Source organism: Heloderma suspectum, chromosome 1, assembly GCF_057233095.1.
Source record: "Heloderma suspectum isolate Gila_16-S chromosome 1, 16-S_ref, whole genome shotgun sequence".
Classification (NCBI taxonomy): Eukaryota; Metazoa; Chordata; class Lepidosauria; order Squamata; family Helodermatidae; genus Heloderma; species Heloderma suspectum.
The window spans coordinates 342,502,816-342,646,302 of NC_139458.1; the positions used below are offsets into that span (position 1 = coordinate 342,502,816).

Below are 143,487 nucleotides of genomic sequence, written 5' to 3' on the forward strand. Positions count from 1 at the left end.
GATTGCAACATTTCTGTTTTGTTAGGAGGGGTGAGAGAAAGACAGAGACAGAGAGAGACAGAGACAGAGACAGAGACAGAGAGAAATAGGTGTTATGGAAGCCATATGGTAAATTCATTGAGGATTGAAAACATTCACATTCACCACATTTTGGACATTCCCATGAACTGTATCTAACGATCTTACAGATTGCGGAGGGGTGGGGGAACGGGAGAGAGAGACAGAGAGACAGAGACTGGTGGTACTCCAGTATCATAAAAATAAGATGAGTAGATAATGATACTCCACCTTGAGTGCCATTTCTTGGTAGAAAGCGGGCTACAAATTAAATCAGTAAAAAATAAATAATACTTAAAAGGCCAGTTCGAACAATCACTGCAGCCTACTGTGCCAGCCACACTTTCAAGCTGTGGCTGATGGATGCCATGGCTTATTGTGTCGTGTGAACCCAGAGCGGGTGGCTTATGTGAGGGTTGTTTAGAACGATGGGCTGTTTTAGCGTTAGCCCTTGCACAAGCCACCCTCTCTGGGTTCATGTGACATGATATGCCATGGAGGCCACCCACCCTGGTTTGAATATTCAAAAGGGCAGCTCGCACGCACTGCAATCCACTGTGGCTTAAATAAACCATGGGGGGCTGCAGTGATAATGCAAACCAAGTCAAAGAGAAGCTAAAGAAGCAGGTTGATTGCCACAGGTATTTGGTTATTTTAGTTAAAACAGAGGGGGAATTAAATGAAAATAATTTCCCCTTCACAGTGAAGTGCGTAAAAGCAAACATGCGTTGCTAACTGAGCTGAGAAAAGGACCAAAACCCACCTTATGAAATGACCAATAGAAGGACTCTCTATTTAGTAATCTGGGAAATGCATTCTAGAATTTACCTGATGCTGAGCCAAAGAGGCCCATGAGTTCACTTAACGGTAAGGAAGGAATAAAAAATATGCCCTATTAATGAGCTCTTATAAATTCTTCATAGCCATCGTGAAGAGGGATTTGCTCGAGGCAATAGAACACTGAGTTGCAAATCTCCTTCTGTCAAATTATTAGTAAAGCAGAAAATATAAGACTCCTTTACCCGCAGTGCTTGTAACACAGTGAATAGCCCTTCTGGGCCTCAGCTGAGGCAGCCATATGGTTAAATGAGTATTATCTGAACAGATTTTTTTTTTTTTAAGAGTCATAACAACTAATCAAGATGAATATTATTAGAAAACCTTGGAGAATACCTCAAAGTCATATCAAGCAAAAACTATTACAGAGTTCACTGACAAACTAAAAGCATATAATCAACAAAGACATACAATTTTATCTTTCAAATAATTAAGTGAGCCCACTAATAGTCCTTCTATAAGCAAACATCTTAAGCAGGATGACTTTCACCTATGGAAGAAGATACACGGGTGACGTTGGTGTTAGCATAGGAAATAGGATTCAGCTGGTCTATGAAAGGTCCATGTCCAGAGTCTTGGCAGGCTCAAATCGAGAACAGAGTTGGCTAGGAGGGAAAGGAGGACAAGAAGGAAAAGAAACAGGACAGAGGGGGAAGCAGGACTGGCATAAGGTTCCTACTAAGAATATTCATTTAATACAGTGGTGGGCAGAAGTAAGACTAGGATCTACTGATAGATCACTGGGTGATTTTCAGTATATCATAGAATCATACAATCCTTGGAGTTGGAAGGGGGCATTTAGGCCATCTAACCCCCTTGTCAGTGCAGGAATCCAGTTTAAAACATCCCTGACAGATGGCTATCCAGTCTCTGCTTGAATAACTCCAGTGATGGACAGCCCACCAGCTCCCTAGGAAGTTGGTTCCATTGTCTGACTGCCCCAAGTGTTGTTTTTTCTGATGTTCAACCTAAATCTACTTTTCCATAACTTAAGCCCATTGTTTCGTATCCTGCAGTCTTGGATGATAGAGAACAGGTTGCTGTCTTCTGTGTGGCAACCCTTTAGCTACTTGACAAGTGCCATCATATGCCCCCTCAGTCTTCTCTTCTCAAGGCTAAAAATAACCAGTTCCTTCAGTCTTTCCTTGAAGGAGTTTCTAATCCCCTGATTATCTTGTTGCCCTTCTCAGAACTCATTCCAGTTTATCTGAATCCTTCTTAAAGTGTAGTGTCCAGAACTGGACACAATATTTGAGGTGAGGTCTGACCAGCACAGAGTGGAACTATTACTTCCCATGATTTAGAAACTACACTTCTATTGATGCAACCTAAAATTGCATTTGCTTTTTTTGCAGCCACATCACATTGCTGACTCATATTCAGTTTATGGTTGACTACAACTCCAAGATTCTTTCCACATATACTACTGTCAAGCCAGGTATCTCTCATCTTAATACTCGTGCATTTGATTTCTCTTTCCTAAATGAAGAACTTTGCACTTGCCTCTTAAATTTCATTCTGTTATTTTCTGCCCAGTTTTCTAAGCTATCAAGACCATTTTGAATTTTGTTTCTGTCTTCTAAGGTATTAGCTTTTGTCATCTGCAAATTTGATAAGCATTTCCCCCTCCTTTTTTATTCCAAGTCATTAATAAAAATGATTAGTACAGGGCCCAGGACCAAACCCTATGACACCCCACTCGATACCTCCCTCCAGCTTGATGAGGAAACTTTGACAAGCATTCTTTGAATACAATTCTCCAGCCAGCTGCGGATCCACCTAGTAGTAGTGCCATCCAGCCCACACTTAACTAGCTTGCTAAGCATCATATCATGGGGCACTTTGTCAAATGCCTTATACTGAAGTCAAGGTATATTATGTCCACAGCATTGCCACAATCTACTAAGGAAGTTAAAAAGGTAAAGGTGTCCCCAACCAGTCGTGTCCGACTGTAGGGTGTGGTGCTCATCTCCATTTCTAAGCCAAAGAGCCAGCGCTGTCCGAAGACGCTTCCCTGGTCATGTGGCCGGCATGACTGAATACCGAGGTACACGGAACACTGTTACCTTTCTGACCGAAGCGGTACCTATTTATCTACTTGCAATTTCTTGCTTTCAAACTGCTAGGTTGGCAGGAGCTGGGACTGAAGACGGGAGCTCACTCCGTCACGCGGCACTCGGGTCTCAAACTGCTGTCCTGCCGACCTTCCGGTCTGCAGTTCAGTGTCTTAACCACTAAGCTGCCACGGCCCCACTTGAAAAATGAAGTAAGATTAGCCTGGCAGGGTTTGTTCTTGACAAATCCATGCTGGCTTCCAGTGATCACTGCATGAGTGACAAGGTGCCTACAGATCGAGCATTTTGTAATCTGCTCTAGAATTTTCTCAGGTATTGATGTTAGACTGACTGGTCTGTAATTCCCCAGATCTTCCTTTTTGGCCTTTTTTGAAGATAGGGACAACATTTGCCCTCCTCCAATGTTTCACCTGTTCTCCAGGATTTCTAAAAGATAATAGAGATTCTGAGAGTTCATCTGCTAACTCCTTCGATACTCTAGGATGCAATTCATCTAGAGCTGGGAACCTGAACTCATTTAAAGTGCTTAGATATTCCCCAACCATCTCTGTCAACCTCAAGCTGCAGTCCCTCCAGTCTGTTTGCCACATATGAGAGATGGCACACCAATCCTCTCTTGGAAGAAAACTGAGCCAAACTATGAGTTGAGCATTTCTGCCTTTTCCAACAGTTTCAGCAACGGTTTCTAACTCCCAATGGTTTGACTACAGTGATGACAAAAATCTTTTTTCCCCCACCATCACTCTCCTAAATTAGGCTACTGAATCAAGAAAACTTGGGGTGGGGGGTAGGAGCAGGTTTGTGTGTGGAAGGATCTGTGCACAATCTCCAATCCTGGTAATGAAAGCAAATTTGTGTGCTGGACATGTCCTCAGAGGCCCTTAGTTCTGCAGTTCTGCCATCCTGAGCCACTATTTTGCACCTGGCTTCAGACCTTGCAGTTCTAGTGAAAAACAAAATAGTGTTTTTCTAGTGTAAATCTCTCCATCCCTGACTTAGAATGTCAGTTTTAGGGATGCCCACCAGTAGGAAATCCATCTCTCTTTTGGCTCAGTGGAATTCCGTGGCATGCCCGACTTGGCTGAGCTGCCAAGCTGCATTTGTAGCTGAGCTGCAGCTTTTTCCCTAAACACCGCGAACTTCTTACATATTTTTCTTGTGGCGAGCACAATTTGTGCAAATAGGGATTTGCACAAATTGAGGTCGAAATTTATGCAAATTCGCAGTAGCAAATTATGCAAATTTGCACAAAATTCAGCCACAATTTCCACAAATTAAAAAAAACAAACAAACAGAGAACCCGTGAACTGTCCTGACTTGCTGAACATTGAGTTGGGCTCCACAGTGGAAAATGGACCGAAGTCCAGGGGGCTGAAACAATGAAAACTTATCAAGCTCCACCCCCCAAGTGGATTCCTCTGACATCCCTAGTCAGTTTCTATGACTATGCATGCATGGGAATATAAGAACCTGTTTTTGGCACTGTGCCAAATCCCCTCCTGGGCGTTCACAACCTCTTTGCTTCCCTGCAAAAGAGGCAGTTGTTTTTCTGCTTCCTTCCCAGAAATAGTGAGAATTTCTGAGAAACTTCTTAGTGCGCAGTGCTTAAGGGCTTACTTACTGTAACAAGATGGCCGAGATATATGTGATCTTTGTTTTGGAATGTAGGTCCCATTGTCCTGAGATTTGCAGCCCCTCCAGCCTCTTGTGCTTTCTGAAAGCCCCTTAGAGGACTTAGCCAGGACTTCTTCCATTGGGGGTTTCCAGTATTGCTGCCTACTGAGAGCCTGAAAGCTGAGGGAGGGAGGGGGAGAAGGAGGTTCTTTCCTTTTAACAACAACAACAAACATGTGAGGTTCAGTTTTCTCACCCCTCTCCTCAATTTTTGGAAGTGATTTATTTTCCCCCGTTCCCCAACAAATAGTCAAAAATAAATAGATTGGAAAACTCAGCACAGCACTACCTGCCTTATACAAAGTCACACCCAGGATGAAACCCAGGAACTTCTGCATGAAGGACATGTTCTGTACTTCTCAATTATGACCCTTCCCCCAATCTTGTTATATTGAAATCTTGAAAAACATATTCTGCTTCAAATATCCAAGTAAGATCAGTACAAGTCTCTCTCCTGTTTTAATCCCCTGATCATGACATGTTTACTTTCTCATAGGATGTTCAAAGTCAAATTGCTTTTTTTGCAATTGAAATCATTTCAAATGTATTCAAGGCATTTGTGCTAATGAACCACTTTGCCTGTGTCTCCAGTAATCACACAAGTGCAGGTCTTTCATTGAGGCTTGAAGGAAGCTAAAATATTTTTGATGCCAGATATTACCTGTACCAGGTTTAAATGTCCCAAGAGCTAGTTATCTTGAAATTACATTTTTAAACAATGTTGTAAAAGTAAACTAAACAAGGGAACAATATTTTTTCTGACTATGAGAGCTATTATGTATGGCTTTGGATTACCATTACTTATTAGAGGTGTGTACTGACCATAAGGTTTGACTAAGATCCCCATTCAGCACTTCTTCAAATGGCCTGATTCTGCTCAGGTTGATTCAGATTCCACTTCAACTCGGGTAATGAATCTGAGCCAAGATTCAGAAATACAAGGCTATTGGCTATTATGAGAAATCAAATCAAACAATGGTGATAACATTTTTAATGCTTGTCAGAAGTGGATGAAATGTGCAGGCATCAGAGTCCATTTAGAGGGGATTATGCCTGCCAGGTTTTTTTTGGGGGGGGGGGATGCAGGGGTTTTGTCCTATACACCTTTTATTTGGGGGGAGAGGGGAGGTTGAGGAAACTGCTGATAACTTTTTTATTTCTTGGAAGAATTGAATGAAAACTGTAGTGGGGATTAAGCCTGCCAAGTTTCAGATGCATAAGTGCAGGGAGTTTTATGCAAGAACAGCCTTTACATTTTGAGGACACACTTATCCCCCTATGTTCCTTGTGGGCCATTTGGCAGATGCCATAGAAGTGGCCCTAAGTAAGAAAACCTTAAAGTTTCAGAAGGATACGTGTAGCAGTTGATATGGAAGGAGAATCCTCGAATTTGAAGGAGTGATTCACTAACCCTTCCCTCCTCCCCCTGCCACATGTTTTTTGGGCATTTTTTATGAAAATGGCATATATGCCAGTAAAACCTGCAAAGTTTCAGAAGGATAGATACAGGAGTGAGGGAATTTTGATGATTTAAAACTAGTTTATAGGGGGGGGGGGTTCATAGTGAAACCTGGTGTCACTGAGTCACCAAGGAATCAGATTCAGGGACATTCACACCTGGTAATCCGAAGGAATGGATTTGTGGACACCTAGCACACAATCACATGGAAGAATATGTCAGTTTGAACTTGCCCTAAGAAAATGAGACAATTTCCAGCTACTTCAAGAACAATAAACAACACAGAAATTAAAATTCTCTCTTCTTAAACATTTTATGTTGCTATCACCGGATCTCATATCAGCTTAGACATTAAGACGTTTGCAATGTAGCTGTTTGCACCTAGAACATAGATGGGGTGATTATTTGAAGCAGGAGTGCTTGAAAACGTTAGCATCCCACTCAAATTGGAGTGGCCCCAAATTTAGGTAAGCACAATCCCCTTTGAGTCTGCAGTGAAGTTAAATTGGGGCTTACACTATGTTTCCACCATTTGCAGTCAGCTTTGTATAGCCCAGGAGAGGCCACAGCGATTCTCAGGGCTGCACTGGGCCCACAATTCTCTAATTCTCTAACAGATATTGTTTAATCAAAATAGCAGCTTATTCTTCAGTGGGGAGGGGGGGAGGCTATTACATGTCATTGATTCAGGTTCTGCTGGGGCAGATTTTGAACCTGCCAGCATTCTCCCTGTATCTTTGAATATGAAAATAAGTTAATGTTTGAGCAATTCATAGATGGCTGCTATGCAGACATCATTCTTTGGTGCATTCCTGCTGATCGCAACTTTCTTGGTACATTCCTGCCCATTGCAAATCATGGAAGTTGCCATGGCTGATAATAACATGATGTATCAGATGTTGATATCAGATTATTGGGGATGGGGCCATAATTTAGTGGTACAGAACATGCTTTGCATGCAAAATTCTCAGGTCCGGTCCCTGCCATCACCAGATAGAACTGGGAAAGACTCCTATCTGAAACCCTGATGAGCGGCTGTCAGTCAGTGTAGACCAGCCTTGCCCATCCTGGTGCCCTCTGAAAGTTTTGGATTTCAATTCCCATCAGCCCTGCTGTAGACAAAACTGATTGAGGTTAAGCAATGGGCTGACTTGATACATGTCTGCTTGTTATGTTCCTTTATGTTTAGTGTTAGTGTTACAGAAATCAACATTCTAAATGGATGCCTCTCCAAAATTTAAAGTAATTTGATCTGTGCCAATGACCATGGACAGAACACGGGAAGGCACTCAAGGGCACTTTGTTACTTACACAAGACAGAGCTGTGTTCCTGTAATTCCAGCAGCCATGAGTACATGACAATATGTGCAAACCTACCCCCCAAAATCACATGACCACTGGATCTCTCAGACTACTTTATATCACCAAGACATCCCAGTGGTTTTGCTAATGGGAAAACTACTCTGGGTGTTTCTTGGCCCTAGATACATTATTATTGGCTAACCACGTTTATATAGAATGTGTATATAGAAACTAGGGTTGTGCATCGGACAAATTCCAAAACCTGGGCAGAATTGGGCCACTTGGGTTCAGTTCTGTTGGGACCAAGGTGAAGCAGGTTTCTCTCCAAATCCAATAGAACTGAAGCTGCTCCAGAACAAGGATTTGTTACCTACTTTTGTTTCAGATATGATTCATGCCTGCAGACTTTATGTCTTCAAATAGCATCTTTTGGATTAGTTTTTTTCTAAACACTACAGGGTCAGAAACTTTGTAGGTTCCTGGTCTGGGGACACTTCCATGATGAATGCCGTTTTCATGCAAATTAACCAAAAACCACAATCACTTACCACAAAAAAACTGGAGAACTCCCCTTCCACATGAACCACTGCATCTATCCTTCTGATACTTTGCAGGTTTCTTATTTCGGGACCCCTCCAGACTGTATGTCATTTTCAGAAAAATGGTCCACAAGGGAGATGTCCTCTTGGGAAACCCTCAAAATGTCAAGCCTGTTCTTGTACAAAACCCCCTGTGGCAATTGTTCTTAAATCTGGCAGATCTGATTCCCTTCAAGGGGGCAACTATACCTGCAATTTTCACCCGATTCTGCCAAGAAATAATAATTTTAAAAGTTATTGGCAGTTCCCTTTTTTTAAAAAAAAATATCAAAATATAAAACTATGTCATGTAGCACACACACACAAACACAAACCTTGCAACTATTTTTCTGACATTGTGCAGTTGTAATAGCCTTCTACAGAGCTACTCTGCCTGCAACAATCAACCAATTCTGACAAAGAGGGGAAAAAAGTTATAGTTACTTTTTAATTTCCCATGATAGCCAATGGGAAACACAAAGCCTTGATTTTCCAAACCTCAACTGAGGTTCAGTACCGAATCAAAGCAGACTGTTTCTGAACCAGTCTGAGTGGAAGTGGCCCATTTTCTGAAGCACCAGATAGAGGTCCAAGTAAAAGTAGCCCCTTAGGAGGGGGTCAGTGCACAACTCCCAACAGAAACCTGACTTTGCAGGTTGTGGTTCTTTGATAGGGAAGGTTAAGACAAAATGCCCTACATTTTTTACCCTGTTCCACACTAGACCTGTATATACCTCACAAAAAAATGAGCATTATAAGATAATGGTGCCTTATTTATTCTAAGCTACAAATGTTTATGATTCGACATTGGATTACTATAATCAAGCCATGAATAGAAAGGGAGGAGGGTACCCCTAGGAAGTGGAAGTGGAATCATTTAGGGTTTAGTGCTACAATTGATGACTGAGACTGTACCACCCACAGTGTTCCTGTAGTGATGTAGGTACCAAAGTGTTCCATGTGGGTGGATGGAGGGAAGGCAATTCCATGGAGCACCAGCAGAGAACTGAAACCTGCAGCAGCACTGCAGGTATTTCAAATCTAGCTATGATTGCACAGAACTAAGCATTGCACGGAGTTATGTAAAGTTTGTACGTTCCACACTTCTATCATCTGTAGCATCATTTCATAAAATTTAGGAATAAATCAGATCCTGCTAGCGGTGAGGCTCTTGGTGAGATTTCTTTTTGTTTCATTATTTCAAAGTTAATCAAGGCAATTTGGTATTTTTAGACTAACACTAGCAGACACATTACTAGCATGTAGATGCTACAGGTTTCAACTACATGAACACATTTTAGAAGGAATCTCCGAGGCTTCAGCATATCCAGTGCTCTGTAGAGCTGTTGCTAGCAGGTTGCAAGGAGCAGCAGAGGTGTTTTTTGCCTCTCTGTCTTCCATTTAAATGTTTTTCCTGTAGGTGGGCCTCTGAGCCTGTCTAGAGAGGGCACACTGGTGAGACTATAGGATTTCTCGTGTCCTGTCCTGTCCTTTCCTCTACCCACCCACCAGAATGCCACCTTTTCCTTCCCTCCAAGGCTGCATTTGCAAACTTGGGAAGCAGCTGGCATGGTTCTTTTTGTAGCAGCTGCAAGGGGGTGGAGGAAGTTGAATGGAACTCAGAGACACACACATCCCAGATTTGTCCATGGCCTCAGGAGGGGGATTCCAAACTATCCCAGGGAGCAGAGGAGTGCTCCTTAATCAAAATAATTAATGCATTTTAAAAACAAAATAACCTTGAGATGTGCACCCCTGGGGATGCTTAGTATGCATACCAAGTTTCAGGTGTCTAGGTTTCATGGTCTTGACACTATGGTACTGATGGACAGACACATATCGTCTTTTATTATTATAGAGAAAATAAATACATCTCTGCAATAAACACAATTACAAGACTGTGTCATGTTACAATGCACGTATCAGGGACTTCAGGAGGTGGGGCACTTCATAGAGAGACATGCCCCAGGCAAAATATAACCAGGTTCCTTTTATTTGCATCACAGAGCTGTGGGGCCCCACAGTGTCGGTAGCCATGACCTTTTCTGAAGTACTGCATACTAGTGCTTCTCTAAGTGTTTACACAAAAAGGAGGAAAGGAAAGGGAGTATAATATCAAAAATACATTGGGAGGGTTAAGTCTGTCACCCCAGGGAAAACAAAGTCTCTTGGAGGGAAAGCAAACCTCATTTCAGTTTCCTCTTCCACTGAAGTTAAGAGCTGGTGCTGTTGCTTCCAAATTGCTGGGAGGGCCACCAGAACTGGGCTCTATTTATCTCCTGCAAGTCTCCATTTTCTCCTGTGACATGCCCTCCCTTTTTCCCTCCACTTTTCTTCCTGCTGCTCCTCTCTGCTTCCTTCCCGTGCCTGCAAGAGGATGTGGGGTTTTATTCTTGAAGCTGAAGGCCTTGCCTTCCTTCCCCAGCTTGTTTGACGAGTCCTTCTCCCAACCACCACCAACTGCAGCATATGGCTTCTTAGTTGCAGAGCCACCGGGGCATAGGGATGGTGGAGAATTCCGCCATGGATTTCAGTGAGGCCAAATGCACTGGCATTCAGCCCCCCGAAATCCGTGGCGGAACAGCCTGTCACCCCCTGCCCCCCCCCGCGGATACCCCCCAGGATGAGACTTACCTGGGGCAGATGTTCTGGATGGCGGCGGCTCCAGTGGCGGCTTCGGCGGAGGCGGCGGCTGGTCTTTCGACCGGCTGCTGCAGCTGCCATTTGCATTCTGGCCTTTGCCATGATAGGCTACGTAAGTATTTACGTAGACTAAAATGGTGAAAAATAAGGAACGCAAATGGCGGCCGCCGTAGCCGTCGCCATTTGCATACGCTGTTGTTGTTTTTTAACCCAGACATGATAGGCTATGTAAAGACTTACATAGCCTATCACGGCTCCTTGGCTGGATGCAAATGGTGGCTGCTACGGTGGCCGCCATTTGCGTCTGCACCAGCCAGTCCGCGGCCGGAAATCTGGCTATGGACGGCCCTGGCCTGGCCGGCTGCTCCGCGGAGCCACCGCGGAGCAGAGCCAGCCATCGAGGATTCCGGGGGGGAGGACTGGATTGCCTCCTCCCCTGTCGAGGATTCCAGGGGGAGGGACGGAGCGCCTCCCGCACCACCACGAACACAATCTGTGAAAAGGTACGTAACTTTCATACATCCCTACCGGGGCAGAAGCTCATCTTGTTTGCCAGCAAGGCTGGTGACGTAAAGGCAACTTTCACCTTGCATGGGATGAGGCTGACCAAGTCATGTGTGCAGAGCTGGCTGCTGGCTGGCTACACACGGCAATTGCTTACTCCCTACTGAAGAGGCTGTAAAAAAAAAGGCACAGAACTGAAGTGCTTTACTGCTAAAGTTAATGTGTTTAAAGTTAAAGTTAAGCATGTTTCTAAGTGTGGGTTGCTGTTGCAGAACTGGGGCAAAATGCATGTCGGTTACTACAAAAAAATGGCATTTTATACACTGCAAGCCTGTTGTTTTATTCAGCTTTAATAGAAAGCTTCACCTAAATCATTCATTAGTGTTATCATCTCTCTCTCTCAGTAGACAGAAGTTCTTCTTTTCAATGGCTATCATTGAACTTCATCTTGACAGCCTTCAAATACTCAGGGCATCTTTATTAGAACTAGGCTGAGGGCTTCAACTCCTCAACTCAGTTTCAATGATAAATAACCCAGAAGCTTAAAACAGCAGTCACTATAACTGATAGTAACATTAGTAATAATGATGAGCAAATTGCAGGCACCAGCTCTTTATATCCATTGTCTCCTCTCCGGAAAGATAATCCAGAGAACCTGGACAGACTCAAAGTATGACTAGCAGTTGTTTTGGCAGAAAATTAATTTATTTCAATTTCATTCTGCTGGCCCGAGTCTTTTGTTAGTTAATTCATTAGTGACAGAAGTCTGAATTTTGCTTACTTGCCAGGACTCCTAAAATTACATGTTTCATTAGGCAGTGATGGTCTGAAAGGCAAAGAAAAGGTTAGATAAATGATATTTATAGCATGGCTGCAATTCTGAAACCAGTTCTGGCTTGATTCAGTGAGTTGTAATCTCTTTGCCCTGTTGAAATGCCTCATAATAACTAGGGTTTATTAAGGGGACATCTTCATAGAGGAATAAGAGAAGAAAAATCTGGTTCTAAACTGCTCAGATGTATATCCCACTAACGCACTTTCATTTGATTAGAGTTCTGCATTGCTCTATACAGCATGTGTCAGAATGAGGCATAACCTCAAAGGCACTCCTTTTTTTTTTCAATAATGGTATATACATCTTTTTCGTTAGAAGAACATTTGTTACAAGAAACTGCTCATCCAAAAGGCCTGTGTTATTCAGAATTGACCGTAAACTCATGATTTAACTGACCCTTATATATGTTCACCATAGCCTTTTTCACACATGCCTTACATGAAGGGGAATTACTCGTAGAACAGGGCTTCAGGGCTGCACTTTGTCTCCATCCCAAGATCACACTGAACCAATGGTCGAACCCCAGTGTCCACGCGCTAGAGTTTTCCCATATTCTGGAACCCTGCACCATCAGAGTTCCAGAATGCAGGGAAAGCCTATGTGTGTAGAGTTCTATGGGAGTAGGCACCCCCTTGTCCACATCTAACGTGGGGTTGTCAAGGTAGGGTAAGCAGTTGTCACATAACCTCACGGGCAGGGGCAGAGGCGAAGGCCCAATCTAAGTGTTACTCCCCTTCACACAGGTCACACATGAAGGAAGGAGGCTCATGACTCAGTGTTAGCTGAAAATGTATTTCTCTGTAGCAGCCAGTTTTGCTGAATCGTGGATTCTCAGTACTTCTTCACTTCGTCAAGGATTTTCAGTTATGCCAGCCTATTCTATTAATCCAGATCCGCATGCTATATATGCAAGAAGAGGAAAAGTCTTAATATCAGACGGTGATAGATTTGTGTAAACTGGATGAAAGCAAGAATGCTTGAGTGGCCCAGATATTTGCTGCCTCAAGCTGAGCCCAAACAGAAGCACATAGACACACATAGACACCAAAGTCAATGCTTTAAAACAATGCTTTTTTTCTGCCGAGTATTCCCTTGGAGGCAATCTGTCAAGGACCACATGCCAGTGGTTGTCCTGTTCCATTGCAGATTCTCTACATTACAATTTTAAACTGGTTTCAAACTGGTTTATCTAAAGGGATCCTGCAGTTTCATGAGGGTGCTGAGAATTCTTTGCTAGAGACCCCTGTCCCCTGCCCAAGCGGCCCCTCTTCCTAGAGCTACAATTCCCAGAATTCCTGTATTTGGTAGCTGTAATCACTAAAGACAGGTTTGAAACCAGTTTAAAGTTGTAATGTAGATTGCCCCTCTGTCATCCCTACTATGTGAGGGGATGCAGGGGGCTGAATTGAGAGGAAATGAAGCCGGGCAATGGCTGCTGAAAAAGTTCTGGAGTAGAGCAGGTTCTGAACCCCAGACAGAACTGTCAGCACTGACTCAGATACTGGGGGTTCAGATTCAGGATCATGGAGATCAACCCTGCAACTGAGTAAGACACGTTACCCCAGCGCCGACCTAGAGCAATTGACAGGTTTTATAGCCAGGCCAGGAGAGTCTTTCTGGGAGCTGCATCTGTGTTTTTAAATGGCCAGTGCCCTTTTCCATAATCACTGGATTCTCGTAGATGACGAGGGTCCGGGGAGTGAGGACCTGGTTGGGGATGCTTCTCAGTGCCTCCCTGCTAGCTGGAGGAGTCCGAAGTCTACTCCTTGGAGTCAGGGGCAGTGGTGCTTCCTGAGTCTCACATGGGCAGTGTGCAGGACCCAAGGTGGTGATCCTCACCTGTGAAGGTCCAGGAACTGCTTCTTATGACTCCTTCCATGTCACTGCCACTGGAAACCTCAGTCACAGAGGGCTCTTGCTCCAAGGCCTAGTGGGTTATGAACAGATCCAAATGTGGGTGGGGCCACCCTGTTTCTCCCCCCCTTTCTTTTCCCTCTCTCTCATTCTTTCTCCCCTTCTGACACCTTTTCTCCCCCTCCCCTTTTTCTCCCTGCCCAGTGCACTTCCAGGAAAGGGGCAGATCACTCTTGCCAGAGGTCCGAACTGACTGCTTAGGCATTTGACATTAGGCCAAGGGGGCATAAAATGAGGCTGAGGATGGCAAGCAGCCCAAGGACCATAGCTTTTCATTTCTCTGATACTTTTCTTGTGGATGTGTTGGTTTCAAACAGTTCTTAAGAAAGTTGCACTTGAATCCTTTCTTCTTCTTCTTCTTCTTCTTCTTCTTCTTCTTCTTCTTCTTCTTCTAACTTCAACAAGGAAAATAATTTGTGCATTTTTTATATTTATTTTTAAATTAACCATCAAAGTATTTTTCATGCTGGAATGTTTGATGACTGCCAACATTTACAGAATGCTTGAAGCTGTTGAAATGTCTGAAGTGATGGGTGAAATGGAACAAGGGAACTAGCAGCATCAGCCTGGCTTGCCCTAGTGTCTCATTTAGCGGCTAATGATTCTATTAGCATAATTATACAATGAAGAAGAGGCTGCAAATGTATCACACAAATAAAAATACGATAATGTGTAAAGATTACAGTTATTTGGCCTCCTAATTAAATTTCCCTCTTGGCCTTCCTGTCATAACTTTGACTAAATGAACACATCATCCATGTCATTTGATGGGCCATTAAGAGGCTCGAATGCAATAAGCAAAACTGTACATGAACGTCGGTCAGATCCCTTTTTGTACAACATGCCTTTTCTGATGGAATACAATTCTGATGGAATCATATTTAAATTCATTGCACTGTATGCAACTGAATCAAAGCCTCCTGCTGATATCCCAGCAGTTTTATCTGAAGTTCTAATGCCAATCATACTGACCTTGTAATGTTTCTGACAATTTTCAATTCGCCCAAAATCAATTCTGTCAGCATATATATTCATAAATGAGAAGGTCACTGTCATCCTGGCTTTCATATTTTATGGGATTTTGTATTATTACATGGTTTTGGCTAGGAATGTATGAGAAATTCATTCCAGTTCATTTTTTTAAATCAGGATTTACCCAGTTTGCACCTTCCAGACTGAACACAGACTTGGATGCAATCTGTGGTCAAAGTCCATATATTTTTGAGCTCACAATGTGATTCATGGACCTAGAAAATGGCATTCGACAGCATGCATATATTTGAAGAATGCACACAAATATGCTTTAATTAATGGGCATACATTTCCAAGATCCACACAATTGATGAATACATTTGGAAAAATGTGCATGAAAATACTCACAGATTTTTATGCGGAAAGAAAAACAAATCTCACAATACAGACTCAACTCATAATAAGCTTTGAGATAGAATTCAAATAACTTTGGCGAGCCTGAGAGTTTTGTTGATTCACACATCCCTAGTTTTGGCACATCAGTGATAGGAATTTGATGTTACCTTCACCACAGGCATGCTGCCTCCTAGAGGAATTGTTCACTGAGAAGATCATATTATCAGGGAACAGTATACGCCGTGTTAAAAAAAAAAACATACCCCAAATCCTGTGCCATTTAAAGTCATGCACACTTGCACTATTGTTAAAATGCTGTGAAAGCCACTCTTCAGAAAGACAGAAGAGAGAGACAGACAAACAGACAGACAGACAGACAGACAGATCCTGGATATGACCAGTACCCCTGGCCCTAGCATCCTCTTTTTTCTGGGCATGTCCAAGTACTTATTTTGACCTACTGAGTCCTAAACAACTTGATCTCACGTATGTTTTTGCCTCCTCCCCAATGTTCCATGTCCCATCATTATTAAGATCAACCAAGAGTAGTCTCCTAACTTTAGTATTTTTATATATTTCTTAATTTTATATTGTTGTTATTATTATACCATATACAAGCAAATGGAAATTAAAACCAAATTAAATTATCTCAATAGTCACTGTTACAATGAAAATCTGGAACACGTTTATTGAAAATTCACTATAATCAAATACAAAGATTGTGCATTTGCCATAAGATGATGATGTACTATACAAAAATTAAGGAAGGATGAATATCTATTCCCAAACAAGGCCTGTTTTTGCCTTCCTTCTCTATCCATCAGTTGTGCCAACTTTTTCCCTACTTAAAATCACTACTTGCTGTAATTTATTTGCTGTAATTTGCAGAGGGAAGGTTTCAATTGAAATTTTGGGCTCGGTTCCTTGGATTTTGAATCTCTGGGTTTGGGAAAGGCAGGGCTTCTTGTCACCACAGAGATGCTGTCCTGTCTGTAGTAGCCATTTAAACTCATTACACACATGCGGTGCTGTTAAAATACTGCATGTGTGTAATGGACTCCTTGGAGTACACCAGGAAAAGAGCCTTCAGTGTGGTCGCTCCTTCCTATGGAATTCCCTTCCTTTGGAGGTCAGGTGGGCACCAACGTTGTGTAGCTTTTGACACCTCCTGAAAGCATCGTTATTTCAGGAAGTCTTCCTTGAGAGACTGGCCACAGTTTATCAAACTTGGTTTTATCAGAACTCTGTTTATTTTATTTATTTATTTATTTATTTATTTCATTTCTATACCGCCCAATAGCCGAAGCTCTCTGTTTCTTTTTTAAAACATTAAATTATTGTAACGCAGTGTTTTTATTCTTTATCCTGTCTGCTGTTCACCGCTCTGAGGTCTTTGGGTGTGGAGCGGTATACAAATACTGTAAGCAAAATAAATAAATAAATACGGTGACTGTGCAGAAGAAATGCAAGTGCTGATGTCATGGTATGGGCATGACACACCTACAGAGATAGCAGGGGAAAACAAATGGCAGAGGTCCACATAAAGGAATTCTGATTCAATTTTATCCTATTTAGGAAATCTTTTTTTTTCTCTCAACCACTCTATTAACGCTCACAGGCATCGAGCACTTCTAAAGCATCACCTGACCTGAATTGGATGAAAAGAAGTACCGCTGGAATGTAGAACAGTGTTCCATATTGTCCTATAAAACAAAATCTAATGTGCTATTTTAATATCATAGAGATTGTCAGGGTGGACACTGAGCCCATAGAATCCCAGAGTAGTTCTGATTCTGAGGAAGAGCAGTCGCTCCTGGGAGAGGAGCGCGCTCCTCTCCCAGGACCGACTCCTCTTCCTCAGAATCAGAACTACTCTGGGATTCTATGGGCTCAGTGACCACCCTGACAGAGATGTGCAGATGTGGTGTTTATTCATTTTGTCCATTTATGTCCCAACTTTCTTCCTTCATGAAACTCAAAATGGCACACAAAGGCTTCTCAGGGGATCTCCCACTCAGGCATTGACGAGTCATATCCCTGCTTAACTTCAGCAAGATAGTTGTAACATGTACCTTCAGACGTGAGCCGGGACACCTCTCAGTGTTCTTCTACACAGATGATGATTCCACTCCATGAAAACAACAAATGTAGAATTTTACCAAAAAATAGTCTTAACTACAGCAAAAAGTAAATGGAAAAATTCAGTAGCATGAGTATGCTGTGGAATGCAAAGTTCATAGCTGCTGACATGACTTGTATGTGTGGGGAGCTTCTCTTCCACCTACTTGCTCAGCTGTAATCCACCAAACTTAATATCTAAATAGAGATTGATAGATATTCATAGCTAACCAGAGCACCCACGGTTTCTCTTCCTCAGAGGGGGAAGCAGCTGAAGGAAACAAAACAATCTGACAGCTCCTGGTAGCTATCAGGTTTGCCTATCATGAAACATTTTGAATGTGTGTGTCAAGGAAATGCTACTAATAAAATCTAAAACTGATGATCATTAACACTGTGGTGTCTGAATGATAACTGAGAAGAAAGCAATGAATAAAAGACAATTGGTGTGAGGAAAGCATTTTACATACTTTGCATATTCGAGATATTAGCAATCCACTCAAATTGGGATGTTCCGGGCGGGGAGATCATAGCTTTCTGTACAACACTTCCTATGTGTCGTACAGCAGCCTCCTTCCCCCATGCTACACAGCCGTAATCGGCTGTCTAGCCAAAAGAGCAGGGCCAGAGAAGTACAGAGGAAACGATCCCCTCCGTGCTTCGCCTGCCCTGCTTTGGATAGGCAGTTGCCTCCAAGTTTGGAGGCGGCCGCCTATCTAGATAGGACTGCGCCCTTAGTGCATTAAATTATATTTCATGAAGAAATTAAATACTGTTTGCTTGCATTGTCATTCTAAAAATTGCAATGGGTCTTTTACTTAGCATCTGTGTGAACTTGCTCTGCAAAGAAGTATTCCTCAGTTCCATCATGAAAGGCTAAAATTAATCCTCAGCTCAGAGTGTTTTAGTTGTAAAAAATGCAGTTACAAACACATCCACATCTTTCACCAAATTATTACCATGGTGTATTTGCACCTATCCCTATTGGTCTGCAGATGCTATCACACCTGCTTAATTGCATTCCCCAACAAAGAGAGGTGTTATTTTCCCCTTTAGATTTAAGAATAATGAACAAAGTAGAAGCCTATTACAGCTGTGGACTCCATCTCCTGTAGTATCACACCTTCATCTCATATTAGTAATACATGGATTTCCTGAAGGGGAGAGATAGAAATCTGAGGTGCCCATGGAAAACAAACAGCCTTCCTTTAACTATATGGAGAGCGATCTATGTAGCATATGCCATCCTTCCCCAGACTGTGCCCTCCAGAAGTTTTGGACTACAACTCCCACAATTCCTAACCATTGGCTGTGTTGGCTAGGGTTGACAGCAACTGAAGTCTAAAACATCTGGAGGGTGCTAGATTGGAGAAGGCTGGCACAGACTGTATATTATGTAAAAATATTGGGTTGGATCCAGAATAAGTTCCCATTGAAATCAATTGGGCTGAGGTTCATCATGGCTACCTTTTTACATGGATTTTAATGAGACCTAAGGCAACCGCCTTAGCCTAGATCCAGCCCAATGAGAATGACTTCCACTGGAAGTTTTAAAGACATAAATCACAGTCCAGTAAATTCTTATGGGATCAGGTCCTCCAGTACACAAATGGAGTTCTCCCATCCAATACTTGACAATACTCTCCCAGGTATTGCCTTATCCATTTCAATGGAAGGACTAAAACCAGTGTACAGAAGGATGAATGTGTGTAGGTTGGAAATGAACTGGGCATGGGAAATAACCCATGGCTTAAATCTACTGTGGTATGAGTGGACCCCCAATTGTGTACTGGGACTTCCCCTTGCTCCCTGTATGCCCCCCCCAATGTGCTCCAGAGGGTCTCCCAGACCTCCAGAGAAGATTTGGAAGTGTGCGTGGAGCTGTAGAGGGATGGGAAAATCCATTCTCCCAGTGGTTTCCATTCCATGCCATAGTGCATATGGGCTCTTCTTCATTGTTCTGGAATAGAGTCAGTTTTGTAAACATGTAGCTGTAATTACCACCTCACCTAATATCTCTCTGGTAGTTTGGAGTTGGTCAGCATACATCTGATGATCTAGGTTAAGGTTATATTTTTCTTTCAGCTATCCCATTTTGCTCGGGCAAACACAGCACTGTCTTTTGGTGCTCGGTCCCATACGTTCTCAGGAAGTCCTCAACTTTCTTCCCTGCAAACTTTCCTACACTGTCAGTTCTTAGTGTGGGAGGCAAGAGCATCTTTAGAGAAAGGCCCACCTGGGCACAGGCTCTGGATGTTTTGAGCTGTGCCCCAGATCTTCTGAGCTGTCCTAATTGCCATTGTTTTAACATTTTCCCATTAATTTGCATTGGAAAACAGAAATGGCCATAACTTTTTTAGTTTGTATGATAAATGCATGATATTTGGAGACGTGGTAGCCCCCATGAAGCTAACTGAACCTGCCCAATTTCAGGCAGTTAGGTCTGGTGGCTTTTGTGCTAATCGCTGGTAAAATTCACTATTTTGGAGAAAATCTGTCAAAGCAAGGCGCTATAATACTTTCGTGCTTTCACATAAGTGCATAGAGTTTGGGGACCTGGCAGCCCCATGGAGCTGATTGAGCCTGCCAAATTTCAGGCAGTTAGGTCCAGTGGCTTTTGTGCTAGTCACAGGTAAAATTGGCTATTTTCAAGAAAATGTGTCAAAGCAGAGAGCTATTTTGTATGTGTGTGTGTGTGTGCTTCTACATACGTGCATGGAATTTGCGGACCTGGCAGCCCCTATGGAGATGACTGAGGCTGCCAAAGTTCAGACAGTTAGGTCCAGTGGTTTTTGTGCTAGCCATGCGTAAAGCTTCCTTTTCTCAAAGACTAAAACAAAAAGTAAAAACTGTCCAGCCACAAAGGGGATTAGAGATCCTAATCAAAAGGTGTTTAAGGTGACCATTAGGAGATAACTATCCCTAATCTCTGGTGTGGGTTTTTTGTTTTGTTTCTTTGTTTCTTTGTGAGGTGCAAAAAACCTCTCTCCCTCTACTTTTCTGCTCTTACATGCCCACTGTTGGGAGCTTGCTTGCAATGAAATTTTGAAGAGGGAGAAGGAAGGGAAGAAAGAGCATGTGATCAGCATCTGATTCTACTGCCCCAACCTGGAATGTTTGGCCTCTGCAGAAGTTTGGTAGCTTCAGTACAGCAAAGGATCCAATCAGCATCCACAAACTTCTTTCTCCCCCTCCACTTTAATTTCTTCTAAATAGCTGTCTGATGAGGCTTTACAAGTAGCTGAGGAAAGAAGGGAAGTGAAAAGCAAGGGAGAAAGGGGAAGATATACCCAACTGAACGCAGAGTTCCAGAGAATAGCAAGGAGAGACAAGAAGGCCTTCTTAAATGAACAATGCAAAGAAATCGAGGAAAACAACAGAATGGGAAAGACTAGAGATCTCTTCAAGAAAATTGGAGATCTCAAGGGAACGTTTTGTGCAAAGACGGGCATGATAAAGGACAAAGAAGGCAGGGACCTAACAGAAGCAGATGAGATTAAGAAGAGGTGGCAAGAATACACAGAAGAACTATACAGGAAAGATCTGAATGTCCCTGATAGCCATGATAGTGCCGTCACTGAACTTGAGCCGGACATCCTCGAGAGTGAAGTCAAGTGGGCCTTAGGAAGCATTAGTAACAACAAAGCTAGCGGAGATGACAGTATTCCAGCCGAGCTATTTAAAATCCTAAAAGATGATGCTGTTAAAGTGCTGCATTCAATATGTCAACAAATCTGGAACACTCAACAGTGGCCACAAGACTGGAAAAGGTCAGTTTACATTCCAATTCCAAAGAAGGGCAACGCCAAAGAGTGTTCAAACTACCGCACAATTGCGCTCATTTCACATGCCAGCAAGGTGATGCTCAAAATCCTACAAGCTAGGCTTCAGCAGTATGCGAACCGAGAACTACTGGAAGTACAAGCTGGGTTTAGAAGAGGCAGAGGAACTAGAGATCAAATCGCCAACATTCGCTGCATCATGGAGAAAGCAAGAGAATTCCAGAAAAACATCTATTTCTGCTTCATTGACTACGCTAAAGCCTTTGATTGTGTGGATCACAACAAACTGTGGAAAATTCTTAAAGTGATGGGAGTACCAGACCACCTTACCTGTCTCCTGAGAAACCTGTACGAGGGTCAAGAAGCAACAGTAAGAACCAGACATGGAACAACCGATTGGTTCAAAATTGGGAAAGGAGTACGACAAGGCTGCATATTGTCACCCTGCTTATTTAACTTATATGCAGAGTACATCATGAGAAATGCCGGGTTGGATGAATCAGAGGTCAGAATTAAGATTGCCGGGAGAATTATCAACAACCTCCGATATGCAGACGATATCACCCTAATGGCAGAAAGCGAAGAGGATCTCAAGAGCCTCTTGTTGAGGGTGAAAGAGGAGAGTGCAAAAGCTGGTTTGAAACTCAACATTAAAAAAACTAAGCTCATGGCATCTGGCCCCATCACTTCCTGGCATATAGAAGGGGAAGAAATGGAAGCAGTGACAGATTTTACTTTCTTGGGCTCCAAGATCACCGCAGATGGTGACTGTAGCCCTGAAATTAAAAGACGCTTGCTCCTTGGGAGGAAAGCTGTGGCAAACCTAGACAGCATAGTAAGAAGCAGAGACATCACCTTGCCGACAAAGGTCCGTCTAATCAAAGCTATGGTTTTCCCAGTAGTAATGTATGGCTGTGAGAGCTGGACTATAAGGAAGGCTGAGTGCCGAAGAATTGATGCTTTCGAACTGTGGTGCTGGAGAAGACTCTTACGAGTCCCCTGGACTGCAAGGAGGTCAAATCAGTCTATCCTAAAGGAAATCAACCCTGAGTGCTCATTGGAAGGACAGATAATGAAGCTGAAGCTCCAATATTTTGGCCACCTAATGCGAAGAGAAAACTCCGTGGAAAAGACCCTGATGCTGGGAAAGACTGAAGGCAAAAGGAGAAGGGGACGGCAGAGGATGAGATGGCTAGATAGCATCACGGATGCAATGAATATGAACTTGAGCACGCTCCGGGAGAGAGTGCAGGACAGGAAGGCCTGGCATGCTATGGTCCATGGGGTCACGAAGAGTCGGACACGACTGAACGACTGAACAACAACAACAACAAATAGCTGTAGGACTCAAATAATCCCAAAGGGAGGGTTGGGACTGTGTGGCGTCATGATCGAGAAATTGCTGGGGCTTTTAAATAGGTTCTACAGTTTTAAAAAAAACTAGAAAAAGCTCTCAGGCACCTCACCTCATAAAGTTAATTTAAGTACTGCAATCTTTACAAACCCTCCACGGCCTCGTAAATTCCTCTGAAGTACTACCTCTCTGAAAGGAGCCAATTGACTTAGGGAATTCTCTCTAACCCCCACCCTGAGCATTTCCAATCACCATTCTTATCTTCTTCTTCCCTCCCCTATCCTGTTCTTTCTTTCTCTTCTTTATTCTAGCCAGAGCATACCTTGGGGAATTCTTAAAGAAAATTCTCTTCAGTGGGCAAGAGAGGTTCTGAACTGTATTTGACTTTATACAAACAGACAAGAGGGTTTGTTTTTCTCCTCCTCACTTAAGCCTTTGAGAAAAGTGGTTCACATGGTTGCAGAGAAACAAATCTGGGGCTGTTTTGTTTGTCAGTTGCCATTATCCTGCAATAGGGATGTCAAAGAATTCCGCCACGGATCTAGGTGAGGCCGAATGCCAGTACATTCGGCCCCCCGAAATCCATGGCAGAACGAAGCCACCCCACCCCCCATCGAAATGGGCCTGGAACGGAGCACCTACCTGCTGCCGTCCGTGCTGACTTGCTGACTTCGCTTCTTCCATGTAGCCATGATAGGCTATGTAAATACTTACGTAGCCTATCACGGCTAACGCAGGGACGGCATTTGCATCCCTGCGGAAGCCGTGATAGGCTACATAAGTATTTACATAGCCTATCACGGCTTAACTAAGGGAACGCAAATGGAGGCAGCTACAGCGGCCACCATTTGTGATCCCTTTTTTTTTTGCTGTTTTAGCCTACGTAAATATTTACGTAGGCTATTAAGGCCACACAAAAAAAAAGGAACGCAAATGGCGGCCACTACGCCATTTGCGTTTCCCTTTTTCTTTTTCCCCGTAATAGCTTACGTAAATATTTATGTAGGTTAAAACGGCAAAAAAAAAAAGGGGGAACGCAAATGGCGGCCGCCGTAGCTGCTGCCATTTGCATCCACTGTTTTGGGGGGGGGATGCCATGATAGGCTACGTAAATATTTACGTAGCCTATCACGGCAAAATACAGGGATGCAGGCTGCCCAGCGACCGGACGTCTGGCTGCGGGTGGCCCCAGCCGGCGGCTCCGCAGAATCTCCGCGGAGCAGAGCCAGCCGAAGAGAATTTTGGGGGGAGAGACAGAGCGCCTCCCCCCATCCTTCAAAAAGGTAAGTGACTTTCGTACATCTCTATCCTGCAATAGGAAGGGTGGTAGCTCAGTGGCAGAGCACATGCTTTTCATGCAGAAGGTTCCTGGTTCAATCCAAAGCATCTCCAGGTAGGGCTAGGAAAGAATCCTGCCTGAAAACTCTGGAGAGCCACTGCTGCCAGTCATTGTCAACAGCACTGGGCTAGATGGACTCAGTATAAAGCAGCTTCCTATGTTCCTATTAACAGAAAGCTTTAATAAAAATAGGAGTTTGGGGGTTGTTTTTTAAGTGGAGGGGAGATAAATATTGCTAATTTATGCAATCCTATGTATGCCTACTCAGAAGTCCCATTATGTTCAATGAGGCTTACCCTCAGAAAAGTGTGCATAGGATTCCAGCACAAGTTACTTTTGCAGGGGGGTTTGCACCTTGATGGTCTGCATGTTTACTCAGAAAAGTCCTGAGTTGTGAGCATGGTACTGCAAGCTTAATACAGTGCCTACCTAATTCTGTCTAATGAATTGACTACCCTTTCAGCTCAGTCCTATGCATGTTTTGTCATTTGTGGTTGTTTGTTTTGCATGAACTCTAGCTTCAGTGGTGAGGGAAAGGCACTTAGTACATGCTCAGAGTTTCTCCATAACTGAGCCCTAGTTTTGAAAACAGACCCATTGGCTGAATCCTGGTGAGGTCTTCACACAAATGAAGTTATGGGGAGGAAGATACAATGAGTGCATAACAAGGGGGAGGTAGAGAAAAGTTGCACAAAACAAGATATCTGTTTTTCTGAAGAGTTGCTGGAGGATGGTAGGATGAGGAGAGATGATTGCATGGAGGGGAGTAGAATTGATAGGGGAAGAATGTAAGTGCTCAGTGGTGACAGAAAAGCATTCTGCACATGCTCAGAGGCACTCTGTATTTAAGAACTTAAGAAGAGCCATGCTTCATCAGACCAAGGTCTATCTAGTCTAGCAGTCTGTTCATACAGTGGCCAACCAGATACCCACAGGAAACCCACAAGTAGGACATGAGTAGGCTTGTGTAACTCAGTGAAGCCATAAGCTATGCCGTGCAGGGCCACCCAAGACGGACAGGTCATGGCAGAGAGTTCTGACACAATGTGGTCCACTGGAGAAGGAAATGGCAACCCACTCCAGTATTCTTGCCAAGAAAACCCCATGGAACGTATCACAAGGCTAAAAGAGATGACGCTGGAAGATGAGCCCCTCAGGTCAGAAGGTGTCCAATATACTACTGGGGAAGAGCAGAGGGTATTTCCAAGTAGCACCAGAAAAAGTGAAGCGGCTGGACCAAAGCCGAAAGGACACTCAGCTGTGGATGTGTCTGGTGGTGAAAAGAAAATCCGATGCTGTAAAGAACAATACTGTTTAGGAACCTGGAATGTAAGATCAATGAATCAAGGTGAGCTGGAGGTGGTCAAACATGAGATGGCAAGATTGAACATCGACATCTTGGGAATCAGTGAACTAAAATGGACAAGCATGCATGGGCGAATGTAATTCAGGTGACCATTATATCTACTACTGTGGGCAAGAATCCCTTAGAAGAAATGGAGTAGCATTCATAGTCAACAAAAGGGTGGGAAAAGCAGTACTGGGGTACAATCTCAAAAATGATAGAATGATCTCAGTATGAATCCAAGGCAAACCATTCAACATCACAGTAATTCAAGTCTATGCCCCAACCACTGAGGCCGAAGAAGCTGAGGTTGATTGGTTCTATGAAGACCTACAACACCTTCTAGAACTAACACCAAAAAAAGATGTCCTCTTCATCATAGGGGATTGGAATGCTAAAGTAGGAAGTCAAGAAATCACCGGGATAACAGGCAAGCATGGCCTTGGTGTACAAAATGAAGCAGGACAAAGGCTAATAGAGTTTTGCCAAGAGAACACGCTGATCATAGCAAACACTCTTTTCCAACAGCACAAGAAGCGACTCTACACATGGACATCACCAGATGGTCAATATCGAAATCAGATTGATTATGTCCCTTGCAGCCAAAGATGGAGAAGCTCTATACAGTCAGGAAAAACAAGACCTGGAGCTGACTGTGGCTCAGCTTCTTGTTGCAAAATTTCAGCTTAAATTGAAGAACGTAGGGAAAACCACTAAACCATTCAGGTATGACCTAAATCATATCCTTTATGAATATACAGTGGAGGTGAGGAATAGATTTCAGGGATTAGACCTGATAGACAGAGTGCCTGAGGAACTATGGACGGAGGTCCATAACATTGTTCAGGTGGCAGCAACTCAATCCATCCCAAAGAAAAAGAAATGCAAGAAAGCAAAGTGGCTGTCTGAGGAGGCTTTACAAGTGGCTGAGGAAAGAAGGGAAGCGAAAAGTAAGGGAGAAAGGGGAAGATATATCCAACTGAATGCAGATTTCCAGAGAATAGCAAGGAGAGACAAGAAGGCCTTCTTAAATGAACAATGCAAAGAAATGGAGGAAAACAACAGAATGGGGGAAGACTATCTCTTCAAGAAAACCGGAGGTCTCATGGGAACGTTTAATGCAAAGATGGGCATGATAAAGGACAATGAAGGCAGGGACCGAACAGAAGCAGATGAGATTAAGAAGAGGTGGAAAGAATACACAGAAGAACTATACAGGAAAGATCTTAATGTCTCTGATAGCCATGATAGTCACTGAACTTGAGCCGGACATCCTAGAGCGTGAAGTCAAATGGGCCTTAGGAAGCATTACTAACAACAAAGCTAGTGGAGATGACAGTATTCCAGCTGAGCTATTTAAAATCCTAAAAGATGATGCTGTTAAAGTGCTGCACTCAACATGCCAACAGATTTGGAACACTCAACAGTGGCCACAAGACTGGAAAAGGTCAGTTTACATTCCAATTCCAAAGAAGGGCAACGCCAAAGAGTGTTCAAACTACTGTACAATTGCGCTTATTTCACATGCCAGCAAGGTTATGCTCAAAATCCTACAACCTAGGCTTCAGCAGTATGTGAACCAAGAACTACCAGAAGTACAAGCTGGGTTTCGAAGAGGCAGAGGAACTAGAGATCAAATCGCCAACTTCCGCTGGATCATGGAGAAAGCAAGAGAATTCCAGAAAAACGTCTATTTCTGCTTCATTGACTATGCTAAAGCCTTTGATTGTGTGGATCACAACAAACTGTGGCAAATTCTGAAAGAGATGGGAGTACCAGACCACCTTACCTGTCTCCTGAGAAACCTGTATGAGGGTCAAGAAGCAACAATAAGAACCAGACATGGAACAACCAATTGGTTCAAAATTGGGAAAGGAGTATGACAAGGCCCTGCTTATTTAACTTACATGCAGAGTACATCATGAGAAACGCCGGGTTGGACGAATCACAGGTCAGATTTAAGAATGCCAGGAGAATTATCAGCAACCTCAGATATGCAGATGATACCACCCTAATGGCAGAAAGCGAAGAAGATCTCAAGAGCCTCTTGTTGAGGGTGAAAGTGGAGAGTGCAAGAGCTGGTTTGAAACTCAACATTAAAAAAACGAAGATCATGGCATCTGGCCCCATCACTTCCTGGCATATGGAAGGGGAAGAAATGGAAGCTGTGACAGATTTTATTTTCTTGGGCTCCAAGATCACTGCAGACGGTGACTGTAGCCATGAAATTAAAAGACGCTTGCTCCTTGGGAGGAAAGCTATGGCAAACCTAGACAGCATAGTAAGAAGCAGAGACATCACCTTGCCGACAAAGGTCCGTCTAATCAAAGCTATGGTTTTCCCAGTAGTAACGTATGGCTGTGAGAGCTGGACTATAAGGAAGGCTGAGCGCCGAAGAATTGATGCCTTCGAGCTGTGGTGCTGGAGAAGACTCTTACGAGTCCCCTGGACTGCAAGGAGGTCAAAGCAATCAATCCTAAAGGAAATCAACCCTGAGTGCTCATTGGAAGGACAGATACTGAAGCTGAAGCTCAAATATTTTGGCCACCTAATGCGAAGAGAAAACTCTCTGGAAAAGACCCTGATGCTGGGAAAGACTGAAGGCAAAAGGAGAAGGGGACGGCAGAGGATGAGATGGCTAGATAGCATCACTGATGCAATGAATATAGACTTGAGCACGCTCCGGGAGAGAGTGCAGGACAGGAAGGCCTGGCATGCTATGGTCCATGGGGTCAGGAAGAGTCGAACACGACTGAACAACTGAACAACAACAATAGCACCTTCCCACCCATGTTCCCCTGCTGCTAACGCTGGTGAAATGTAAGTAAATTCTAGTAATTCTAAATTTGCATGCATGTATATCCTTCAGAAACTTTGCAGGTTTCTTGACTCTAATGACCAGTGCATTTTCATACAAATTCATCCAAAAAACTATTGGGGAAGGGGTGAAGGGAAGGGAAATAAAATCACTCCAACCCCTTCTGAATCTTTGCTGGTTTCTTACGTAGAGACACCTCTAAGCTGTCTGTAATTTTCAAAATAATGGTCCACAAGGAAAACAGGGAGATAGGTATGTCCTCTTTGGGCGACCTCAAAATGTCAAGGCCACCCTTGCACAAAAACCCCTGTAGCTATCATTCTGAAATTTGGCAGACATGATCTTCTCTGATGGGGCAATGAATCCTGAAGTTTTTATCCAATTATTCTTGGCAGTTCCTTTAAAAGAAAATCAAAATATAAACCCTGCACCTAATTTCTGATATTGGGCAAGTGTAATCCCCTTCTAGGGGGATACTATGCCTGAAATTATCATCCAGTTCTGACCAAGAGAAAAAAGTTACAGGGTGTTTTTTTTTTCTAATTTCCCATGGTAGTCAACAGGAAGCATAAAGACTCATTTTTCCAAACATTGACTCAGGTTTGGTGCTGAGCTGAAGTGGTGCAACTACAAATTGGCCCGAGCAGAAGCGGGATGTTTTCCAAAATGCTGAATCAGGGTCTGAGTTGAAGTGGGGTGGGGGGTCAGTGCAGACTTCATATGTATGTATGTATGTAATCTATACACACACGCAAGCACAGCACACACACACACACACACTAGAGGTGCACTTAGACCTGTGTCTGTGTGTGTGTGTGTGTGTGTGTGTGTATGTATATATATATATATGCGAATCTGTGTTATGGGCCTGTGCCCCGGATCTTTTAAGAACCTAGCAACATCCCTGGTGGGAGGCTTACATTGACATCTGTCGCTTGTCATAGCTACATAATCCCCTACCTTGTCCAGTGCTCTATCCTTGTTTTTCATGGGATATGTGACTTTATATCTTATGAAAGTCAATATATACCTGTTGCCTCCTGATGTGGGTATCTTCATTGGGCCACAGACGTCACTGTGTACAAGGTCAAGTGGTTTTGAGGCTCTAGATGCTCTGGTAGCTTTGACTCTGACACAGCAGTCATGTCTCATGGTCACGGGACAAGCTGATACCTTAAGATCCTTTGTCAATGATGGTTTCTGCAGTTCTTTTATGCTTTCTGGTTGCCAGTGGCCCAGGAGTCAATGCCACAGGCAAATGCAGTCATTAGTCTTGCATTTCCTTTGTTTGCTAAGGGGGCAATCCCATAGCCACTAGACACTTGTCACCCTGAGGTCTGCTCCCGGAAAAACAACCTCCTTCCTCATCCGCGCTGCCTCTGAGGCAGCGTGGAGAGGCCCCATCCTCCGCACTCAGGAGAGGAGCCCAGAGCGACTGAAAAGGAGCAGGGCTGGGGGGCGTTTCGGGGCAGGGAAAGCACAGCTGCATGTACAACACATCCAGTGTGTCGTACAGCAGCCTCCTCTCCCGGTCTCCCCCACCCCACCATGGCTAGAGAGCCGAAAATGGCTGTCTAGCAGAAAACAGCAAGGCAGGAGAGGCACGGGGGAACAATCCCCCCCCCCCCGGTGCCTCTCCTGCCTTGTTTTGGATAGGCAGTCGCCTCTGAATTCGGAGGCAGCTGCCTATCTTGATAGGATTGCTCCCTAAGTCTCATTTGGTATAGTTTCCTCAGGAGGAACAGCTTACTATCCAAATTGGTTCTTTCATACACCCTTTGCAATGCATTCCATATGCCATTTGCTGTGGTCTCACTCCCTATGTGGATTAACTGATTATCTTCCACTAATGAATTTATTGCTGCCTTTTCCTGTCTGTCCTTTCGTCCCATTCTTGGGGGTTTTCTGCTGACCTGTTTGTCGTGATTACCTCCCATAGGTCATCTTTGGATAGGAGCATTTCAACTTTAAATTTTTTTAAGTGATAATCCACATTATTCAGCTTGCCCACTGAAAACTTAAATTCAGAGCTGCTGGCCATGCTTTCTTCCCCCTTCCCCCCTCTTTTTCCTTCTTTGGGGATTTTTATTCACCTTACTTGCAATTGCCAGGCCTTCCTGGGAGTTTCCATCTGGCCTGCACTCCTTTCAGGCAGCTACAGATCTTCAGGATTATTCTGAGCTGTTGACTGGGTGAACTTGAAGACAGCAAGGCCCATAACCTGCTGCAGAGTAAGGTTTGTCTCACCACACTTGGGATAGAAGACAACTGCAAGCTTTAAACAGGACCTTCACTTAATATTAACAGGTATCTTCTTGTTACCATTAAAAAAAGGCAAAGTAGATAGGAAAAAGTGAAACCAAAACCAGCACCCCAACTATTAACTATTTAGGTGATGGTGTAAAGGCCAGAATGGTCCCTTTATTTTATTTTTTTCAATTAAAAAAAGCATGCCAAACACTATGGTATGTGTTAGAGACACCTGAGAACAATATTTTAGGACAGAAACCCTTGAAACATTATATTATTATTGACCCCTTAATAGAGGTTTGTGGCTCATTACATCACTCCCAGTTATGTGTGGCAGGTGAATGTGGTTGATTTGGCTTATTTTGTTGTCTTTCTGGCCATTTTCCAGAATATGGACTACTGCCTGGAACAGGTATCCAAATGTGGTTTCTGTGGATGTTTTGTGACTTATTGTATCCATCCATCCTATGTAATTATATGTGACTAGTACATTTGGTTAATTTGGTTCCCTTGGAAGTTGCCACTCCAGACTGTTTTTTTAAGAATGTGGGCTATTGCCCAGAATGGGTATCTGAACGTGGTTTCTGTGGAGGTTTTGTGGTTCATTGTGTCCCTTCCATACAGTTATGTGTGACTGGTGAATTTGGTTCATTTGGAAGTGGCCGTTCCAGGCCACTCCGTTCTGTTCCGAATGTGTTCTGGGCATTTGGGGGAGGTTAATAATAATACAGTTTTTCAAGGATTTCTGTCCTAAAATATTGTTCTCAGGTGTCTTTAATACATACCATAGTGTTTGGTGTGGGGTTTTAAAAAATAAAATAATGGGGCCATTCTGGTCTGTTTCATTCTGTTCTGGCTTTTACACTGTCCCACCATTTACTGGCTTTTCAACCAGTTTTTTTCCCTTCCATACAGTGGGCTTTAACTAATGGCAGTTGCTTATTCTAACATGCCCTTTGTATAAGTGTGTATCCTCATTAATTAGCATCAAATTTGTTATTGCCAGCAAGCAAACAAGCAAGCAAGTAAATCACGTAATGCAGCCTCAGTTTGTTGATTCCAAATAGATGGGGGTAGAGGAAGGAACTACCATTCCAATGCACATGACTTGCCAAAAGAAAAGAATTAGAGTCCCACTTGCCCAAAACATGCCTATGTCTGATTGGTGTTGGCTTAAAATCCTAGGGTCAGTTTACCTGTCTGGAAATTAGAAGCTTAATTGCTTTCTTTGTATATTTTCTAACAGCGTACAGCAGAGAGCGGAGGGGGGGGGGTTACTTAAAAGTGTCACTGGGCTTGTACACAGGCTGATTTCCATGCCACAGACACAGTCCTGAAGGAGTTTATGCCAGACTTTCGCCATAGACTTTTACTCTCGCTAATGATGATACAGCTGCTTGTTTTTTGCGTCTAGAAGAGAAAAATAAGACAATAACAACATACAATATAAATAGGACCAGTGCAAGGTTTTTCTTGACTGCAGCATTCTGTGCTTTGGACATAATATTGAAATAAGGGCAATGGCTGAAGGGGAGGGAAACAGAGAGAGCCATGAACACTTTCTATGCACTGAGACCATAAGAAGAGCCCTGCTGGATCAGACCAAAGATCCATCTAGTCCAGCCATTTGTTCACACAGTGGCCAAACAGCTGCCTGTAGATAACCCACAAGTAGGTTATGACTGCAAGACCACCCTCCTGCTCATGTTCCCCAGCAATTGGCATATCGCCTGTGACATTGGAGGTAATACATAACCATCATGATAGCAGTAGCCATCAGTAGCCTTTTTCTCCAAGATGATGACTGGGATAAATGGATGATTCTATATAGTACAGGTGCCGCAGCCACATAGATAACAGCATACACTGCCTCATAGGGCAACATTGTTTCTTAAGCCCATTCCAAGGATCAAGACCTGAGCCTCTTCCATCACAAGAGGCCCCATGCCTCTGTACATGAGTAAACATGAGTGGGAAGGTGCAATTGCCCACATGCCCAGCTTGTTGGCCACTGTGTGAGTAGAATGCTGGATTAGATGGACCCTTGGTCTGCTCCAGCATGGCTCTTCTGATATTCTTAAGAAGAACTAAAACTTCAAAATGCACATGAAGTCTTTCTGTCACACACACACATCCACACAAACCTGAATTTATGTTGGCTGGCCAGTTCTGGTTAAAAGCCTTCTGCTTCACAGCTTTTTCCAGCCCTGTTACCCAGATCTGCCACCTCTCCTACTTTGAGGCCATGCATCATGATGCAAGACATACATGCCAGGTGCTTGACAGGACTGTCAGCAAACCTGAGGAAGCCCTTACAAGCTGGGCCCCTTCCTACATGAATAGGTCCCTGGTGCCATTTAAAATTTCCCACAATGCCCTGGAGTGATGTTACATCAGGTGTTCCAGGGCACTGTGGGCAATTTTAAATGGTGTGTGGCTCTCAGATCCTGCCACCTGCTGTGGGGGTGCCAAGTCTGGCATCAGTGGGGCTCGTGGGCCGCAGCAGCTGCCTGAGGATGCAGGATGCTGATGCCAGTCCAGTTGACAGCTCCTTTGTTTTGTGCATTCTCTGGCAGGGTTGTCGTCCATTCAGTAATACTATCAGGGTTGGATCTGAGCCCATAGAGTCCCAAAACAGCTCTGATTCTGGGGAAGAGATACAATCCGTAGGAGAAGAACCTGCTCATTTTTCAGAGGCACAGCTGGAGGGAGAGCGCCCCCCCCCCGCTCACATTCCTGGGAGCAACAGTGACCCTAGCATGGAGAGGGAGGGACAACTTGAGCTTCTAGACGCGAGGCGCAAGCGCAGAGACAAGCAAGAAGTTGCGGGCACTGAGAGGAGGTGCTCAGCCCGGTTGGCATGATGACAACAGCTGCGCCCTGATGCCCCATGGGAAAGGGGGGGACTCTCCCCTCCTACTCCTTAAGTTCAGAGAGTTGCTGCGCTTTTCTCCAAATGGAGACCAACTGACTCCTAATGCTTAGAATCCCCTGGTAGGCTGTTCCTTTGAGTTTTCCACTTAGTCTCAGGCAGTTAGCATCTGTAAGCATCATTAGGTTGAATGGAAATAAAGCCTGGGAAAAGAGCCCTTTTGTCTGTGTGTTGATTCTGGCTTCTTGAGGATTTCAGAAGGCAGCAGGAGCACTCCCAACAAATACCAACCAATTTTTTGGACCTCTGTCTCTAATCAGTCAAAAATGTGTAATGATCAGTGATTGACCAGATTTCTGTGAAGAACTGCATGTGAACAGATAAACTTTTAAGAGGCATCCCTCAAACAACCTTGTAAAATTCATTGCACTGTTCTTCAAAAGAGAACTATATTCTGATCCACACACATTCGTTTGATAGCTGAAAATCAGGACCATTCACTTTGGAATACAGACCAAACACATTCTTCAAGCATCCTAAGTCATGGACCACAGAGTGAGTGTGTGGAATGATGGTACGTAGCCAAATAGATTGGGTTATGTAGCAATATCACAAAATCACTACAGAGTGAGGGCAAGAAGCATTGCCCTCACTCTTAATGGCTGAATGCTTTTGTTCCTGTCCACAATGCACCCCTAAAAATATTGCCAAAAAGGGGGGATCACATTTCATGGAGAACAAAAGCTTTTGCCAAAGCTCCCCCATTTCATCTCAGTTGCTATAGACACCCCCAAGTTACTCAACATTACTTGCATACACAAGGATGTATGCATATGTATGTATATGTGTACATGCCACATCACACACAATGTTCTACATCTGGGACAAATCTAAATCTTGCTGTAACATCCCACCATATATGGAACTGGGTACAGACTGCATAAGCCAGCCTTGTAATTCCTTCTCTTTTTTGTCTTGTTTATCAGTGTTCAGTAAAGGAATTTTGCTGTCTTTTTTAGTTAAACCAGAACTCTTCTTCCCCCTCCTCATCAGAGGACAAGTCATTGTAGTATTTCAGTTTCTTGCTGAGTTATTGTCTTCATGTCACAAACGATTGTGGCTTTTCATGTGAAACCAACAATGGAAAAAACCATAAAGCTATTCTTTGGGCAAATATAATTGAGCATTGTATTTCAAAGTGATACAAAGGATAAGTCACAAATGAACAAAAGCCAAAGGCAAATTAAGCCAAGACATTCTGTATTGCAAGCAACATTTGCAGCTGTACATTTTGACAGAAGCATTACCCTTAATTTTTAATGTCTTGACTCCATAATCATTTGGTTCTTTTTTATTGTTAGCTGAAAATATATATTTGTTTGCATTGTAATAAACCATCTATAGAAAAGGGATTGTGTTGCTTCAGTCTTCATCTACATTTGTCTATAGCTAGCATGTGTGAAGACTTATCCATGTCAATGTCAGGGTTCGATCCAGAGTTTGGTCCCACCAGCAGGAGCATTCCCTGAGTAGAGGCCCATTCAGTCTCAGGATGCTCCAGCCAGTGGGAAGGGGGGAGGTGATTTTTCCCAAATCCCCCTCTCCCACTACAGCTCCTTCCTACTGGCCAGAGCATCACGAATGGAATGCCACTCACTGTTCTGCTAGCAGAAATGCTCCACTAGATCAAACCATTCTGTGTAAGGAAGGAGCCTTTCCATTTGCAGAAGGCAAGGTCTGAATCCAAGCCATAAAACATGGGGGTTGAATCCAATCTGAGCTAGTTGCACTTTGGTCCCACTGAAATCAATGTGAGATGTTAGTGATGTTTTAAGTCCCATTCATTTCAATGGGAACTAAGTGCACCTAAATTAGTCTGGATCCAACCCTTTCAATGCCTGCATGGACTGCTCCAGTGAACTACTGCTGTTGTGGCACAAACTACTGTTCCCACAGTACTGCTAAAGCTACACTCTGTAGAATGGACTGCATACCTTATGGTGGGATGCTGAAATGTTTAAAGGCTTGTTTCTTTTATATAATGTGCAGTGTGGCAAGAACGCAGGCTATGAGTGAAGATGAAGGTAAATTTCTCCCAGACAGAGAAATTTTGTTAGAATGAGTAGAACTTCCTTCAAAAAGAGGGGAAATGTACAGGACATTACAAGCAAGATGGTAGTCTAATTCTGTCAGTTTCAAGATAGATTTACTTCCTGTTCCTGTAACTATATAGTCACCCTATTCAATTTTTTTCAGCATGCTTACCCAGAATGCATGGAGGGAACAGAACCGGGCCCTGTTGGCCTCACGCTTGACTGCCACATCTTGGTGGTCCTGCTCCTCCAGTGTCTATGCATTGAGCAAACATGTTTCGAAGACAGCATGTTCCCCTGATGTTTTAGGTGTTTTGCCAGCATCTTGACCCCCAAAGTCTCAATTTTGCCTGAAAAGGTGATCTAGTACAGGATTAGTCATGAAGGGGAAATTGGGTTGCAAGAGTACAAACTCTCTATTGATATAGACAAGGGAGAGGTCCCAGCCTATATTCAGGTAGCATGGGGCCTCCTAAACTTATAAATACCCATTTTCAGACATCCCACTCAACGTGTGATTGGATTATATTGGATTTGTTTGTTTTTAATATTGTGTTTTTAATATTGCATTGGCATCCCTTATGGAGAAAGGGTGATTTACACATTTTTAAAATAAAATAAATAAATAGATGTGTGAACATGGGAGGTGGAACCATCAGGGGAGCAATAAAATTCAGGCAGGGGTGAGTGGGGCATGTCCTGTCCCCCTCAACTTTCCTCATCATGTGGACTGTGGAGGAATAACTGAAAAGGGCTATTGTGGCTCCAAAATGTATTTTGAGTGAAAGCTCTCCAGTTATAATTATGCTTCCCTGTTCCCTCTCTGTCTCACACACCCACACACCATGCCTTCTAACAAACTTCTATTGGAGAACTGACTAGTTGTTGACCCATAAAGAAGGTTGCATTAGTCATTTTTGTGCCTATTATATTGCTCTCTTTTTTCTCTCTCTCTCTCTCTCTCTCTCTCTCTCTCTTTAAACTTTTCTTTAAAAAATCATTTTATGCTGCTTTCAGACCATTCAATATGGAATCCTGTCTGAAACCCTGGAGAGCTGCTGCCAATCAGTGTTGGCAATACTGGACTAGATGGACCAATTGTCTGACTCATTATAAGGCAGTTCCTATGTTCCGAACCCCTGTCATCTCTAGGTAAGACTGGGAAAGACTCCTGTCTGGCGCCAGTCAGTACAGAAGACAATACTGAGGCAGATACAGCAGTGGTCTGACTCAGTATAAAGCAGCATCATACAGGAACATGGCAGGTCAGTGCTGGGAAGGCCCGCGGATCAGTGGTAGAGCACATGCTTTGCATGCAGAAGGTGCCCCTGACAGACTCCTGTCTGGTGCTCTCCTCCCCACTGCAGCCCCCCATACATCTCTGGAGCAGATTTTGGGGGCGGTGAAACTGCAGGGGGAAGGGGAAATCCTTCCTACCAGTGGTTTCAGTTCCACCTGTGTAAGGACACTATTGGATCCAAGCCTTTCTCTCAGATTCATTTTTCTTTTTTCTTTTGCATTTCTCTTCTCTAAGGCTGTTCTTGGCAACATACCAGTTTTCTCTCCTAATTATACTTCAAGTTCCAAGGAAATAAATATTTAAAAAGATTTCTGTTTCTGCCTTGTTTTGCTTTTCATTAATCATGAAAACACCATGCTCCTGATTCACTTCGACACGGATATCTACTATTTTTTGCCATGAAGCGAAATAACTTCTTATGCTTTAATTTGCGTTGCTTTTCCCTTTCTTGGTTCTTCAGCACAATTCAATTTAGAGCTATTGACTTAATCATTACCACATATAATCCTTTGCATAATAAAAGAACTACTGAACACACACACACAGGGTGGCGGCGGGGGGAGCTCTGAAAATTAGTTTCCCTCAGAAAGAAAAGTTTTCTCCCCACCCCCGAAGTTTATCTGCAATTTATTCTTTCAGCGTTGGTTTCTGTTTTTAATTCTTTGCTTCTATCAAATTTAACACAATGGAATAACCAAGGAAGTAGTGTCCATCCTTCAGTTACAAAATTCCTTAAAACTTGTTGTTTAATACTTAAAATAATTATGCTTAGCACTTCAAGGAAGTTATTCCCGAATATTAGGCACACCTTTACCTAAAGGTTCACAGTCTAACTTTACACAAGGTATGAAGAGGGAAGGGGCAAGGTTGCAGAAAGGAGAATATGCGATCTATAATGGTCTCTTGCAACTGCAGAGGTACAGGTTTGAGGTTCCCCTCTCCAGCGGAAGGTGGCAGGAGGAGCTGCAGGTAAAATCAGCGGCTGGTTGATGACAGGCAGATGGGGCAGCCCTTCAGTTGACCTGCAGTATCTTTTGGCCCCTAGCAGGTTATGTGGTTCTCGATATTCCTTCCATGTTGGCAGCTTTCAATGTGCTCTGGTGATACCCGCAAACTGATCTCTTTGACTATTACACATTGCAAAATCCGTAAAGATAATCCCTGCCTAGTTTCAGATTGAGACCCATCTGTGAGCTGAAACTGGTAAGTGGAGAGAATTATGCCCTCTCAACCTGAAACTGCAGATCAATCTGAGTTTCTGTTATTGTTTTCTGTGAAGGACAGAGAACCACTTTAGGACTAGGTTTAATTGTTTTGCCCCAATTCAGTTCCCTAATTTGTTTGATACCTAGATATTATTTAGAGGGAAATCATGGGACTGTAAATTAGATTGTAGATGCTGACATTTGAATTATTACAGTTGATTCTATAGTAAATCCGCTGAGTAAGAGGGAGGGGCTTGCAGGATCTCTTCTTTGAGGTGAGTATTACCAGCCTCTAAAACTTATATCTAGATTGAGCATTCAGCGTTTCTAGTTGCAGCTACTTTCATCAAACTGATTTCAGTGGGACAAGCAGCAGAATCCTATGCATATTTATTCAGAAATAATACTGATTTTGTTGAAGGCAGTGCATAGGATTTCAGCCTTCAGTGCAAATAACTTTTTCTGAATTGGGGCTTATAAAAAAGAGTTGTGTAGCAAATTTAGAATAATCCAGCCATACTATATTCTGTTTTTATCATTTATTATTATTATTATTACATAGAGCCACCTCACACATAAATCTGCATGTCGACAAAGTTTACTGGACCACAATAACAGGACTATTGGGAAATACAACACACTGTTTGTACCAGAACAACATTTCAGAAGTTTCCACAGGATTCTAGGGCAATGACAATTCACAAATATCATGCTGCAAGGAAAACCTATTATTTTGCTCACATTGATCTTCAGACAAGATGTCTGCAAAGCAATGTGCTCAAGATAACTGTCTAGAAGGAGCTATAAACTTGCTCCTCACAGCAAAAACAACAAGACTGGTTGGTGGTTGGATGTTTTGTCTTCTGCCAAGAACTGAGATTCACACCTTTTCACAACCCCAATCCTTTGTCGCACTTTGCACCATTTTAAGTTAAATCTGTCCTTGCTGCCAACTGCATGCTACTCATGCTACACAGAATGAGGTAAGAGAGATGACTGAAGGCAATTTTTTTCTCTTTGGGGACACTGTTATCACTAGGCAACTTCTGTACCAGAAAAATTCTGTACCATCCTAAGGATGCTATTACACATGTGTAGCTGTCCTCAAAAATGTTTTTTTTAAAACTCACATTCCCTTTACACATAACATGAGTATGGAGTAGCACTAACCCAACCCCAACCAGTCACCCCTGGTTCCACCCCATTTGCTGGCCCTATTCCCTCACATTAAGCACAGATATATGCAAAGGGGCAGCTACAGATGAGCAATGGCTCACATGTAAGTGCTCCATGCAATTGGGACTCCTGTATGACCCTTGCAGATAGTTGTCCCTTTCCAGGTGTCCATGTCAACACATGGATATTGAGGGGGCGGGGCTAGCAGAGCAGTCCTGCTGCCCTTCTGCTCATGGATCTTAAAACAACTGCCCAGGTTGCCCCCTCCAATGGGAAACAAGTGCTAGGGAGACAGGTTAAGAGGGGCATCTTAACTCTTTTCTGCTAGATTCCCACCTCCAAATTGCACCCAAGCTGATTTAGCACATCCATATTTTCTCCCCACAGTGCCAAAAACAGTTGAGGGGTGGGAGGCAATTTGGAAGTGGAAACCTGACAGTGATGGGAGATTTATGATGGCCCTCCCTATGGTTCCTCCCCAATGGGAAAATGCAGCCTGGACAGCTTTTTTTAATTTACAGAAGAAAACATGGGAGAGGAGCTACCTGTCTAACTTCTGTGTATTTTCAGTCCTCACGAAGGCTCCTCCTCCCTCAACAGTCACCAGCAGCAGCCATTTCAGCAGGGTGAGGTGAGGAAGATAAGCGGGGGAAGCAGGGCCATTCCACCAGCCCTGCTGAAATAACTAATTTTTTCCCTCTTCCCTCCCCATTCCTTTTTTCTTGCGAGTCATGTCTTTTTAGGTTGTAAACCTGCGGGCAGGAACTGTCTTAAGAATATCTTTGTAAGCCACCTTGGGAGCATAAACAGCAAGATAAAAGTGCAATAAATAAATAAATGCTGGTCTGGAAGCCTTTTTAGCTGAGTGGCATCAAAATATTTCCAATAAATAAATATTAAGAATTGTTACATTCTGGGATCCTTTGTGACTGACAGAATGTGGGCCCATCTACCAGAGAGTAGGGAATAAAGACATTTATGACAAAGAAAGGGATTTAACAATGTTTACATTGGGGTGAAGGCCTTTCATAGTGTGACAAACTTCATGGAGAATTCCTTCTTGTGAAATGATCTGGGTGATGATACAAGAGCCACTACTCAGCAGTGTGCTTAAGCCCATTGATACTAGCAGATTATTTATCATTTATATCAATTTATCATTTATATCAATTCATTCATTATTATTAAAACACCGCAGATGTTTCCCACCGATCCCCAACTTTATGGCATAAAATTACATTGGAGGTATGATGTCCAAGCAAGCCATGGAAACTGAGTGGTAAAGCACAGTAACGTGTGTCATCTGAGATGGTATCTACTGCTCATGCAGGTCACTGTGGCTGGCAGGTGATCTAGCCTTGCAGCAAAGCAATCAAACAACTGCTTCAACTGTTGCACATTGTGATGTATATTGGACACACCTGGCATCTCAATGTCTACAGTGGATCACAAGAAGTGGCCTTCATGATGATGCATTTCCACCAGATTAGCACTATGCTCTGTGGAGAGCAGCCCTGTTTGGGCATTCATACTCATGCTAGGGATGTCAGAGAATTCCTCCATGGACTCCAGTGAGGCCGGATTCTTTAGAATCCAGCCCCCCGGAGACCTTGGCGGAATGGGGCAATCCCCCCTGCCACCCCGCGGAATCCCCCTGGGACGGAGCTTACCTGGCGGTGGATGCGGCGGCGGCGGCAGTGAATGTGGCAGCAGCAGCTCCAGCTCCGCCATTTGCGTGGCTGCCTTTCTTCGTGATAGGCTACGTAAATACTTACGTAACCTATCATGGCTTGGCAGCCACACAAATGGCAGCTGGTGTAGCAGCCGCAGCGAGCAGCCTAGCAGCGGCCGGAATTCCGGCTGTGGCCGGCCCCCAGCCGGCAGCTCTGTGGAGTCACCGTGGAGCGGAGCCAGCCAGGGAGGATTCCGGGGGGAGGGATGGAGTGCCTCCCCCCCACCGCGGATGCTCCGGAACGGAGCCAGGTAAGGGATTCATACATCCCTAACTCATGCATTCCCCATTGTGAGTGGGGGCAGGCAACCAGCATGCAACTTATTCAGTCACTTCCCACTGTAGAGCTTCAGGTTCAATGCTTCAGATCTTTCCTGTCCAATGTGTGGCAGGTGGCAGGGATGTAACAGAGGAGGTACCCATTGCTCTTCCCCTTCATGTAATGGGTAACACTCATGCAATGCATTGCATACCTCATGCAATGGTATGAACACCTAGTGATTACGGAATTTAGGCAAATAATCCTTGTGCATGTTCCTAATTTGTCAGTGCTCCTTAACCCAACCCTACATAATATGTAAGTGTGCTGTCTGCATATCTAGACCCTGATCCAGCTCTAGTGCACATTTGCATCCTCATCAGACACATCTATTACGCTCGATGGACACTGGATAAGCATAGCTGTATGAATCTGCATCCTGATGCACACGCAGATTAGCAGAGTGTACAGATCTTCTTTGCTGGATTGGAAAGACAGTCTTTGTAAGAAGATCTTACTCAGTCATAGAGCTTCTAAAACATTCCCACCTGGAAATTGTCATTTAAGTGCTTGTCATTTTTCATCTGAAGAGTCAACCAACCATTTATATTCCTCATCATACTGTATCTTTGTTATTTATGTTCAGCAATTCAATCAAACAACAATTCCTCAATAGATATTAAATGAGGAAAATATACCTAGTTCTTATCAAGCCAACATGAAGATAAATTAATAAATGCTTTTCCCTGGATTAGGGGGCATTAATCAATTATCTGTTTTGAGAAATTAAGGCAAGCAACACAAATAATAGTTAAAACAAACCCATTCCAAGCTCAGATGTGTACTGATTAAATTACAATGGTATATCTTGTTTGGGATTATGCCCATTCAGCTGTGTAGTCATGGCAACAGTGTTCCTGGCATTGTTTTCCATAGAAGTCATTCGAATAGCTGAGGAACTGTTCAGGTAACTGGCAGATCTCTGTTGATGAGGCATCAAGTGACAGCAAAGCTGGCCATTGAAATGCCGCCTAAAGCTCTCACTGAGGAAATAGAGAGCAAATGGGTTGACACATGAATTGGAGAAGCTGAGCACTCTGGCTACCAAAGTAATGACCATATGGCCAAGTGATGGGTCGATCTTTTTGTAGTTAAAGGACCGGTACATGTAGAGCACATGGGTAGGCAACCAGCATACAGCAAAAAGCCCAACGAAGACTAGTACAATTTTGGCCAGACGTTTTCGAGTTTCCATCTAGAATGATAAAATGAGCAGAAACCATCAGTCACAAGAAATGGAGCTGTTCCATAGCGCAGACTTGAGCAAAACACAGAGTGTTAGGCTTCCCTTTTGCTTTCACAATGCATTCAAATGCAATCAGAAAAGTTAATAACATCAGAAACCACATTATATTCCCAATGAAACCTTTTTACACTAATTCGTTCTTAGATGTTTTCGGATACAGATTGATGTGCTCACAGCATTAGGCTGCACACGCCACAAGAGGCTGATCTACTCTCATCATTGATTTTACCAATTATGTGTTGAAAGGGGAACAGAGGGCAAGCTTTCATTCAGTTCTTCCACCCAACCCCAAACATATCAAAGCTCATCTTTTGCCAAACATTGGCTGAACCTCTTTCAGCCTGAGGGCCAAATTCCATTTTGAAGAAGCCCTTGGAGGCCACATTCCAGTGGGGGGGGGGGCCAAAGGCAAAAGATTGGGACAAAAAAATGCCAGCATACTTTAGCGTAAAGCTCTTCCTGCCAGCAACTCAGCCTTAGGAGAGGCATTTTGACCTTTTGGAATGGGGAAATAACTGCACAAAAGCTGGGAAACTATCAAACAACTGGTGGTTGGGGAAAGGGGTGGGCCGGGGGATTGGACTGGGACCCCAGGAAGGCTAGATTTGGCCTCTGGGCCTGAGGTCGTGCATAGCAGCATGGTTTTCACAGTGGCATGATTCAACAAGAAGACAGGTCTGGACCATCTAGCAATTGATGATGAAAACTCAGAAGAACAGAGAGGATGGATGAGTGTCAAGCAGGAGTGGACAACTTGTGGTCCTGCAGGTGTTTTGGCCTGTAACTCTCATCGTCCCTCACTATTGGCTATGCTGGCTAAGGCTGATGGGAGTTATAGAGCAAAACACCTGTAGGGCTACAAGTTGCCCACCCCTAGGGACCTAATATCCCTTTTTTGAGGCTCTCTTGCCAATGGTAGAATAGCTTTCCATTGGCTCAAGTAGCTTCAGCCCCTCAAGGGTGACTCGCACTTCTCACAGTTGCAAGGTACTTATTCTAGACTAGTGCAACACATCTGATTAACTGTAGCCTGATACCCACTATGTTTGTTAACTTGAGAAGCAAATGTTATACCAATTGTAATTGTTGAAATAGATGATTCTGAAGCAATTTCTCTTGCAAACAAGGCCCATTGATTTTGGTGGAACTTATTTCTAAGTAAGACTACTCAAGCCTGTAGCCTATAACAGCTGTGTGTAAATTATCTGCAGCCCAATGGTTCATAATCTATTCCCAGTCTTGCCCTTATTGTTGTATAAGTTGCCTACTGCAAATTCTACATTGTCGTGACAAAAATGATAACTGCTAAACCGAAAACCATATCTACTGTTCATATTAAACATTTAATCTAAACTTGTAAAGAGCAACAATTAATGTATCTCTTATTATCAGCTAGGGACGGGAAAAATAAAGGACAGAAAAACTGCAGATAAATCTAGAATCCAATCAGTGTTCAGTTCAAAACCAGGGACTTACTGAAATCCAGACATGCAGAGTGCACACCAGTGATATCATTGTGCACACCAGCACTTAGAGTCCTCTATAATGGCACCTGCCATCTAAAACCAGGTAGAACCTTCAGTGGATTCTGGTGGGCCATTGTCATAGTCCTCAGAAGACGAGGCCCCTTAGTTAATGGGAGAGGGAGAGGGCTCAGTTACAGAAGCACCTCATGAAGTTTCCACTTCCTTAGGACCTAATTCCCCAGGAGAACTCCAAGGACCAGCCCCACTGTGTCCAGAGGACATCACATTGCAATCCTTAGATTCTTAGGACTCCAGCCATGAAGATGCCACCACATTGCAGCCACCTCTGTATCCTTGCAGCCTGACGCTGATTAAACAAACCAGGCCCCTTGAAGAGAGAAGGAATCAGTCAGTATGGAGTTATCGGGTTAACCAGTATGGGCACCAAGCAGTCTAAAGGAAGCCAACAACATACTTAAGGTTCTTTCATGGTTTGCTGCTTGTTGGAGCAACATATTGGCAAGCTTGTCTGACTTCCAGTTCCAGCATCACTTGGAACTGTCCGTGGTGCTGCTCTGTTCCTCGCTCTCTGGGAAACCTGACTCCAGCTTGATCGGAATCCAACTGAACCTGACTTCCTACAAGACCTTGATGTGAACCAGATCCTTGATGGATGCCCTGTAACTTAGATGTCATAGTACCCAACATCACTAGGCCCTCACTGTGGCAGGGTTCACTGGCTGAAACAGAACAGCTTTATGAATGTCTATTGTGGGTTCAGCCCAAGTGAAAAGGAAAAATCTGGCAAGGTTTTGGCAACTGTTGTTATCCTTCTTTCCTTGGCATGCACCAAATATTCAACATGGTGAAAACTATTTCCCGAGCTATGTTGATGAGGGTGGGGTTGATTGTCAGGGGGATTCACAGAACTTCCTGGTAATAGATGAACATAGTTATAAGTAGGAATATACCAGTAGCATATTAGTATTCTGAGATAAAATCTCAGCTGGCCCGCAGATCTGTGAGATGTCTGCGATTCTTTTAAAGTAAATCTCCAAGCAAATGTATGGGTGACTTACCTGTCTTTTAGATTGTTCACTGTATTCTCCAGGTAAATTATGTGCACTCTTAATTAAAGTCCTTGCAATGTGGTAATAGTAAATAGTAATGATAGTGAGTGGGATAAGGAGGTATACCAAAAGTATCATAACTGAATGGATCTTTGGGTGCAAATCATCCTTCAAGGGATATCGTATGCATTCCGTGAAACTGACATTATCTGCATCATTGATATGTGCCACTTCAGAGAATACTGCTTCAGGAACTGCTAGCAGGATGGAAATTATCCAGATGGCAATTGCTTTAATACAGGTCCACAGGACTGCATTGGATGCTTGAATATCCATTGGGTTTACAATTGCCTTGTACCTAAAGTATAGAAGGGGAAAGGAATGTTATTTTTCGAAGAATACAAGCTTTCATTGAAAGGAGATGGCTTCCTGTTGGTATCCTTTGGGATGAATATACCAGTTAATAGATATGAGACCTGCACTTCTGTTCAAAAGGTTTGAGGAACAGTGTCCATGTATGTGTCCATTTCTGTGTGTGTATTGGAGGGAGGGGGTAGAATGGGGGAAGAGAAAGAAATGAGCAGGGAAGGAGAAAGCAAGTGACTGAGGTTCTAGTTGGCCCCAGTAGATCACATTCAATGGCTATAGCTTCATTCATTGCTATTGAAAGATACTTCTATTTCGTAGATATCATGTTTTTAGTGGTGAGGACATAGGTTTGTCATACCTGTTCACATTTTTATCATGACTACTAGTTACTTGTTCAAATCCACTAGGACATCACATAACCCTGGACATCTTACTGGGGAACTTTTTATCTTTAGAGCATAACCAAGGTCCATATAGTTCACCATTCTGTTCTCACAGTGGCCAACCAACCACCTGTGGGAAACCCACAAGTAGGACATGGGGTGCAATAGCAATAGCGTCTTCCCACCCATGGTCCCCAGCAACTGATGTACATAGGCACATTGCCTCTGATACTGTAGGTAGCAAATAGCCATCAGGACTAGCAGCCATTGATAGGCTTATCCTCCATGAATTTGTCCAATCCCCTTTTAAAGCCATCCAAATTGCTGGTCATCACTACATCTTGTGGTAGCAAGTTCCACAGATTAACTATGCACTTTGTAAAGAGGTACTTCATTTTATCTTCTTATAGCCTTCCCACATTGGGAATTGTGTGGAGGGGAGAGGATTTTTACACAGTACATAACTTTCACATAGTTTCGATCCTCTGCGCTTATTTTAGAAATTAAGGCTGCAATTCAAACCTACTTACCTGCAAGTGCCATTGAACACAGTGGGATGTACTTCTGAGTAAACATGCATAGGATTGTGTTATACCCACTTACTTGTAAATGAGCTCCATTGCACTCAGTCTTACTACTGAGTAGACATGTATAATATTGCATGGTAAAACTTTTAAAATGTCTTTAAGTACAGCTGATGTCAGTAGGACTGTTGGCATTTGACCTGCATCAGGATCTTGAAATGGAGCCATCTACTATCTGCCTGCATAAAAATTTAGGATCAGCTAACCCTGGCTGATCCTTTAATTGGTCCCTAAGAGCATCCATTTTAGCTCCACATTACTGAGATATACACACACCTTTTCAGCTCTGTCCTGGCAAGTGTAATGAAAACTATTTGTTTTCAGCCTTCAAGCAGCCAGTGCCTTTTGAGCTTTCTTCAAACAGCCGTGATTAATGACTGTCCAGGAATTTGGAGCCAGAGATTTGTTCCTTTTATTAACCACTGAATTAACCAACAAGCATGTTGATTAGATTAGGAAATCCCCTTAGTAAATCTAAATCCTCTGGTAAATCTAGACAACTCTTTGTCGAGTGCTGTGCCAGAGAGAGAAAAATGACTCCAGAATGTCATATGCTCACAGGACAGATGCTCAGTGGTGATACATCCATGATTTTGACATCTGTGAAGCAGTACACGGAAAGAACTCCTGGAACTAGGCCCAGACGAATGTAGTTCTTAACTACTTTAAATTTAATGAGCTGAAGAGCCTGGTGGTTAACTTGTTTGGTGCTGAAAAACCTCATTGGACATGTATTATGGGCTAGAGAGAAAACACTCAAATTCAAATTACATCTATCATTTTAAACAAGGGTGCATAAAAGGGTCTTGATTGACCATGGAAGCATGCAATTGAGCAGACTCTTAAGTCCAGGAGCCCCATTTAGGAACACCAGGGGAGCTGTTACACAGGTACACCCACAACTGTGTTTCAGGATCACGTGTTGCACTCATGTTCTGCTTGTGGATTTCCCGTAGGCAGTTGTTAGGTCACTGTGGGAACAGAATGCTGGACTAGATAGACGCTCTTTATGTTCTTATGTTCTATTCTTCAAGTATACGTCTATCTCTGGCTAATTCACTGGTTCTGACACTGAGTAACTATTGTTAGATACAATTAAGTGGACAGTTATTAGGTATGCATGCCACAGGCACAAATTCCTTGGGTTAAAAAGGGGAGAGTAGACTGTTTGACCTGTGTCGAATGTTTGACCCTTGCTGATTCTATGGTTATTACAATATATAAAAAAGTCAAGTACAATGGATGCTCTTACATTCCACTGTGGCATGTTTCATTTTTAGTATACTGAAGGACCAAATTAGATGGGACATTCATATCTTTACTCCTGGCATACCTGATTTAATAAATACTCAGAACAGGAGGAGAGGTACTGAGCTAGAGTGGAACCATGATATGTGTGTGGGGGGGATATGGATTTAAACCTTTGTCCTTGCCACATTTGTGATCTGAACTGGGACCCATACACTATTATAAATAGCCAACATTGGGTGGGAGGATTCATATCAAGAGCACAGCATAGAACACACCACAGCCTTGATCCAGTGTGGGCCCTTTGCACCAGCTATTTATGATGGAGGGGAAATCATGCACACCAGGGCTAAAAAAATTGAATAATGTCATGTCTGGTGTGACTCTAAGAATAAGTCTTTAGACCTTGTGGAGAATCTTTCTCCTCTCCTATTGAAAGGATCTTTCCCCCTGCCTGAGACTGACATTGCACCTTTAGAAGTATCTCAGAAATAGACATTGGGGGGGCGGGATGTTTCCTTCCAGACATCCTGCCCTTTCTGTGGGAAGCAAGCCACGCAGATCGCAGAATTCAGATCAGTTCTGTGCTGGTCCCTACCAGCCATATGAACCAATGGGGAATAATACGGACTGAAAATGCCATGATTGTCTGTCTGCATTATCAAAATAACTTTCTGGCATCCTGGGCTGTATTCCTAGGTACAGTAAAAGCCGATGTACCTATTATTGTTTCTTTTATTAACCACTGTGTTAACCAAGAAGCATTAGATTACGCAATAGAAAGCCAATACAATGTAGTAAAGTGTTAGACTACAACTGCAGAGGCCCAGGTTCAAATAACCATGATGTTTATTGGATGATCTTTCGAGCCAGTCACTACCTCTCAGCCTAACTTACCTCACAAGGTTGTTGAGAGGATAAAAGAGGAGGCCGTGCAAGCTGCCCTGATCTCCTTTGAGGAAGGAGAGGATAACAATGTAATAAATAACTATTGCAACTGATCTGTGAAAGCAGAGGTCTCTGTTTGTATCCTGAGAAAGCAAAAGCAGTCACAGATGTATTACCAGTTTTCTCTCTCTCTCTCTCTCTCTCTCTCTCTCTCCCCGTGGGTTATAACTGAATGTGGAGAAGAGCTGTACAGTTCAATACTAAACCCAAATATTTGTATTAGTCTCACTGAAACGTATGTCAATGCCTAGGATTCATATTGTGGCCACCACGTGAAGATGGCTTTCAATCATTCTGAGTGTTCTAACCACATGATGAACTGTTTCCAGGAGTGCAACTTGAGCTGGAGCTTGGCACTGAGGTCCAGGGCCCAAATGACCATTCAAATAGTGGCAGGTGATGGGGCAGTAGCAAATGGGCCCTGCATGGACATGCTGGAGCCCACCAGGGCTGATGCTGCTCAACGCAGCATCCTTTCTTTCTCCTTGTTTCTAACCTAAGAGTTAGGGGCAACCAGCTGGGCATGCACATGGTTACAGATGCTCATTTTATTTTATTTTATTACTTTAAAAATATACTGTCCTCTTCTAAATATGTTTAGTGACAGGGAAGCAGAAGCAAACTCCATTTTGTTCTTATAGTCATGATGGTGCTATGCTTTAAGTGAGTTTAAAATGCAAAATTGCACATGTTCAGAGTATTTCTTTTTGGCAAACGGGTTTCTTTTTAGGGCTGTGCAGGGACACACACACACACCTGATCCGACTCGGATGCTTCGGAGGTGGGTCTGATTCGGCTCAGGCTGATTCAGGGGAACCCTGACCCAACTCGGCCCCGAACCCGGAGCAGGATTCGGATGGCCAAATCCCACTTTGGGGGGGCACACCCCTGTGCAAACCCCCAGCTCCTTACCTGGGCCGCCACCGCCACCTCCTCCATCACTACTGCCGCCTCCGCCGCCGGCTCCTGAGGCCTGGACATGCGCCAGCTCTTATTGCAGGGAGTCACCATTTTTAAAATGGCGACTCCCTGCAATAAGAGCTGGCGCACGTCCAGGCCTCAGGAGCTGGCAGAGATGGCGGCAGTGGCGGCAATAGCAGTGGTGGAGGCAGTGGAGGCAGTGGCATGGAGGTGGTAGAGCGGGCGGCGGAGGCAACGGCCATGACAGAGGCAGCGGCAGCAATGGAGCTGATGGCAGTGAAGGCAGCAGCAGAAGAGGCGGCAGTGGCGGAGGTGGCGGCAGCGGCAGCAATGGCGATGGTGATGGGCAGCTCAAGTAAGGACCAGGAAGTGCCAGCACAGCTGGACTGGGGGTGATGAAGGTCTGGTGTTCACCGAGGCGCTTCGGAGAGCCCTGAGCCCCCGAGCCCCTCCGGGTCACCTCGTGGCCCCTCCGCTCCTTCTTGGAAGGGGTCAACGTGACCCAAAGCAGCCCACTTCGACTTGGGCTGCATGCCTCGGGCTGCACGCCTTGGGCTGAAGCAGTGCACAGCCCTATTTTTTTCCCCCTTTTGTTTGTTTTTGCTCTGACGTATCAGGAATTTAACAGCAGTTGTGAAGCATGGAATGACCGGGAAGGTCAAAGAGAAATGTTAGTTGGGTGCTTCACAACTGAAGTAATACACTTGGCCATCTAAGGGGCCCTCGCTTCTAAGATCACTAAATCCAGGGACTAAACTTATCCAGCTGTTTATAGTAGCCCACTATATGGATTGGGCCATTTTCTTCACGCTGCTGCAAGCAAAAAGCCCACAGTACTGCAAATAGAATATCTGCAGTATTGTGGAGAGAGCCACCTAGTCCACACGGTAAGCTCACCAGCCACCCCACGCAGCTGCCTGAGCCAAAATGGCCTCCAAATTGCAGCCACAAATGTGTTACTGGATCTTAGCATGACTCCAGTTGCTACTTTCTAGTCAGTGAGCTAACAGGTTCCCGCATCCCAGTAAGGCATGGTACATTGAAGCTCATACATTTCAGGCAGAGAAGTGAAAATACTTCAGTGCCTCAAGTTTCCCTAGAGTTGATGCTTCTCCAAATGCCATTAAAAACATCTCAATCTGATATAGTTGGCTCTGTTCACAAGCATTTCCAACTGCACTGAAGCGAATCAAGATGCTGCCTCTTGAGCCAGACATGCTCCGATAAGTCAGATCAATGTCTGTCTCCTAGAGACACTGTTATTAGCAAAGAAGAACAAATCCACATGTCAGTTTCTCGCACACTCAGGTGACTAAAGGGAGTGAGGCCACTGGGGCTAGAAAGGCTGATTTCCTCACAATCTGTCATCATAATACCATTGCTTTCAGGGAACATCATCCTTGTTTCCTCCCTAAACTTTCAAAGAGTTGGTGGCAGATGCAAGAAAGAAAGACGAGCTATGAGAGAAGGTGTCCATGGGAATGCTTCCCATAAAATGCTTCTGGCTAGAGCTGTGATCAGAGACAGGCTTGTTATGAAAAAAAAATGTTTTGCTCTGTTTTTTTAGGTCATTGCCTGGATCTATTCCTAGTATAAAGTGCCAGGAGAAACAGTAATGTCTGTAACGTTTCAGTTCTTCAGTGGAGAACTCCATTCTCTAACTCCATTTTGCCAAATCATTCCATATGGAAAAATCCTCCCAGTGTCATTTCCAGTCCCATTTCTGTTACACTTTTTGCTGACACACCTCTACTATAGCAGCACACATGAATTCACACAGAGGGAGAGAGGGAGGGAGGGAGGGAGGGAGATCTGCCATGTATAATGTGTTTAGGATTGGTGTGCAAAGCTCCAGTGTCTAGCATGTTCCAAATCCTAATAGCAAACTCATTCTCTGAGTGGGAGTGTGGATCGCTATGCAGCCAAAATGGCACTACTGATGAATGAGAGGAAGATATTGGGGAACTCCAAGGTTTGCAGAATACAAAAAAACTTTAGAAAACAATTAAGAGGGGTAATTCCTCCACCCCCCAAAAATAGGTCACTGGAGACTGAGTGAACTTATACTGACTGATTGTTGCAAGGGGTGGGCAAAATGAAAACTGGAATGGAGTACCTTGGAAGAGGACATGGCTGGATGGCTGGATGAAGAGGACCATCCCACACTGCAGAACTATGTTGTAGGTCCCACTAGTTAATGTATAGGATGTTTATGAGTAAGGGTGTACTTTCATTCAACAAATCCCTTACCAATGATCTTAGAAGTGGAGGCAGGGGGGATTGATGATTACTAAGGCTACTTATCCGCAGTCACCCTACAGAACCTGGGGATTATTTTCTAAATGTGCCATTTTTTTCCCAAATAAATACATTTTCCAGCAGGACATTTTTGAATAAAAAGAATTTTGCAAACATGATGCAACCATGTTACCAACACAAATAAAGATTATATACCCATAGCTAGTCTGATTTAGCTGGAATAGATTTAGATTCAATAGGTATTCAGTTTCTGTTTGGAACTGTGTACCGTTCAATTTCTCATCATATTAGCAGATGACATTCACATAATTGTCTAAACAAAACCAAGTCCAAAATACCCGTTTAGTTTTGTGAACTTTCACCCAAATTACATACCAAATTGTCTTCTAAGTGGGTGTTTTTCCTCATTCATTAAATGTTTCTTGTTAATTAATTGGTCCTGGCCATTCCTGTGTTGCATACCTTTGGGAAAGCATTCCTACTCTTTTTATAGACTATTTAGAATACTTGTGTATCTGGCTGTCTTTTTATCCTCCTATTGGTAACATGACTCTGCAGTCAGGGAAAATCCTAGAATGTTACCTGTTACATTAAACTTATTTAGTATGAAGTTTGTTTTCAGCTTTCAAGAAAGGGATGTGTGTGATACTGAGCACAGTGAGCTAAGGAAAAGCTTGGTCCACCATAAGAAGAAAAATAGACCGCTGCCATTTTGGCACACTTCATGTGACAAAAGCTGAACATTCCTCAAACAACTTTGGGAAGGGCTTTGCAAGACTTCAGCTCTTGCTTTTGCACAGAAACCCAAATACAAAATTTATGTGCATAACATCGCTTATGAGGGGCACACCTTTTCCCATTGTATCTATGAATTAAAAAATCCATACGACTGATGAATTCGAAAATGATCAGGCTGCTAACACGGCCCTGTTTTTTTTAAATAAAAAGGGCTGTGATGTGCAGTGCAATCCTATAGATACTTACCTGGGAATAAGCCGCATTGAATGCAATGGAGCTTACCTCTGAGTCAATATGCATAGGATTAGACTGTTCTATATGTATAAAACCTTCACATCTGACACAATATACATGTGTTTCATGCTGGGATATTGGACACCAAAGGCAAAAGAGCATATAGGAAGCACCCTGAGCAGAGTTTGCGACAGCTCCCTCTGAGCTAAGTGTGACTGTGCCTTCTGAGTGTAATTTAAGCTCATGGTTTTCCCTGTTGCCAAAATCTCTCTGTAATATGCATGGGTGCATATATGTATAGATGTGTGCCTGCCTGCATGTATTCTTACCATTAATTTTAAATCTCTCCCTTAGCTTACGGCACCCTTCACCGATCTGGTGACTTTCAGATGTGTTGAATTAAAACTCCCATCATCCCCAGCCAGCCTGGGGATAATGGAAGTTGTAGTCCACACATCTGGAGGGAACCAGGTTGGGGAATGCTGACTTAGGGCATGGCAGATGGCAACTTCCAATGCTCTTGATTTCGTGCTGGCCTGCTACCCACGGAGCAGGTAACTTCAAAATCAAGGGAGGGGGTGTGACTCAGTGGTAGAGTTTTGCATGCAGAAGATGCCAGGTTTGATCCCCGGCACCTCCAGGTAGGGTTAGAAAAACGCCTTTCTGAATCCATAGAGAATCACTGTCAGTCAGCTCGACAATATTGGGCCAGATGGACCCATGGTCTGCCTCATTCTAAGGCAGCTTCCTATGTTCCAAAGATACACTTTCATGGCTTTTCCCAATACAATTCTTGCTGTGAAGTTTGTGCTAGACCCAGGCTCACTACTGTGTGTGCTGAAGATGCACAGGCACCGGTGAAGATCCGTCACAAGATGCAGCCATTGCCACACACTCTGTGACAATGTGCTTCTGTGAGAAGCAGGAATACATCCACCCTCCTTCCAAACTCCCTGCTCAACATACCCTTCGGCTCTGTTTAATGTTTACATTTTTAAAAATTAAAGGGAAGACAGTTTCCCAAAGAGTAAGGCTTCTCACTTTTTTTTAAGTGATTGTGCTATGTGAAAACATACTTTCTTTTGCATGTGAAGGATTGCTTTGCTTCCAAATAAAGTCTTAAGGACCAAGGTTGCTCAAATCTAAGTATATCCACAAAGCAGCAATGCTTAATTTCTTCCAGTCTCCTGTGGTTACTCAAGGGTGGGGGGAAAGGACACTCTGTAGACAATCATATGCACACATGGTGGCAGGCCTGCCCTGAGACAGAATGCTAGTTGAGACTTTAGGACACACACAAGACAACTGAAATCCAGCCCATCTTGGTGAATAACGAGACGAGCTCACTTTTGAGTGTATGGATGAAAAGTTCACTGTCCTATTCATCAGAATTCCAGCAGAGCACCTGTGCCTTTCACAACTGCCAAAAATGCAGAAATTCAACCAGAAAAGCTTCTCTTTTTCTTTTCTTTTTTTCCTTTTCTGGAAGCAAGGAAAACATTCATGGAATTTTCTGTCATAAAATTGTTAAAAGTCAAATGTTAAAGGCAGTTTCCCTCCCTGCGGGGGCGGGCAGGGGTGGGGGGAGGAGTATAACAACTTTAGATGCGGTTTGCATTTTGTCAGTGGGGGCTGGTGGCTCCGATGTCAGTGGGGCTATGCATCCACTCTGGGTTTCAGTCAGAACCTGTCAGAACTTTAACGGAGCTCTCCAACGTGCTGAACCCGTTATAGGGATTGGGTTCAGCACCTTGGATAGCTCTGACTGAAGCCCAGAGATGATTCACAGCCCCATTGACATCAGAGCGTCAGCTTCCACTGCATTTTGTGGTTGCATTTTCTCCGTCTTTGGCGCCCGCCTGCGTCCTTCTTGTCCTCTGGTTCTGCCACTGCCCCGTCCCTTCCTTCCTTCCTTCTCTCTCTCTCTCTCTCTCTCTCTCTGCCTCCCTTCGAGGAGCCCCCCGCACCGGGGCCACCTCTGCTCGGCGTCTCCGCTTACCTGTCGGCGCTGAGAGCGGTGAGGGTGAAGACGGAGACGCCCACCGAGGTGAGCTGGATGGCCGGCAGCAGCTTGCAGCCCAGCTCGCCGAAGAGCCAGCCCTCGAGGATGAAGCGCGCGGCGTCGACGGGCACGCAGGTCAGCAGCAGCAGCAGGTCGCCCACGGCCAGGCTGGAGATGAAGATGTTGGGCACGCTGCGCGCCGCGCTCTGGCCCGCGAAGACCTTCAGCAGCGTGACGTTGCCCAGCAAGCCCACGGCCACGATCAGCAGGTAGAGCGAGGGGATCGCGCAGCGGATGATGAAGAGCGCCCGCGCTGGCGACGACAGCAGCCGGTCCGCCGCAGCCTCCGCCCCTGGGGCCAGCCCCACGGGGGCGGCCTGGCTGCCGTTGCCCTCCGCCGTCACGTTGCCCCAGCCCGGCTCGCCGCCGCCCGGCCCCGCCGCCGTCGAGCTCAGCGGCATCGCCTGGTCCGCTGGAGGGCGGCAGACGCCGGCCGGACGCCGCCGCCGCCTCGGGCTACGCGCGGGACGCCGAGCCGCCTCGTCTGCTGCCTCCAGTCAAAGAGCCCGCTCCATTCGGCGCATGCTTTTCCCGCCCAGCCGTCGGGGAAGGGCCGCCCGGGCTTCCCCTCGGGGAGGACGGCGCCCCCTGGAAACCCAGGTCCGGAGAAGGCGACGGGCTCTCGGCGGGCTGTTCGGGGGCGGGGGGGCTGCAGCGCGAAGTCCGCCGAGCCCCTCGCCGCCGCCGCCGCTGCCCTCTCCGTCCTTCGGTGTCCTGCCCCGCGGAGGGCTTCGGCTCCTCCACGCGCGGCGGGGGGGGGGATCTTGCGCGCGACGGCGGCTGCGCCCCCCTGGTGCCGGAGGAGGCTTTGCGGGCGGCGTTGGGCGGCGCGTCTTCCCGGACAGCTCCCAGCGGCGGGTATAAGCAGCAGCCGTCCCTGCCGCGCAGGGCGCCTCGCCTTTTATAGGCGCGCGGGTCCGCCTCCGGCAGGAGGAGCAGTTCCGAGGGACGCCAGGCGCAGAGCGGGCCCCTTGGCGCGGCGGGAGGGGTGGGGCAGCGGAGGCTGCTGACTCCTCCGCCGGCGGGACCGTGAATCCGCTCGGGGCTTCAGTCGGGACCAATCGGAACTCTCGAGGAACTGTCCGAAGTGCTGAGCCCAATCCCCAAACTGGGTTCAGCACCTTGGATAGCTCCGTTAGCGTCCCGACTGCTTCTGACTGAGACCCAGATCGGATTCACTGCCCCGCTGAAATAGGAGCCACCAGCCTCCACTGGGGTGGGGACGCCGGCGGCCCGCGGGGGTCGCCTCCCTGGCGCAGCCTCGCCCGAAGGAGGCTTCCCCAGGCTCACGCACACAATAAGGGACGGCGGGACAAGAGACGGGGGTCTTCTCGGGGGCGGCTGGTCGCCCACGTTAGGCGGTCGCCGGGGGGCTATGAAGCCGGTGGGCGGACGTGGTCGACTTGCGCAAGATACGGCTCCGAGGCTCCGAGCCTGTTTTCTACACCCAACCTGCAGCCCTCCAGCTGGGTTGAGCGGGATGATGGGAGTTGAACGCCAAGGCATCTGGGAGGGGCCATGTTAGAGAAGCCCGTTCTATACTTACTTGAGAGTAAACATAGAACTGAACCCACTGGGTTGTATCCAACTCAGAGTTGAAAGGAATGGGACTTGCGTTAGACGAACAGTGGAGACAAGCCACTGGTGAGCACGCATAAGAGTGCCGGTAGGGCTCTGTGGGGGAGCTTCTGAGCTCCAAGCCGGCAGACCCGAGCGCCCGCTGGTGGGGGTCGCCCCAGGATCATGGCTGCGCTTCATGGTAAAGCTCGTTTCCTCTCACTAGCGGCGCAGTGGATGCGGGGGAACTGTCCGTCCCTTCGTGCTGAAAAGTTCTCGGGAGCCGCATCCCGTTCTTTCTTTCAGCGACAGGGCAGCGCTTGCAATCCGTGATATGCTTGGCAGTTAAGTCCATCTGAAATCATTTGGACTTAGGTCCAAGTAAATATGACTAGACTCGGGCTGCAAGTCACTTAAAGTTCAGTCCTATACACGTCTTCTCAGAAGAAAGCTCCACTGTGTCCAATGGAACTTACTCCCAGGCGAGGGGGCAGCTTTAATTACATAACACTGTTAACAGGGTTGGGGGCGGGGGGAGGGCTTAGACCGCTCTGTGTGGGTGCAGGTGTCTGTGTGTATGTGAGTGTCTTGTGAGCTGTGACACAAAAATCCGCAGTCGTGTTAATTCATTCAATACATGTATATCCTGTTTTCGGGGTTAAAAACAAATAAAGGGGATTGACACAAGCATATATATAAATATACAGAAACAGGGCTAGCAAAACAGTGTCTTCTCAGCTATATTCTATGTTGTAAGTCTTCAAAAAAACAACAACACGAGGCCACATGTTGAGATATCCATGCATATTTGGGTTGACATGTGTGTGTGTTTGAGAGAGTGTGAGTGTGTAAAAGAAAGAGAGAGGGGGATGGATGGACGGATGGACAGACAGAGAAAGCAAGACATATGTATTTGATTTACACACACAGACACACAGACACACAAAAATAATCTGCAGCTCTCTTTGGATTAGTCTAATTCTCTCTCTCTCTCTCTCTCTCTCTCTCTGTTGTGAAAAAATTAAGGCAGTGTTTGCAAAGAGCTGCCCTGTCACTGAGAAACAGCTGGTACTGTGTGCCTTGGAGGTTAACTGCCGGACCCTAAGCATACCTACTCACAAGTAAGTTCCAGTGCACTCTCACTCGGGTTTATTCCCAGGTAAGTATGCATTGGACTGCAGCCTAAATGATTTATTAGATTTGTCCACTCTCTAAAAATACTCTAGACTGATGTACCATTTTGATTTGTTCCAAAGTTTTTTGGCTCAACAGCTGTCAGAATGGCAGAATATACAGCAACAGGGGAAGAAGGCTGAACAGGCAGAACCAACCCACAAGCCTGGAACAATGAAAAATGTAGAAAATGAATGGATGAAACAAAAAAAACTTAACTTTGATCAACCCCCCCCCCATCTTATGTTGTTTACATCTGGATTCAGAGTGGAACACTGATTGGTCAGTAAGCTCCCAGTGAGTCACTGGATTTAGGTTGACACTAGTGTAGCAAGGGAGGGACAGGTAGGATTCACAAGAGCAAAGTGGTTGCCAAATGTCACTTAGAGCACGCGTATTTATTTATTACATTTCTATACCACTTACTTGCCTCTCACTTTTCACTGTAAATTATTTTATAATATTCATCTATCTTAACAATAACATCCCTATGAAATGGGTAGGGATGTACGAAAGTCACCTTTTCACAGCTTTGATTCACGGTAGGGGGGAGGCGCTCCATCCCTCCCCTCAGAATCCTCCCTGGCTGGCTCTGCTCTGTGGCGGCTCCGTGGAGCCGCTAGCCAGGGCCATCCGCAGCCGGAGTTCTGGCCACAGCCGGCTGCTGCAGACGCAAATGGCAGCTGAGCTGCCGTAGCAGCCTCCATTTGCGTCCTGCCAGGCTGCCATGATAGGCTACGTAAGTATTTATGTAGCTTATCATGGTAAAGGCAGCCACACAAATGGCGGCCACTATGCCATTTGCATGGCTGCCTTTACTGTGATAGGCTACGTAAATACATATGTAGCCTATCACGGAAAGAGCAGCGGCACAAACGGCGTAGCAGCCGCTGTTTGCGCCCCTGCTCTTTGCCATGATAGGCTACATAAATGCTTATGTAGCCTCTCACGGCAGCCTGGCAGGATGCAAATAGCGGCTGCTACAGCGGCCACCATTTGAGTCCGCAGCAGCCGGCTGAGAGACCAGCTGCCGCCGCCGGAGCCACCGCCGCCAGAACATCCACCCCAGGTAATCTTCATCCTGGGGGGGATTCTGTGGGGTGGCAGGGGGTGGGAGGCCGTTCTGCCACAGGTTTCGGGGGGCCAAATGCCAGTGTACTCGGCCTCACTGAAATCCGTGGTGGAATTCTCCACCATCCCTAGAACTGGGTTCTTTATTATTTAAGTAAAAGAAGAGCAGAGCAAAAATGACTTGTCCAACAAGCTGAACTGATTTTAGTCCAACAAGAACCCACATCCTCCTAAACACATTCCTTGTCAACAGGGTACTCTGTACATGCCAAAGTGGAAATGCAAGAAACTGGAAGCTTCACCTGTTGAATATCTGGCTATTGTACAACTGTTAAAGGTGCACGAGCTGTACAAGGAAAAAAGGCGGCAGCCACAGAGATGAAGTTGTAACAGAGGTGTCGACAAATTGCTCAGTGGAATAACACAGGATGCTCAATTAAGTAAGCCAATCAGCACACCTGAGGGCAGTGAGACCATTGAGACTGCCAATCCAGAGAGAGAGAAAAGGATGCTGTACTGAGATGAAATGGAAAATGTAGCAGAAAGAGATTAGACATGCACTGAAAAGGCAGAGAGAAATTCACATCACACATGAGAACACATATTTTTACTCTGTACTCAGTCTGTACCTACCACTGTAACGAAGGAATTTACCTCTTAGTCCTTCTGTCATTAAAACCCTGAATTGCACTGAAGAGTTTGGAACAAGGGTGGACAGAAAGTAGAACAGGCTATACTGGTAGCTCTCTGGGTGATTTGTAGTAGATCAGCAAGAGTTGTCAGCTCTTAATGCTTTATTAATGACTTGGAGGAGGAGATGCAGGGAATGCTGATCAAATTTGCAGATGACACAAAATTGGGTGGGATAGCTAATACTTTGGAAGACAGAAACAAAATTCAAAGTGATCTGGATAGACTGGAGTGTTGGGCAGAAAACAACAGAATGACATTTAATAGGGATAAATGCCAAGTTCTGCACCTAGGAAAAAGAAACCAAATGCACAGTTACAAGATGGGCGATACGTGGCTCAACAACACTACAAGCAAGAAGGATCTTGGAATTGTAGTCCATCACAAGCTGAATATGAGCCAACAATGTGATGTGGCAGCAAAAATGCAAATGCTCTTTTGGGCTGCATTAATAGAAGCATAGCTTCCAAATCCTGGGAACTACTAGTTCCCCTCTACGCAGCACTGGTTAGGCCTCATCTGGAGTACTGTGTCCAGTTCTGGGCACCACACTTTAAGAATGATGCAGACAAGCTGGAGAGGGTTCAGAAGAAGGCAACAAAGATTATTAGGGGACTGGAAACAAAGCCCTATGAAGAGAGTCTGAATGAACTGGGCATGTTTAGCCTTGAGAAGAGAAGACTGAGGGGAGATATGATAGCACTCTTGAAGTACTTGAAAGTAGGGATGTCAGAGAATTCCACGATGGATCTCAGTGAGGCCGAATGCCAGTGCATTCAGCCCCCCGAAATCCATCGCAGAACGAAGCCCCCGCTGCCCCCAATCCACAAAAGGCACGCGAAACGGAGCACTTACCTGCTCCCATCCACGCTGCTTTGCGAATGGCGGCCGTCTGCGGCCGCCATTCGCTTCCTCCTCTTCATAGCCGTGATAGGCTATGTAAATACTTATGTAGCCTATCACGGCTAATGCAGGGATGCCATTTGCATCCCTGCGGAGGCCGTGATAGGCTACGTAACTATTTACGTAGCCTATCACGGCGGGGGGGGGGGGACCAAGCATACGCAAATGGCGGCGGCTACTGCCATTTGCGTACGCTGGGGTTTTTCCCCCTGCCGTGATAGGCTACGTAAATATTTACATAGCCTATCATGGCTCAATACAGGGACACAAATGGCAGCAGCTACAACAGCCACCATTTGCATCCCTGCAGGTCTGCCCAGCGGCCGGATTCCGGGGGGAAGAATGGAGTGCCGTCCCCCCATCGAGGATTCTGGGGGAAGGGACGGAGTGCCTCCCCCCCACCGCGGATGCCCCCTGTGCGGAGCCAGGTAAGGAATTTGTACATCCCTACTTGAAAGGTCACAGAAAGGAAGGCCAGGATCTCTTCGCGATCATCCCAGAATGCAGGACACAGAATAATGGTCTCATGTTACAGGAAGCCAAATTCCAGCTGAATATCAGAAAAAACTTCCTGACGGTTAGAGCAATACAACAATGGAACCAATTCCCTAGGGAGGTGGTGGGCTCTCCCAAACTGGAGGCATTCAAGATGAGGCTGGACAGCCATCTGTCAGGGATGCTCTGACTTGGATTCCTGCGTTGAGCAGGGGGCTGGACTCGATGGTCTTGTAGGCCCCTTCCAAGCCTACTTTTCTATGATTCTGTGACAACTAAAAGCCTTTTTCCCATCCTGAGTTTGTCTGCTGGAATCAAGAAAGGTAGTGGGCAGTGAACTGGAGTAGATTTGCATATGAGATGATTTGTGTGTGAGCTCCAGTTCTGGTTGTTGTTGTTGTTGTTGTTCAGTCGTTAAGTCATGTCCGACTCTTCGTGACCCCATGGACCATAGCACGCTAGGCCTTCCTTTCCTCTGCTCTCTCCCAGAGTGTGCTCAAGTCCATATTCATTGCATCAGTGATGCTATCTAGCCATCTCATCCTCTGCCATCCCCTTCTCCTTTTGCCTTCTATCTTTCCCAGCATCAGGGTCTTTTCCAGGGAGTTTTCTCTTCGCATTAAGTGGCCAAAATATTTGAGCTTCAGCTTCAGTATCTGTCCTTCCAATGAGCACTCAGGGTGGATTTCCTTTAGGATTGACTGATTTGACCTCCTTGCAGTCCAGGGGACTCGTAAGAGTCTTCTCCAGCACCACAGTTCAAAAGCATTGATTCTTCGGCGCTCAGCCTTCCTTATAGTCCAGCTATCTCACAGCCATACATTACTACTGGGAAAACCATTGCTTTGATTAGATGGACCTTTGTTGGCAAGGTGATGTCTCTGCTTGTTACTATGCTGTCTAGGTTTGCCATAGCTTTCCTCCCAAGGTGCAAGCGTCTTTTAATTTCATGGCGACAGTCACCGTCTGCGGTGATCTTGGAGCCCAAGAAAATAAAATCTATCACTGTTTCCATTTCTTCCCCTTCTATATGCCAGGACGTGATGGGGCCAGATGCCATGAGCTTAGTTGTTTTAATGTTGAGTTTCAAACCAGCTTTTGCACTCTCCACTTTCACCCTCAACAAGAGGCTCTTTAGATCCTCTTCACTTTCTGCCATTAGGGTGGTATCGTCTGCGTATCTGAGGTTGTTGATAATTCTCCCGGCAATCTTAATTCCGACCTGTGATTCATCCAACCCGGCGTTTCTCATGATGTACTCTGCATATAAGTTAAATAAGCAGGGCAACAATATACACCCTTGTCGTACTCCTTTCCCAATTTGGAACCAATCGTTTGTTCCATGTCTGGTTCTTACTGTTGCTTCTTGACCCTCATACAGGTTTCTCAGGAGACAGGTAAGGTGATCTGGTACTCCCATCTCTTTAAGAATTTGCCACAGTTTGTTGTGATCCACACAATCAAAGGCTTTAGCATAGTCAATGAAGCAGAGATAGACGTTTTTCTGGAATTCTCTTGCTTTCTCCATGATCCAGCGAATGTTGGCGATTTGATCTCTAGTCCCTCTGCCTCTTCGAAACAAGCTTGTACTTCCTGTAGTTCTCGGTTCACATACTGCTGAAGCCTAGCTTGTAGCATTTTGAGCATAACCTTGCTGGCATGTGATATGAGCGCAATTGTACAGTAGTTTGAATACTCTTGGGCATTGCCCTCCTTTGGAATTGGAATGTAAATTGACCTTTTCCAGTCTTGTGGGCATTGTTGAGTGTTCCAAATTTGTTGGCATATTGAGTGCAGCACTTTAACAGCATCATCTTTTAGGATCTTAAATAGCTCAGCTGGAATACTGTCATCTCTGCTAGCTTTGTTGTTACTAATGCTTCCTAAGGCCCACTTGACTTCACTCCATAGGATGTCCGGCTCAAGTTCAGTGACCTCACTATCATGGCTATCAGGGACATTCAGATCTTTCCTGTATAGTTCTTCTGTGTATTCTTTCCACCTCTTCTTAATCTCATCTGCTTCTGTTCGGTCCCTGCCTTCTTTGTCCTTTATCATGCCTGTCTTTGCACAAAACGTTCCCTTGAGATCTCCGATTTTCTTGAAGAGATCTCTAGTCTTTCCCATTCTATTGTTTTCTTCGATTTCTTTGCATTGTTCATTTAAGAACGCCTTCTTGTCTCTCCTTGCTATTCTCTGGAACTCTGCATTCAGTTGGGTATATCTTCCCCATTCTCCCTTGCTTTTCGCTTCCCTTCTTTCCTCAGCTACTTGTAAAGCCTCATCAGACAGCCACTCTGCTTTCTTGCATTTCTTTTTCTTTGGGATGGATTGAGTTGCTGCCTCCTGAACAATGTTACGGACCTCCGTCCATAGTTCCTCAGGCACTCTATAAGGTCTAATCCCTGAAATCTATTTGTCACCTCCACTGTATATTCATAAGGGATATGGTTTAGGTCATACCTGAATGGTTTAGTGGTTTTCCCTACGTTCTTCAATTAAAGCCGAAATGTTGCAATAAGAAGCTCATGATCTGAGCCACAGTCAGCTCCAGGTCTTGTTTTTACTGACTGTATAGAGCTTCTCCATCTTTGGCTGCAACGTATATAATCAATCTGGTTTCGATATTGACCATCTGGTGATGTCCATGTGTAGAGTCGCTTCTTGTGCTGTTGGAAAACAGTGTTTGCTATGATCAGCATGTTCTCTTGGCAAAACTCGATTAGCCTTTGTCCTGCTTCATTTTGTACACCAAGGCCATGCTTGCCTGTTATCCCGGTGATTTCTTGACTTCCTACTTTAGCATTCCAATCCCCTATGATGAAGAGGACATCTTTTTTTGGTGTTAGTTCTAGAAGGTGTTGTAGGTCTTCACAGAACCGATCAACCTCAGCTTCTTCAGCCTCAGTGGCTGGGGCATAGACTTGAATTACTGTGATTTTGAATGGTTTGCCTTGGATTCGTATTGAGATCATTCTATCATTTTTGAGATTGTACCCCAGTACTCCTTTTCCCACCCTTTTGTTGACTATTAGTGCTACTCCATTTCTTCTAAGGGATTCTTGCCCACAGTAGTAGATATAATGGTCACCTGAATTACATTCGCCCATGCTTGTCCATTTTAGTTCGCTGATTCCCAAGATGTCGATGTTCAATCTTGCCATCTCATGTTTGACCACCTCCAGCTTACCTTGATTCATTGATCTGACATTCCAGGTTCCTAAACAATATTGTTCTTTACAGCATCGGATTTTCTTTTCACCACCAGACACATCCACAGCTGAGTGTCCTTTCGGCTTTGGCCCAGCCGCTTCACTCTTTCTGGCACTATTTGGAAATTCCCTCTGCTCTTCCCCAGTAGTATATTGGACACCTTCCAAACTGAGGGGCTCATCTTCCAGCGTCATCTCTTTTAGCCTTGTGATACGTTCCATGGGGTTTTCTTGGCAAGAATACTGGAGTGGGTTGCCATTTCCTTCTCCAGTGGACCACATTTTGTCAGAACTCTCCACCATGACCTGTCTGTCTTGGGTGGCCCTGCACAGCATAGCTTATGGCTTCACTGAGTTACGCAAGCCCCTTCGCCACAACAAGGCAGTGATCCATGAAGGGGACCTAACGTTTACAGAGTGCCATTTTCATTCACCACTGTGTATCCTTTAGTAAAGGAATGTGGAATGTGTGGCCCCTCCAGATGTTGTTGGTCTGCAACTCCCATCATCCCTCACCATTGGCTATGCTGGCTAGGGCTGATGGAAGTTGGAGTCCAACAACATCTGGAAGACCAGACATTCTTCACCTCTGCTTTAGTACACCCCAGGGGTGTTGCTGGATCTGGACTTATGAAGCCCAAGCCCTGAATCTCTTTCCTGGAGTCTCAGATCTGTTCCACAGAGCCCTGAGTGACTACTGGTGCCAATGGAAGGTGGGTTTTGTTTTTGTTTTTCTCAGTTTAGGGGACAAAACTATGCATGTTTAGACTGGGAAAGTCCTAAAACTCCCAGCATTCCCCAGCCACTGTGGCAGGCTAGGGAATGCTGGGAGTTGTAGGACTTTTTGTATCTAAACATGTATAGGATTGCACCCTTAATTATCATGCAGGTGCAATTTTCAAGGGGGATTGCAGCTTGGGAGGGAAAAGTTAGCTCTTCATTTCCCACATGCTGCAACATTCCCACCCCAAAACAAAAACAAAAAAACCTCTTCCCTGCATTTATTTTTTATTATTGCATTTATATCCCACCTTTATTCCTCTTGCAAGGAACCCAAGGCGGCTTACATTATCCTCCTCCTCTCCATTTTATCCTCACAACAACAACCCTGTGAGGTAGGTTGGGCTGAGAGTGTGTGACTGGCCCAAAGTCACCCAGTGAGCTTCCATGGCCGAGTGGGGACTAGAACCCGGAACTCCCAGCTCCCAGTCCAACACTCTTGCCACTACACCATACTGCATGGCAATAAAGCTTAGGGAGAAACTTTTTTCACTGATTTGGGATGACCTGGGTCAGGGCATGCAAATTAAATGAAGAACTTATCTGAGATGATTTGGATGAGAAAATTATTGGCTAGCTTGGCCTCCTGTGAAATTTACATACCTCCTAGTAATCCTTTCTACATTTGCATCTATAGATCTAAATGATCATGTGCAGGTTTGATGGAGATGTGGGTCCTGTGGGCCTGGATCCTGAATCTTTGGACTGCCTAGCAATGCCACTGGTACACCCCATGTACATTTGTAGCTGGGGAGATGGTTCTCTAGGTGTGGCTGTCTTCCAGACAGGCTGGAACCCCTGCAGCACCTCTGCCTTGAAGAGAGAATAGTAAGCAGTTGACGAAGGCACAGGTGAGCGGCAGGATGGTTTTGTCTGTATCTGGTGTTGTTTGATGATGATGATGATGTACTGAGGGAAGGAAGATGGAAGGAAAGATGGACGGGACAGCAAATGTCACATGCTGGACTGAAGGGTCATCAGGAATGGACTGCTGTCCGTGTTGTCTCTGTCTCTCTCCGTCCTTCCCTCCCTCTCTCGTCCGCAATCTTTGTGTCAGTGGAGGCTGGTGGCTCCGATTTCTGTGGAGCTGTGAGTCCATTCTGGGTTTCAGCCAGGCATCTAAAGGAGCTATCCAAGGTACTGAACCTAGTTTGGGGATGGGGGTTCAGCACCTGGGATAGTTCCTTTGGAGTTCTGGCTGGTTCTGGCTGAAACCCAGAATGGATGCACAGCCCCGCCCCACAGAAATCGGAGCCACCAGCCTCCACTGCTTTGTGTGCGTGTTCTCTGGGCGGGAGATAACCGCGAGGGAAGCCGTCGGTCCAGCCGGGGAGCATTTCCCCTTCCAGGATGGTTGCGACTCGTCTTCCTGGACGGTCACAGCGGAGCGGCAGGCAGGCGGCTGAATGGGGGGCCCCAACAATGTCCCATCAGGGCTGCGGCTGGTGCGTATCCTTCCTCTCTGTCCTTCCAATCTTAGCAAGTTGCTCCTATCGCCCACTGTTGGATTTCCTTCTGTGGGCTGCAGGGAAGGCTGCTGAAAAGCAGGACAGGGCAGCCCCTGCTTACTGGAACACGAAGAAAAGATGGCTTTGGAGAGCTGACTTAGGCACTGATCTTGAGAGGATGCTTTGGCCCTGATCACGGGAGGGAGGGAGGGAGGGAGGGAGGGAGGGAGGGAGGGAGGGAAGGAAGGAAGGAAGGAAGGAAGGAAGGAAGGGGACCAGGTTAGAACAAGAGCAGAATGGATTAGCAGCACAACACAGTCTAAGCAAAGAAAGGGGCTAAGGTTATATTTCTTTTTAAAATGAAGTTTATTAGGTAGCCTGGATATTGGGATAGAAATGCAGAGATATCTAGAGATCTTGGTATTCAGGGTGTTCATGATTCCAGCTGGAAGATGAGACTGACTGTTGAAAATGTACTATGGTAAGTCCACCCAGATATTCTGAGTAAACCTTTCAGAAAAGTTTGTTTGACACTCGTTTTAAGCTGTCATCTTGACGGCTTTACACTTTACTAATATCACCGTACTGGCGGGGGGGGGGGGCACTGAAGTGTTTTCATTCTCAAACTTACCTTGATTTTGTTATAAGGCTGGTGCACAATGTGAAGACTATTTTCTTAGTTGGGGAGGGGGGAGATCTTCTGGGGCATTTCTAAATGTGTCTATGTCAGCGCACTGGACCTTTCCCAAGCTACATAGAACTGTGCAGATTCCTGCAAGCCCCCCGGATGTTAGCAGCCACAGTTCCAATGGCAAGGTCCAAAACAATGTCTTGCATAAACGGTTCCCATGCTAGTTGGTAGATGTGTTCCTTGTGGCCAACCCCTGGCAGCTCAGTGTTCCTGTGCTAAATCAGCCATGGGCAAAGCTGCCATTTAGACCCTTCCTAGTATCATGTGTTTCTAACACAACAAGGGGACTCGGTTGCCAGCTGCACATTCTCCATCCTATTGGGTTGCTGGCTGCTCGTCTGTGAGGTTGGGTTGGAAGTTTTTTGCTTACAATGTGCAGGCCACATGTACACAGCTTTTGTTTGGGCTTTCCCCTCAACCTCCCTCCCTCTCCGAAAGTGTAACATTAATTGGGCCCCCAAAGCTTAAAAAAAAAAAAAAGGAGCAAAACTGTGCAGTCACAAGTGTTTTCCGTAGCCAAGGTCAGGAGAGACTAATAGCATCAGAATGAGCCTGATGACAGAAAATGTGCAATGAGGCGTAGGAATTATTCCACAATTGCACCAGAAGGACATCTTACAAGTCATGTCTTTAAATTACCTCAAAAACTTCTATTAAAGATTTGTAAGTATGAATAAGAAAGAAGTATGGTCTCATTATTATTCAGAGTTCCAAAGGAGGCTTTGTTACATAGAACTGATTCATTGTAGAGGCTCAAAACAGCATTCCCAGCACACGGATCAGACACTTTCCTAATAGGAATTGTGTGTTCTACCACTAGCTTTTTATTTTTTTCTCTGGAATGAGTCCTTTAAAAAGAAATCCATACTGAAGTTGTCAAAACATTATTTTTAAAGCTAAACAAGCACTAATTACAACAATGTCATTGTATTTGTTGCAGAAGTATACTAGAGTGATTGAAACTATGTCTGAATCACTTTAAAACTTTTTGACTTGTCTGTTTGGAATACTTAGATGTCTGTAAGTTGCCAGTTGTTGAAGTTACATACTAGAATCAGAAATTGATGGATCTGGTATATACAGTTGTTCCTAGTGGAATTATGATCATAGATGTGCTGGGTGGGGGCAGGGGGAGGAGAGAATTTTTTTAAAAGAAGCAAATAGTCTCTTGGATCAAATTTCTATGAAATGCATCTCTTATATAGCATGATCCTAAATGCAATGCCTGGATCCAAAAGGCCTTCCAAGTGGCATCTGATGCAGCTTGAGGGACTGGACTAGGAAGGGAAAATCAGTTGACCCCTGATGAGAGGGGGGCTTTTCAGGTCCTGGCTATTATGTGGAATAGCACTTTGGAATCAATATTTGGCCTCAGATTAACTTGAATCTGTGAAACTGGCAGTCCTCAATCATTGACTTGGTTTCCCATTACCCAACATAGCATTCATATGATCACTTGAGAAAGGGGTGCAGAAAGCGTCTTTAAATCTGAACCAGGCATATTATATACTTAATGTAAGATAGCAAATGGTTTCTGATTATTGGAGACAATAATGGCACAAAGGCAGTGTAGGCTCTGAGTGGGTAGGATGAGGGGAGGTGGGGGCAATAACCTCCCTCAGTCAGGGAATGGTTGTTGAAATATTTTGACCTAACGGATGGATAAATTAACAGAAGAAATACGTACATAGGATAAATGACTGGGGATTAAGATGCATCTTGAACAAGAATGTTTTTCATTGGTTTTGTTTTTTATCCATTTTTTTGCTACTTAATCTTCACATGATTCTTTACAGCTTAGGCCCCCAATGGTGATCGGCCAATTCCACACACTTTTCTTTGGCTCGGTTCGAATGTTCTTCCTTTGGGCTTTGCAGTTTATGGGAACGAAGGCTTACACTTCAGTTGTGAGCCAGACAAGAAGGAAGTTAATCTATTCTGTTACAACCAATTCAGGCCTATAACCCCACAGGTAAAGCTTTTTTCTCCTGTAAGGGGTTCATTTGCCTATTCAGTAGTCAAAATGTCTGTAAAGATTTAGAGCTGCTCTACACATTACAGAGAATGAAGTAGCAGAAGTGAGGTCTGTACTACTTCGGACTGCAGGTAGGACATTGCATTTTTTTAATGTTCCTTCACCATGTGCTTTGTAGTCTACAGTTGCTGTATACCAGCCTTTCCCAACCCAGTGCCCTCCAAATGTGTTAGACTACAACTCTCATTATCCCCTACCAGCATCTGGAGGACATCAGCTTGGGGGAAGCTGCTAATACAAAGTTACTAGTTTTCTGCATAAGAGAATTGCATCAAGTAGCCTTCCCCAACCTTAAGCCCTCCAGGTACTTTGAACTTCAACTCCCATCAGCCCCAGCCAGCATGGCCAATGGTCCAGAATGCTGGGAATTGTAGTCTGGAGGATACCTACCGGGTTCAAGTAAAATTTGAAAGCTAAGTAATTTTGCCATTTGATTCTGCTGAATATATAAACTCTAAGTATAAGGTTTTGAAGGCTGGTAGTACCATTAGATTAGGATGCAATGCAAGCCTCCCTCTCTTCCTGCAAAGAGCTTTACAAGATAGTATCTTCAAGATATTTCTGAGCACTGAAGATGCTTTCCCATCCTATGGGGATGCAGCTGGAAATGGAGTTGGTTTTAACAGTAGAGGGAAAAGGAATACCCACTTATTCTCCCTTGGCAAAATAGGAAGGAACAAAGGAATGCACCTGTGTTATGTCTGTGCAGTGTAGCTGGCATGAAACATATTGCCCTATTATCTATATTTTAGTTCAGTTGCCTACATATGCATCATGCCCGGGAGATATTTTGTTTGGGGTGAGCAGGAAGTACATCAGACTCTACGGGTAGATCTCTGTGTGATTTGCAGCAGATTGGCAAGGATTTCTGACTCCCCAGTTGTTTAAAAATAGAAACAACAAAATTATTATCCCTGGCTTAAGTTATACTGCTGAAATAAAGACAGCTTGAGGCAGGATGGAGACCAGGAGTGGATTTTTGTGTGGAAGGACTATAGACTTCCATTCAGTTCAGGCACTCAGAATAAATTCCTGGGCTCCAAATTCTTTAATTCTAAGTGCATGTCTTTTGCACTTGTCTCCACCTGGTGGATCTCTGGGTTTTACAAGGTAGATCCCACAAGTGAGAAGTTTCCCTACCCCTGCTGTCAGTTGCACATACACCCCTCACAAGGACCCTCTGTGAATGGGCTCTGTGGAATGGGTTATTCCTTTTGAACATAGGAAATGGCCTTTTACCAAATCAGGCCATTGGTCCAACCAACTCAATATTGTCTATGGGCACTGGCACTGGTTCTCCAGGGTTTCAGACAGGGGAGTCTCCTAGTCCTAACTGGAGATACCAACTGGAGATAACAACAACCACCACCAATGGACATGCCAGTGACTTTCTGCCTGCAAGTCACGTGCTGTACTACTGATCTATGGTCTCTCCCAGAAGTAACACTGCTTGGTTGGGACATAATATATATAAAGGTGGTTGTAATTTGTGATTTCAAAATCTTGAAGCAGATGCAGACTTTATAGACAACATTTTTGTGAACTCCTAGGGTGGACTGCAAGAAACTTTAACATGAACATTTAGAATAATTACATGAAGACACGTGCAGCTTAATGCTTTCCCCTTGTTAAAAGTATAAGAATTTGGAGAATTTGGTACAAAACTAGGAAAGGTAATTATTAGTCACATAAATATACTGCAGCAGGATAGATTCTACAATAAACAGAGCATTGGAGGGAATGCATTTAGTTTACTCCCAGCATGATCTTCAGTGCATTTTATTTCTTTCCAAAAATTTAAGCAAAATCATGCCCAGCATGCGCCAGTATGCACTGGCATACACCACAGCTCACAACAAGCCACCATGGCTTGAGCCACAAAGGCTTGTTTTGATCGTGCAAACCAACACCATCTTAAATCTTAGAATGTTAATTCTAAGATTTTAAAATGTGCAGGGACATTGTAAAATCCCACATCATTATTCAAGTATTATCAACCACATTGTTGTTGTTAATATAGCACCATCCATGTACCACTCAAGACATGGCATATCTTGAGTGTAGAACTGCACCTTTAAACAGTTGGTTCGTTGGAAGCTTATCTGGGATATCTCAATGAGAAGATAAGTAATGGCAGACAACTTAACCACGACTACCAATCTTCCTGGCAATGTGAGGTCTTGGGAGAATGTTGTGTGTGTTCTTTGGTGCATTCTTCATTCACACAGGCAATAGGTGAGGCCCAACTGGCCTGGCCAGTTCTCTTTTTCTGCGAACTGAATGTGCACCAGAGAATAAGACCCAGAATCGTCTGAAATATGTGGAAAGGATTTCCTGAAGGTAGAATATCTGCAAACCATCAATTTTATTTTATTACTAAATTGATGAAAGGTTAATTGCAACAACAACAACAACAACAACAAAAGAAAAGGAAAGGAAAGAATATCAATTGCACAACTAAAATGAAAAGGTTAATTAATAATGAATCCAACTTTTGGAATAAAGTGTAATAGTGATTTTCCATATAAGTGCAACTTTAAAAATAGTATTTTAGGATTATTTACGAGGAACAAAAAAAGAAATCACATGACACTCAGATGGGTGTCTGTTATCAGGCAGAGTTATACATGATCTGACAGCGAAGATTCTGCTACACTTTAGGTATTCTGGGCTTTACAGCTCGTGATTGTACCAGTACCTGGAGCCATTTTTCATCTTAGTGCTGCATGTAAAAGCATCGCTCAGGCAGATATCCTCCAAAGGCCTGCCTACACCATTTTTTATCTTCTCTCTGTTCTGTTAAGGATCATGCTTGAAGCTGTGGCTTTTTAGCTTCAGAGTCAGCTCTTTGGTTTCCAAGTGAACCCACTCGACAGATGTGATGCAGGAGCCCTTGATAAAAAGTTTCACATTGCCAGATGGTAGCAGAATACTTTGAAAAGACGATCTTCCTTATTGCTATGTACACATTTACGGTGATTACAAATATGTTGTGTATTGCAGAGATTTTTGAGATCTTGTGCAGAAGGTTGGGCTTCTTGACTAGTCAGTAACTTTATTGTTATAATGACTTGATCCTATTTACCATCATACTTCTTCAGATAACAAAGCTTTGTGACACTTTAAAGACTACGGGTTGGATCCAGATTTAAGCTGGATCAATATGCTTGTGGTTGACTTCCTCAACTCTTCGTTCCCGTGGCACCCCCTCCAGCCCCCTAAAAATGTTACACAGTGACCGAGTTTGGATGACATGCTGCAGCTTGTCGTGGATTATTTAACCCATGATGAGCTGTAGCATCCACAGTCACCATACTGAATATGCAACCTGTGCTCAGGGGTTGTCATGTCATGCAAACCTGGCAAGACTGGGTTATGTGAGGGTTATTTAACCCTCACATAACTCATGCTCACCAGTTCGCACAACACAACAACCCCCGAGCACGGGTTGTATATTCAAAATGGTGGCCACACATGCCTCACACACACTGCAGCCTTAAATAACCCATGGTGACCTAAGGCTATGGATCTAAGAACACTTAGTAAGCTATCTTATGCATATTTAGACAGAAAAAGGTCCTACATCTCCCAGCATTCCCTACCAGCATGGCTGGCTGGGGCATGCTGGGAACTGCAGGACTTTTTTCTATCCAAACATGCATAGGATTGCACCTTTAATGGAACTAGGTGCCATTGAACACAATGGGACATAATTCCAAGTAAACATGCAGAGGGTTGGCTGCTAAGTCTATTGAAACATGCCTATAGTAAACTCTTCATCTGAATGTTTAGGATTGCATTGTAAAAAAATCAGAAGTTTATAATTTGGCTGACTCAAGTAGGAACAAAGAAACCAATCATTATATCATTAAAAGGACATTAGCAAGGGGGGAAATCTAATTAAAAATACCAGAAATATTTAAATTAACTAAATGTTTACTTACATTTTAGCTAGAGAAAATGAACTAATGTTAATAATTATAAAGACAATAATCAACAATACCTGAAGAACTCAAAGCTATAACAATTGGTCTTGAATTATTATATTTATTGAACTCCACATTCTAATATAGTTTTAAATTCTGTAAAGTAGTTTCTCTCCAAAGTAAAATTATCTCTGTTCTTCACCACATGTCAAGTACCTTTAAACCACAGTGCTGAGACAATCCACTTACCTTGTCCTATTTTCCTTGTTCTTTTACCAACTGCTTATCTTTAATATAAGACTCTGCTAAATTATTTCCTCTCTTATTGTTTTATATTCCTTACTCATGCAGTAACTTGCCAGAGATATTTCATGCATAGAAAATTATCTATGGTGGGAAGAAAGAGACCTTATTATTTCCTGTAGTATTAGATAAGCACCTGTTTGTTTTGACATCAGTATGAGATTACCTGTCTGATAGAGGGTTGTCATACTGTCATGCCAATTGCATTCGTCTCATAGATAACTGTTAGGGAAACAATAAGGTCAAACACCTCTGCCAGTTTTCTGACATGTGACCTTGGGCAAGTCACTGGACATGTTTTTCCTTTGCATACTGTGTCTTTATTTATATGACTGTAAACTCTTCATAACAGAGAGCCTGCCTCTTACAATATTGAAAACTATAGAAGTCTTGGCCAAAATGCAGCCTCTGGCTGTTACTTGAATACAGATCAGCAATAATTAATATTTTAAATTTCCTACGTAGTAAATCATCTCTTCAGCTGATTGAGCTACACTTTAAATTTAGGGCCTTTCTGTATGATAAAAAAGCATCTAGCAAATACATTTTATCCTATGTGTGATATTCCCACAAGCCCAATTCATTAAACCCAAGAGGAATTTCTGAATAAGCATACATAGAACTGGTGTGCACATCACAGACAGGATTTGTAATTTTCCCCCGATCCAACATCGAATTTACAAAATCAGATCGTATTCTGTCATTGATAGGTGCAGGCTGCAAGTTTCCTTGAATTAAATACAGACCATAACCTAAAACAACCTGTCTGAACTGACTTAGAAATTATCAAACTACACAATGTAACGCATTACTTTTTCTTAGACAGCATTGCATGGGACATCCAGAACACATTAAAATTGCTATGGTACCATTGTACCCAAGTGCAACCTGGTTACTTCGGGGCGATGTTTTCCCAACAATTTTCAACCAACACACGTCACACATTTCATGCAAAGCCAATGCACACAAGCTGCCTTCGAAGATGCTCTTGTGTACTTTCCCTAAGCATATCTTCAACATGGCATGTAATGTTCATGTCCTCTCTTCTGTCTGCCACACCCTGTTGTCTCTTCCCCTTAACCAATTTTAGATTCAAAGCCTCTTCATGTACAGCTCTGTCTCTGATTTTAGGTCTTTAATGGAACAAGGCCACAAGGCCAAGTCTTGCAAACAGGAGATATAAACATCAAGTGCTCTTGGCTTTCTCATAATCTTCCCAACAGCAGTCCTACCATGGTGTCTTTGCATAAGCCAGTAGACAAACAGTTATAAATATATATATGGAACATTTTAAAAAGTCACTGATTTGCAAAAGCAAGCCATATGAAGAACTGCTGGAAGGGAAGGCAACAGAGAAAGCTAGACTAGGCGGTATGTCCAGTCCCTTTGCTCATCAGTCTTGGGGTGGTGGCCCATGTCAGGATGCAGGGAAAAAACGTATTTGAAAGCTAACATTTTTCAGAACTCTACAAGAAATCTCAGTCCAGCTATGCCAAGCAGTTGGAACTATATTATTTGAGACATTAAGAACACATCCTTCATCTAAAGGGCTCAGAGTGGCACTTTTTCATTCCAATAATTTATAGGCTGGATTAAGAGAGAGTGACTTCACCAAGGTCATCTACTAAATTTCACAGATGAGTGTGGATCTGAACATGCCCCACTGCCCCACACGGTTCCCACCTGACATGTGAATAATCTGTACTGGGTAACCTTTAAGCCATTATTAAAACCAGTTCTACTGTATTTAATGGGTGAACAAAGAGTGTAGGATTAATGTCTACTGATGTCTCCTATACTGATTGAAAATATTGTATTTGTGGTCTTACGTTCTAAAACAGTTTCTGCAATAGCTTAATGTTTTATGTTTCTACACAGAAATGAGTTACATTCTTTGCAAGTACCATGTGAAAAAAATACCTGCTCTGAATTGGACTTGTCAACATTTTTTAAAAACCAACCCCTGCTTTTGTGGTTTTAAAAACAGCTTGATGTCAAGGGGGGCGGGGGGCGGAATGCTTATCTCCATGCTAATGAAGGGCTTTCCAGGCTGTTTTCTACAGATCCAGCTATTATTAAGGGCACAAGAATTGCCCAGTTGTTTTTCCGACCAGTTGTCAATTGTACTTTAAGGGTGCAATCGTATACATGCTTAGACAGAAAAAAAAATCCTACAACTTCCAGCATTCTCCAGCTAGCCATGCTACCTGGGGAATGCTTGGAGTTGTAGGACTTTTTTGCTATCTAAACATGCACAGGATTGCACACTTGATGTCTTTTGTTTGGTTGCCAAGTGCTTATTATTGTTTTATCAATATCCATCCATGTTTCTACTTATATACAGAAGCTGTTTGTTTCAGATTTCACATTTATGATCTCAGGTACAATAAAAACTTTTTATTCTTAACAATATGGGGTGTGTGTGTGTGTGTGTGTGTGCATTGAACAACCTCTACCTGTACATTGCAGATTCTGGTTACAAAAAATTAAGAGTGTGAACCATTATTATATCCAAGCCCATCCTGATTCCTGCACATGGGCAACATTTCATGAAGAAGAGTACACGTGATTTAACAAACACACAGTAGCCCTGTCCCATCCCCTGCTGTTAAAGGAGTGATATTTCAAAATTAAAATTATCTGGAAGCAGTGGAGGGGTGTTGTTTTTTTTTTACTACTTTTCTTCCTAGAGCTGCCATTTCTTTCTCCCACTACAGCTCCTGCCAGCAACAGCTGCATGATAGGCAGATATTCAACCGGTTGAAAGTTCACCATCACTACATGAAAAAACTTCACCTAATTAATTTCTGCTGTTAACATGCCAGGTGCTCCACCAGAAATCAGTTTGGCAATGCTTAACAACATGCACCTTGAATAGTATTTCTCCTTGCTTTCCCCACCACAAAGATCATTTGCTGCTTTGCATTTCAGCAATCCCCTCATTTCCACTCTTCTATACTTAATAGCATTATTTCTCCTGCAAGCATCACTCAGCAACTCTAAAAACTGATGGACAAAATGCAGGAATGCCTACTAGGTCACATGGCTTTGAAAAGGCCAAAGAAATTAGCCAAATTCAGAGCCCTATGGATAGCTCTATCAAAAGCTATTAGCCATCGGAATAAACAGAACCTCCATGAACAGAGGTTGTTTGCCTTTGAGTGCTAGACGCTAGACGCTGGGGGCTAACGAAACTGGAAGTTCATTTATTATATCTTTGTTTCAAGTTTCCAATGACATCTGACTGGTGTGTTGGAAACCTTGTTTAAATTTACCTGGTAGTAAACACTATTGAAAGCAATAGGACTAACTTCTGACTCGGGATGATTCCAGATGAGGCTTCTGTGGCACTGTTGTCCTCAATCACTCATGGAATTTTACAGGGTATCCAGTTGATGTTGTCTATGACCCACAACCCTCTTGAGATTTTTCACCATTTCTTCTGTCTTTTCTCTTGCCACAAATAATCCATTAAAATATAAAAGACTGAATAGCTGCACAATGCCTTCTCATTGGTAGCACTAGGACCTTGCATATGTAAACACCCTAATTCATAAGGCTACCTATTTGAGCCACCATATTCTTTGTTACACACTCCCCACTTGCCCAAGTGGTGAAAGTTTCAGGAGTGGGGTTATCCATTATAGTCTCCTTTGGATGACAGCTTACTAGAGACCTAAGGTATTTTTGAAATATCTGCTTTATTCACATAATACCCAAGCGGAGCATCAATGGAGGCAAGGAGGCACATCTACAATACAGCAGATCAGCTAAGCCTCATCAGATCCAGAGAGAGAGGTCCACATGCCCATGGTGCTTGATGCGCATACATATATACATCTTCTCCCTCCTTGGATGGATACATGTGTCCAGGATACAGCAGGTATATCTCATCTCTCGATTTCATTGGACCATACTGGACTATTAACCATCACGCTGCCTAACAAAGAAATGGGCAGAAATTCTCCCCCAACTTTCTGTTTCCTCCTCTTCATTTGGAACCTAAGGCTTGTGCCCTACTAAGGACTAAACGATGGATGTAAGTGGAGGAGAGTTCCAAGTGGAGTTCGAATTCCATTCTTCCAAATTTGCACTGAGTGAAATCCAATCCCCGTGATGCTTATATCTTCAAAGACATGTAAAAAGCAAGTGTTCCATATAGTCTTCTCTTTGGATTCTGATTGGACTCCTCCATGTGTGGGACATGAGTGATGGAAAAACATGGAAATTAATGTAAGAACAGAAACAAAGGGCTAAATCTACACATAGCATTTATACTGTTATCACGCTCTTATAACTATTGGTACCCATTGGTGTCATGTTTACCAATAGTTATGATAATGGTATGATAACAGTATAACTGCTATGTGTAGATTCAAGCACTCAGGGTTAAACTGCTTTGAAATAACCAGGCCCTCTCTACCACAAAAGTTATTTTGCTCAGTGGAAAGGCCTGCTCTTTTCCTCATTGGCTGCTGAGATAAAGCTCTGTGGTTTTTAATGGGGTTGTTTGGTGAGTGTGAAAAGAAAGATGACCACAGGTTAAAAAAAATTTAAAAGCTGTCCCTCTGGACTGTAGCCAATGTTAGTCATACTTAGAGCAGACCCATCAAAATGAATGGGATTCAGGTTAGATTAATGCTGGATACAAGCCATTGAATACAATCCTCAGGGTAGTATCCAACATTAGTCCTACTTAGAGTAAACCCATTGAAATGAACTTAAATTAGTTGTAACTAATTTAAGTCTCACTCATTTCAATGGGTCTACTCTACATAGGACTAACATTGGATACTGCCCTTAGTGTATAACTTTAGAATCATAGAATCATAGAATAGTAGGGTTGGAAGGGGCCTACAAGGCCATCGAGTCCAACCCCCTGCTCAATGCAGGAATCCAAGTCAGAGCATCCCTGTCAGATGGCTGTCCAGCCTAGTCTTGAATGCCTCCAGTGTGGGAGAGCCCACCACCTCCCTAGGTAATATCCTTTGTTCACCAGTAATGACAAAGAATTAGCATTCTCCTACCTTTTCTCAGACCAAACGATGCTATCCAAGTGGCAGAATTTAAAGCAACATGCTACTTCCCAGCTCAGATTAGATGATTTGCTAGTGAGACAGGATAAAGAAGTTTGAACTGGGCAGTTGGAACTAGGAGGAAGAGCAAAGGGAGAATTTTTGGTGTATCAGGCCAGAAAATGAAAAAGGTATCGTTCAAGAGATCTTCTGAGAGATGAAGGGCTGGAACAGAACAGTGGTGATGGGTAAAGCACTTTGCTGTATGCACATTCTACCCATATGCCATCCTTGCAGTACTAATTAAGAAATGCCCTCCTGGATCAGGCCAAGTGACTATCAGATAATTATATCCAGTCCAGCATCCTGTTTTCCACAATGGCCAACAAGATGCCTCTAGGCAGCCCAGCAACTTATAGTCAGTGGGATACCAGAGGTTCTATATAGCCATAATAGCTCATGGCAATTAAGAGACCTACACTTTATACATTTTTCTAATCCCCTTTTAAAGCCATCAGTGCTCCATATGGATACTGCCATCAAGGTAGGACCTTGCTATTTTATTGTTGTGAGCCGCCTTGGGGGGGCTTCTGCCCTGAAAGGCAGCGAAGAATTTTTAAAAAATAAATAAATAAAATTGGGGCAAAAATCCAGGGCCCAACTCAGCAGAGTGAGCAGAAGGGGCTCCAAACACAGCAAGGCTGACTCACCACATTTTAAAATGAAGAGGCGGTGAAATAAAGAGGGAGCTGTTAAGATCAATTATACCCAAACCCCAACCTTATCTTGCGCACCACTATTGGCCATCATCATCATGTGGCAGTGAATACCATGAGTTATGCAACCCACCACACGAGTCAGCCCATTCATGTGTAGAGTTAGCACATCAGCAGCCTGGTTGAGACAGATGAGCTAATAACTGACTACTAGCATATAAACTCTAAATGGGAATGGGACATACTATGTGGTAGTTATGTTAATATGTGATAGGGTCTCCAGGGAATGCTTACATAGGCAAGTGCTTTACCCCTCACCACCTTCTCAAGCCTGTCAGTTCTAAGGCATATATTCATCTGTCAGGAGTTAAGGGGTGTCAGCCAGGGGTATGAATGTTCACTGAACAGTTACTGGAATGCCATTACGGACACACTGTTGGGCTTCAACTGGCAGAACGTCTGCATGCTTTCGACAAACTGATATTACAGGCAGAATTTCAGTAAGTGCAGGCTGTTTAATTTCTCTCCATCAAAAGCTTTGAAAGACACAGGAAGCTTGCCCCAAATATTTTAACCATGTGTAGCTTGCTTTTCTACATTTTTTTTTTTTTTAAGAATAAGAGCACGCAACGCTTGCAAAGCTTTGAAACAAAAGGGAGTCCGCGAGTTACACCGCTGAGTCTTTAAAATCTAGGAGAGACTAGGAATTCAATGAGCCAAACTCTTCTCGCCACGGTATCTCTAGCAACTGAATTTATCTGTCTCTGTAGCTATGCGTTTAAGAGCACAGGAGTCATGCCAGATCAGAAAAAAGTCTGAACTTTGCCAGAAAATAAAATAAAGATAATAGCCCCCGTCTAGTTTCTGTTGCACTTTTTGGACAGAAGACATCCTTATTTCAAAGCGCGGTAACGAAAAGCCTCTTGACACTTAATCTTCCCCGGTTTATTTGGTGTTTACATTCCTTCGCAAGTCTCCATCACTCTTACTCCGCAAGTGAGACCAGGGAACCGGAGGTTTCCCTGAAACCCCATTACGGCTGTGGCCCCTTTGTTCGCCCTTCTCCCTTCCGCTCACGAGATGTCGCTGCCAGCGCGTCGCGTGTCTCGCGTTGTCACGCCCCAACGCGCATGCGCGCCACAGCGGGGCGTGATAGCGGCTCTGCGACACCGCGCCGGAAGCGGAACCACCTGGGTGACAAGACTGGGCAGTACTAGTAGTGGTGGTGGGTTCAACTGCCGGGCTGCCTGCCTTGGGTTGAGTCTGTAGCGCTATGGCGGCCTCGGGCCTTCCGCCCTTGCCCGCGCAGTTCAAGCCCATTCAGCATTTCCTGAGAACCGCGCAGGAGCTCGAGAAGCGGGAGCCTGTGGTGGCTTATTATTGTAAGTGAGAGGCGTTAACGGCCTGCCGGGCCCCGCCCGCGTCGAGCTTCGCAGCATCCCCTCCCCCCGCACAAGGAACTGGGAGGGGCTCATAGGGGGATTTAACCGCCCCCGCCCCACATTCAAGCCATCCCCTCCCTCGCCGCCTTCCCGCCTCAGCGCGCCTCACTCAGCGAAGCCCCGTGCTGTATCTTGCTCGGTATTGGGGCGTGGGGGAGCTGTTAGGGCCCTGCTTAGCTCTAGTTCAAATTTAGCTGCAGGCCACCCCCGCCCCCCAACTCACTAGGTGGCCCCAGACGAGCCACACGCTTCAGCACACCTCCCCCCAGCTGCAGTATAGGGGTCAACAATACTGGCTCGCCTTGCAAGCCCGATGTAAAGGTTATATGGAACGTGTATGAATTGCTTCGAGCGCTCCGTGTGAGTGGTGTGTTCCACATGAGTGCAAAACGTGGGTGGTTTGCATGCTTCCTAGAGCATGTTTGTGAGTAAAATGTAATCAACATTTTGAGTATGGGGTCTGACCAGGAGGGTCTGTTAAGTATAAATGCACTCCCATGTGTTCTGTATTAAGAGTTTTGACTCCATGTTTGGTCCCTTGCTCTGGGGTAACGATGCCATTCTTCTGTATTCCATTTTCCCTTAGTATTGCATGCATTCCTAAGTTTCTCAATACTCTGTGCAGCCCTGCTTCGAGCCTTTTGACTGTTCATGTTAGTCTAAGGCAGCTAATCAATTTTCCTTGTTTCCTCCCCCCCCCCCAAAAAAAACCTTTTTGTTGTTCAGCCATAGGACAAGCAAGAGGGTTGTGTGTTAAATTACATGCTATCGTGCATTCCTTGAATCAAGTGAAATAAGTAATGTCCCCAAACTTAGCAATTTCCTTTTCCACAGTTTTAATCTCTAGAACTTAATCAGTAGTATGATAGTATTGCTGCTGCATTTCACTGGCTGATTAAACAAGCTACACGTAGGACTTAATGCTAGAAAACAGCTTTCAAATATTTGCATTTATTTAATAGATTTATATAACACTGAATGTATTTAAAAATATATCTAAGGGGTTGCAGAACATATTCAGGTGTTTGGTCCAGGAGTACAGTCTGGGGGGTGGTCAGCCATATTGCTCACTAGCCTCAGATTCGTCAGCCTGCTTCATCAAGTAAAATAAACAGACGGATATTTGAAAATACACACACACAAGGAACAAACTAGCATGCGGAAGAGTGGAGGAACTTTGTTCAGTTCATGCTAACGTTCCTTTTTCTGAAGTCCCTGAAGCTTCGTGTGAAAGTTCAGGAAAGAGAAACTGTAGATCTTTCAGACACTGCTTCTGGCTAGAGAGATCGATTTCAGTTATGCTAGTATTTTCAAGGATATATTATTTACTAGGACATAAATATTACTCTTTAGTGGGAAGAATTTAAATAAAATAAGTGTGCATTCAAAATAGCTGATTTTATTGACACTTGCAGACTCAAGAAGCAAGTCCAACTGGAGTTCAGTGGGCTTTGCACCCAGGTAATTGTGTGTAGGATTGCAGCCATACTCTGTGTGATGATGAAGTCACTTGTTATTGGCTTAGATCCAGACAAGTGACAGCTGAAGGGAATTGGTTTGAGGTGGCCTTTTAGCCCCAGGAACTCACTGAGCCCCATGAAAAGCCTCTCCTGAGGATTGCAAAGCTTTCTCAGAAGGTGTCTTGTCCTGATTTTTGAAAATACCTCCTGCTCCTCAGCACACTCTGTCGTAACCCATCCTGTTCAGAAGGGGCCCTGATCTTCAAGAGAGGCTTTTCGAGAGAAGGGGGGAGGACTGCTGGAGAAAAGAAAGGAATGGAAAGTCACCTATCAACATCCCTCTGAATTCAAGCCATAAAGTTTAATGGATTGTCTAAATGTATTGCTATTCCTTAGTCCAAAGAGCTACTTCAGGCACACCTAGGCAGTTAGGCATATATGTCCTGTGATATATTTAACTTTTTGTATTTGAACAGTGGATGCCTTTCCCCATGCAATCTACTTCTGAGAACTCTCCTCAAGTTTCCAAAACCGTCTACTCCAGCTTCCTGAATTTGGTGCCTTCCAGATGTCTTGGACTTCACGTCCCATCAGCCCCAGCCAGCATTGCCAGTGGTCAGGAATTCTGGGACTTGTAGTCTGAAACACCTAGAGGGCACCAAGATGGGGAAGACTGATCTACTCCGGACAATAATCCTCTGTGGAAAGGCCTCCTTCAGCATGATGAACTGGTTGTGTTGTTCTTTAGATCCTAGCTATTAGAGGGATGCTTATTTTAAAAAATATGAGTTTCTTCAGGTTTCTCTTGATAACGTTTATCTCCAAACTGCTTCTAAGCCCAAATGCTAAAAACGTCCTTTGCTTTTTAAAGTTGACTCTATTTTCAAGTTTTATTTATTTTTCCCAGCTAGCAGCAACTAAAATATACTTAGGCTTAGCAGCAACTTATCTCACATGAGGTATATCTGTTTTTAACAAAACAATATATTTATCCTTAAATAAAACAAATAGTACTAGTTATGTTCATTATCATTCATTTAATGTTCCTAAAGTAAATTAAATTTAGCTTTGATAGGAAAGCAAGTATTGCAGACTTGTAAATAAGCCAGCGAAAGTTACTAGCCTGTAACCCAGGATTTGTTCTTGGGTTACAACTCTAGTTAGTTGGGGAAAAGACAAGCCACAAGTCCAAGTTCAGATGTAATGCTAACCAAACCAGGGATAGAGAGGCCCTGACTTGTTTATCCATCCCCATGGGCAGGGGGAGCCAAGCAGGAGCGGTCAAGCTGCTTTCACTAGTATGCTGGCTTGCTCACAGTAACTCAGGGGTTAAAAAAAAAAAAAACCTCTGGGCTGTTGTTGAGTGTAAACTGGGCCAATCTCTAAACTGAATCAATGCCTCTACTACATACATTGAGTTAAATAGGAAGCTTTTCTATGGAGTGAAGAACCATCCTGATCATTTTTCAAATATGAATATTTACCGTCTACCTATCAGACATACATTTTCAGTTGATGAAACTGTTCTAGCCTGCCAGGTATTGAACCTTCCTTTGACTTTTCACTCGTATGTAATTCATTATTACTCTCTTTTGCCTTTTTGTCTTTGTGAGGGCGAGGCTGGGCTGAAACAGTAAAGCAGGAAGGGGCAACAATGGAAAGAAAAGACAAAATTCTCCATTGTGCATCATCCAGTATTCTCATGCTTAGGCCTATAGCCACTTCCCTGCGCGTAAGACCCATTGCACTCAACAAAACTTATTTCTGGGTAGGGATCTATAGAACTGCACTATTCACTTCAGTTTGCCATGGCTGCTGGTCATAGGAAACATCCAGTATGGGAATATTGTAAAGACATTTCCTTTATGGATTAAAAAAAAAGGAAAGCATTCAGAATATATAAAAAGACAGATGAAAAGCCTGCTTGTAAGAATTGAATAGGCAGTGCAAATAATACTCTATTTGGGCATTATCCTATGTGATCTGCCCTGGGTACTCCTAAGCCTCCGAATGTGGAGGCTTACAAGTATCCTATGCAGAGCCGGAGGCACGTTGTGCCTCCGGCTCTGTATTTAAGCTAGATGGGCCTATTCGCCTGTCTAGCTGAGACTTCCGGGAGGAGGAGGGAAGGAGGCTAGGGCAGCCATAGAATTGGTTTTATGGCTGCCACCCTGGTTCCTCCTCTCCCCACCCTTGGGAATGCCCCTTTTCCCCATCTCCATGCTCTGTTTTCTGAGTGCAGAGAGGTGGCCAGTGTGGTTCTCTCCGTGCCAGCTATGAGGGGGATGGGGGGAGTGCAGTTTCCTGTCTCTGAGGTCGGAGCCAAGAAACCAAACAGTCATATGTCCCCACAGACACTGTCTAGGGGACATAGGATTGCTCTCTTAGTTGTAAATGAACCAGTAATGTGGGTTTTCCAAACATTTTTGAATTGGAAGATTTAAATGTTATATTATGTAGATATTTATTAGAATACTTGTAAAAATGTAAAGACCGTAGCATGTACTTCCATTATATCGTTTAAATGTAAGGGGAAAAAAAGGTACTGAAAACTGTTGACACACTAATAAATTTTATCGACCCAAAAAACTGCATGATATGCTGATAACCACATTTTCAACACAGTTCACATCTCTTCCACTGAGGTTGTTGGGGCACCTTCAGTTTTGCTGTCACTACTCATTAGTTCTATTTCACACTGAGACATATATGTATTTCAATGACATACACGTATTCTCTCACATATTTGCTAGGGATAATCACCTGGGGGAAAAAAATTCCACAGAAGAATTAAGCACTGGAAAAGTTTCCACCCACATCACTGAAATTAATATGGTTTAGTGGTCAGATTTGCAGCATTGTCAGGAAATATATGGAAAAGTTGCAATGAGAAACTGAATTTAAATTCACCTTTTTCTCCCTGTTTTTTTCCTACCCCCTGCCCGCCCCTCAGGCAGTGCCTAATTGCAAGTCTGTAATGCAAGTTCTACAGAGCAGCTCTTCAGATCTTCTGAATGAGCATGTGCCATTTTTGGAATAATGAGCTACTGACTATCAGCAGTGTAGTACTGCTCTGTGCATTCTCAGAGTGAAGCAAGAAGAGTAGAAATGATAATATGAAAGCCGGATGAAAATGGCTGCTATTGCAGTTTGAATGGTGGTTAAATCTTGTCAGCTTTACCAGTTCATTTCAGATTTGAAAAACTTTTTTGATAGTAGCATGTATAACTTGTTTTTTTCAATTTATCGTGTTGTAAAACCAGCTGCTGCCTTCAGAGAACAGGATGTTCCACTGGAGTTCATAGTTCTTAGAGTGCATATGCAAGTCATTTGACACAGTTTCAAACATTGCTCTGTCCCTCAACAGCATGGAATTAATTGGGGCCAGTGCAGAAGTTGCATCTACTTGCATCTACTGCCAGATAAGAACAGTGTATAGGGAGTGAATCCCACTTTTACTCAGAGATCCTTGCAACACCAACGAAAGCACAGTTTGGTCAGTTTCTGAATTGTGCTACTTTTAGGGATGTCAGAGAATTCCTCTACGAATCTCGGGGAGGCCGAATGCCAGCGCATTCGGGCCCCCTGAAATTGGTGGAGAAACGGTCTCCCCCCCCCCCCCCCCCCGGGACGGGACTTACTTGTGCGAATGTCCCTGGCAGCGGTTTGGCTGCAACCCCCGCCATTTCCAAGTTAAAAAAAAAAAAAAAACGTGATAGGCTATGTAAATGTTTACGTAGCCTATAACGGCTGAGTGAAAAAAAAAACACCTGTGCGTACGCAAATGGCGGCACCCACGGGCGCCGCCATTTGTGTTCCTTATTTTGGCACGTCTAGTCTACATAAATAGTTACGTAGACTACGGCGAAAATATGGGGAACGCAAATAGCGTTCCCCTTTTTTTCGCCCTAGTCTACGTAAATGTTTACGTAGACTACACGTGCCAAAATAAGGAACGCAAATGGCAGCGCCCGTGGGTGCCGCCATTTGTGTATGCGCGGTTGTTGTTGCTTTTTTCACTCAGCCGTGATAGGCTACGTAAACATTTACGTAGCCTATCACGGCTGACTGCATAGACGCAAACGGCGGAGGCTATGGCCGCTGCCATTTGAGTCCCGGCAGGACAGGATTCGCGGCCGGAGGGACGGGGCGCCCCCCCCCCGGGCAGAATTTGGGGGGGGGATGGGGCGCCTCCCTGCCGGCCAGAATTTCGGGGGGAGGGATGGAGCACCTCCCCCCCACTGCGAATCAACTTTCAGGTTCAGGTAAGTGACTTTCATACATCCCTAGCTACTTTCCATCTACTCTGCATGCTTCCTATTTATGTATTTATTTCATTTCTATACCGCCCAATAGCCGAAGCTGTCTGTGCGGGTCACAAAATTCAAACCAGAAAGTACAACATAAAACAATATAAAGTATAAAAGCTTAAAACTACAATATAAAAGTACAACCAGAATAAAACCTAGCAGCATTGTAGAGATTTAAAATATAGATTTAGAACAACAAAGCTAAAAGGCTAGCGTGCAAAAATACTGGGAAAATAAAAAGGTCTTCACTTGGTGCCAAGAGGAGTACAAGGTAGGTGCCAGGCGAACCTCTCTAGGGAGCTCATTCCACAGCCATGGTGCCACAGCAGGAAAGACCTTCCTGGTAGCCACCCGCCTCACTTCCTTTGGCAGCCACTAAGCCATTTGGAGCTTTAAATGTTAATACCAGCATTTTGAATCGGGGCCAAACAAGGACTGGCAGCCAGTGCAGCTGGAAAAGTACTGGCATAATGTGATCTCGTTGGCCAGTCCCTGTTATCAATCTGCCCTTTTTTGCAACAGCTGAAGTTTCCGGACCATTTTCAAAGGCAGCCCCATGTATAATGCATTGCTACAGCCTTAGTGGGGGGGTGGGGGTGGAGGTTTAGGTTATCAGAGCATAGATAACTAGCTAGGCTATCTCTGTCCAGATAAGGGTGTAATTGGTATATCAGCCTAAGCTGATAAAAGGTGCTCTGCACCACCAAGTCCACCTGGGCCTCAAGTGACAGTTCTGGGTCTAAGAACACCCCCAGACTAAAGGAGTGCAACCAGAACAGGTTGAATATAACGTAGCTGAGCAGACGAACCACCCACTAGCAATACCTCTGTCTTGTCTGGATTGAGTCTAAGTTTATTGGCCTTCATCCCGTCCATTACCATGCTCAAACACTGATTCAGAACAGCCACGATTTGATGAAAAGAGAGGTAGACCTCCTAGCAGCACAAATCCAAAGCATTTCGCACCTATTCTGTCTGAACAGATTTTCTCTGGTAAAACAAGGATAGGAGAAGCAATAGGAAAATGTGGGAGGACTACAAATGAAAGACAACGTCATCTGGTCCCACTGTAGAATTCTGTGTTTGAAGCAGGATGCTTGCAGAATAAAAGCCTTTTATGGAAGTACCCTCTTTCACTATATATTGAGATATGCAGGTCAGCCAGAATGAGTGATGGGGAACTTACCCTTGGCTCAGTTGTCAGGGAGATCAATTAGCAATTTAGACCTTAGCTAGTAGATAAAGGAAACTAAAGCAGCACCCAGATAAACCCAATGCACCCACAAAGCACTTCTGTGCATATGTGGTGATGGGTGTTGATTTTTCTTTTCTGGTCATAATCCTACACACCTCAGAGGGTTACCTGATTTTATTTTATTTTTTATGGGTAACCTCAAGTGATGCTTTAGGTCCTGGCTTGGTTGGGCAACATACTTTGTGTCACATCATTACAGTGCTTGTTTCCAAACTCCTGCCAGTTTCTATCAGTGATGTAGAGTGCATATGGGATAACATTCATCTGACAATGTGAAGACAGTAGATGACTTGTACTAGATGTTATGGAGAGGGATGGCCAGAGGGAGCTCTACATAGGGTTTTCATTTTTGGCAGGAGCCTCGTATTCTTTGTAACATGCAGTTCACCCTAAATGTTAGCATGGGGCGGGAAACTTGAAGGCCTCAGTAAGATTAATGTTATAGGAAAGATTTAATTGTAAAAATGTCTATTCCACCCTCCCCTCTTCTCTGGAGGAGTTGTAAATTGTTCCAGGAAAACCTGTAGATGAGATTCTGGCCTTGTGAATATGGATTAAACCCAGTTTAGGCCTTCAGTTACCAGTAACTTTTATGCACGTTCTTTTTTATTCTCCACTTATATTGATATTGTAAAAGAGCTTGTGCCTGCTAGGGAGCTAAACTGTCTAAGAACTTACCAGTGAAATCTATTAAGACTTTTGAAAACATTTTTCTTGAATTTGGTTTGAGCATTCAGCGTTATGTGTAAAATGTTTAGTAGCAATTGGAACTGCTTTCCACACGTAGGCAGTATCAACACACTGGTAAGGCAGCTCAAAGGAGTAGAGAGTTGGATCGTTCATTACATTCTTAAAAATCAATCTTATGACATCAAACCAGACTTGTATAGTAGGATCACAACTGTCACACTACTTGTTCAAAGATACTCCAGAAATGGATTTCATTGGAAGGTACATTTGGAATCTAAATCACTGTCAAAGTGGATCTGGGGTAACATATGAGATACACAAAACATTCACGGGTTCATTAAAATAGCTTGGCATGAGCAAGTAGGAACCATAGCTCAGTGATAAAACATACATTTGCATGCAGAAGATTCCACGTTCAATCCCTGGCATCTCCCGGTAGGATTAGGAAAGAAACTTGCCTAAAAACGTGAAGAGCACCTGCCAGTCAGTATAGAGAATACGAAGCCAGGTGGACAAATTGATTCAGTATGAGGCACATTCCTATGTTCCCAAGTAGAATAGTTTTACAGTGCTTATTGTATAACAATTTGTTTTAACATGCTAGTGCTTACAGGCTAATCACTGATGCAGACATACTAGTTAAGATGTTTAATCTTGCCCCTTTTGTGTTTAATCAACAAATATATAGATATGCATATTGCTTTTTGGTACAAACTTTTTTTGTTATGAGCGCGTGTTTGTCAGGCTCTCACAATATTAGAACACAAGCAAATGAAGCTCAGTTGAATGACTAGGTTAACTGAGTGTAACTTTTATTGTAACACATTAAATGAAGCCAAGAACACTATTAGGGCCCAGCATGGTTCATGCTGCCTAGCTGCAGCATAAGAAGTACATTGTGAACATTGGATGTGCCAAGCAAGAGGCATCTGCTCCTTCTCAATTTACGTTATGTTATATTATGCAATACTTTTTTTTTACATGAAAGCACATCTTAGATTTTCTGACACCCAAAATAAGCATTTTGTAGCATTTTCCTTTTAAAAAGTAATTGTTCGGAGTATTTAACAACCTGGGAACAAGGTATTTAAAGGTAGCCCATCTGCTTTCTAATGAACCTGCCCAGACTTTGACTGGCCTCAAAGGCTCTGCTCTAATTCCACCTGACCTCTGTCTGAAGTAAGGCAGGCCTTTTTAGTTGTGGTGTGCCTTTGGAATGCCCTTACTGAGGAAGCTTTTATGTCACCATCAGGTGAAAATCTTTATTTACCCAGGTTTATTGTCATGCTGGAGTGCTTAACTGCCCTCTGATTTGTTTAAATTATTATTTTACGATGAATTTTGTGCTGTAAACTGCTCTGAGAGCTATGGCTGAAGAGCTAACAAATGGCATAAATAAGTAGCAAGGGCTGATTTTTCTTCAAGTTTTTTTACATTTTCATTTTATACCAGACACTGCTTAATGCTTACAAGTCTCAACAGTTTTGTCAGTTACATTAGTACTATATTACATTCAGCCTAATTTTTAAACATGTTCAGTATACGTGGGAGTTGAGAGGAGTTCTCTTTCTGCTGCTAAGCAATGTGGCTGAACTTCAGAGCTTGTTCTTCATGTTGCCAAAACATATTTTTGAGAAAAGCATACCAGTATGAAACATTTGCTTGAAATAGTTTTTCCTGATGTTGGTATGTGAAATTGTTGTTGTTCAGTCGTTAAGTCATGTCCGACTCTTTGTGACCCCATGGACCATAGCATGCCAGGCCTTCCTGTCCTCCGCTGTCTCCCGGAGCGTGCTCAAGTTCATATTCATTGCATCGGTGATGCTATCTAGCCATCTCATCCTCTGCCGGCCCCTTCTCCTTTTGCCTTCAGTCTTTCCCAGCATCAGGGTCTTTTCCAGTGACTTTTCGCATTAGGTGGCCAAAATATTTGAGCTTCAGCTTCAGTATCTGTCCTTCCAATGAGCAGTCAGGGTGGATTTCCTTTAGGATTGACTGATTTGACCTCCTTGCAGTCCAGGGGACTCGTAAGAGTCTTCTCCAGCACCACAGTTCGAAAGCATCCATTCTTCGGCACTCAGCCTTCCTTATAGTCCAGCTCTCACAGCCATACATTACTACTGGGAAAACCATAGCTTTGATTAGACGGACCTTTGTCGGCAAGGTGATGTCTCTGCTTCTTATTGTGCTGTCTAGGTTTGCCATAGCTTTCCTCCCAAGGAGGAAGCGTCTTTTAATTTCATGGCAACAGTCACCGTCATCTTGGAGCCCAAGAAAATAAAATTTGTCACTGCTTCCATGTCTTCCCCTTCTAGATGCCAGGAAGTTATGGGGCCAGGTGCCATGACCTTAGTTGTTTTAATGTTGAGTTTCAAACCAGCTTTTGCGCTCTCCACTTTCACCCTCAACAAGAGGCTCTTTAGATCCTCTTCGCTTTCTGCCATTAGGGTGGTATCATCTGCGTATCTGAGGTTGTTGAGGTTGTTGATAATTCTCCAGCAATCTTAATTCCGAGCTGTGATTCATCCAACCCGGCGTTTCTCATGATGTACTCTGCATATAAGTTAAATAAGCAGGGCGACAATATGCAGCCTTGTCGTGCTCCTTTCCCAATTTTGAACCAGTCGGTTGTTCCATGTCGGGTTCTTACTGTTGCTTCTTGACCCTCGTACAGGTTTCTCAGGAGACAGGTAAGGTGGTCTGGTACTCCCATCTCTTTCAGAATTTGCCACAGTTTGTTGTGATCCACACAATCAAAGGCTTTAGCATAGTCAATGAAGCAGAAATAGACGTTTTTCTGGAATTGTCTTGCTTTCTCCATGATCCAGCGAATGTTGGCGATTTGATCTCTAGTTCCTCTGCCTCTTCGAAACCCAGCTTGTACTTCTGGTAGTTCTGGGTTCACATACTGCTGAAGCCTAGCTTGTAGCATTTTGAGCATCACCTTGCTGGCATGTGAAATGAGTGCAATTGTACGGTAGTTTGAACACTCTTTGGCGTTGCCCTTCTTTGGAATTGGAATGTAAACTGACCTTTTCCAGTCTTGTGGCCACTGTTGAGTGTTCCAACTTTGTTGGCATATTGAGTGCAGCATTTTAACAGCATCATCTTTTAGGATTTTAAATAGCTCAGCTGGAATACTGTCATCTCCACTAGCTTTGTTGTTACTAATGCTTCCTAAGGCCCACTTGACTTCACTCTCTAGGATGTCTGGCTCAAGTTCAGTGACCGCACTATCATGGCTAACAGGGGCATTCTCATCTTTCCTGTATAGTTCTTCTGTGTATTCTTTCCACCTCTTCTTAATCTCATCTGCTTCTGTTAGGTCCCTGCCTTCTTTGTCCTTTATCATGCCCGTCTTTGCACAAAACGTTCCCTTGAGATCTCCGATTTTCTTGAAAAGATCTCTAGTCTTCCCCATTCTGTTGTTTTCCTCAATTTCTTTGCACTGTTCATTTAAGAAGGCCTTCTCGTCTCTCCTTGCTATTCTCTGGAACTCTGCATTCAGGTGGATATAGTTTCCCCTTTCTCCCTTGCTTTTCACTTCCCTTCTTTCGTCAGCTACTTGTAAAGCCTCCTCAGACAGCCGCTTTGCTTTCTTGCATTTCTTTTTCTTTGGGATGGATTGAGTTGCTGCCTCCTGAACAATGTTACGGACCTCCGTCCATAGTTCCTCAGGCACTCTGTCTAGCAGGTCTAATCCCTTAAATCTATTCGTCACCTCCACTGTATATTCATAAGGGAGATGATTAAGGTCATACCTGAATGGTTTAGTGGTTTTCCCTACGTTCTTCAATTTAAGCCGAAATTTTGCAACAAGAAGCTCATGATCTGAGCCACAGTCAGCTCCAGGTCTTGTTTTTACTGACTGTATAGAGCTTCTCCATCTTTGGCTGCAAAGTACATAATCAATCTGGTTTCGTTATTGACCATCTGGTGATGTCCATGTGTAGAGTCGCCTCTTGTGCTGTTGGAAAAGAGTGTTTGCTATGATCAGCGTGTTCTCTTGGCAAAACTCTATTAGCCTTTGTCCTGCTTCATTTTGTACACCAAGGCCATGCTTGCCTGTTCTCCTGGTGATTTCTTAACTTCCTACTTTAGCATTCCAATCCCCTCTGATGAAGAGGGCATCTTTTTTTGGTGTTAGTTCTAGAAGGTGTTGTAGGTCTTCATAGAACCGATCAACCTCAGCTTCTTCGGCCTCAGTGGTTGGGGCATAGACTTGAATTACTGTGGTGTTGAATGGTTTGCCTTGGATTCGTACTGAGATCATTCTATCGTTTTTAAGATTGTACCCCAGTACTGCTTTTCCCACCCTTTTGTTGACTATGAATGCTACTCCATTTCTTCTAAGGGATTCTTGCCCACAGTAGTAGATATAATGGTCACCTGACTTAAATTCGCCCATGCTTGTCCATTTTAGTTCACTGATTCCCAAGATGTCGATATTCAATCTTGCCATCTCATGTTTGACCACCTCCAGCTTACCTTGATTCATTGATCTGACATTCCAGGTTCCTAAACAATATTGTTCTTTACAGCATCGGATTTTCTTTTCACCACCAGACACATCCACAGCTGAGTGTCCTTTCGGCTTTTGCCCAGCTGCTTCACTCTTTCTGGCGCTACTTGGAAATTCCCTCTGCTCTTCCCCAGTAGTATATTGGACACCTTCCAACCTGAGGGGCTCATCTTCCAGCGTCATCTCTTTTAGCCTTGTGATACGTTCCATGGGGTTTTCTTGGCAAGAATACTGGAGTGGGTTGCCATTTCCTTCTCCAGTGGACCACATTTTGTCAGAACTCTCCACCATGACCTGTCCGTCTTGGGTGGCCCTGCATGGCATAGCTTATGGCTTCACTGAGTTACGCAAGCCCCTTCGCCACAACAAGGCAGTGATCCATGAAGGGGTGGTATGTGAAATAGACTACATAAATGTAAAGTGGATTTCGCTAAGTCTGAAGAACCTTAAAGCTGAAATACCTACGGTTTCAGCTTTTGTATTCTGAGGAGTAAGTATATTCACATACTTAGCAAGTATCACATCCCTGAGCCTATTTCATTTCTTGTTCAGCATAGTGCCACCCAAAGCTGCTACTCCAGTCACTTACAGTCATCTTGAAGTGTTTCTTCAGCAGCAGCTGAAGTAAAGGCAGGTGATCGTAAGACTATCACTTACAGTAGGCCTTCGTGGTAGTAACCTATGCTGAATGGAGCTGCCAAAACATATCCCCATCATCCAGTTGTGCTGAGTTTAGAGAGCTCTGAATCAAGCATAAATGGGGAGAGATGTTCACTGGGAAAGCCAGTCATCTCTGTGCACCACACAGTGCTGCATGGCCTCCCCACCGCCCATTTGCCCTCTGTTTACTGGCTGCTTTGCTCACCTCCCCCCCCCCCTTGTCCTCCCCAGGATTTTTTCAAAATGATTCTCAGGTAACGTTCTAGGAATAGAGCTACTGTGGAACATGGCTGAGACTCAAGAGCTTTGTTAGGTGCATCCTAAGGCTGGGGCATTTCCACTATGATTTTTTATTTGTTCCTTTGATCAGACTACCACACCGCGTTACATACTGCTTTGGAAGGTCTGCCCAATTTCAGAAGCTTGCCGGGTGGCATGACAGGAGAAGGGAGGAGGAGATACACAGGCTCAAAACACCTTGGGCGTACGGAAGTAGTTGCCCAGCCCATTAAATCTAGGCCCATCTTGTTTGTTATTAGAACTTCAATGCTAGCTTGGTATTAAGTTTGAATCTCTACTTTTAAGAAATTGCAGTGAGGCATAAGGGATATTCTGTGTTCATCAGTGACCTTTATGGGGCTTTGTCTTTTACAGGCCGTTTGTATGCTATGCAGACAGGTATGAAGATCGATAGTAAAAACCCAGAGTGTCGCAAATTTTTATGCAAGCTCATGGATCAGCTTGAAGCTGTAAGTATATCTGTGGCTATAATGTTAATTGTTTAAAAATATGAAGGAAATTGGTGTGTATCTGTCCCTGACAAAGTAAGGAATGCACCTTGTCATTTCTTTCTATAAAGGGACACTTTCCACATTATGTTTTTCCCTGATGTGATGCGCCTTCAGGTAGATAAAGAGTAAAAATTGAGTGTGGATTGCCATGTGTGAGTTGTGTGTACGCACATTTGTGATTTGTTAGTAGAAGCGGCTGATTATTTTTCTTAGTTTTCCCTTTACCATTTTCTATTCAGCAGAATATGCAAAGCATCCCTTTTGAAGCATGTTTTATTTGAACTTGATATACCCCGCACCACAGCAGGTTCCCCATTTCCCAGCTCCTCAAGGGTTGGGGTAATTAGGTTTCCTCTAGCCCCACTGCATGTATTGTGTTTATCTGGATCCAGCCCACCGTTTTGTATCACCTAACACACCACGTTACGCCCAAGAGGAATGTTTTCTTCTTTCACTCAGCAATATGAACAACACTGTGATTTACAGCAGCTTAGCATAAACTGCTGTTGAGTCAGACTCCAGCTTATTGAATGACCCAATTCAGATGCTTTCTGGGGCAGTAATCCAATTTATGGGGTGGGGAAAAAAAAGGAAAGCACCCCTGTCCTCCCCCATGAACCTAAAATAACATGCAACACAGATCCTCCATGGGAGGCCTATTTGAACAATGGCATGATTCATATGAATTCTCCCCCTCAAAAAAGGAGGAAAATATGACATAAATTAGGCTATTGACTGCACCACATGATACTTTAGGTATGTGGTAGAAGGGTGACAGCTCCAGCCTGATGGTCATCAGATCACTACCTAGGTAAGTACCTGAACTAAGCTTCTGACTTGTTGAATTCTACTTTAACTGCCACCTCTTATATTGCATTTTTAGTCAGTATCTATAAATTGTTTTATCTGTGCATCTAAAAATGTAATGTGTACCCATGACCAACTCATTTGTTTAGCTGTTTATTAGACAAAATCTATACCTAGGCAATCCAAGTTCTGTGCCAAGGAAAGCTTAGTTCTGCAACCTGTATACATCATGCAAATTTGTTTTAATAATTTATCACATAAATCTGATTTTGCTTTTAATGGCATGGGCAAGGAAACTGAAGGCCTGCTCCCAGCACTGAAAATCTTACTAATCCACCTCTCAGATTTCTGAGATTTCAGCAGGCATTCCTCACATGCTTTTAATATATTTTAAACATATTTTCACAGCCATAAGGGCTAGAAACTTGATTATATATTTCTGCATCCTTTGCCACCTTCTGCACTCCTATTGAATTTGCTGCACACAGCTTTCAGTGACAAGGGGTATATAATGAATTAATACAGAAAGGTTGTAAGACCAATGTAGTTTCCTTTTAGTTTCAAACGATTTTGCCAGTTCATATGTGTCCTTTCCCTGTAGACTAATCTTAAATAAACATAGCTTGGTCTGGTTCAGCCATAATTATCTCTGTCAATAAACCAGGAACTGGTTTACTGGTTTGGACATCTTGGAAAACTGTAGTCAACCTCGATATCTTCGAGTCAGGTACACAAGGGAAGAGACGAGGAGGGAGCACACAGGAATGAGATTCATTCTTGGGCTGATACATGATTATTTATTGGGCTGAGATTATGCCTGAACTAGGCTTTTGTATGTTATATATATGAATTTAAGAGTAGTTTATAGGTAAGGTTTATAGGTTGATATTGGTAACAATGACTGTTTCTCAAGAAGATATTTAACAAATGCAGCACAAAAAGAAAGCAGGGCTGATGCTACATTCTGTCTCAGCTCAGATTATCCTTCAAACTACTGTTTGGCAGGTTGGTGCTGAAACTTCCCAGAGTAACTGTGTGGTTGTGATGCAGGCTTGTCCACTCCCTCTATATCCTTTCTCCATTTCTGCGTTTCTTCTAATCATGGTTTCTTGTGATATCTGAATAGGATAAACTATGATTAGTTCAATTGCACATCCAATTCAAATCATTATTTGGAGGTTTGTTGTAGCTATATTTTGTCCTTTTTGGACATCCCAAGGAACCACGGTTAGAGGAAAATCAGAAATGGAGGAGAGAATTGTTATGCAAAAAAGGGGGAGAGGAGGATGAAAATGGAATGCAAGACACATTTCTGATCCATAGTTTGGAGGATAGGAATATTAACTAAACTGAGCCCCTGTGTGCTGCCATTTTCATCAGTGTTACAGATGTCTGGCCTCGTAAGTTTTATTAGCATATTCCTTCTTGGAAAAGTGACTACCATTCCCATGTTTTCTTTACAGTCTTTTGGCAGCATAGGAAATATAAGGGTAGTCTAATATCCTTAGTTTTGTTTTGTAAGGATAACGAAGGTTTCCCTAAATGCCAACAGTAAGTCTATTCAGATGCCCTAAATCCACCTGTTGTAACTGTAACAGTGTTATTTACTTTGCTGATTTTATTAGGAAACCTGAGGCTTCTTGTACTCTGTAACATCTTTGAAAAGAGGTCTTTGAATTGCAATACACCACTTGACTAAGCATTCCAGTAAACCTTCAGGTCACTGGAGCAGTTAGGTTGAACCAGGGACTCTCATTTCATTAGCTCTTTATTTATATGAAATGCTACAAGCTGCTTCACAGGAGGAAACTATACAGTTCTGTTGACCTTCACTGGCAATGAAGCGGGTTATGAATTAGATAGTGTTGAGTCTTTATACAAAGTTTTACTTAGGGTGGGATAAGGAGGCAAAGCATCATAGAACTGTTAGAAATCTGAACAGTGGTGATTCAGCCACAAGTCTGGCTGTGTAGCACAAAATGTTGTGGTTACTTGAGAATCCTGAATATTTTTGCCTCATTTTTTTTAAGGAAAGTTCCTAGTCCTCATAGTTATAGAGTGAATAAAATTAAGAACATTAGGCAGTTCAAAACAGGAGTATAAATGGCGATGAACAGTACTCTGTCGTGATATGGTACCCATCCTTTCAAGCATATCCACCTGTGTCGCATGTGCTACTTTCTATCTTTTGCACTGCATGTTCAGTTGCTGACAAAACGTATTCCCCAATAGCACCCATTATGTTTTTTAGTAAGAGTAAAGAATACACATATATGCATGTTGGCTTAGTGGTGTCAGGGGACCTCCCCCAGAAGAAATTTTGGGTCATTGCATGTTACACCTACAACATAGTTTCTGTCAGTAACACTTGATAATAATGACGCATGTGATAACCGAGGGTGTGCGAGTCCTGGATCAGTGCCTAGACTCTGTAATGGGTTGGATGTGGGCCAATAAGCTGAAACTGAATCCTGGCAAGACGGAAGCCCTGTGGGCGAGTGGTTCCTGAGTCTGCAAGATAGGCTTATTGCCTGTTCTGGATGGGGTTGCATTCCCTCTGAAAGTTCAGGTTTGTAGTCTGTTGGTACTCCTAGATCCATCAGTGTCACTGGAGGCCCAAGTGGTCTGGTGGCTCGGGTTGCCTTTTACTACCTTCAGCTTGTTCATCAGCTACGGCCTGTCCTGGACAGTGATAGCTTGGCCACAGTGGTACAGGTGCCAGTAACATCAAGACTGGATTATTCTAGCGCACTCTATGTTGGGCTCTCCAGAAGCTGGAGCTAGTGGTGGATGCAGCAGCTTGGCTGTTATCAAGAGCTGCCCCTTTTCAGCATACTGGCTGCCTGTTTGCTACTGGGCCAGGTTTAAGGTTTTGGTGTATAAAAGTATATACTATATAAAGAGAGCACCTTCTCCCCTATCAACCTGCCTGGTCACTGAGGTCATCGGAAGGCATGTTCCTGGTTGTTCCATGTGGACCTATGGCCTGATTGGAGTCCACTTGGAGAAGAGACATCAGGGTGGTGGCCCACTTTCGATGGAACCCCCTGCCTCTGGAGGTCAGGCAGGTGACAACACTATGTTTCCGGTGCCCCCTGAAAATAGCTTTATTCCAAGAAGCCTTCCTTGACTGACCAGCCATGATTTATTGGTACTCTGTTTTAAAAAAAAAGTTTTAATATGGTGTTTTATTTCTTTATTATTTTATCTTTTATTATTCAGCTCTCAGGAATCTGCTTATATGTGGTGCAGTATATAAACACTGTAAATAATAAGTAGCTCTTAAGTGTTACAGCAGGGATAGAGTAGCTGTTTTTGGTGGACATATTTGTCCAGGGATGCCAAGGGTAATATGTAAACTTGCCCTGGACAAAACTGTTTAGATAGTGGCAGGAACAGAGCCAGATCAAATGAGAAGGCAAAGGGCTAGTTTGAGGCCCTTAGTTCGCTTTAACAGCAATTGGTGAGAACTCCCAGCAAAGCAAAGTGTCTTATGATTTTCCCTACATTGCTGTATTTACACCTTGCATTCACACAGCATGGGGAGTGGTGGATGCATGTAAACAAAATAACTGGCTAAAACGTACTGATAGGAAAGGAGTGTATAAGCCAGCAGTATTCTTTTTTTTTTTACCAGTCAAGAAACATGCAATAACTGGATTGAGCCTGGGAGGTGCTTGTGGCTCTTTAGGGAGCTTTAAACTATGCATTTGAATGTAGACTGTGTCATTGCAATTTAATTTCTGTGGGCTAGTAAATACCCATATAAATCTCTGATTTTTTCCAGATGAAGAAGCAGTTGGGTGATAACGAAGCTATTACTCAAGAAATAGTTGGCTGTGCCCATGTAGAGAATTATGCGTTGAAAATGTTTCTTTATGCAGATAATGAAGATCGAGCTGGGCAGTTTCACAAGTAAGTTGCAAAATAAATGTAATATGTACTGTAACTCATAATTGAGATAAATATAACGTTTGAAGCAAGGTAGCCTTGCAGCCTGCCACCGTGCACTTAGTGTTGCAGACGTGGTTGACTGTTCACTATAGTAGCTTGCCAAAGTTACTGTTTCAGTGACTCTGGCAAGCTAGTATGGTGAACACTCAACCGCAAGGGTGCGGTACAGAGATGCAAGTCTCCTGGGGTGGCTTTCTATTGTCTTCTTGTAGTTTGTGTGGAGAAAGTAACTCCTTTTTCACAGCCAGTTATTTGAAAATGGTGCATGTGTTTTTGTTTTTTAAACCTTTTAAGAAATTAGAATATGTTTTTCCTTCCAGAAATATGATAAAGTCTTTTTATACTGCAAGTCTTCTAATAGATGTCCTGACTGTGTTTGGAGAACTAACAGATGAGGTAAGATATCCATTTAAATAGTATATATTATTAATCGCATGACACAGAGAAACCTATTTTTATCCCTAATCATGCTAGTCATGACTAAATATTAAAAGCAGTGGTGCGTCAGTTAGCTGTGACTAACTTGTTCCATTCATTTCAACTGGGTTTGGTCACAAGTCAATTTTAGCTGGATTGCAGACTTTCAGTGTTAGAACACCTTGGAAGCCAGCATCGAGAGCTACTTTAGGTCAGGTTCAGGCATGCCAGTGGGATTTTTCACTTTGAATAGCAGACCCTCAGTTTACAAAGTGCTTTTGAAGGTTTTCAGAGTTACATACAGTTTACATACATCTTGAGGAGCTGCTGTTTGAGAAACAGAAGCCCTGAAGACCCCTTGTCTTGGCAAAACAAAAATATGTTAGTTTTGAGTAACACTGATTAGCAGCAGAAGTCAATATCCATGAAAGCAGCCCATTCAATTGGTCCGAAGTGAGGAAAGAAGTCATCCTGGATTATGCACACTTCTCAGACTGGTTTGTTTTTGTACTTAAAATCAGATGACGTTTATACCATTAAGGAACTGAATGAAATGAACCAAAATGACCATTTTAGTTGCTCAGTGTTACCATAATTATACAGTTGTTTTGCTTTTTCAATGCATATTAAGGAAATGCTATTAAGTGGGTTGATGAGAATCCAAAGTTCTATGAAAAACATAACCATGATCCACTAAACCTTGCATATTGGCTTATATTTTTAACCCGAAGCACCAAGAAAATCCTCTTCCTCTTATAAAGTATAGTATTGTTTATTAAGGGTGCAGTCCTATGCATGTTCAGACAAACTGTCTAGATATGCATAGGATTGCACCCAAAGATAGTTAAATGTTTTGGTTGTTTGTTCATCATGTTATGTGCTCTGCATGTTTGGAAATGAGTTGTAATCTATAAAAATGTTAAAGAGTGTATGGGTGTTTCAGTTTAGCTTTGGATGATCTTATGCCTCTCACTATGCATTGAAAAAGCAAAACAACAGTATCATTATCACTAAGCAACTAAGGGCACAATCCTATGGCCGCTAGTCAGTGGCTAGATGGCCATAGGATAGATTGGTTCCTAGGAACTAACCTCCACTCCCTCCTGTGCTGCCTCATAGGCAGCACAGATCTGCTCCTTGATCATAAGAGGAGCACAGAGCAGCGAAAACAGGCCATTCCGCAGGTCGGGGAGGGCGGACATGCCTTTCTGATGCTTCCCGTGCATCGTCCAACATCCCCCCCCACTCCAACTTCCCACTGAAATTGGCTGTCTAGCCACGAATGCAGAGCGGCTGAAGCACGGAGGGGAAGATCCCCCCTGCACTGCTGCTGCCCTGCATTGGATAGGATTGCGCCCTAAGGTTGACCTTTTTGGTTCTTTTTATTCAGTTATCCTAGTTGGATGTGAAGTAGAATTGTTGATAATTTTATTTGCATTTACTTACCTGTAATTTTTATTTATTCATTTTTAAGCTATTTAATAGCTGTAAGCTATTGAAATTTCCTTTTCAATAAAAAAGTTGGAACAAAGAATTGTAGTGGAAATAGAATAGGCTTCTTTGGGCCATTGAGCCCCAGAGAAATAAACCTTATTAGTCCCCTGCAAAGGGATGATGCAGATGTAATGCGGAATCATGGTTTAGGGACCAGGAATAAGCCATAGGATCTTGCACTGGGACAAGTCTAACTAGGACTAGCAGTAGTGAGCACGTGTAATGACAAACCAGGAATGTGATGTTGGCGGAATTTGTATGTGAGAAGAGTGGGACAGAACAGAGGCAGTGTGTGATCCTGGAGCCTGCATTATGTCTGTACTGAGGAATAGTGGTCATGGGGGTATTGGGAAAGGAAAGTGAGTTACTATTTTTGTACAGGCAGCTACTTCTGTTTCCCCAGTTAAAAATAAAACATTACTTCTGGCCTTCAGAAAAAGTAGAACTGTAAAGCTTTACTTATAATATACACTTAGGAGATATGTAATGTGCATATTTAAAAATTAAAAAAAAAACATGACATAGACACAAACAGAAGTTAGGCTTGTAAGTCTGTTGCTTATGTCATAAATTGTCCCATTTCATAACTGTTGGCTGCCACCAGGACTATTTTCCAGAAAATCCCATTTGAGACTCAAAACAACTTGTTGGGGCTCCAGGCTAATATATATGTTATGATAAGCCTTGGTTTCTTGGGTACCTTAAGTGATAGGCCTTGGCTGTCTTGTGCAGAGTGGTAGGTTGAGGTGCTGAAAGGGCCCAAAGATCCAAGAAAAACATGGCAGATTTAAACTGGTTATGTTAAGAATGGCAAATGTGTTGGATCATGCTTCATGCACTGTTTTTAAAACAGCTTTTTTGAGCCACATGGTGCTTTTGCTGGAAGATTCCAGTGATTGCAAAGGAGAACTTGACGGCCTATGTGCAACTTGACCTTATTAAGTGACCTGCCCCTGCTTTTAAATAACCAGGGCAAATAGATTTTTAAAAAATCTGCATTGCTTAAAAATTTAAACAAAGACTCTTTATTTTGGCTGAACAGGATTAGAGTTAAGTATGTCGAATAAAAGGGGGGAAAGGAAACCATCATAAAGCCTTCTTTAAAATAAAGATCTGTGCCAACTCCACCATCAGTTTCTCTCGCTTACACATGTTATGCAGGAGGTTTAGTCTGGGACATGCTGGAACAGATAAATTCTAAACAAGATGTTCCATTTTCTGGCATCTTCCTTTTGGAAAATAAAATTGAAGGAATTGTGTAAAGTGGATGAAATTAGAGGCCTGGATGGAAAAGAATGCCAGAAATGTTGAAAGCCTTGTGCAAAAATAAAATTCATAAAGTTCATGTAAGCAAATTTCAAAGCTAGTCAAAGGGATTTCTGGAATGCCTGTAAAATTAGTGGAACCCATGTTAAAAGCAATTCACATCCCAGAAGCAGGGTACATGAACCTGGTTTAATTTATGAAAAAGGACTAGAATCATAGAATAGTATAGTAGGGTTGGAAGGGGCCTACAAGGCCGTCGAGTCCAACCCCCAGACTACAACTCTGAGATTGAACAGCATATTTTCAGTGAATATACTTAACATATCCTGACAAAAACCACAGTCAGAAATTGAAATGGTTAGCATAACTACATTATAATAACTTCCTGCTAGAGAAAGGAATCGTGTTAGAATACTGCTTCTTCACACCTCTTTCAGATCATTTATAGTTTATGCTTCATAGCTTTATTTTGCCTGTTCAGAAAATATGTATAGATGCACTAGTCTCTTCATCCACCACCTTTCTGAGGCCAGAGAAATTATTTCCATTGAGATTCAAAGTTCTGACCTTCCCTCCCCAGCAAGCACAAATGTTTCAAGGAACAAATAACCCAACATCCGTAAAAACTGGATCCCATTCCTGTTGTTGTGACTGTTTCCTGTTAAAAGTTATCTAGGAAAGAAACACCTTCTGAACAGTAAAATTATGGAAAACTATGAAGCATCTGTACTGTTAGTTGCTAAAGAACAGTGAGAGCAAAGGAAGGAGAGAGAGAAGCTTCACGAATGTCCTTTGTCCCAGGGGTATTATTAGATAATAGCAGCATATTGCAGCCCCAAAGTTTGCAGGTTGTATTTGTGGGGCTGGTTGTTCTCTTAAAATATGGTTATGTGCCTGGGAGAGAGGATATGGGCCAAGTGGGGGGACTTGAGGGGGTCCCAGTTAGTGTGGTTATGGGTCAAGGGAGATACAGCATTGGGAGGAGGGCTAGCCAGGTTAGGGGAGCACAGCCCAGGTTAGGGGAGCACAGCCCAGGTTAGGGGAGCACAGTTAATGGCTGTGCTGTTAACTGTGCTGTTAACTCCTGCAATCTGCAGATTTGGTGGTTGCCCTATCAGACTGCCCTTGAGTCTCCGGATGCGGCTTTTAAATGCTAGCTTAGTTCAAAATAAGGCCTCCCTTATCCATAATTTAATAATGGATGAGGCAGCTGGTCTGGTGTGCATAACGAGACATGAGTGGGTGAGCAGGGAGGAGTTAGCCTCTTTTAGCTCTGCCCACTGGGTTACTTCATTCAGCATCAAGGTAGACTTGGGGGGTGGAGGTGAGGTTACTGTGGTCTATAGAAATTCCATCTTCCTCTTCAGGCTCCCAGTCCATCTGATTGCAAGGTTTGCACCTTGTGTTGGGTCAGATTGGGGACAGTTTAGGGATTCTGTTAGTGTACTGCCCACCCCACTGCTCAACAGACTCCCTATCTGAGCTATCGGAGGTGATCTCGGGTGTGCTGTTGAGGACCCCCAGAATGTTAGTTCTGGGGGATGTCAGCATTCATGCTAAGGGACCTTGTCTGGGGTGGCTCAGGATTTCATGGTCTACATGACAACCAGGGACTGTCCTAACATGTCATCGTCCCAACGCATGTAGCAGGGCATTCTCTAGACTTGGTTTTTCAATGGCACATGGAGATGGTGATCTGAAGCTGGGGGACTTTGCATCAGTCCCTTTGTCATGGTCAGATAATGGCCTGCTCAGGTTTAAAGCATTTTTTCCCCTCTGCAGAGATGGGGAACCTGTTAAGATGGTTGGGCCCCCAGAGGCTAACGGATCCAAATGGTTTCCAGAGGGCTCTGGGGAGGTTTCCTATTGATATGGATGGCTGTCCTGTTGAAACCCTTGTTGATCTGTGGAATGCAGAAATTACCCTGGTGGTTGACACAATTGCTCCTGAGTGCCCTCTTCAGAGTAGAGCTCGTACTGCTCCGTGGTATGCCCTTGAGCTGAGAGCAATGAAACAAAATAGGAGACAGCTTGAGTGCAGATGGAGAAGAACTCCCAGTGGATGCAACCTCACACTGCTGTGTGCCTATGGTAAGGTATATTCAGGGTCAGGGAGGTCAGCAAAGAAACACTATCTTGCTGCCTCTATTGAATCCTCTATCTGCTATCCAGCAGAGCTTGTCAGGGTCATCAGGGCTACTACAAACTGGCCCTAAGCACATTGTAGACCCACTGTAATATATTTGCTAGGCACTTCCAGAATAAAATCTTTCATCCACTAGGATTTAGGCTCCAGTGTTATAGCAGGTGAATCTGGTGAGGTATCCAGAGTACAACCTTGTCCTGTTTTCTTGGATGAGTTTCAGTTGGTACAGCTTGAAGACGTTGACAAGGTGCTTGGAGAGGTTCGTGCAACCACTTACATATTGGATCCTTGCCCCTCTTGTCTTATAAGAACCAGCAGGGAGGGAACAGGAGGTGATAAATGCCTCCTTGGAAGAGGGAGTGGTCCTGGGCCATCTGAAAGAGGCAGTGGTGAGACCACTCCTGAAGAAATTCTCCCTAGACCCAGAAAATCTTAGTAATTTTAGGCCAGTGGCAAATGTTCCATTCCTGGGCAAGGTCCTTGAACAGGTGGTTGCAAACCAATTCCAGACACTCTTAGATGAGACTGATTATCTGGATCCATTTTGGTAAGGGTTCAGGCCAGGTTTTGGCCCAGAAACAGACTTGGTCACCCGGTGTGATGACCTATGTCAGGAGAGAGACAGGGGGAGTGTGACCTTGTTGATTCTTCTTGATTGTTCAGCAGCTTTTGATGCCATCAACCATGGGTTCCTTCTGGGACAACTGCCTGAGTTGGGAGTGGGAGGCACTGCATTGCTGTGGTTTCACTCCTGCTTGGAGAGTCAGCTCAAGAAGGTGGAGCTTGGGGAATGTTGCTTGGCCCTGTGGATTCTCCAGTATGGGGTTCTTCCGGGGTCAGTTTTGTCCCCCATGCTATTCAGCATCTACATAAAATGGTTGAGTGATGTCATCTGGAGTTTTGGAGTGCATTGTCATCAGTCTGCTAAGGACATGCACCTCTATTTCTCCTTCTCAACTTCATCAGGTGAGGCTGTGGATGTGCTAGATTGGTGCTTGGCTGCGACAATGGACTGGATGAGGGCCAAAAAACTGAAAGTCCAGACAAAACCGAGATGCTGTTAGCGGGTGGCTCTTCTGACTGGATGGAGGGTGTTCAAGCTGATCTGGATGGGTTTGCACTCCCCCTGAAGGAGAAGGTTCGTAGCTTGGGAGTTCTCCTGGAGCTGTCTTTGTCACTTGAGGCTCAGGAGGCCTCAGTGGAATGGAGTGCCTTCTGTTCGCTTCAGTTGGTGGACCAGCTATGCCCCTATCAGGACAGGGATAACCTGGCTTTAGTTGTCTATGCTCTGGTAACCTCCAAGCTAGATTACTGCAATGTGCTCTACATGGGGCTGCCTCTGGAGATGGTTGAGAGCTGCAACTCATGTAAAACATGGCAACCAGATTGATAACAGGGACAAGAAGGTCTGAACACATAAGACTGACTCTGGCCCACTTGCCCTGGATGCATGTATGTTTCCAAGCTGGATTCAAGGTACTGATTTTAACCTATAAAGACTTACACAGCTTGGGACTGCAATATCTGATAGAGTGTCTCTCCCAACATGAACCCACCCATACAATGCATTCAGCATCTAAGGCCCTCTTCCAGGTGCCTCTTCTGAGGGAGTCTCAGAAGGCAGCAACAAGGGAGAGGGCCTTCTTGCTAGTGGCCCCCCAATTCTAGGACGATCTCCCTGATGAGGCCTGTTGTTATCTTTTTGGCACCAGGTTAAGACCTTTCTCTTCTCTTAGGCATTGGGCAGCATATGACAAGTTTTTAATCAGGTCCTAGATTTGTCTTATGGTTGATTGTTTAAAATTGTTTTTAGATATATGTTGTCTGTGTGTGCGCTGTCTGTTCATATTTTTATGTAAATAGTTTTATACTTTGTGTGATGAATTTTAATGGTTTTTAATCTTTGTAAACCACCCAGAGAACTTCGGCTATAGGATGATATAGAAATGAAATACATTATTATTAATATTAATAATAATAATAATAAGTGCTGGAAAAGAAACCTGAATTAGCTAGCCAAAAAGAATTATGAGTTGCTAAGGGTATGATGGAGAAAAATGGCAAGAAAGTGAGTCTCTGGGCTGCATTCTATGACTCTTTATGAAGATAATACATTTAGCAGCTTCCCAAATGTTCAGTCTAAATGAGAAGCAAGTCTACAGCCATCATTTGAGAATTGTTCTATCTCCACAAGTACATCTTTATTTAAGAAGACTTAGAGAGAAGCATGAGCAGAAGGGAGTTGGTGGAAGGTGACTTCCTCCCTCCCCCTGACCCCCAAAGGCCTCTCTGAAGGGTTAGGGTCCCTCTTGAGTAGGGCAGGCTGTGGTGCAGTGAGCTAAGAAAGAAGGGGGAAATAAATAAAAAAATCTGGTGGAGGCACCTTCTGCAAGCAGAATCAGTCCCTTCAGTATGTTCTATACCTTGAGAACTCTCGAATTAATGTCCAAGGTATTTCATAAGTGAACATTAAGAAAGATAGTATGTTCATATCCATACATTAATACCCACATTCTAGTCACCCTTTCCTACAATAGTTATTAAACACTTTCTGTAGACTTCAACAGCAAAATACCCTTGATTATGGAATTAATGGCTCTCTTTAGCAAAATAAACTTTCTTTAGAATACTACATTAGGGTTTTGGAAACTTCTAGAAGCATATAGATATTATTAAGCAACACAAGCAGTAGTTTGAGCTTCCTGGTTTTATAAAAAATTGTTTTGAATGTGGTGCTTTCCTGGTAAGTAATTGGGAATAAATTTTGTTTTACAGACAATATGTATTGGACATCAGTGCTTTACAACTTGTCACATTTGGATTTTTTATTATCTGTAAACTGTGTTAATAAATATGTCAGGTGCTGCTTTTTACTTAGACGAGGAATAGAATTTGGGCACAATCCAGGACATGTTAGTTGCAATGAAATCCCACTGGGAGCGATGGAATAGAGAGCCATTTGGCTGAATCTAAGTAAGTGATGCAACACTAAGAACATTTCTCTGAGCTACAATAGAAGGAGTTCAAATCCAAAAAGTTAAACATAGTAACATCTAAGCTATTTAGTGCTGCTTGGCATGCTATTTTAAATGAAAGTTTGTATGTTTCTTATTTCAGATTTTGTGGGAGTTTTGTTTTTAAATTATTCTCCAACACATTAACAATGTGCTATGAACAAAATATAATTGAAATAGTGTTTTTAACATGTGCGGACTATTATGCACTTGTTTCTTTGGGCATCACACATTTCCTCTTCGTTTCAACCTCTGCTAATGAACACTTGTGACTGCATAGAGTGAGACGACTGAAAGCAGTGACCTGGTTCACACATAATGCTAACTCATGATTTATTTAACTCCTGGTTTATTTAACTCATGAGTAGTTGCCCTACCCAGAGATTATTTTCACAGATCCTGGGTTTTCCTCCTCCTCTGCCCACTCCCTCCCTGTATCCCAGATGATCTTGTGGCTGTAGTACTGGCGTGTAGAGTGGCTGGGTTTTGTAGCACACATGCCCACTACCTCTGTAGCCTGGCAAAACATCCCATGAACAACCCATGGTTCTTGGTTCACACGTAATGACAACCCATGGTTTAAACAACCCAGAAGGCTAGTTCACACAACTTGGTGGGTTATTGTGGGTTAATTAATTAATTAACCCACAATTAGCCCTGGCACATGTGCCCACCATTTTGAATATGTGACCTCCGATCACGGTAGCCCACCATGTCACGCAAATTGGGTCCATGTTCGCAACCCAACAACAAACCATGGGTTCTCTTTCTTAGTTATTTGTGGTTAACAAACCATGGTTTGTTAGCATGGCTCACACATCATAACTACGCAGATTTCAGTAACCCATGGGTTAAATAAACCATTACCTGGTTTGCACACAGTGGTAATCCAGAGTATGGGTTGAATCGTCAGTTATCATTACATGTGAACCTTGCACTATGGTTTATGGGTTGTTAACCATGCAGAACCCAGAGTTCACAGTCCAACAATAAACCATGGGCTCTCTTCCTGGGTTGTTTGTGGTTAACCAGTAGTTAAACCATAATGCAGGGTTCACTCATAACAGCAACTCACGATTCAACAACAGCCCACGATTCCAACATCAACCCATGGGTTGTTGTTACATGCAAACCAGAGTGAAACTGAGTGTGTAATATATCACCTTTACCCTCAGATATAACGTTCTCTCTAAATATGTGTTATCCCAATCCTAAACGCTTAATTTCAAGTAAGTTCTGTTGAAATCAGAAATCAAGCAACATACTTTTATATGAATGTTTTTGTGTTTAAGGTGGCAATAGTCCTCTCTTTACATATGACAGATTTTTAAAAATCTGTTTTAAAAGCACTTGTTTGCAAAGTTTCTGGGAATATGTACACATGTATATTAAATACTGTTCATTCCAAATGCGTACAATTGTACACTATGGTTATAAAGCCTTAGGGTACTATACAAATTAAATAGGAAAACAATCACTGGGAGAAAGGAGGTAAATATTTTTGCAAACTATTTGCTGCTTTGTATTTATGTATTTTTACTTGGTCACATTTTGATGTTTTGTGATATGTGTTTTTTAATTGTGTAGAATTTTATTAGGTTGCCTTCATCGCTTTTTAATGGAAAGTTGGGATATAAATATTTTTTTAAAAACAAATCTGAACACATGAATTAGAAGATCAGTAAAAAGTGTTGTAGTGGTGATTCCTGTTTCACAGATGCAAACTTTCCCAAGCTAAGAAAGACTAAATAATTATAAATTTTTCACTTATTTTCTAGAATGTTCAACACAGAAAATATGCCAGATGGAAGGCAGCATATATTCATAATTGCCTAAAGACTGGAGAGACTCCACAGTCTGGACCTATTGGCATGGAAGGGGAATGTGGGTAACCCTTTTAGTATTTCAAGTATTGCTTACAGGTGAAATTCAGAGGGCTACATCCAGAGTTCCCATGATCAGAACTCCACTCATGGAACACCTCCTGCAGGAGGAAGGATGGAGGGGATTACTGTTTCCCCTTCCTCTTGTGCCCCCTGAAAAGCTGCTCCAGAGGCTTGGCGACCCTCCAGAACAGTGTGGGAAGTAGTACTGTGGGAGCTGCAGGAGATGGGAGAATCAGCAAAAATCACCTCTCCCTTCCTCTAGTAGGAGCCTCTGTTAGATCTCACTTCATTCTGCAAGCAGTGGAGGGAGACTCTAGATCCAACATACTGAATTAAATACTTCACGGACAGACATTTCTTCAAAAGGGTATCAGTGGTGCTATCTTCTTGTCAGTCTGAATCTAGTTTCATCAAGGGGTTCTGCTTCTTATTTCTACCCCTCACCTCCACTCCCCATTCTGTCTGTCTTGTTCTTTCAGAATAAACTCCATAGGGTGAAATAATAGTAGGCACCAGCAAGAAATATATATCAAACAGCTAACCCTTTTAGCATTCTCTTCTCACTCTTTGAATATTCACAACAGTTTGACTCCTTTGTACCTACAACCTTGGGTCAGCATGTATAAATCTTTGGCTGGCTTTAAAATGTGACCCTACCTGTGCACATGTTTACACACACACTAAGTTCTTACCTACCCTTAAGTCCCTGTGTTTGTAGTAGATCTTGCAGCGATGAATCAGGTGGATGAAACTGTGGCTTCAGAGTATATTTCCTCTTGGCACTTATGAGACTTGGGTATATTACTGCTGTGGGATATTTGTGTTTTTGGGTGGTGATCTCCGCAAGATCTGACGCAAGAAAAACTGGCCCTGCATGATTTTTAAAGTAAACATAACAAAAAGTGATTAAGAGTTCAGAACTTTTCACACATTAGGATGACTAAACATTATTGTTCTGTAAGTACTAAGGCACACCTCTTCACTATAAGGACCTATTCCCACCTCTGGTGCAGGGGTAGTGATCAGTCAACTTGCACTGATAGGTGTTTGCTTCTGTCCTTGCTGTAAAATCACTCAGAGCATATATAGACATCGGACGTAAGTGCTTTCCCTATCCATGCGTACCTCATTACATATAAATGCATTTATTCTGTGTGTCAGCCCATTCGCATAGAGCGCTGGCATGCCAGCAATTGGTGATTTGAATAGATGCCCCATTAGTGTGCTAACCTGACACACAAACAGTAAGTATATTAAAGATTGCATGGAATGCTTACGTCAGTAAGTACATTACCTGTGGCCCATGATATGTCAGTTTGGTCCTCAGTTGTATAAGGGTAGTCTTATATCTTCCTGGTCTTGTGTGGGATACAGTGCTTCCACATAAGAGCAGATGGGATACATCCATAGGAAATACAGAAGCTTCTCCAAACATGCTCCAGCTATATTTAATAGTCAGCAGAGGAGGCCTGTGTAGTCTGACAGATGGCAAACTTTCCAGACTACTGGTTGCGCTGCTGCAAGCAAAACTGATCCATACAATCAGGTGCCAAACTCTGCTAGAAAATAAGGTTGTGTTCTTGATCTCAAACTGAAAGGGCTGACTTGGACAAAAGTGGGGATCCCCTGTAAACTTTTAAAGATTCAGGATTTGGAGGAAAACAGACACACACAGAGCGTGTCTCCCAAAACTGATTCATTTCCCCCCAAGCTCTCCCTATAAGGAAACACCAGGGTAGGGAGGGAGAGGAGTGGGTTTAGTTTTGTGACTGGCAGCTAGTTTTTAATTACAGTGAATGGTTTTACCAGGGCTATCCAATCTCAGTGCTGCAGGGGCGGGGGGATGATATTGAAGTAATATATTGCAGAACTAATCCAGTACGCTTTACTAGTTCTCTCTCCCCCAACCAGGGACATTAAAAGAGATTTGGAGACCTGAGAGGGTGTAGCAGTGGGTATATGCTTGGAAGATGCTGGATGTTCAAGTCCATCTGCTTCTGCATTTTCCACATCCATTATCCACCCCTCTCCTATTGCACTTTCTGTGACCTTGGTGCCAGTTGAGCAAAAAATAAAGAGTTCAACTGTTTTTCTTTCTTTATAATTCCCTAGCCCCTGGATCAATCCTTTTGGTATTTAGCAAGTGGACATCTCTGTAATATATGCCATTTTCATACAAATTACCAAAAAACCCAAGTAGGTAGTCACAGGAAAATGAATCACTTACCCCCACCCCAAATCTGAACATTCCCTTTCTACAAAAAACACTACACCTATCCTTCTGAAATTTCGCAAGTTTCTTAACTGGGACCACCTCTATGAGACATGTCATTTTCATAACAATTGCCCAGAACAAACATGAGATAAGCACATACGTTTTTGGAAACCCCCAAACAGTAAAGGTTGCTCTTGCCCAAAGCCCGTTGCACCTATTTATCTGACATTTGGTAGGCTTGCTCCCCTCAGATGGGGAAGCTATCCCTGAAAGTTTCATCCAGTTCTGTTGAGAAATTTTAAAAAGTTATTAGTCCCCTTTAGTTAAAAATCAAAATTTAAAACGATGTAGAAGAAACCCCTTGCACCTATTTGTCTGAAATTTGGCAGCATAGTCCCCTCATAAGGGACTACTATAGTTGCAAATGTAATCCAATTCTGACAAACGGGAGGAGGAAGTTATAGTCATTTGTTGATGTCCAATGATAGACAGTGGGTGGCATGAAGGGTTGGATTCAAATTCAGACCCAGGTCAAAGTGGGTGACCTTGAAATTAGTCAAAGTCAATTTGTTTTGATTCTGTTTTCCAAATCAGAACTAAATTTTGTGGTCAGTGCATACCCTATTACAAAGTCTGTCAGTGATCATGTTGTATAAGTTAAATTCACAATTCCCACTTCACAATACTGAGAGGCATCCCATTACCCCTGGAATATTCCAGCCCACCTCCCTGAATTATAGGCTTTCTTTAATTAATTATAGGCAGGCTTACTTTAAAGCTTTCTTGCTCTAAAGTAAGCCTGCCAAGCTTGAGAGTTGGAAGAAGAAAGATGCAGTCAGTATTCTCAGTTTAAAGTCAACCAGCTGCAAATTTGCATCCACAGGCCAGTGTTCTGTTCTGTGGATGCAAAGGATATGACTTAAAAGTATTAATGTTCTTCTTCATTTTATTCCATGGCATATACGGAGCAATAAAGAAGAAAGGATTTCCATACTTGCCTCCCTTGTTAATGATAACAGCTATTTTAACTCCGGTTGGCCTTACTATGTTACCTTGGCTGGTGGCATTTGATTTTCTTGGTCTGAGAGCAAACTGCTGAGCATTTTACATGTAACGTTTAGTTATAAATACACTAAAAATATTAGACAGTTGTATTTATGTATTGACTTCCTTGCATTGACTTGAGAAATTTTCAACCCAATACTTGTCTAGTATGGACCTGTCACAATGATGACTCCACACAAAAATATTGATATTTAGAATATTCTAGGCTATCGTTTTGTTTGCTATAGTATACTATTTTTACTCTTATCTATAAGATAGAAACCAGGAAAATAAGTTTTAAAGAATGTTCTTAAAATTGTATTGTATGTGACATATAACCCACAACTTTTAGGGTTTTATAGTGCCAAAGTTCATATGGAAATGTATTTGTATTCCAAAATACCCGAAGATCTTCTCATAATTCTTGCTTTGTGCATTTGGGAAAGAAAAGCAGCATTGTTTTAAGCGTAGCAGAGAACTTCCCCCATTCCTTTCTGCTTGTTCACTTTCTTCTTTCTCTTGCAAATGGAAAAAGTCAGTATTGAAACAGAATGAAAGTAACTTTCAGTAGCTTGACAAAATACCATATTTTCTAAAAGTGGTGTTCTCCTTGTAATTCAAAAACGTACTGTAAATGTTGTAAAGTTAAACCGACTTAGACACAGAATGACCCCACAATAGCCAATTTATTCTGTGAAGTACATTGGAAGGGTAATGGAGAACTAGATGGGCAGCTGCTGTGTGGCAAAGTAATCCCTGAATGGCACGTATACATTGGGCCAGATGGACAAGCGGCAGGTTTTGCTGGTGCTGGAACCAAGTCTCAGTTAAAACAAAAACCGGAACCTTTTTGCCCAGATCTTAGAGCCACTGTGCCATTGTAGTGTCTCATTCTCTTGGAGTATATTTTCCGGTAATATAACTGCATTGACACTGCCTTTTATGGCACAATGTTAGAGAACGTTTTTAATGCAGCTGGTTATTATTGAACCTCAGTACCCTGATGTTGCTTATCCTAAACTTTCTCTTGTGTTCTTGTATTTGCAATTGAACCATTAATCTTCCAGGATGCTTCTTTCATTGATTCTCATAGTGATTTTGTGAAGTAGATTTGGCTGGAAGATACTAATTTTCAGAAGATTATGTGTTTATAAATCTACGGATAATTTTCACTGCAGTCTAGTAAAAATAAACATGCCTCTGTTCTGTACTTATAAGATGATGAAAATGAAGACGTTGGCTCCCCTGCTGTACCGAACCAAGACTCACAGCCATCATCTTCTAATTTTGAACCAAGCACTGTGCCCCCAAGCAATTACACAAGCATACATATCCCACCCGGTGCTCACGCTCCAGCTAACACCCCTGCTGAAGTCCCTCATAGCACAGGTATGGTATTTATATTCAGTCATTAGCATATGTCCTATGGGATTCATTCACTAGATTTCTCAAATGTGTAATTAAAGATTAAGTGAATAGGTCACCAGCAATGTCTGAACCATTGAGATGAATGGGTGCTACACCATACGCTACCATTTAATTCTACCCTAAGTCAGTACTGGATTAAAAGTACAAGATAAGATGAAATTGCACTATATATACCTATGTAATCAGTCTGATACAGATAGTATTATCTTCAAATGTTCTTCAATTCTGCTTTCGGTCAGTATGTGTCTATAAAATCATTATTTACTTAATTGCCTATTAATCCCATGGCACCACCACTACCAATTTAAACTTAAGCTGTCCAATTAAGCAAAGGGAACCATCAGAAAAATCAGAGGCAAACAATGAAAGTTTGCTATGGTGTACCAACAATGGAACTGTATGGATTGGATACAAAATCCCATGCAATTATTTCTGTACACACTGTATTTCTTGAACAGGAGGTCCCACTGTTGCATGGAAAACTGAAACCTGAGTGGACTTACAAAAAGTAGTTTCTCATAGGGTATGAGGTTTTCCTGTTTAAAGACAAGAGTCAAAAATCCCACTGGGCATGCCCAAGCCCTTGGACATGTCTAAAGTAACTGGATCCTGTCCTGTGAATCCTAGCTTTCATTTTCTTTTATACATGTGAAAGGAAAGATTTGGCAACAAAGATGTAGATTTTTTTTGGAGAAAATGTAATCAGAAGATTTATGCTAGCCAAAAATGAGGTTAAATTAAACTCCGCTAAGTCTGAAAAAATAAAATAACATAGTTTGAGTAAGTTCAAACAAATTTAGAGATGAAAAATGTGAAATGATCATAAATAAACACACTGCAATCCTATGTACGCTTATTTGGGAGTAAGCACCATTGAACAGTGGGATTTCCTTCTGAGTAAATGTGCTTAGGATCATGCTGTTAGCCTTACAAGTAGGTTGGAAGATCTTTTGTGTTGGCTGCTACTATTTAAAATACTGACTTAGGCTCTAACAAAGAAAGAGTCTAATTATTTCCTTCCAGTCTTTCAACACAGTAAAGTGGTTATAGAGTGGGATTCCTGGTGCTTGTGGAAATAAAAGAAGGCTGTTCGTATGGTCCCTTGTTCTTAATTCTCTAATCTTGTTCTACATACAGTGTGGTATGCAATTATGTGTTATTTTTATGTTTTGTCTTAACATCCATCTTTGCATATTTGTGTAATACGGCTGCTGAAATTGTTTGAAAGTCTTGTAGCTGGATATCAAATATGTAACAAGAGACACTAGACAAATATTACATTCTTCATAGCTCATAAATTAATGGCTTCAGGTTCCCTAAAGTTATTCTGAAACCTTATATATTTTCCTCCATTCCAGTTAAGGTACATTCACAAGAGATTATAGACACTGTAAGTTAAGAAGCTCCTGTTAATAATTAATTTTAAAAATGGGTTATACTGTTTCTATGAATCATTTCAGCACCCAGTTCTTTCATTTATCCTCACAGCAGCCCTGTGAAGTAGGCTCACCTGGAAGACAGATTTGCAAATGATGGCAGTATCCAGTACTGCTGCTGCACTCCTGCTGTTTCTGTTGCACCAGCAGGACCCACCAGTAGTGCGACAGGAAGCTAGTGCTTCCGAAAGCAACCCCGAAAACAAGCAGAAATGCTAGTTTCCGGAATGGAACGTGTCAGCAGAGCTCCCTTCTGCAAGCTCTGATCTGCCCTATTCTGGAAATGCGTGTTTCTGCTAATTTCTGTTTGCTTCAGGATCTGCTAGCTTCCCATTGTGCTAGCAGTAGGCCCCATTGGTACACGGACAGCATTGGGTACTGCCAGGTATATCTATAAATATACACATTAATTTTTTCTTTCCATTACTCATAGGTGTGGCAAGCAATACAATTCAGCCCACTCCTCAGAATGTTCCAATAGTAGATCCTTCACTTTATAATGTCCAGCCTGCAGGTAAGATTTTTTTTCTGCTACGGTTAGCATCCTTCAAAAAGCATTGAAACATAACTTCACACGCATAGCGGTAAACATACATGTTTACTTGAAAGCGAGCCTTCCTGAGTTTAGTGGTGCTTACTCACAAGTAAGAATCTATAGGGTTATAACCGTTGTTTTAAAAGAGACAGTAATTTGAATAATGTTCGTATAGTAGCAAAAGCACTGTCAGTTACTTAAAATATTCTTTTGGACTGTGCATTCCTATGTTTGTTCATGAGAGGTAATGTGATATGAAGGTGGACTTGCAGAAACAATAATACTTGAAAGCAAAGAATTTTAGAAACATAACCTGCTTTAAGCCTTGGATATATGTACACAGAATCACATAACTAACCAAGAATCAGGTAAGTTTTCAAATACTTTCTTAGGGAGTAAAGGAGATAGCTTTCAGAAATTGGCTGAGACAACAATTATCTTTAGCCACTAGAAGAGTATAACTGAAAGGCTAGCCTGTTGCCAGTTGCATGGGCAACAGATTTGGCCAATCAACCTTACGTTACCACTAGTTGATATTAAATGTTTAGCATGCCTTTTCTCCCACGTTATCTTCAAGAATCAAAACACTGATATAACATTGGTTATATTTGACCAAAGGTAGGCAAGTTAAGGTTTATGGACTACATGCACCAAAGTTCCTCTACTGTCCTTTCTCCTGGAACAGCCATTCTGTGAGTGAAGCTCCTCCCAAATGCAATGTGCAGACAACAAAGGCCGTAGGAACCAGATGTGGCTTGTGGGCCTTAAGAGATCTCACCTGTATTAGAACTACTGTGCATACGTTTTTGTAGTTGGCACACAATCGCTTGCCCTTTAATTCTGTATGTAAAATGTTACATGATGACATCTACAGACTGAAACTTAGATATTCCTTAATCTTCCATTCAACAGTAGGAAGTATTACATACATCCCATTGTGCAAATCACCTTTAACGTATTCGTGTGTGTGTGAGAAAGAGAGAGAGAGATGCACTAAGTGGAAACACAATAGCCATGGGCTAAATCCAAAGTTCTGCAAGCAGCCTGTTGTTGTATGCAATGAGCGTTTCCCTTCTCCGCCACTTGCCACACACACCTGAAATCTGCGTTTCCCTTCCCTGCCACTCACCACACACACCTGAAATCTGCTCCAGAGGATCTCCCAACCATCCAGAGCAGATTTAGGGGTCATGTGAGGAGCCACAATCGGAAAATTGAATTAGATCCTCCAGCATTGCCTGTTGTGCTGACGGAAGGATATGGTTGGATGTAACCCTATTAGTTGTATTATGCCATGAATGTGCATGGTGAATTGGACACAGCCCAAGAGGACATGTGCCTGCCCAGAAAGCTTACAGTCTATAATTTGATACAGGGGAATCTAAATGGGGAAACATTTTTTTACCTGCAAATGGTGTCATGCTTAATAGCTTCCACTAAGTATTTAATTTATACAGCTTGGGGCGGGGGGTTAAATTTGAACTTGATGTTGGATTGGTAGAATCAGTTTTTCTTCTGATGGACAGTTAAATCTTAAAGGGCACAATCCTTTCAAGATAGGCAGCTGTCTCCAAACTCGGGGGCAACTGCCTATGCAAAGCAAGGCAGGAGAGTCACAGGGGGGATCGTTCCCTCCAGTCCTCTCCTGCCCTGCTATTTCCCGCTAGACAGCCGTTTTCGGGTGTCTAGCCGCGAGGGGCCAACTGGGAGAGGAGGCTGCGTGTACGACACATAGGATGTGTCGTACACGCAGATTTGCTCTCCCCAGAATGCCCCCATCCCCACCCCTTTTCAGTTGCTCCGCGCTCCTCTTCCGAGCACAGAGGACGGGGCTCCACCATGCTGTCTCAGAGGCTGCGCGGACATGGAGGGAGGTCGGTTTTCCAGGAACCGACCTTGGATCGTGGGCTCCAAGGTCGGTTCCCAGAAAAGAGCATATCCTATGGCCCTCTAGACAGTGTCTAGTGGCCATAGGATTGCTCCCTAAGGTATCACAGGTCTGTGTCTTTGCAACCACCGACAAATACAGTTACTGTTTGGGGATAAAAGTTTGGCTTTCATGTACATTTTGGCGTTCATGTACATTTTGTGACCTCAGAAGAGTAAGCATGGAGCCAGTTTTTAAATAGATAAAAGTTTTGTCAGAAATTAATGCTCATTTTAAACAGATTCTCTTCCTTATTAGCCTAATTTCTTTATCTCTGATCTAAATGCATTTTCAGCCTCTATATCAAGTTCCTAACTGCTTAGCTGAAAGATTCATAGTTGGTGGAAGTTAACTCTGGTCTGTCAGATTGCAGTAATGAATATAACTACTATGCTAACATTATCCTTGGATTTGCAGAGTCTGGCTTCTTGAAGGCTACGTAAGGCACAGCCTTACCCATGTGTCAATATTTTTAGTATTTCAGAATTTAGTTCTTTCAAATGATACAAATTAAAAGCAACTACCATGCATACTAATACTTTTTAAATGTTCCTTTTTTAAAATCCAGTTTTCGCTCTCTCATTTACAAATAATTGTAAACCCTTTCCTGAAATGTTGCTATCTGAAGTAGGCCTCAATAATAATAATAAATAAGGCCTGTTGCCAACAGAACATGTAATAGAGTAGGTACTGTAAAAATAAGATTAGATTGGTTAATTTAGGCTTCATTCCAAAAAATCAGTTGAATACTGGACTGATGCCTTGGCTGTTTTCTAAAAGAATGATTTTCAAGTTGCTTTTGGCATCATAATACGAAAAACAAAATGTCCTTTGCTGTGTTTTCCAAAGCGAAGGAGGTCACCATTGACCAAACCTTAGAAGTGAAATGTGGATTTATACAGTCATCAGGTAATGGATATTGCAAATACAAACTGTTATATTTTAAGAAAGTTAAAATTAGCCCCATGGATTCAACATTACGTTTGGTGTATTTGACAGACATCTAGTGTTGTACACAAGAGCAATCTGTGTGATGTTTAATGCAGTGATGAAATGGCGATTGTATGCAAACTTGTCTCCTGTTAAAATAAATGGGATTGAATCAGGCTTCATTTTCTCTAGAATGTACAAAGTACAGTCACAATAAAAAAAGGAGCCTTGTATTGCATATTTTTCTAAGTTCTAGGTAGGGTTAAGCAGTTGGCTGATCAAAACAAGATTTGTCCAATTGACTATTCAAATATTATCAAATACATTGGGTTGGATCCAAAGCTTCCCTTCCTTAAAGCAGAGGGAGCTTCCTCCAACAGAAAGGGTCCTTCCGTCAGAGGAAGACTCTTGCATTCATGGAAGGAAACCGTTGGAATCCAACTCATTAACTTGATTAGAAAAAATATATAATGATCAACCAGTCTGGAACCTACATTAATTACAAATTGGTGAACTACTAATTGTGAAACTGTAAAAGTAACTTAAAATTGTAGTAAATTATAACTTTTACCAATGTTAGGTAAAATGTTAGGTAAGGGATCTATAAATGTGAATAATGTTTGCCTTTGGTTTTTACTCTGGAACATCAGGGTAAGCTTGCAGTTAACAATTAAAAAAAAATAAAGCTGCGATTCTAAACAAACTTTGTTGTTGTTCAGTCGTGTCCAACTCTTCGTGACCCCATGGACCATAGCACGCCAGGCCTTCCTGTCCTGCGCTCTCTCCCGGAGTGTGCTCAAGTCCATATTCATTGCATCAGTGATGCTATCTAGCCATCTCATCCTCTGCCGTCCCCTTCTCCTTTTTTCTTCAATCTTTCCCAGCATCAGGGTCTTTCCCAGGGAGTTTTCTCTTCGCATTAGGTGGCCAAAATATTTGAGCTTCAACTTCAGTATCTGTCCTTCCAATGAGCACTCAGGGTTGATTTCCTTTAGGATGGACTGATTTGACCTCCTTGCAGTCCAGGGGACTCGTAAGAGTCTTCTCCAGCACCACAAACTTACTAGGGACTAAACCTCACTGAACACAGTGGGGCTTATTTCCAAGTAAAGATGCATAGGATTATGCTGCATAACAAAGTAACATCAATTTTAAAAAACAAACAAATGTTAGTTTTTAAAGGCAGTTGTGCTAAGTAGTCAACAGGCCAGTTCTTACGAATTATTAGCATCTTGACTTCATGGAATATTTGACAATATTTGATTGTGATCAACTAATAGACAAAGGACAGTGTTTGTCTGATCAACGTACTGACATGCTAACTCGGGTTTAGGGCTGGCGAGTGATTATAAATGGTAAAATTAATATATAAAATACCATACCATATTTGAAATGATTTACTGGATTTTGTGTGTGATATGTTTTTTACGTTACCAAAAAAAATATTCTCCCTTCCCCAAGGCAGTTTACAATTTTCACATTTTTAAGACATAATGCAATCAAAATCATATTACATGTATCTAATGCTAGAGACTTGCAGCCAAAACACACCACCTCCATTCTGTTGTGTCATGATTTATTTAAGATTTACTGAGATAGGGCTGCAAAGGCACACTGGTGCAGTCATGGTCTTGATGGGAGTTCTGCAACAGATAATACTGTTTCTCTTGGAGATTTAACAAAGCTCAGACATGAGCATCTTCCAAAAGCTGTGTGAGACACTCTGTAAATTGGTAGCTATGACTAGGGAGCTATAAATGCTGGATTTCAGTATTTGTAAAGATGTGTTTTAACATGCTGTTGCTTGTCCCAAGCCTTCAGAATGGGGCAAGTTATAAATCTGCTTCTGAGTTAATTTAAATTAATATGTGCAATGTGCCCACCCTGCCTTATTGGACTCTCTGGCCTTGTGTGTGACCATTCTAAAAGAAATGCAGATCCATCCCTGTACTGAACCCTCTGAATAATAAATCCATAGAGTAGCTAACATTTGTTTGCCTTTGCTCATTCTAATGCAGCCACAGAAGCTGAATAATTCATTAATGTTTTATTGGCAGCACTTTCCACTCAGCAGTTAGAATATTTATGCACATTGCATGATGATGCAGAGCTCAGCCAATGCATACAGGACAGGGCATGACATCAAAAGACAACGTTTATCATATTAATATAGATTTATTTCCTGCCACTTACTTTACCACCTTTCAGGCAAGTATGAACTCAAGGTGGTTTACGCAAAGATAACACAACCAAATAATATAATATCAAAATCAAACCTTGTCAAGTTAACCTCTCAGGCCAAAGAGCCTATTTTTAGCTGGCAGGCAGAAAGATTGTATCCACCTTTCCTTCAAAAAGCTCCCCCGTAAAAAAAAAAAAAAAAAAAAACAGAAGCTGAACTGAATGTTCTGCTTTGTGTCATACTGTATGTTGAGACATATAAAATATCAGACTTTATTTTGCAATACATCTGGAGAACTAATCATCTTGTATAGTTTTATTACAAGTGAGCCCATTTGCCTTTAATAAAAATAGGTTAAAATGTTTCACTGTTTATACTAAGTTGCTGATGCATCAATAATATCAAGGACATGTTTGGCTGTCTTTCACTAACAAGGAAAAGAATATGTGACAGTGTGCATATCTTGCATCAGGGATTGGGTGTATCTTGTAACAAGGGATGTTCCCATATCTAGACAAATTATACAGAGGCAGCATGAATGGGCTCAGTTGTGTTCCGTGCTAGAGGTGGGGGGAAAGGAAATGTAAGGTTAACGCATGAGGCATTGTCCTTGTTTTTGTGCAGATTGTAACATGATTACCCTTAACTGACTGGAGTTTAAAAAGCTTTCCTTAGTGGCTTCAGATAAAGGGCAAATCTCTCTCAAAGTATTGGCTTACTCATAAAGGGTATCAGACGTCTTTAGTATTCACCATTGATATTAGCAAACCATTTAAAGTGGTTAAGTAAATATGTGCATAATGCAGTAACCCTGCATCTTAGTCATCTATCTTTATTTTCATAGGGGAAATCCGTTTGACTGCTGAAGACTTCGCCAAGGCCCAGAAATATTGCAAATATGCTGGCAGTGCTTTGCAATATGAAGATGTGAGCACTGCTGTGCAGAATTTACAGAAAGCCCTCAAATTACTGACTACAGGCAGAGAATGACGCCTTTGTCCACCAGATTCATGACTTAACGCCTAAAGAACTAACAATCCATTACTCCTACCTTCAACCTGTCAGGGAAACGCAGTTGCACAAAAGCTTTTGATTTCTGACAAGAAAACAAAATCTGTGTCACTGTATTGAATTCTTTCTGTAGTCTAGTCTGGAGCTATGGCCGCCAGCTTCATTTCTTGACAGGAACAGGAACCATCTGGGGACAGTGGTTTGAATTCAAGTTACCAATTCTGGGCACTTCTAGTCCAATGCTGCAGAATGCCCCAACAGCTGTGCTATTCTTTTTTTAAAAAAAAAAATGAGTGGGGGAGGGAAAGTTGTCTGTCCGAATGTGTATTTAGAATTTGTCACAAATATCAAATAAAGCTGTTTGGAAACACAAGATTGTTTTAAAGGCAAATTTCAGATAACATGGGGAGTAGAGCAGTACACTATAAGATAGAAATATGATAAAAGAAAGGCAAAAGAGGCTTTCTTAGGAGGTGTCAAATCAAGTTAGAAAAGTAGGAAGCTTTCAAGTTACTTCAGAAAAACCATTTTAGTGGTTCCTGATTCCAGCATTCATTAAAGCTGTATGATCTGTTGTGGTTTTGGTTTTTTCCTTTGCATGGTTTTATTTCATTTTTAGTATATTGGGAATCAGAAGGAAGATACATCCGACATCTAAACCCAGCTCCAGACATCCTGACCTTTGCGAACATTTCCATTTAGTTCTAAAACTTAGACAGTGGTTCTAATGTAATATCTGGACTGTGATGTTGAGCAGTTTGGGGGGTGTTTTTATTTGTATCTATTGCCAAATGGTAAGGTTGCTACATAAATTTAAAATTTTCAAACTAATAGTGGATTGTAGACTCCATTAAAGCATATTGGACCCTGCACATGTGTTGTTGAATTATTCATATAATGCTGAAACGCATCTATGCTGTTTTAACAATGAATAAAAATCTTTTAGTGCCTCATTGCAATTTTATTATGCCCTTATTGTTTGTACATTGCTCGGAAATCCTAACAGAATGACGGGTGCTGCAAATGTTTTAAACAACTTGTTAAGAAGTGCAACCAGCCCCAGGCTGCTACTGCAGTTTTAACTCACCATGATGAAAGCTGAAAGGAAGACATTGTCATGGGACTGAGTTAAATCTATGTTCCTCAAATGTAAACTAGATGATCCCAATGCATTCAAGATGTATATATTTCATAAAGGTTTTTAGGTTCTGTTTTAACTATTTGGATCCAAGCCATAATCCTTTGCACGAGTGAGAAGCACTTCCACTTACAGGGAGGGAAGCTTGCTGATTTCCCCTTGCCGCTATTTGCACACTGTCCGCAAGAAAAAAGTCTCCAGTGAGTTGGGACTCACCAGAGCAGTTTTGTAGGAAGAGGATGGCAGCTAGGAAAGATCAGTAACAACCACACATCCTTGTGAGCAGAAGTACCTTCTGTTCTTTCAGCAAGATCTTTGGATTGAACCCTATGTATTGCCTAATGCAGGGTGGGGAACTTGTTGCCTTCCAGATGATGGTGGGCTTCAACTCCCATCCGCCCCAGCTAAGCATGATCATTGGTCAGGGATAATGAGAGTTGTCTCGGGAGGACCACAACTTCCCTACCCTTGACCTAATAGGGCAATTCGTAAAAATGTGTATAGGGCATAAGGCATTTTGCACAAAGCCATTTCCCTTTAAGAAATATTATGAATTGTGTGTTCAACTACAGTAGAAATGACTATTGGTTGTCACCGTTGCCCCACACACATGCTGTTCGTTCTTGTGTCTAGCATGCCTGAATTGTATGAATAGCTTCTGAAGGACTCACTCCCAAATTCTTTTGTTCATGAGTGGAGGTTCTAGTTTGCTCCTGGCTTTGTTTAAGTAATTCTATTTAGCATTTTCATCCAAATAAAGCCTGGAATATTTGCAAATTCCAAAATTAGAAAATACTACATTCTCCAACTTTCTCTAGCATTAGCTGAACTTAGAAATGAAGCTGTTTTTGCCAGTGCTATACAACTGTTTCTTGAACTAAAATGCAGTAGCCAGTTGAAAGTCCTATGGGGATGCTGAACGCTAGGGCTTGGATCCTAACATTTTGTTCTGTTGTCAGGAGAAGCTTCTCGCAGAGTTGTGCTCACAGAAGGGGTTCTTCCACTCCCAGAATCTTCAAGAGACTGTCATCTAACCTTGACCATTACCCTTCAAGTAGAATTAGTTTGTGATTTGAACGCTTCTCACTTGAAAGGCGCTGCCTCACGTCTGGCACTTTCTGGGAATTCGGTTTAATATGTACCCAGAGCAGTACCACCTATGGGTTCTTCTGCAGTGGCTTTATCCTGAAGATACTAATATCTCCACTGGCCAAACCAAATCCTACACTTAATAATGTGAAGTTCAGTTGTGTGTGTGTGGGGGGGGGGGTAACAGTGGCCATTCACAATGCAGTTGCTGATAACACAAACATCCTGGCAAATAACACAAGTAGTGTGATTTTTTTTAAAAGTCCTTTATCCCTATTCAAGCCTCTGGTAACAGACTTAAAGCTGTTAATGAATTTTTGTAGAGCACTCTCTCCCTCCAATCTCCCTTTGACGTTTCTGTGCTTCACAATGGCCACTTTAAGGTCAGTGACAGAGTGTCCTCAGAGGCTGAAGTATTCTGCCACTGGATTTTAATATCGCCATTTCTGGTATCAAATTTGTGCCTATTCCATAGAAACTGGCCATTTCCCCCTATTTAGAAGTGCGTTGCTGACAGAAGTTGGCATACATCACATTGGAATATAAGCAAGTGAATGATCCCCCAATGTGAGTGACAGTATTAGGTCCTATAATCGTGTTTCTTCCAGAATAGATAATGGGACAGAGCTGACATCTGAATTTGTTGCAGGGTCTGGTCCTTTGTATCCTTTTTATGTAGCTTCCAGCTGCTAGTGAATAGCTAACATGGCTGCCCTCTGGATATTATATCTGAACTTGGAACATATGCATTGCTTGAACTTCTCATGTTCTGATACTTTTACTAAGCCGTTAAAGCAGGGGTGGGCAACTTGCAGCTCTCCAGATGTTGTTGGACTGCAACTCCCATCAGCCCTAGGCAGCATAGCCAATGGTGAGAGATGAGGAGAGATGTAGGCCAAAACATCTTGAGGGCCACAAGTTGCCCACTCCCGCATTTAAGACCAAATTCAGCAGTTTACATCTGTGGCAACAAATTCACATATTCGTCTATATCATGCTGGCATGTTGGTGTCTCTGAGACATATTTCCAGCTCTGTGGTAGTCATTTATCCACAAGCAGCTCATTAGGCCCAACCATAGGGAGCAAAGGATGATCATGAATATCTTTCCAAATTGGCACCATCTTCTACCAGCTGCACAGGTGCTGCTTCTGGATAAGTGGCTTCCACCTGGCTGAGAGAATGTTTAAAAAGATACTGTTGCCTGATGATCAAAAATGCACACCTGTTTATAGGATGGAACAGAAAACATTCTGAACCAATTTCATTTCCACATAATCCATGAGTTACTTTATTTACACACAACAAGTAGGCTAAAGAATGAGGTGTGCTTCATTTTCGTATCAAATGTCAAACCATTTTGGTTTTACTTCCTGATATTTATACTATAGTCTTGGCTTTCTAGTACATACCAAAAAGGTAGGTGAGGCCATAACCAAATGGAGCTATGAACTGGAGTCTGTGTTCTAACTATAAAGGGGATCTCTTAACAAGGATGTCAAAATACATTTTTTCCACAGCTTCCAGGTCCCCATCTTCTGATGCATTAAAATTCAGCACTGGATCTAGCAACACATTCTGCATCCCTTGGTTGCAATTCTGCTCCATCACTATTATTTTTTGTCTTTTAAATTGATTTGTATGTTGTGTTTTATAATTAAGAAATTGTTTTCAGTCTTTGTGTTATTGGTAGCTGCACTGGGTGCCATTTTTAGTGAGAAGGCAGGATATAAATTTAATAAAATGAATAGTTAAAATTAATGAGGCAAATTGTTGAGTGGTATTACAGGCTTGCCCTGATAGCTACTAATTCCTAAGCCAGGGGTCCCCAAACCCCTGGATCATTGGGCATGTTTTGAATCTTGAGAGGGTGTTGTCGGCACTCTCACAAAATAGCTGCCATGGGGGCGGGGGTGCCCATTCATAAAATGGCTGCCATGGCAGGCATGACCAGTCACAAAACACTCATTTCCCAGAAGGCAAATTGGTGAGACTAAAAGAAAAGTAATTTGCTCAAAAGCCTAAGTACAAGGTAAAGGTGAGGTCTGAGCTCCATGCCAACCTCCCAGTTAAAAGATAGTAAGAAATAAAATAAAAATCAGGGGATTCTTACTGGTGGGCACCAAAACAGGTGTCTATGGGCACATTGGCACCACTCCTAAGCTGTACTCCATTTATTCATTCTCTCCCAGGTGTCCCAGATATGTGATGCTGCAAGAGAGCCAGGTACCTGCTTGGATCTCTTGGATCTCACCTTAGTCCCCTAATACCCATTGGAAATTCCTTATTTATTTCTACAGGCATTTCTATACCACCTTTTGGCACTAAAAAGGGCCCCCAAAGCTGTTTACAAAACAAAATACACCAAACAATAACAAATACAAAGCACTAAAACTGAGCAGAGCTAAAACTTCAATCTCAAATTAAAAACCATTAAAAGCCAGGTCAAATAAAACTGTTTTCACTGCCCACCTGAAAGCCATCAACAATGGGACTAGTCCATTGGCAAGAGGGTTAATTGGATACCAGCCAAAGCTTTTGCTGTCATGAACAACAAACAAGGATTCTGTACGATTGCTACCAATTCTAGCATATTGTACAATGAAAATGTTCTTCTGACATCCTAGAAATGACACCTGGAAACTCTCAAAGCAAAGAGGAGTGACAAAAGAAGTACCCAACACTGTAATCAAAACCGCCCCTGCATGGCATTTGTTTGTGTCTCTTCTAGAAGTGAAGATGTCTCTTCCTCCCTGTTTACTGGTTGCATTTTCTCCTTTGGTTTTGCTATGGGATGCTGTAGTGGGACCTACCAGAAGACCCTTGTGTGGTGAGGAGGTTAGGATTTGATGCATACAATAAGTCTTCTCTATGCCTAAGTCTTTGCTGTACCCGGGACCAGGGGCTTTGGGCGAGCAAGAATGAGCTACTTGGTGTCAGGTGTGTGTTACCAGTAAGGCCAAAAGACCTGTGAGATGACTGGGCAATTTATATTGCAGTGAATGGTGGAAGGAATATAAACCCAAAGGCTTCTGTCCACCATGCACCTCTCAGTGGGCTGGGATTTTGGTGTGTGTCATGGCATGCTGGCTTAGGAGTGAAGTCTGTGCTGTTTTGGGGGTTCCTCAGCAACAGAAGGGATGTGAGTTTGTGTAGCTGTTTTCTTTCCTCTTATGTTGTGTGTAATTTCTCTGAATAAACCAAGCTAGCAGGGGAACTTTCCAGTGTGTGTTCACTGCTTGACTTGAATCCTTGCAAACCTCTCTCTCCCTGGCAGAACAGATGCTCTACTTATTTTCCACCATGTGGATGTGATAATAAGATGAAGATGTCCTGTAATTGTTCAAGTGTCAGCTGAATTGCAGTTCTTTTCAGTATAGTGAGTCGTTAGAAATAATAGAAAGCAGAGGCTATACCCTTTGAAATTTCAAAATAATAAATTATGTGAGAGAGGAGGCATGATGGGTTTAATGATGTCATCCATGATGTGACTCCACTAAATTCTATAGAATGATAAAATTAACTTTCCTAAACAGGAACAGAGATACAGAATGGCAAACATTTTGCACAATGATACTTTTCCACGGGCAGCAATCATGAGCAGTGTAGAGAGGGCAAATAGGGAAAAAAATCAAGACACAAATACCCTGGATCCTTCAATTAAAAAGCAGGATGTTTAAGATAGACAAAAGGAAGTGTTGCCCAGTCCCTTGGATAAAGATATGTGACCAATACAGGATCAGTAATAAAAGGCCACACAGAAATTACCAGGATCTGCAAAGAGCAGAAACTTGTATAACTTCATTAATTCAGCCCTGACAGGTCACTGTAATTTAAGGTGAGAGCTAAGAAGACACATCTGCTGCTGTCAACCTTAGGCGAGCTACTCCACCCTGCCTAAAAGTGCTGGACCCAGTGGTGAAGCTAAGTAACTTTATACCCTGGATGTCACAGTCTTATGCGGGGTGACTTTTTGCCATGTGCATTACTTTGGCTCTGAAGCACACAAGATTCCATGCTTTACAACTGCATCTAGATTCCCGATTTCTTTTTTGAGCAAGAATCAAAACAAAACACACGGACAAACCCCGTTTACTAATCCTGCTGGAAAACGGAAAACTCTGAGCCATGTGCAGTTCTGCATTTTAAACTCACTTCAATCATAGCACTTATGACTCCAGGAATAAAATGGGAGTCTCCTTCTGCTACCCGGATGCACAACACATTTACTTGGGAATAAGCACCAACTAGAACTGATAGTTGTATCAGTTCTGCTGGGGCCGCGGTGGCTTAGTGGTTAAGACGCTGAACTGCAGACCGGAAGGGACAGCAGTTCGAGACTAGAGTGCCGCGTGATGGAGTGAGCTCCCGTCTTCAGTCCCAGCTCCTGCCAACCTAGCAGTTCGAAAGCAAGAAATTGCACGTAGATAAATAGGTACCGGTTCAGCGGGAAAGGTAACAGTGTTCCATTCACCTCGGTGTTCAGTCATGCCGGCCACATGACCACGGAAGCGTCTTTGGATAGCGCTGGCTCTTCAGCTTAGAAATGGAGATGAGCACCACCCCCTAGAGTCGGACATGACTGGTTGGGGACACCTTTACCTTTTTAGAACTGATCAGCACCACGTCGTAGAAAAGTGTCATATCCTTAAACAAGAAAATAATGAAATGAGCATCAGTAACCATGTACATGCCTGTAAAACGCGCATGCCTGGTGAGGTGCTGAAGCTAGGCCTGATTACCACTGGCCCATTACCAGCTGCTCTTTGTGTAGTCATTTCGGGTGGGGGGGGGCTGCAGGGCCCTGGATTGTGGTCCCAAGGTCCAGCCCTGGCTGTATCACATCTGGCCTAGCCTGAGAATTGATTCGTAGTTTTCATTGCCTACCAACCTTCAGGCATGCTAAGTAGGCCCCTGATAACTTTAGATAGAATGATGTCACCTGGGCTTCAGGGTGGCTTCCCACTGTATCTTGTCAAGACAATCAGCAGTGCAGGGTTAGTTGGATAGATGCTCCTCACCCGTAAGATACTTCAGGGTGCTCACCTGGGTAGTCATGCCTTAAATTCCTCCCAACCTACCCTGGACCTTCAAGTTGTGACTAGGGCTGTGCACACACCCCTCCCTTTGCTTCAGATGCCAATTTGGGCCTTCTGAACTGGCCAACTTCACTTCAGACCAATTTGAACCCCATCCACTTTGACTCGGATCCAAATCCAAAGCGAGTTTTGGACATCCAAATCACTGGTTTTTGATGTTTCCCCATTGACTTGCATGGTAAAACACAAACAGCCATAACATTTTGAGTTGTCAGACATACATGAAATTTGGGGGAGCTCTCAGCCCCCATGGAGCAGATCCCACCTGCCAAATTTCAGACAATTTGGCCCAGTAGTTTTTGTGCTAGGGGCAGGTGGAATTAGATTTATTTAACAAAAACTCTCAAAGCAAAGAGCTATAACTTTTCACTGGTTGCACAGAAGTGCATGACCTTTGGGGAACTCTCAGCCCCCCATGGAGGGGATCCCACCTGTCAAATTTCAGGCAGTTTGGCCCAGTAGTTTTTGTGCTAGGCACAGGTAAAATGTGCTGTTCTCAGAAACTCAAACCAAACTCAGAAGGGATAATCAGAGAAGTTAGGTTTTGAAGTGGAGAAGGACACTATCCCTAATCAATGCTGTAGGTTTCTTTGAAGTGCAAACAACCCCTTTCTCCTAGTACTTTCCTATTCAGAATCACAGTCATGACCTCAGGCTCTCAGTTGTCTTGTCTTAGAAAGGCAGCAAGACACAGGGAGCAACCCTGCCAGGAGGGCACATCAAGTCAAACTATGGAAACCCCCACCTTGGGGACCCATACTTCTCCCCCCTCCCATCTCCTCGATGGTGGCCTGCTTAAGCCTCTTGGGAGTGAGGGACGGAGAGCTTGCCGGAGTTTCAGCACCACCAGCTTTCTGCTTGCCCCTGCTGCCTGCCTACTGGGATGTGGGGGCCTGTTCCCCAAGCAAGACCAATTGGTGCTGCCTCCATAAGTGCAGGAGCATGGGGCTGGTGGTGTTGTGCCCTGGCTGTTTCCCCCTGCTCAGAGACACCTTGCAGTGGCAGCAGATGGGATCCACCCCCACCTCAAAGTGTTCCCGCACAATGCTGCCCTGGCATTTCTGTGGAGACAGAGACTGCCTGCCTTGAGTCTCGGGGGTCACCACACAAGCAGGAGGAACAATGGAATAGGGGTCGGGTGCTGGAGCCTCTGCCTGCTGCTCGTCCTCCCCCACATCCTGGAGGATCTCCTCCTCTTGATCCTCCACCAGGCTGAGGACATCAGACACCTCTGACGTAACATCCATCAGCAGACTCCCGTCTTCCACTCCAGAAGGAGAAGGTGCTCCTTTGGCAACCGTGCTGCTGCTGCTGCCTGCACCAGCCTCCTCAAACAGGCACCTCTGGGCGCTGCAACTTGCTTCTGCACTCTGCTGCCCTGCTACACCAGGACACACCATCTGGCCTGGGGGACAGGCAGCTTGCCTACCAGTGCTGCTGCTCCCAGCGGCACCTCACCCACATCCCTAACACGCCAAAGATGCCTCATATTGGGCTTGCTTGCTTTGCCACACAGTGTAGTATTATGTATATAATTTAAATAATAGCTGTTGATGTGGGTAGTGCTTTGCCCGCTGTTTTTGGAAATGTGGACTGTGTAATGCTTAATCGACAGTTTTTGCTTATCCACACAGCACAAGCACACACACGCAAGAGCAAAAGAAAAGCAAATGCTAAACTACAAGCGGGGGGTGGGGGTGGAGCTAACTACAGAGTGGCCCCAAAGTAGGTATACAGTATAGTTTATTTGCATTTTATTACATTGTTTATTACATTTACATTTGTTTAACACTGTTGAATCTCATAAGTGCTCGAAATATATTCCATCAACATTGCAACATTCCTCGAACCTGTCCAGAACACTGTGACACACACTACAACACAAATTCCAGTCTGCATCAATGTCCATAAATGCTTCTGAGATGAACTCTTTTAATTCTTCCACTGTCCGGGGATTCCTCTCAAACCCCTTATTTTTTACTACGCCCCACCCAAAAGAAGTCCATTGGTGTTAAGCCAGGTGAATATGGCAGCCATTCAATGCTGTCACGTTGTCCGATCCAATGCTGTGGGCAGGTGTTGTCAAGATAGTCCCTTACTGCAAAAGCATAATGAGGAGGTGCCCCATCTTGTTGGAAGAGCAGTTCAGTGAAGTTAGCCCTGGTTCTGAGCTGTGGCACTACCACATCGTGTAACATGCTTAGACTCATGTTGTGTGGACTTTTTCGAACTGTTCACAAATGTCAGAGCGACTCTCATCTCATTTTCCTCTGTCATAGACGTCCTAGGATGTCCAGATTTCAGTGCATTAGCCACTGCACCTGTTGCTTCAAATTTATCTCTAAGACGATAAATTGTCAGACGAGTTGGTGGAGGAGTGTCAGATGCTTCTTGCCACGCTGTGCGCACCTGCTCGGCATTTTCAGTCTTCCAGTACTGCTTTAGAATCCACTTTCTTTGTTCTTGACTCAAGTTCGCTGCCATCATTCACAATATCAGTAAAAAAAAAAAAACCACTAAAAAACTAAACTGTATACCTACTTAAGGGCCTCACTCCCCTCACTCTCTACAGTTAACTGATTTAACTGTCGCTCCCTGTCACTCACTCTTCCCAACTGTCATTCTGACTCTACCCACACATCTTCTACTCACACATTCTCTCCCCCTCCCATCAACATTCTAAACAACTGTATACCTACTTTTGGGCCACCTGATATATTCCTAACAGAAGAGAAAGGGTTTTTAATTTTTAATTATTATTTTTTTAGGGATAAGAGATCAAAAATAGGAAGGGAAGGAATACAGGACTTGAGAAGGGGGTGGAGGGGAAGCAAGGACAAGGACAAGGAAGTACTATATATATATTCAAAGTAAGGGCAAACTAATGGTTGAGAGAGAATTGAAAAGGGGGGAGAGTCAGGGCCTGCAGGAGAGGCCACCACCACCACCGGGGAAGAGGCGGGCCTGCTGCCGCTGGGCCTGCTGCTGCTGCTGCTGCCGCCGCTGCTGCCGCCGCCACCACCACCACCACCACCTGGCCTTCCCTGTGGACTCTGGCCTGGCATTATTTTTAAGGGGATTTTTAATTGTTTTGTGTGTGTATGTGTGTGTGTGTTTTCTTTTTCCTGGGGGATTTTGTTGTGGTTTTAGGAGTGGCTAGCCTGCCTGATAGGCGGGAGCGAGGGGGCATGTGTCCACCTGATGGAGGCAGTGGGGGGAGTGTTGGGAGCCAGAAGATACCGAGGCTGGGCAGCAGGCGCTGGCAGAGCGCTAGGGGCAGGCCATGCCAGGTAAGGGGAACAAGACAGAGATGTGTAGTATCTGTCCCCTGCTCCGGGCCTGTCCAGAGCCAAAGGATGGCTGGGGGAGGCGTGACCCCGTCTTCTGGCCTTCGTTTGCTGCTCTGCAATGCCAGGTCTGTTACCCAGAAAACCTCCCTCATCCATGACATGATCCTGGATGAGGGTGCAGACCTGGCATGTATTATGGAGACCTGGCTGGCCGAGGCTGCTGCTCCAACCCTTGCAGCCATGTGTCCAGCTGGATTTTCGTATGCACAGCAGCCGAGGGCTGGGGATCGGGGAGGGGGAGTGGCTGTTATCTACCGAGAGTCCTTGGTCTTCACCAGACCCCCTCTCCGGGAGGCCAAGGTTGCTGAGTGCATGTACTGGAGGTTGGGCCCGAAGGGCAGTCTGGAGATTCTGCTCGTGTACCGTCCACCCCGCTGCACGACTGACTCCCTGGCCGAGGTGCTTGAGGTGGTCTCTGATGTGCATGTACAGTCCCCTAACTTACTGGTGTTGGGGGACTTCAACATACATTCGGAGGCCATCCTCACAGGAGCACCTCGGGACTTCATGGAGACCATGGCCTCCTGGGGGCTGCACCGTATTCTAACTGGGCCCACCCAGGTAGCCGGTCATGCACTAGACCTTGTGTTTGTTTCTGGAGAAGCGGGGAGTGATCTGGAAGTCGGGGGTATATCCACCACCCCCTTGTCATGGTCAGATCACTATCTGGTGACGTTGGACTTCTCGGTTCCACAACCCCTCCGCAGGGGTGGAAGACCCATTAAAATGGTCCGCCCCAGGCGTCTTATGGATCCAAATGGATTCCTGAACGTGCTTGGGGATTCTCTGGGGCATGCCAACGGCCACTCGGTCGAGACCCTGGTGGGTGGCTGGAATGCTGCAATCACTGGGGCATTAGATCGGGTGGCTCCGAAACGCCCTCTCCCACTGAACAGGGCTCGGACTGCACCATGGTTTAATCTGCGGTTACGAGTTCTGAAACAGGAGGTGAGACGGCTAGAGCACTGGTGGCGGAAGTCTCGCTCCAAAGACGATCAGACACGGGCTAGAGCTGTATCTTCAGCCTATCACGTGGCGGTGAAGGCAGCAAAAAAGGAATATTATGCTGCCTCCATCGTGTCTGCAGAGTGCTGTCCCAGGAGGCTGTTCCAAGTGGTCTGGAGCCTGGTCAGTCCTGTGGCTCCGGAACCACTGGAGCATTCTAAGGCCTCCTGTGAGGCCTTGGCAAGGCACCTTGCAGATAAAATTGATCAGATTAGGTGTGTTACTCTGCACGCTGTGTATACAGTTAGTGAGCAAGAGGCGGCCTGTGGCAAACCGGTTTTGTGGGATCGGTTCCAGCTTCTTCCTCCTGATGAAGTGGACAAGGTGCTTTCATCGGTACGGCCGATCACCTGCTTACTTGATCCTTGCCCATCTTGGCTCATTATGAGCTGCAGAGAGAGACTGGGTGAGGGGATCAAGGCGGTGGTGAACGCCTCCCTTGAGGAGGGAGTGATGCCATCAGCCCTCAAGGAGGCAGTGATAAGACCGCTCTTAAAGAAGCCCTCCTTGGATCCTCAAGTTTTGAACAACTTTCGCCCAGTCTCAAATCTGCCATTTTGGGGCAAGGTGATTGAGCGGGTGGTGGCGGTGCAGTTGAAGGCACACTTGGAAGAAACTGATTATCTAGACCCATTTCAGTCGGGCTTCAGGCATGGGCATGGGACAGAAACGGCCTTGGTCGCCTTGGTAGATGATATGAGGAGGGCTCTGGATAGGGGTGAATGCTCCTTCCTTGTTCTCCTCGACCTCTCAGCGGCTTTCGATACCGTTGACCACGGTATCCTCCTGGACCGCCTGGAGGGGTTGGGCATTGGGGACACCGTATTGTGGTGGTTCCGGTCCTTCCTCTCCGGCAGGTACCAGAGGGTAGCACTAGGAGAGGAGGTTTCGGACCCGTGGCCACTTACTTGTGGGGTGCCACAGGGTTCCATCCTCTCCCCGATGCTATTTAACATCTATGTGAAGCTGCTGGGGGCTATCATCAGGAGGTCTGGGGTGCAGTGTCATCAATATGCAGATGACACGCAGCTCTACCTCTCGTTTAAATCTTCACCAAGGTTGGCCATAGAATCCCTGTCCAAATGTCTGGAGATGGTGAGTGGCTGGATGGGGAGGAATAGGCTGAAGCTGAACCCTGACAAGACCGAGGTACTTTTGGTGGGAGACAAGAGGAGGCTGGGGGATGTTGACCTGGTGTTGAATGGGGTACGGCTACCCTTGAAAGACCAGGTCTGCTGCCTGGGGGTCATTTTGGACTCCCAGCTGTCCATGGAGGCTCAGGTGTCAGCTGTGAGCCGGATAGCGCTGTATCAACTCCATCTGATACGGCGGCTGCGCCCCTTCCTTCCCGACCATCTGCTCCCATCGGTAGTACATGCCCTGGTCTCCTCTCGTTTAGACTACTGTAATGCGCTCTACGTGGGGTTACCCTTGAAGACGGTTCGGAAACTGCAGCTGGTACAGAACGCAGCGGCTTGCCTGATTAAAGGCAGCTGCCGGCGAGATCACATCACTCCAGTGCTGAAGGAGTTGCACTGGTTACCAGTTGTTTTCCGGGCCAAATTCAAGGTGTTGGTTTTGACCTTTAAAACCCTATATGGTTCTGGCCCAGCCTGTCTTAAGGAGCGCCTCCAGCAGCACCAGACAGGCCGCTTAACAAGATCAGCCTTGGATGGCCTTCTCTCTGTCCCATCAGCCAGGACAGCTAGACTGGTGGGGACGAGGGAGAGGGCCTTTTCTGTGGTGGCCCCCACTCTGTGGAACTCCCTCCCTAGGGAACTCCGTCATGCCCCCTCTTTAATGAGCTTCCGTCATGCATTAAAAACGTTGTTGTTCAGGCAGGCATTTGGGGTGGGTTAGGGTATTTTAGAAAATGTTTTTATTGTAGAATTTTATTGTTTTAAACTGTTTTTATTGTATGTTGTACATCGCCCAGAGTGTCTGGGTGACCAGCCAGATGGGCGATTAATACATTTAATAATAAAATAAATAAAACTGAAGTTAAAAAAATGGTTTTAAAATGAAGAAACAGGAATGGTGGGGGAGGAAGACCCAGGGATGAAACTCAAAGTAAATAAAAAATGTTTGGTTATTAAAGAAACAGAATAGTTCAATTGAGACAAACACACACACACCTCTAGCCAAATAACTTCAGACAGAGAGCCCTCTAACACCACCAGAATGATCTCTCTCACAATGAGCAAACACAGCCATACAGACTGAAAGGGTGGGGGAGCTAAGCAACTAAAGTGATTTTTTTCTGGTTTTTAAAATGAACAAACAAAAAGAATGAAAGGTAAAAACCAATTACAGAAGGATGGGGTTGGGTGAAACAAAGTACAGGGGGGAAACTCAAACTCAGTACTAAATGTTTCTTTTTTAAAATAAAGTATCTACAAAAGAAAGAGAGTGAATAATTGAATTCTGATTGGGAATAAAGAAGGATACCAAAGCTGCAAACGCAGGAGCTCCCTCTAGTCTCTCTCTCTCAAAACAAAACCACCACCTAACTGATGCGCACCCTCTCACACAATGAAATGACAGCAAGCAAGCAGGCTGATCTCTCCACTCCAGTAGTCCCGTTACTGACTGGCAATTACTGGGTTACGTTCAGCCCTAACTTGGCTCACTCCCTCTCCTCTTCCTCCTCCTCCCCCCCTTCCCTGCTCCCTCCTCCTCTTCTCCCCCTCCCTGATCTCTCGCAAGTTGAGACATTTGGCGCCAGGCTGTCTGGGCTGCTCAGAATGCATCATAAGAGCTCTGAATCTCCGAGGCGTCTCGCATAGGAGCCGCTTTGCTTTGGGGCACCTCAGTGCTGGTCTGATCTGCCTCATATCCCGCTGAGGCACTTCTGAATTGGCCCACTTCACCTCATTTTTCAGGCTTCAGACCAAAGCAGTGCACAGCCCTAATTGTGACCCATAAACAATGTGGAATCAGACGAAATTGTAGATTTTACCCCACAACAGCAATGTGGAGTGGGTGGAAAAGGCTTCACCTTAAGCCAGTACAACATTCCTACTCGGCCCCTCACGTCAGTTGGCTGCACTGCCCAGCCTTGGGGGGGAGGGGCTGCCACTTGCTGCAGTCAATGGCTGGTGCTGGTCTCATAAGGCAGTGTCCCTGGCCCTGTTCATTGGCTGGCCAGCATCACTCAGCATGGTAAAGAAGTTTCTGCTTCCTGTCTATCCCAGGAAAGGCCAGGCAAATCTGCCCTCTCCAGCAGCTGCACAATAAGGGAATGGCATTTCTTCACACAAGGCATACTAATCCACGAGGGTCATTCTCCCAGGATGCCATGATAGAGCTGAAAAACTCTTTCAAAATAGACATCAATAAAGGATAGACTATTAGAATGCAAGGCCAGCCCAAGCATTGGGAAGAGTGACGGGGCTGCCTCAGGAAGCTGACTTTAGGTGTTATGAAATGGCAGCAAATTGTCATTTAATTTATTTTTATTGAGTTGTTATTCCCAAGGAGAGAAGCTTGTGAACTTTTCTGCCTCAGATGCCAAAATAACATGACTGGCCTTCGGTACTATGTATCTTGACTTCAGAGGAGGGCGCTATTTGCTCTTCCACCTCAGGCAGCAAAATATCTTGGGCCAGCCCTGTTAGAGTGTTAGGCATGAAAGCAAAATAGCAGAACCTCCATATTCAGATGCAGTATACCATTTTTCCATATGCTGAGAACAAGCAACAGAACAAATTGCAATTTCCATCATGCCATACTTATGCACTTCGCTGTAGCAGTGACCAGAATACTGAACTAGACAGAAGACCTTTGGCCTGCCCAATAAGGCAGTTCTTGTGTTCATAAATATTAATTGACTGAAGTTAATAATGGGGAAGAGAGTAATGCTTACGGAGCATCATCATTTGTTTATGTTTGAACAAGTGGCAACGCTTGCATTCTTTGCTTCCAAGGCTGCCCCAGAATATTAATTGCTTTGAAATCTGGAAGTGGAATTGGATAAGACCACATTCCACTCAGAATCTGTTAATAATAATTTGAATAATTATATCCATAAATAACAGAAGACACTTTAAGAACACCATCCAGAGAAAGCTGAACTACTGCCTGAAGGATATGGTAGATTTGTCAAAACTTGAGGACAGCCTTCTCCAACCTGGGGACCCCAGATGTGAGGGACTACAACTCCCATAATCCCCAAGACAGGATTATGGAAGTTGTAGTCTAACACAGCTGGAGGGCACAGGGTTGGGAGCTGCTGTGTTCTGTCCTAACCCCCCAATCTGTCCCTCATCCCATAAAACTCTAAGATGTAAAAATGAGCAATAGATCTGAGCAAACAAGGTGCCAGAATCTTTTGATATGCAGACTGTGTCAAATCACACTTTGACACTTCTGTTTTTCACGTTTACTACACCAGCTCAAAAGATGGAACAGAAGACCTTTCATTTGGGGAATGGAGCAATACAGCACAGTACTTAATGCTGTGGATATTCTGATGACTGCTACAAGTTAGCACTCATTTTAGCAGCAACATAGGCAAAAAAGTTACAAGATTGCTCAGGCAAGTGATCTCTTAAACAGATTCACTTGAGAGCGTGTTGGGCAAATAGTTCCTGGTGACAATTTACTCCCTAGTTCATGGTTCCACTATTCATGGATTGGGGGAAGTTTATGGCACAAAATTATGTGTGTAAAGTTAACCATTATTGCTATACATCTATAATGGACAACAGCAAGTGAGAGCTGCATTTGTGGCTGCTAAGATGCATCTTACAATGTCCATCCTGCTACAAATGTAGACCTTCAGCTAGAATTACTAACTGCAGGTGTCACAGTGCAAATAGAGCTCAAATGGGGTCTTTGTTTTAAGTAGCGCTGGGCCAAAATATTCAGTTCAACACTTTTCATGTATTTGCGGTGTCTCTACACAAGCGATTTATTGCATGCTCATGACTGGTCACTCACAGAAGTTTGTGGGTCCTTTACACAACATCATCGACCTCCAAGATGTCTCCCACACATTTCCTCCTTTATCCCACTTTCAAAAAGATTGAAGATAAGCTAGTAATAAAAGTTAATGGCGCCATATCGGCAATGGCTATGTAAGGCTGGCATTGCGCTATGAACTTGCTGAGGAAGGACTTTCCTCGATTCAAACCATGTGTCTGCCATGTAAATGCTTGAGCACATTTCTTGAACGGAGGGGGAAGAGGGTAAAATGTCTTCCTCCAATGAAGGACGACAGATGTGATCCCCCACCCCACCAAGCTCAGAATCAATGTCCTCTGTTGATTCAGAGAACCTTATTAAGTTCAGTGGGGCTTACTCTTGAGTAAGTGTGCTGAGGGTTGCAAACTTACAGCACAATCTTACATTTACTCAGAAGTAAGTCATAGCTTTCCTTAGGGCTGCAAGGAAACAGTATAGCACAAGGCAAGCAATGACAAAAACAGACTCTCCCTCCCACACTCCTTTGTACACCTGCCAGGGAAGGAGGGAGGGAGGTGCCCACATCTATTAAAACCATGTGTCTGCCATGTAAAGGAGCCCATCCTAATCCCACAATGAAACTGAAAGCAGAGAGCCCTGGTTAGGATGCGGGGGGGCTGCTTAATGTAGAAACACCCTTGGTTTCACACACCATAGATTGTAGGGCTGTGCATGAACCCCCCAATCCGACTCAGAAGCCACTTTGCAGCTTCCGAGGCAGGCCCAATTCAGCTCGGGCTGATCTGGGGGGGCCCCGACCCGACTCAGCCCTGAACCTGAAGTGGGATTCAGATGGCCAAATCCCACTTCGCCCCCCCCTAGATCCCCACGCAACCCCCTAGTTCCTTACCCAGGCATCCACTGCCACCTCCTCTGCCTCCTCCACCGCCACTGCCTCTGCCGCCACCGCCACCACATCCTCCGCTGCAGCCACCTCCTTCTCTTCCGCCACTGCTGCCGCTGCTATCGCTATCACTGCCGCTGTCAGCACCACCACCAGCTCCTGAGCCCTGGACACATGCCGGCTCTTGCTGCAGGCAGTCGCCATTTTTAAAATGGCAACTTCCAGGAAGGCGACTCCCTGCAACAAGAGCCGGCATGTGTCCAGGGCTCAGGAGCTGGCGGCGGTGATGATGGCGGTGATGACTGCGGTGGCGGCAGAGGCGGTGGCAACAGAGGTGGCAGTGGCAGCAGGACAGCAGCACCGGGGGGGCGGCAGCGACGACGATGGTGATGGGTGGCTTGGGTAAGGAGCTGGAGGCACTGGTGCAGCTGGACCAAGGTCCCGAAGCTCCAAAGAGAGACTTCGGAGAGCCATCGACCTGCTTCGGGTTGCTTTGTGCTCCCTCCGCTTCACCTCGGAAGGGGGCCAAAGTGTCCCGAAGCAGCCAGCTTCAACTCAGGTTTCGGGCCTCAGGCCAAAGTGGTGCATAGCCCTAATAGATTGGATTAATCTTTGGTGGGGGGAGGGAGCAAATCCTAAACATTTTTGAGGTCTTACCTTTAAATATGAAGAGGACAAGGTGTTTTTTTTTTAATATATTCTTTTGTTCTTTTTTCTTTTACAACAGAAAAAGCCTTGCCACTGCTTCAGGTAGCAGCTTGGCTTCTCTCTGCAGCCTGGCCACATTCCTGGCACAGAAATGCCCCTGAGAATGATACTATGTCATGATATAGCATCATTCCAAGGGATGTTCTTTGCGGGGAAATTAATGGCAGCCCCCCAGGAATGCAGCAGGGCTACTGAGAGCTGCCAAACTGCCCCTTGAGGCAGCAGCAAAGCCTCTCTTTTTTTGGTAAAAGAGAAAAGAAAAACCCTTGATGACTTTGTATTTAAAAGGCCACTATGCCCCATTCTTACAATTCATGCCCCTTCAAAAGTGGCTAAATATTCATGCAAAATGGTCCCACAAAACTGGGGGGTGGGGTGATATTTTGCCCAGCTTTAGTCTTAACAAATACTTCTTGCTATGTTAACTAGCGTACACTTTAAGTATAGAAATATTTAAGTTATTTCAGTCCAGTGCACTTTCTAGTCTTGTTTTCATATTCGTCGAAGAATCGCTTTGTAGGGCTCAAAGCTTTGTATTTTCTTTTTCCCAGTAGAAGGCAGTCCAACTGAATTTTGGAAAAGTGTCAGTGAGTCTGATGGTTATTATTCCACTGACACATTTCCCAAATGAAATTCCAAGGAGAATACACAATCCCTAAATTTATTTTTTATTTTATTTTTATTTAATTTACAGTATTTATAGGCTGCTCTAGAAGAGAGTTCTCAGGGCAGCTCACAGGAAACAAAATAATTTAAATTCAATAACAATTAAAACAATGGATGACAACTGGACTTCCGTTCACACAGTGGGGCTTCCCCTTCCCCTTCCTCTTCTCCTACCTCCACCCCCATCTCTTGCAGAGCACCGCCCATCTACCCCAGGGTATCCCCCAATACTCCAAAGCAGACTTAGCGAGCATGCAAAGGACTACAGGAAGTAGAGGGAATCCATTCCACCAGTGGTGCCCCTTCCAGTGGCCGACAGATACTGATTAAAGTAAAATACACCATAAAAACACAAATCACAGGGAGTAAAAACATCTTAAAGCTAAAGCAGATGCTAAGGCCTGGGGAAATAAGAAGTTTTTCACCTGCCATCGAACTGACATCAAAATAGATGCCAGTCAATCCAGGGGGGGGGGGCATTCTCTACCACTGCACCACCACTGAAAAGAATCTCTCTCTCCTCTAGCCACCTGCCCCCCCCCTCACTTGGCAGGAGCACTCAAAGGACAGTCTCCAGAGAATATCTCAAGGTCTGGGTAGGTACATGTGGTGCCTGAGAGGTGGTCCTTCAGGTCCCTGGAGCCCAAGCTGTGAAGGGCCTTAAAGGTCAAAATCAGTCCCTTGAATTGGGCCGGGAAATAGACTGGGAGAAGGTTGGAATGACAAAGCACTGGCATGATGTGGCCGTATCTCCCAATCCCAGTTAGTAGTCTTACAGCTATATTCTGAGCTGAAGTTTCTCGACCATTTTCAAAGTAGCCCCATGGACAACACATTTTATTTATTTGTTTGTTTGTTTGTTTATTTATTTATTTATTTATTTATAATATTTCTTGGCCACCTTTCAAGGCAGAAGCCCTCCCAAGGTGGCTTACAGCAATAGAATACATAAAAACAGTTAAAATATTAAAAGTGATAAAAACATAAAAACAATAAAAGCCAACAATAAAACCAGCAACAGTGTTAACCGCAGTAACAGCAACAACAGCAGTCATATCAAGAGAAGGCCAAGGTAAAATAATATGTTTTCAAGGCCTTCTTAAAAGTCTGCAATGACAGAGTATGGTGGACCTCCGATGGCAGCTTGTTCCAAAAGTGTAGGGCCACTGCAGAGAAGGCCCTCTCCTGTGTGGTCACCCACCTGACTGCTCTCATGGGTGGGCAAATGAGAAGGGCCTCTCCTTCTGATCTTAAAGTGCAGGCAGGCTGATATGGGTGAAGGCAGTCCTTCAAATAACTTGGTCCCAAACTGTTTAAGGTTTTAAAGGACAAAGCCAGCACTTTGAATTGGGCTTGGAAATGCACATTGTAGTAATCCAAACTAGGGAATGGATAACTGAAGCAAGGTTATCCCTGTCCAGATAGGGTCATAAATGCCATAACAGCCTCAGCTGGTAAAAGGTGCTCTGGCCTCTGGGCCATGGAGTTCACTTGTAGTTTCAGAGAGAAAGCTAGATCAATGAACATCCACAGACTATGAATCTGATTATTTAGGGGGAGTGCAAGCCCTCTAAAACAGGTTAAACACTAATTCCCTGAGCAGACTAATTCCACTTACAGTTCCTACATCTTGTATAGATAGAGTTTCAGTTTATTGGCCTTCATCCAGTCCATTAGCATGTCCAGTCACTGATTTAGCACTCCCACTGCCTCACCTGTATTAGATGAAAAGAAGTAGAGTTGGGTGCCATCCACATATTGATGACACTTCACTCCAAATCTCTGGATGCCCTACTCAGTGGTTTCATGTAGATGTTAAAAAGCATGGGGAAACCCAAAGCATAAATGCCAAGTGGTGAAGCAGAAATCCCCCAGCACCATTTTCTGGAATCAGTCATCCAGGTATGAGCAGAACCACAGGAAAGCATTATACTCAACACCCAACTCAGGCACTGTCTCTAAAAGGATACCATGGTTGATGGTATGTCACTGAGAGGTCCATGAAGATCAATAAGATCATACTCTCCCTTTCTCTTTCCTGGAAAAAATCATCCCACAGGGTGACCAAGCCTGCTTCAATGCCAAAACCAGGCCTGACCCCCAACTGAAATGTATCCAGAAAATCAGTTTCAAGCAAGAGCGCTTGGAGTTGACCAGCTCTCAGTCATTCAAACACCTTGCCCAGGAAGGGAACGTTAACAGTAGGCCAACAATTGTTCAAATCTTCCAGGTCCAAAGCAGGAGCAGTAGTGTGGCTTTTGCAAAAATCACATGCACTTATTCTTGAACAGAATTGATTGGTTCATGCTGCCACTCTTTTCTAAATGGGTGAGTTTGGGTATTAATGGAGAATCTGCTGAAAGCAGGACATTTAGCGCAATCCATTTGTGTGGTATTTTGACGTGATGTAAAGTACCAAAAAATAAGCCAAAAAGGCAGAGTTCACAGAATTTATCTTTATCATCATCATCATCATCATCTAATGGGAAAATGGGACCTCAACAACAGCATGTCAAGCAGATGTATAAATATCTCAGAAAGCAATGGCAGCTGCCCTTGGAAATTAATCCCATAGACATGCAGATAGCTAAGAAGACTTCTAAGGGAACAATCCTATGCAGGTAGGCGGCCTATCTATGCAGGTAGATCCTATGCAGGTAGGCGACCTCCTATGCAGGTAGGCGACCTATCCAATACAGGGCAAGAGAAGCACAAAGGGGATTGTTCCCTCCGCACATCTCCTGTCCTGCATTTTCAGCTAGACAGCTGATATCAGCTGTCTAGCCACCGGAAGGCAGAGCAGGGAGGAGGCTGCCGGCATTTCTGCCCTCCCCGCCCCACAACGCCCCCTGGAATGCCCTGTTTTGGCCGGTCCGCACTTCCCGTGCAAGCACAGAGGATGGGGCTGTTCCGCGCTGCCTCCGAGGCAGCACAGAAGGAGGGGAAGGTCAGTTCTCCAGGAACCAGATATCCTATGGCTGTCTAGCCACTGACTAGAGGCCATAGGATTGCTCCCTCCGTGATCTTCGTCCCACTACTGGATCCATGTCTTGCAAACATTGCTAGTTGGGTCAGTGGCCCAACCTGGTGGTCTCCAGATGTTTTGGGCTTCAACTTCCTTCAGCCCCAACTAACATAGTCAATGGTCAAGAATGCTGTAGTCTAGAACATCTGGAGGAACCAGGTTGGGAAAGGCTGAGTTAGGTGAACACACCTGGCCTCGTGGTGTCTTGACCGAGTGAACGAAACTGAACAGACACTATGAAGTAAATTGGTTGTTCCAGATGAGTAGATATGACAGCATCACATG

General features: G+C 43.7%; 3 protein-coding genes across 3 annotated transcripts; 2 read left to right on the forward strand and 1 right to left on the reverse strand.

Annotated features, from left to right (window-relative positions):
* Positions 1 to 41,742: 41,742 nt before the first annotated feature.
* NMBR (neuromedin B receptor) lies at positions 41,743 to 54,878 on the reverse strand. Its single transcript, XM_084817226.1, has 3 exons — positions 54,415 to 54,878; positions 44,741 to 45,089; positions 41,743 to 42,144 (listed from the first exon to the last, which is right to left on the reverse strand). The coding sequence occupies exons 1-3, from the start codon at positions 54,876 to 54,878 to the stop codon at positions 41,743 to 41,745; spliced, it is 1,215 nt and encodes a 404-aa protein (XP_084673352.1).
* Positions 54,879 to 67,121: 12,243 nt separating this feature from the next.
* Positions 67,122 to 71,585, forward strand: GJE1 (gap junction protein epsilon 1). Its single transcript, XM_084817355.1, is given in 5 exon segments — positions 67,122 to 67,160; positions 68,294 to 68,357; positions 68,360 to 68,469; positions 71,194 to 71,446; positions 71,449 to 71,585. Coding segments are annotated over 5 exon segments (603 nt in total).
* Positions 71,586 to 79,685: 8,100 nt separating this feature from the next.
* On the forward strand, positions 79,686 to 121,629 carry VTA1 (vesicle trafficking 1). Its single transcript, XM_084827714.1, has 8 exons — positions 79,686 to 79,874; positions 93,486 to 93,580; positions 98,217 to 98,344; positions 98,704 to 98,779; positions 108,499 to 108,604; positions 113,084 to 113,254; positions 115,163 to 115,243; positions 121,148 to 121,629. The coding sequence occupies exons 1-8, from the start codon at positions 79,766 to 79,768 to the stop codon at positions 121,291 to 121,293; spliced, it is 912 nt and encodes a 303-aa protein (XP_084683840.1). The 5' UTR covers positions 79,686 to 79,765; the 3' UTR covers positions 121,294 to 121,629.
* The last annotated feature ends 21,858 nt before the right edge of the window (positions 121,630 to 143,487 follow it).

Excerpts from the sequence above, each read along its gene's own strand:
- VTA1 (XM_084827714.1), top strand. The coding sequence starts at position 79,766 with ATGGCGGCCTCGGGCCTTCCGCCCTTGCCCGCGCAGTTCAAGCCCATT. Across the intron at positions 93,581-98,216 it reads TCATGGATCAGCTTGAAGCT|ATGAAGAAGCAGTTGGGTGA; the intron begins GTAAGTATATCT and ends GATTTTTTCCAG. Across the intron at positions 98,780-108,498 it reads TTGGAGAACTAACAGATGAG|AATGTTCAACACAGAAAATA; the intron begins GTAAGATATCCA and ends CTTATTTTCTAG.
- NMBR (XM_084817226.1), bottom strand. The coding sequence starts at position 54,878 with ATGCCGCTGAGCTCGACGGCGGCGGGGCCGGGCGGCGGCGAGCCGGGC. Across the intron at positions 45,090-54,414 it reads ACCGCTCTCAGCGCCGACAG|GTACAAGGCAATTGTAAACC; the intron begins GTAAGCGGAGAC and ends TCTATACTTTAG. Across the intron at positions 42,145-44,740 it reads GTGAACAATCTAAAAGACAG|ATGGAAACTCGAAAACGTCT; the intron begins GTAAGTCACCCA and ends TTATCATTCTAG.